The sequence below is a fragment of the Cnephaeus nilssonii genome (assembly GCF_951640355.1).
Source record: "Cnephaeus nilssonii genome assembly, chromosome: 4".
NCBI classification, from domain to species: domain Eukaryota; kingdom Metazoa; phylum Chordata; class Mammalia; order Chiroptera; family Vespertilionidae; genus Cnephaeus; species Cnephaeus nilssonii.
Window position 1 is genome coordinate 1,935,065 of NC_137075.1, and position 144,179 is coordinate 2,079,243.

Sequence of the window (144,179 nt, forward strand, 5' to 3'; positions counted from 1 at the left end):
TCTTCCTCTTCTTAAAGCCATGGTCAGCAAACTGCAGCTCGCGAGTTTGGCCCCTTGAGTGTGCTCTTCCACAAAATACCACGGCCTGGGCGAGTCTATTTTGAAGAAGTGGCGTTAGAAGAAGTTAAAGTTTAAAAAATTTGGCTCTCAAAAGAAATTTCAATCGTTGTATTGTTGATATTTGGCTCTGTTGACTAATGAGTTTGCCGACCACTGCTTAAAGAATACCCTTCAGTATTTCATATAATACTGGTTTGGCGGTGGTTTTAGCATTTTCTTATCTGTGAAGCTCTTTATCTGACCTTCAATTCTAAATAATAGCTTTGCTGGGTAGAGTAATCTTGGTTGTAGGTTCTTGCTATTCATCACTTGAATATTTCTTGCCACTCCCTTCTGGCCTGCATAGTGTATGGGTACTCCCTTGGAGGTAACTGTTTTTCTCTTGCTGCTTTTAATATTCTCTCTTTGTCTTTTGCCCTTGGCATTTTAATTATGATGTGTCTTGGTGTGGTCCTCTTTGGATTCCTCTTGTTTGGGGTTCTCTGCGCTTCCTGGACTTGTAAGTCTATTTCTTTCACCAGGTGGGGGAAGTTTTCTGTCATTATTTCTTCAAATAGGTTTTCAGTATCTTGCTCTCTCTTCTTCTTCTGGCACCCCCATAATTCTGATGTTGGTACGCTTGAAGTTGTCCCAGAGGCTCCTTACACTATCTTCATATTTTTGGATTCTTTTTTCTTTTTGCTTTTCTGGTTGGGTGTTTTTGCTTCTTCATATTTCAAATCTTTGACTTGATTCTTGGGATTCTCTAGTCTGCTGTTGGATCTCTGTATATTATTCTTTATTTCAGTCAGTGTATGCTTAATTTCTAATTGGTCGTTTTTCATATCCTTGAGAGTCTCACTAAATTTCTTGGAGGTTTCTAGAAGATTCTTGAGTAACCTTATAACCGTGGTTTTGAACTCTATATCCAGTAGTTTGCTTTCCTCCATTTCTTTCATTTGTGACCTGTTTCTTTGTCTCCACATTTTGGCTGCTCCCCTGAGTTGATAGAGTAGCTTTGTGTGCTAGGTGTCCTATAGGGCCCAGTGGCTCAGCCTCCCTAATTACCTGGGGTGGATAATCTTGGTGCACCCCTTTGTGGGCTGTGTGCACAGTCTTGTTGTAGTTCAGCCTTGATTGCTGTTGGTATCACTGGGAGGAATTGACCTCCAGTCCAATTGGCTGTGAGGACCAGCTGTGTCTACAATGGGAGAACTGCTGTGCTGCAAACAGCCTTTTGGGGCAGGACTTGCTTCAGTGGGACTTTGGCGCTCACTGAGTCTGCCCCTTGAGTGTGTCTCTTATGGACGTGAAGAGTTGTAATCTGGATGGTCTCACTCTGACCATTGGGTGCACTGGCTCTTGGATCTCCAAGGAGGTGCAAAGTCAGCCACTGCCTGGGGCCACCCAGCAGGAGCTACAGAGAGATCTGCAGATTCCTCCTCTTTGTATGGGGTTTGGAGGTGCCCAGACAAGGCCCAGCTGTGAAGCAATGCAGGCTGCTGACGAGCCTTAGGCCTCCTTTTGGAAGCTCTGGGGTTCTTTGACCCGGCTGAAGCTTGTTAGGTTAGGTTGCAAAAGGCCAGGCCATTCATATGCAAACGCATCTGCGCACAGTTTGGGTGAGGGTGTAAATTGGGAATCACTGGGCAGTGCAAACAGCAATGGTTGCCTGTTGGCCCTGCCCTGGATAGGTCTCTGGGGCTCTGTGTCCCGCGGCCCCATGCAGGAGCAATGAACGCTGCAACCACCTCTGAGAGAAAGCCACCCTCGTGTTCTGGCCCGCTGCCAGACAGTCCAATTTTTCCCATCTGGGTCCCCAGAGTCTCACCTGGTACTGGAATTCAGAGCAGTCGGGAGTTTGTATCTCCCTCCCAATTGAAAAAGACCACAGCGTACCCAGTTGCCAGCCCGTTTCCATACGCGCCTCCGTACCTTCGCTCTTCGGCACCTCTGCACCTCCTACCAGTCTAGATGTGCTTTTCTCTTTCCTTCTTGTTGTAGAACTTCCATTAGCCAGCCTTGCCGTGGTTCTGGATGATATCCGTTTTTTCTTTTAGTTGTAGTTTTGATGTGATTGTGCGAGATAGCAAGTTCAGGTGTTTACCTATGCCGCCATCTTGGTTCCTCCCCAAAGTGCTTTTTAAAATGAGAAGATGAGAGGTAATGTCAACACTGTTTGCTCTTTGCACTTCTCTGTTGTAACTCCCTCCAGTTCCCCACATCTTGTAGAATGTCTGCCATGTGCAGGAAGTCTTGAGTGAGACTGGCTTCCCCAAACAAAGAGAGGGGCGTATGGATAGAGCACGGTCTGGCATGATGAGGGTGACTGTGAATGGAACCAGTTTACTCAGAGCCAGAAGTGATCAAAAGAATCTAAACCTGAAAATTCACAGAAAATCCAGGGGAGAGAGGGAAGTGGATGAGACTTTTCACAGGTCAAAGAAATGTGAATTCCAATCAGATTGGAATTCTTAAAATCTTATCTGGATTTTAAGAGTCAAGACCTCAGCTGGTGTCTGGGCTGCAATCATTTCACATGTCCGCACCCAGCATCTCAGTGTCCTGTAGCAAGCCCATCACCCTGTTGTAGGTATGCATGCTAGTTTGTTAATACGTCTGCCTTCTGTGGACCTAGTCCTCCAAAGGGGCACTTTAGGAGCCATTCTAAATTATTTCCTCAATACCGCAGCACATGGCTCAGCAAATCCTGCAGCTCTTTCTCTCAAGTGGCTCCCAAAGTGGCTCCTTTTGTCGTTGGGCCAATTCCTCATTGAACCACACCTCTGACCAGCCTTAGCCTTACACAACTGTGGAAGAGATTTTTCTAACTCCAATCTGAACTCTCTCTATCCTGCTCAATATCGTGCAATAGCTCCCTACCCCTATCCCCATCCCACGCTCACCCTGTCACCTGCCCTGCAGAATGAAGTCCCATGTGGCCCTGTGTGCCTCTTTGCTTCTATTATCCACTTAATCCTTTCACCCAAACTTGCCCTAACAATACAGAGCAATCTACATTTACAGAATAAGTCATGATATTTAACCTCTTACTATTCCCTTTGCCTCAGTGCTCTCTTCCCCCTGCTCTCACTCCTGGCTTTGTTTGCCTGATAAATTTCTATACAGCCTACCCATCCAGTCTCCTGATTGTTCTTATTCATATTTCTGTCTCTTCCAATACATGCAACTCTTGAAGGAAAACAATCCTGCTTGTTTTGGGATTCTCCACCCCAGTGCCTGGCACTGTAGGTGTTCACTAATAACCTTGCCTGGTGAGGAAGATGGCCAAGTGCTAGGGGAATTTGACAAAGTCTGAATTATTTCTGAGAGCATATACTCAGAAAGGTTTTGCAGAGGCGATAAGGCTGAGCTGAGTCTAGGAATTTATATGAAGCTATCTATCAGGAGAGAGAGGAAGCCACTGCAGGGCCGAGAAGCTGCCCACTTCATGTGACCATCAACACTGCACCTTCAAGAGAACCATCCTACATCACACTGAGCCTGGGGCCTCTGGAACTGTGCTCAGCTCCCTGTGATTGGATGAAGCCCCTGAGCCCCAGGAGGCCACGGGGGAGGATCTGGAGGATGCATTGAGCTGGCACTATCTTCCCCAAAGCCCTGGGTCACTACAAGGGCAATTCTGTGCCCAGCCAAGCTGGATTTGATTGGTCAGGTACCATAGGTGGGGGGTCAGGCCTAGAGAGTTAAAAATAAGGTGGGCTCCTTTCATAAACTCAAAATCTAGGTCTCACTGAATTCTGGGGAATTTTCTGAAAGAAGGAGCTGGGACCCATTCCTGAAAGACAAAATGATGGATCAGGCTCCCATAAGCAAAGTTGCCTCAGAAATGACAGGAGAACCAGCTGAACATTCTACACTCACACACAGAAGGGAAAAACTTGTTGGAACTAAAACCAAATAGATCTTGGTGTGGGCAGGTGGAGTGTGAGAAGGAATATTTGGGGCCGGGTAGAAAAGGGTCTTCCTCACCCAAGAAGCTGGAAATCATTCATGGTTTCATAAGTATTTCTAAGGGCCTACTGTGTGCCAGGCACTGAGGGTGCACAATGAATAACAGCCCATGCTGATGCATTCAGACACTTGACAGAAATTACCACCCAGCAGGAAAATGCTAAGACACCTGACAAAGTGACTGGGCAAAGCAAGGAAGGGACTTCCAATACTGACTGCATAGTTTGGGGGTCGCAGAGTAATGACTCAGAGAATGGTGGAGGTTCACCAGAGAAAGCAAATGGGGCTTCTTTTAGCATTGTTTGCAGTCCCTATGAAAAACAGGGGCAATTCAGATACTGGTCAAATTACAACAGAAATGCTTTTCAAGTATTTGATCAAAAGATAGCAAGGGAATTCCCCAACAGAGGACCAGAAAGCTGAACCCAAGTGGTAAACCAAAAGGTACTTTCCTTGGGAAAAGCCCAATACCAGAAACCGGAAAGCAGGGAGAGGAACCACCTGTGCTGCAAGGCAAACTTGAGTATGGCCCAGGGGGAATCAACCTATCAGGGAAGGACACCGAAGGGCAGCCTGACAGGCAACTTCTCTGCTTGAAAATTAAGGGAAAAATCCTCAGCTCCTTTCAAAATTTGTTGAAGATTGTTGTGTCTATAATCATAAAGAATATTGGTCTGTAGTTTTCTTTTTTTATATCTCTGGTTTTTGTATCAGTGTAATACTGGCCTCATAGAATAAGAAAAGTGTTCCTCCTCTTCTACATTTATAGGAGTTTGTGAAAGATTGGTGTTGACTTTAAACATGTGATAGAATTCACCAGTGAGGTCGTCCTGGGCTTTTCTTTATGGGGAGTTTTATTACTAATTTAATATCTCTGCTTGTTATATGTCTACTCAGATTTTCTATTTCTTCTTGATTCAGTTTTGGTAGTTTGTGTGTTTCTAAGAATGTGTTCATTTTATCTAGGTTGTCTAATTTGTTGCCATGCTACTGTCCATAGTGTTCCTTACATTCCTTTTTATTTCTTAAAGGTTGGTAGGAATATCCCCCCTTTCATTCCTGAGGTTAGTATTTTGAGACTTCTCTCTCTCTCTCCTCTCTCTCTCTCTCTCTCTCTCTCTCTCTCTCTCTCTCCCTCTCTCTCGGTGTGTGTGTGTGTGTCCTTCATTTTTAGTAGTGTAGTTGAGATTTTTGGGAGGTACAAGTTACAAATCTATCTTCTTTGATATAGTATGAAAGCTAATTTGATTCCCCTAATGAGGAAAAATTGCAACATTTGCCAATAAAAACTTTCTTTAAACACTTATTCAGGTCTTTATTAAAGATTGTCATATCAAAAAAACCCTGCAATTTCAAGTTTACTCACAGAAATAAAAAAAAATTGTAACTTGGAAAGTTTCAAAATAATAAATCTATCCCAGAATCATAATTACCAGAGGGAAAAATGCTCTCTGGGCTTACTTTCACAGCACTCTTAATTCTGTATACATCCATGTTATTCAAAGAGAGAGCACACATTCTTTTATATTGCATTTGGAAATGGACTCAATCACCCATGGTCTCCAAAAGGGTCAATTGTCAATTATCAAAATTTGTCAATTTCACTGATCTTTTCTGATTATCATAATTGTTTTTTTAGTCTCCATTCCATTTATCTCTGCTCTAATCTTTATTATTTTCTTCTTTCTGCTAGCCTTTCTTAGTTTGCTTTTGTTTTCCTAGTTTCTTAAGGAGAATGTTTGGGTTACTGATTTAAGATCTTTTCATAAACATAGGAACATATTGCTATGTATTTCCCTCTGAAAACTACTTTTATTGCACCCCATAAATTCATTATAGTATATTGTGTTTTTGTTTCAATTCATCTCAATTTACTTTCTAATAGTCCTTGTGATTTCCTCTTTGACCCATTTGTGTGTTTTTTTAAGTTGTTAATTTCCATATATTTGTACATTTTCCTACATTTTCTTTGGTTATTGATTACTAATTTTATTAGATGGTGGTCAGAGAACATACTTTGTATGATTTCAATCTTTTTAAATTTATTGAGACTTGTTTTGTGGCCTAACACATGGTCTAATGTTACAAGTGGACTTGAGAAGAATATGTATTTTGCTGTTATTAGGTGGAGTGTTCTAGATGCCTGTTAGATGCTCATTAGTTTATATTGTTGTTCAAATTTTCTACTCCTTGCTGATTCTCTATCCAGTTGTTCTATCCATTATTAAAAGTGGAATATTGAAGTCTACAACTATTATTGTTGAATTGTTCATTTCTCCCTTCCCTTATGCCAAGTTGTCTTTATTAATTTGGGGGCTCTGTTGTTAGAGGTATATATATTTATAATTGTTAAATCTTCTTGATGGATTGACCCTTTTATTATCTTAACATATCATTTGTCTTCAGTGACAATTTTGTCTTAAAGTCTACTTTGTCTGATAATTAGCATAGCCAGTCCAGCTCTCTTTTGACTAATGTTTGTATGACACATCTTTTCACATTCTTTCAACCTATTTGTGCCTTTGAATACAAAGTATGTCTCTTATAGACAGTATATAGTTGGATTTTATATATATATATATATATATATATATATATATATATATATATATTGTATATCAACAAACATTATTATATTATTTTACATATTATTATTACATTAATACATAATAATGTATTTCTAATATAATATATTTCATCATATCCTATCTAATAATAGAGTAACATGTAAATTACCATCACTCCGCTACGCCCACGATTGGGCGGCGGGAGGCTGGGGGGCGGGACTCGGGGTGGCCTATCCGGCCATTGAGAGGCACGGATCCGCTGCCACTGAGGGGGGCTAGCCTGCTGTTGAGAGGCGCAGGGGGCAGGACTCCCACCCCCTGTGCCTCTCAACAGCCAGATCCGAGGCCGCTGAGGGGGCCTGCCGCGGACACCCAGCTGCGCCTCTCAACGGCAGGGTAGCCAGGTGTCCGCGGCAGCCCCCCTCAGTGGCCGCGGACCATCAAAAGTGGGGGAGCTCGGTGCCTGTCTGCTCCGGCACCAGCGGACAGGCACCCAGCTCCACCGAGAGCGAAAGCGTGTAGGGGACCCTACACGTGCATGATTCAATCATGCACTGGGCCTCTAGTATTATATATTCATATATTAAAACTTTATAATTTTTATGTATAGTTTTATACTATTTATATTTATTTTATTTATATAGTTAATTCTACCAACTTCTGTCAATTAATTGGAGTGTTTAATCTATTTGCATTTTAATTACTGATAAGATAGGATTTACATGGGGCATTTTGCTATTTATTTTCTATATGTCTTTATTTTTGCCCCTCTGTTTCTCTGTTACTACCTTCTTTTGTGTTAAGTAAATATTTTCTAGTGTACCGTTTTCACTCCCTTGTTAAAAGGCATGAATCATAAAAGAAAAATTTGATAAATTGAACCTCATTAAAATCAGAAATGTTTATCCATTTAAAGACCTAGTTAAGTAAATGAACAAACAAGACATAAATCAAGAGAAGCTCTTTGATATATCACTTAAAGGACTTATATGGTGAATATATCATTTATAATTCAACTAGAGGCCCAGTGCATGAATTCGTGCACAGGTGGGGTCCAGCGGGCCTGCCCCAATGGGGGCCGATTGTGGGCGGGGCTGGCTGGGGGGGAGGGGCTGTGCGAGGTTGGCCCACAGTGGGTGTCATAGCTACTGGTTGTTCCGGTCGTTCCGGTCACTGGCTTTTTACATATCCTATCTAATAATAGACAAATATGCAAATTGACCACACCTTCGCTATGCCCAAGCCACGCCCACCAGCCAAGCCACGCCCACCAACCAATCAGGACGAATATGCAAATTAACCCAACAAAGATGGCGGCTAATTTTCATATCAAGACAGCATAGAAAGAAGCCAAGAGCTACAGAAGGGAGCAAAGTTGCAGAGAAGCAAGCAAGCTGGGGGGAGGAGAAGGGAGGAGCGGAGGCGGGGCCGGGGGAGAAGGAAGTTGAGCAGGCGGGGCCGGAGGAGAAGGGGCGGGGCCAGGGGAGAAGGGAGGAGCGGAGGCGGGGCCGGGGGAGAAGGAAGGAGAGCAGTCTGGAGGAGAAGGCAGTCCTGAGGAGAAGGGAGGAGCAGAGGCGGGGCCGGGGGAGAAGGGAAAAGCAGGCGGGCTGGCAGAGAAGGCGGGCTGGGGGAGAAGGGAGGAGCGGAGGCGGGGCCGGGGGAGAAGGAAGGAGAGCAGGCTGGAGGAGAAGGCAGGCCTGAGGAGAAGGGAGGAGCGGAGGCGGGGGCGGGGGAGAAGGGAAGAGCGGAGGCGGGGCCGGGGGAGAAGGGAGGAGCGGAGGCAGGGCCAGGGAAGAAGGAAGGAGAGCGGGCTGGCGGAGAAATTAGAAAAGCAGGGGGGCTGGCGGAGAACGCGGGGCGGGGGACAAGGGAGGAGAGCAGGCAGGGCGGGGTAGAGTGCAGCAGGAAACCCTATTGCAGGATTTTTCCTGCAACGGGAACGCTAGTCCTATATAATAAAAGGCTAATATGCAGATAGACTGAACGGTGGAACAATCAGTTGCTATGACGTGCGCTGACCACCAGGGGGCATATGCAGAACATGGCGGGCATTGGCCTGGATGGTGGAGCAGGTGAGCGGGGGCGCCAGACCAAGGCGGGTGCCAGTCGCTGTCATTGGGGCGAGCCTCTGGTGGTTACTGAAAATTCTTTGCTCCTGTGCACTGCGATCCCACCTGGCACTCGCACCCGCAGCCAGCACCGGAGCTGCCGCTCCCCGGGCCCAGGGCCAGTCCTGATCACTCGGCGCCATCAGCAGGTGTGAGCGGCGTCTGCCGGCCCCAATCGCCCCTGAGAGCTTCTCCACCTCCCCATGCTCCTGAGGGGTGATCGGGGCAGTGGCCACCACTCACATCCACTGATGACACTGGCTCCACTTGTACCTGCTGATGGCGCGAGCGATTGGGGCCGGAGCCAGTAGTGGTGCGAGCGGGGCCTCTGCTGTCAGTGTGTGGGAGCAGCTGCAGCAGGAGCGGGGCTGCCAGCAGACAGGGGACCCGGGGCTGTGGCGGGAGGGTCCTGCCCCTGTGCCCACCGCAGCCTCAGGGCCCACAGTTCCTTTCAAGGTGCATGAATTCGTGCACTGGGCCCCTAGTATAGATAATAAGAAAACAAATGACCCCATAAACACAAATGGATAAAGATCTGAATAGTCACTTTACCAAAGAACCCAGATGGGTAGTCAATAAAAACCTGAAAATATGCACAACATCTTTACTCATTATAGAAATGCCCATTAGAACCAAAGTTAACATTGCACACCTTCTTGAATGGTGAAAATAAAAGACAAACAGTATCAAGTGTTGCAAGGACATGCAATAACTGGAACATTCATGCACTTGCTGGAATGAAGTATTCCAGCTTTGGAAAATCACCTGGCAGTTTCTTACCAAGTTAAACATGTACTTACCAGATTCCTGAACAATGCTACTCTCGGTAAATGATAAATGAAAATTCACTCAAGATAAATGAAAATCCATGAAGACTTGATTATGAATGTTCATAGGAATTTTATTCTTAATAGCCAAAAGCTGGAAACAGCCCAACTATTCATCAATGGGCGAATGAATAAACAAATTTGGCACATCCATACAAGGATACACAAAACAACATGGACAGATCTTAAAAGCTTTAGACTAAATCAAAGAAATCAGACACATGAGATGACATTCTGTATGATTCCATTTATACAAAATTTTTAAAAAGGCAAAACCTGCCCTAACTGGTTTGGCTCAGTGGGTAGAGCATTGGCCTGTGGACTGAAAGGTCCCAGGTTTGATTCTGGTCAAGGGCATGTACCTTGGTTGCAGGCACATCCACAGTAGGAGGTGTACAGGAGGCAGCTGATCGATGTTTCTCTCTCATCGATGTTTCTAACTCTCTATCCCTCTCCCTTCCTCTCTGTAAAAAAATCAATAAAATATATTTTTTTTAAAAAAGGCAAAACCTCAGGGTCAGAAAGCAGATCACCAGGGTGAGGAGTGGAAGGGGGGGAATGGACTGCAAAGGTATATGAGACAATTTGGAGGATGATGGGAATATTCTATATCTTAATTGTGGGGGTGGTTATAGGACTATGAAAATCTGTCAAAATTCATTGAACTGTACACTAAAAGTGGGTGAATTTTGTTATATGTAAATTATACCTTGATAAACAAAATAGATACAATTAGCAAATAACAATAAAATACAAGATATTAAGAATAAATCTAACAAAATGTACAAATGAAGACAACTATAAAACTATATGAAAGATTTGGCAGAGACAGTTAATGCCCAGCAAATATTCCATGTGCTCCCACACACATTGTAGTAGCTTCCTTTGCAGGTACATCATGGCCAAGTGACAATAGAATATGAGAGGAAGTGAATGTGTCACTGCGGGACAGAGGTCATTCATAACCAGTCATTTTTCACAGTTGTCTCTTCTCCACCCACAGTGATCTTAGAGACCAGGGATCCAAGTTGATATCAGTGGATTTTACCTAAGCTGTAATAAACCTTCATTGTTTTAAACCAATGAAATTTGGGGCTTTTTCTATTGGGTAACTAGTGCTAATTACCCTGACTAATACACAAGATATTAAAGAATAACCAGATGCAGGAGGAATACAAATTTTAATAATGTTTATGTAATTTCAAATCAGAAGTTCATCAAGTTCATGCATCTTAACAAACTCATTGTACAATGTATGTGGTAGCACAGACTAGAATAGTCAAGATGTTTCTTAAGAAGAAGATGGTGGAGATCTTGCTCTGATAGATAGCAACATACTTTAAAAAGCTACAGTAATTAAGACAGGGTACTATTTGAACAAGGATAGACATGTTAACAGTACTGAATAGAAAGCCTCAACATAGACCCAGATCTGATATATAAATGACATTATAAATTATTAGGAACAATATTGTACATATGGAATTGAACTATGCTTTGAGTCAAAATCAGGTTAAGGACTTAAATATGAAAAACAACACTTTATATTTTTATAAATTAATATAGGAGAATATCTTTATAACATCAGAGTAAGAGAGATTTCTTAAACCAACAAAAAAAGGCACTAAGAAGTACTAGACATTTTTTTAATATTGCTAAATTTTACTTCATTAAAATGTAAAATTCTGTTCATCAAAGAACACCAAAATAAAAGTGAAAATACAAGCAATAAATGGGAAGAAGATATTTGATGTGTGTATGTGTGTGAGTGTGTATGTGTAAAACACCCAGGAATCAATAAAAAAGGAACAAAAGAAAATTGGGCAAAATGCAAGAAAAAATATTGCTCAAAAGAGGAAACACAAATGACAAATAAATACACAAAAGTATTCATCCTTACTAGTAATTAGGGATTTTCCCATTAGGACACAATTAGATATCACCAGATTAGGAAAAAAATAAGAAAATCTGATGATCTCAATTATTGGCAAGAATGACTCTCAAACACTGCAGTTGAGAGTGTAGGACTACTTAAAACAGCCTGGCATTATTTTGTAAAGTGAAAATTAATTTATTCTGTGATTCATTTATTCCCCTCCTAGACACAGAGCTTAGAGATTCTTTTACACATCTTATCAGAAGCCACAAACAAGAACATTTGTAGTAGCAGTGTTTATAACAGCGAGAACTGAAGCTGATCAAAACATCTATCCCCAGAAGAATGCACAAATGGTGGCATATTCATATACTGAAATGCTATACAGTGAAAATGCGATAACTATACTCCAGGCATCAACAAGGTCTCAAAATTACAATATTGAATGGAAAAAGCAAATTACTACAGAATACATAGAGGATGATACTACTTACATAAAGTTCTAAATCTTACAAATATATTTAGTGGTATATGATCATGGAGGGGGTATGGCCAACTCTGAAGCAGGTGATGAAATGGTGATAATTTGTAAAGAAACTTAAACATTAATAAACTGGACTAAAACTAGTCTGCTTTTTATTATCACCATGCATCAGCAATTCCAAACAATATTATTGAAAAAATTATCCTCCCACAAAGTCATCTGCTTCCAATCCCCACCCTGCTATACAACTGAATACATTATTCAGAAATATTTTATTTCTCTAGTAAAAGTATCATGAGGAATAAGGGAATGATAGAACTAAAGTTCAGATGAGAGGAATACTGGTCAAGAGAGTAATTGGACACTGTGCTCATGTCCTCCCGTGATCACACCAAAATCACAACTAAATTATAGAACAATCAACCTGTAGAACTACCTGAAATCTAGCGGAACGTAAGTCCTATATTAAGGATATAAAGAAGAAGCCATGTCAAAACTTGTAGGAGGACCAGAGACACGGAACAGGCTGTATAGCATTTCAGTATATGAATATGCCACCATTTACATATGCATTCTTCTTGGGCTATATATTTTGGTCAGTTTCAGTTCTCACTATTACAAACACTGCTACTACAAATGTTCTTGTTAGTAGCTTCTGATAAGATGTGTAAAAGGATTGATCTCTAAGCACTGTGTCTAGAAGGGGAATAACCCATGTGTAATGGTTATGAATTTGGAAGAATATCTGAACTGCAGAGGTCCCCTCTGAGGAGTGAAGGGTCCTGGCCTCACACCAAGCTCCCCAGCCTGGAGCACAAGTGCTGATAAGAGGAGCCCACAAAACATTTGGCTGTGAAAATCACCCTGCTGACTCCCTGTCTCACCCAACTCTCTTGCTGCCCAAGGCTCTTTCAGTGGCTGAGCTTTACAGGCAACCAGCAGGCAGCAGCCAGTCTCAATGTGCCTTGGGCATTTTGCTGACTTACCCATACTAGTGGCAGTTGGCCTTGGTTCACAGCATGACCACTTCCACACGCATCCAGGTTCAGCAGAGGCAGCTACCAACTGCAGATCGCTTTGCATCTCCTAATAGATAGCCAGGGCCTGTCACAGGTAGCAAGTGACATTGGCCTGAACCAGACACTCCCAAGAGGCCCCAGAACCAACACACACAGTGGCAAGCTTCAGACCACAACCTAATTAACTCCACAAACAGCTTGCCCAAAGGGTGGTCCCAGCAGGCACCAGAGCCCACTGGGGCAAATCCAGCTATGTGGGGGTCTTCCCTCACATAGCAGCACTTACGCTGTGGTCTGGCCAAGCCTCACAGATAATCAGCCTGGGGGTCAACCCCACCCACTGATGTGCTAACAACAATCAAGGCTCAACTACAGCAAGAGCTCACATATCACCCACACAAGGGACACTCTTGGAGCACCCAGCTCAGATGATCAGAAAGACTGAACCACTGGGCTCCACAGGATATCTACTACATAGGCACCCTGCCAAGACTGGGAGACATAGCATATCTACCTAATACATAGAAACACAGAAAGATAGCCAAAGTGGGGAGAGAAAGAAACATGCCCCAAATGATAGAACAGAAGAAACCTCCAGAAAAAGAACTAAATGGCAAGCAATCTACCATAAACAGAATTCAAAATACTGGTTATAAAGATGCTCAAGAAAATTAGTGAGAACTTCAAGAAAGAGCTAGCAAGCACACAAAAAAAGGACATAGAAACCATAAAAGAGAACCAATCAGAAATGGAGACTACAATAACTGACATGAAAAATACACTAAAAGTAATCAATACCAGGTTAGATGAAGCAGAGGACTGAAGCATTGATTTGGAAGACAAGATAGCAGAAAATACCCAATCAGAGCAGCAAAAAAAAAAAAAAAAAAAAAAAAAAAAAAAAAATTGAAAAAATGAAGATAGTTTAAGGGGCCTCTGGGACTCTGGGACAACATCAAGCATACCAATAGTCCCATCAAAAGGGTACTAGGAGGAAGAGAAAGAGAGCAAGGGATTGAAAACCCATTTAAAGAAACAATAATGAAAAACTTCCCTAACTTGGCAAAGGAAATAGAATACAAGCCCAGGAAGCACAGAGTCCCAAATAAGATAAATCCAAAGAGGCCCCACAGCAAGACACATTATAATTAAAATGCCAAAGGTGAGAAAGACAAAGAGAGGATATTAATTTTAGAAAGAGAAAAGCAGTTAGTTACCTACAAGGGAGCTCCCAGAAGACTGTAAGCTCATTAGTCAACAGAAACTTTGCAGGCCAAATGAGACTGGCACAAAATATTCAAAGTAATGGAAAGCAAGGACCTACAACCAATACTAGTTTACTCAGTGAGGCTATCACTTAACACTGAAGGACAGATAAAGGGCTCCCAGAGAAGAAAAAGCTAAAGACGTTCATCACCACCAAACCAGTATTACGAGAAATTTTAAAGCGACTTCTTCAAGAAGAAGAGGGAAAAAAGAACATAAATATGAATAATAAAATGGCAATATTTATAATCACTTCAAATGTAAATGGATTAAATGCTCCAATTAAAAGACATGATGTAGCTGCAGGATAAGAAAAGAAGACCCATACTTACGTTGCCTGCAAGAGACATAAGGTACACAGAGACTGAAAGTAAAGAGAAGACTCGTTGAGGACGACGCGGGGCCAGGCGTCCCGGGTGGAGCGCAGGCCGGAGCGCCCTTAGTGGGAGGCGACACCAGGGCCACATACAGACAAGCAGGTCGGCTGTTCTCAGTGAAAGACCTTGCTCTCCCTACTGAGGAGTGACCATGGGCCTGCTCGCCTACCTGAAGACCCAGTCCATCCTGCACCTCCTCATCGGGTTCATCCTTGTGGTGAGCAGGCTGGTCATCAATTTCATCCAGCTCTGCACCCTCATCCAAGCAACTGTACTACCTGCTGAACTGTTGCCTCCCCTACTCGCTCTGGAGCCGAGACTACCACCGGGCACCGCTGGGCGTGCTTCTGTAACGGGGGCGCTCAAGAAGGAGGTGGGTTACTCACAGGTGCGTGTGCAGAGATGCTCAACCCACACTCGTCATTAGGGTGAGCAAGTGGCATTCCGACACCTGACCTTGAACCCGCAGCTGTGGCAGCTTCTTGAGGTTTAACCCAGTGCTTTGGGACTTGGAAATAGTCAGAAACTCAGTCACCATTAGCAGCCCTAGCAGCTGCCAGCACACGGCCAGTCCGTCTCATTGATCCCCAGGCACCCTCCCCAGTGGTGGGCAGCACCCCTCTCTCAGGGGGCCTGTCATTCCATTGTCTATGTCACCTCTCTGAATCAATTACCTGTGTGTAGACATGCATGTCTGTTACTTGTGCACTTGTGTCTCTGTTTATACATTCAAAATAAATCAATCTTGAACTGTCAGATGGACAGACTAAAAGCTTTTAAAAAAAAAGTAAAGGGAAGGAAAAAGACATTCATGCAAATGGGAAATGAAAAAAAAAGGTGTGGTAGCAATATTTATATTATACAAAATAGACTTTAAAGCAAAGGATATATTAAGAGAAAGAGAACATTACATGATGATAAAGGGATCAATCCAATAAGAGGATATAATCCTTGTAAATATTTATTCACCCAACATAGAAGCAGGCACCTAAATACATAAAGCAAATACTGATAGACATAACAAAAGAAATAGACAATAGTAATACAGTCATAGTAGGGTTCTTAAACACCCCATTGACATCAATAGATATATTTTTCAACAGAAAAATCAATAAGAAAACAACAGCTTTACATGACACATTAGCCCAGATGGATTTAATTAATAGTTTTAGAGCATTTTGCCCCCAAAAGTAGAATATACATTCTTTTTTAAGTACGCATGGAATATTTTCAGGATAAACCACTGGTAGGCCACAAAACAAGACCCAATAAATTTAAGAAGACTGAAATCATATCAAGCATCTTCTCCAACCACAATGGCATGAAACTAGAAATAAATTACAAGAAAAAATTTAAAAACACACAAACACATGGAGGCTAAATAACATGCTACTAAACCATGAATGAATTAACAAGATCAAGGCAGAAATCAGAAGATACCTTGAGACAAATGAAAATAAAACCACAACAACCCAAAATCTATGGGACACAGCAAAAGTGGTACTTTAAGAAGGAAATTGATAACAATAAAGGTCTACCTCAAGAAACAAGAAAAATTTCAAATAAACAACCTAATCTTACACCTAAAGGAACTATAAAAAGAACCACAAACAAAGCCCAAAGTAAATGGAAGGAATCTATATATATAAAAGCCTAAGCGACTGAACGAATGCATGACTGGTCAACCAGTTGCTGTGACTCACACTGAACACCAGGGGGCAGACACTCAATGCAGGAGCTGCCCCCTGGTGGTCAGTGCGCTCCCACAGCCAACCTCCCACACCAGGCCAACCTCCCGTGGTTCCTCCCCTTGACCGGCCGGCCCTCCCCCCACCCCATTGGCCCCTATCACCAGCCAGACCCAGGGACCCCACCTGTACACGAATTCATGCGCCAGGCCTCTAGTAAAATAATAAAGATCAGACTGGAAATAAACAAAATAGATCCTAAAAAACTATACAAAAGATCAATGATTCCAAGAGCTGGTTCTTTGGAAAGATAAACAAAATTAATAAACCTTTATCCAGACTCATCAAGAAAAAAGAGAGAAAAGACCTAAATAAATAAAATAAAAAATGAAAGAGAAGTGACAACCATGAGCAACACTCTCAAGGGGTGGACTTACAGGCACCAGCACCCTGCTGAAGTGAGTTCTGACCCATGTTTTTGGTCCCTGCACAGCAGATCCTCCACTATAGTCATGACCAGTCCTTGATGATCCTTGGGATAAATCCCTCCAGTTGACATGCCAACAACAATAAAAGCTCAATTACAAAAGGAAGGTGCGCATAGCCCACATAGGGGATGACCTGAAGAGTCTTGCTAGGGTGGCCAGGGTGGCTGTGCCACTGGGCCCCACAGGACATCTACTATGTAATGCCACTCTGCCAAGATCATGAGACAAAGCCACTCAACCTACTACACAAAAACAAACAGAGAGAGCAGCAGCCAAAATGAGGAAACAAAAACAAAAGAAAATGTCCCAAATAAATAAACAGAACAAAACTCCAGAAAAATAACTAATCAAAGTGGACACAACAATCTATTAGATATGAAGTTCAAAACACTGTTTATAAGGATACTCAATGAACATAGGAAAAAATAGATTAACTCAGTAAAAACTTCAAGAGGCAGAAAACATAAATATGGAGATAAAACACATTAAAAAGGACCAATCAGAAATGAAAAATTCAATAACTGAAATGAAGAATGCACTAGAAAAAATCAATAGAACATTAGATGAAGCACAGGACTGAAACAGTGATTTTGAAGGTAAAGTAGCAGAAAACACCCAATCAGAATAACAAAAAGCAAAAAGAATCCAAAAAAATGAGGGTAGTTTAAGGGACCTCTGGGACAACATCAAGTATACTAATATTCACATCATGGGGGTGCCAGACGGAAAAGTGAGAGAGAAAGGAATTGAAAACCTACTTGAAAAAATAATGAAAAACCTTTCCTGACTTGGCAAAGGAAATAGACATACATAGTCTAGGAAGTTCAGAGAGTCCCAAACAAGATGAATCCAGAGAGGTCCACACCAAGACACATCATAATTGAAATGCCTACAGTTAAAGACTAAAAGAGAATATTAAAAGCAGTGAGAGAAAGGCAGTTAGTTAGCTACAAGGGAGCTTCCATAAGATTGTCAGCTGAGAGAATTTGCAACCACTTGCTCCCAACACCAGTTGAATTTGCAAATGACCTGCAGGGCAACCAACATGAAAAAACAAAAACAAAACAAAACAAAACAAAAAACAGCTGAAGTGAGGCTGTTCTGAAATATTGTGAAGATGGAAAACAGGGAAAAGACAGAGGAGACACGAAGAGGTTGAGCCAACTCATGCAAGTGCATGGCTGGGAAGCTGGAGAGGTTTTGTGGCAGTGGGGCCCCTGCACTTCCGGGAGAGCTGGGTCTCAGCCCCGTGTAGGGATCCCCAACTCAGAAAAACAGAGAAGGGACAGGTACCCTGTGCAGCACCAGCTAGAGAGCAGCAGTGGAGATTAATACACCTTGAAAGCTCTGACCACAACACCCCAGGCAAAGAGCATTCCCTTTGTTGCAGCTCCAGGGACAATCACTCTGATTTGGGACTGGGGGAATGGCCATGCAGCAAAGCTCCACACTTCAGAGCTAGCTGCAAAGGAGCTGATTGGTACATCCAGCAGTAACTAAGAAGGCCTCCATTCCCTGGTAGAACATTGTGTAGAGAGATGGAAGGGAGACTGGTCTGTGTGTCCATGGGGGGGGGGAAAAGAGAGAGATGGGACTTCCCTATTTCACTTCCACCTCAAGTGCACTGAACCCCCAAACTGTGAATGTGCTAGATTTGCCCTGTTCTGCTGTGATCTAAACCAAAGAAAATAGCTTGGGGCTAGAAATCTGCACTGATACTGTTCAGTCTGATGGCATGAGGGACACAGACATTTGGCCAGTCAGATACTGGGCAAAGGCCCTACCCAAGGGGAGCCGGCTGCACAGAAAAATTGAAGTGCCAACCAGGGCTGATCTTTTTTATCCCCTCCTATGCTGAGTGAGGGAGTGCCAGGGAGACAGGTGGAGATGAGGTGTTGCAACAGTGTCTCCCAGGTGGGTTTCTGTCTGGAAGACAGAGGGATGTGTGCTGAGCCCTTTCATAGCATTACTGGGAAGCAGACCCAAGCTCCCCAGTGAGTATAGTCAGCCTAGCCCTAGGAAAAAGAGGGAGTGCCCGTCCTCATTCCTACAAGATTACAAGCACTACCCGCAACATGAGTCTGTTTAAACCACCCCAGCCAGATCCTGGCTACCCCTGCAGAAGAAAGATCCATGGAGAAAGGGAGAGCAACTCAGATAAGGGACATTCAAGGGGCGAGACCCTAGGCCAACCCAGTCTCTGGGCTTCAGAGGACCGCCCACTGGACTGTTTGGGGCTCTGCCCTGCCAAAAGTCATATGGGTTGCTGAAAGCCAGGCATGGATAGCCACTGACATTGATTGCCCCAGAGAACCTACTGGGCAGCCTGTGATCTGCACACCAAGGGACCAGTATTGGGCAACATCAAACTAAAACTTGTAGCACTACAAATAGCAGATCCAAAGGGTGAGTGCAATAGGCACCAGGATCTGTGTAGCAGAACTCCACGTTTTCTTTATATTTTTCTTTTTATTTCTTTACTAGAGGCCTGGTGCATGAAATTTGTGCACGGGGTGTGTGTGTGTGTGGGGGGGGTTCCCTTCAGCCCAGCCTGCACCCTCTCCAATCTGGGACCTCTTGGGGGATGTCCGACTGCCAGTTTAGGCCCAATTCCAGGGATCGGGCCTAAACCGGCAGTCGGACATCCCTCTCACAATCCTGGACTGCTGGCTCCTAATCACTCACATGCCTGGTCACCCCTAACTGCACCCCCTGCTGGCCTGATTGCCCCTCACTGCCTCTACGTGCCAGCCTGATCATCCCTAACTGCCCCCGCCACCCCCGCGGCCGGCCTGGTCGCTCCCAACTGCTCCCCACTGCCGGCCAGGTTGCCCCCAACTACACCCCCTCACCAGCCTGGTTGCCCCTAACTGCCCCCCCCCTTTGGCCTGGTCGCCTCTTACTGCCCCCCTCTGCTGGCCTGGTCACCCCTAACTGCCCCCCCACCGGCCTAATCACCCCCAACTGTCCCCCCTGCCAGCCTGGTCGCCCCCAACTGCCCCCCTCCCCGCTTGCCTGGTTGCCCTAACTGCCGTCCCTGCCGGCCTGGTCGCCCCTCACTGATTGCTCCCCCTGCCAGCCTAATCGTCCCCAACTGTCCCCCCTGCTGGCCTGGTCACCCCCGCTGCCCCCCTCTGCCAGCCTGGTTGCTCCTAACTGCCCGTCCCCCCGCCAGCCTGGTTCCCCAACTGCCCCACCTGCTGGCCTGGTCACCCCCAACTGCACCCCTCTGCCAGCCTGGTTGCCCCACGCAGCCTGCTGTTCAGTCATTTGGTCATCCATCACTAACCCCTCTGCCGGCCTGGTCACCCCATGCAGCCTGCTTGTTCAGTTGTTTGGTCATCCCTCACTAACTCCCCTGCCGGCCTGGTCATAGGCAGCCATCTTGTGAGGGCGCAAAGGTCAATTTGCACATTACCTCTTTGTTATATAGTATTATTATTTTGTATATAATCTTCTCTTTATTTTTTTATATTTCACTTAATTTCTTCTCTTTTTTCTCTCATATCTTTTATTGCTTTCCTTTTCTCCATATAGTTTTTCTTTCTCTTTGTTTATAATCTTTTTTTCTATTTTTCTCTTCCCATTCTATGTTATTTTATTATTATTCCCCTTTAAATATTATTATTAAATATATGTATTTTTCTTATTCTCTTCTATTCTTATTTTATTTCTTTTTTCCCACCTTCTTTTTTTTCACATTCTCCTCTTTCATTTCCTTCTTTCTGCTCGAATTCCTTTGATATCCTGTATTATAGTACTCTCTGTCCATCCTTTCTTCCTCTTCTTTTTTCTTATTCTTTTTTGTTGGTGGTGGGGTTGCTTTTGATTTTGTTATTGTTCTTGTTATTAGTTTTTATTAGGTGTGTGGGTGTTGGTTTCAGTTGTTTTGTCTTGTTTTAGTCTATCAGCACCAGTATAACAGTTTCCACAACATGGTTGGGGTTGAGCCTCATAGTCAGCCAGCCTGAGGACCAAATCCTCAAAAATTACAACAGCAATCAAGAGCCAATTGCAGAAGAAGACCCACATAATCCACACAAGTGACATTTCTAGAGCACCCAGTTCAGAAGATAAAGGAGACTAACACCAGTGGGTCCCACAAGACACACACTACAGAAGGTCACACCACCAGGACTGGAAGTCATAGCAAATCTACCTGATAAATAAAAACAAGCACGAAGAGGCAGCCAAAATTGAGAGTCAGAGAAACAGGCCCCCAATGAAAGTACAAGAGAATTCTCCAGAATAAGAACTAAATGAAATGGAGTAAGCAATTTATCCAATATAGAGTTCAGAATAATGATTATAAGGATGATCAACAGCATGAAAAAAGATAGAAGCTATGAAAAACAACCAGTTGGAAATGAAAAATGACATATCAGAAATAAAGAATACACTGGGAGGAATAAACAGTAGATTAGAGGAAGCTAAAAATCAAATCAGGTAACTAGAAGACAGGGTAGAAAAAAATCACTCAATCAGAGAACCAAAAAAAAAAAATAATTCATGCAGATGGAAATTTGAAAAAGCTGGGATAATAATACTTATATATGATGAAATAGACTTCAAAACAAAGGCCAGAAAAATGACAAAGAAGGTCACTGCATAATACTAAAGGTATCATTCCAATAAGAGGATATAACCCTGGTAAACATACATGCACCCAATATTGAAGCACTTAAATATATTTTTTTAAAAAACAAACTCTTGGAGGACTTTAAAAGAGAGATTGACAGTAACACAGTCATAATAGTGGATTTTAACACCCCACTAACTGGACAGATATTCTGGACAAAAAATTAACAAGGAAACAGTGACCCTAGATCAGATGGATTTAATTGACATTTATAGAAAATTTCATCCCAATAATACAAAATATACATTCTCCTCAAGTGCACATAGAACATTCTCAAATAGATCACATCTATTAGAACACAAAATAAGTCTTAACAAATTCAAAAAGATTGAAATTGTATCAAGCATCATTTGGATCACAATGGCATAAAACTAGAAATCATTACAATAAAAAATACTCAAAAATATTCAAACACATGGATGCTAAGTAGTATATTATTAAACAACTAGAGGCCCGGTGCACGAAATTTGTGCACTGGGGGAGGGTGTCCCTCAGCCCAACCTTCACCCTCTCCAATCTGGGACCCCTCGGGGGATGTCTGACTGCCTCTTTAGGCCCAATCCCTGTGGGGACTGCTGGCTTCCAACTTCTCGCCTGCTGCCTGATTGCCCCTAACCACTTCTGCCTGCCAGCCTGATCACCCCCTAACCACTCCCCTGCCAGCCTGATCGACGCCTAACTGCTCCCCTGCCAGCCAGATCATCTCCAACTGTTCTCCCCTGACAGCCCGGTCACCCGCAAATGCCCTCCCCTGCACATTCCCTCTTTATTAGATAGGGTTTTTTTCTTTAACATATTGGACAGCTCTAACTGGTTTGGCTCAGTGGATGGAGTGTCGGCCTGCAGACTCAAGGGTCCCGGGTTCGATTCCAGTCAAGGGCATGTACCTTGGTTGGGGGTACATACTGCAGGAGGCAGCTGATCGATGTTTCTCTCTCATAGATGTTTCTAGCTCTCTATCCCTTTCCCTTCCTCTTTGTAAAAAAAATCAATAAAATGTATTTAAAAAAAACATATTGGACAGTGTACCTGCCATGGTCTTGACAAAACAGTAAAAATGTAAACCCAAACTAAAAGTGTCATAAAATAAAATCCTTAAACAGGAATTTCATGAGACTTGGAAAGGTGATATCATGTGGTTGTTTCTTCCTCTTTTTTCTTCTCTTTCTTTTTTTTGATGTTTCATCTTTTGTCCTTTCTTTCTTTTCTCCTTGTATTCCTTTTCTGTCCTCTCTTTCTCTAAACTTTTCCTTTGGTAGAATCATTAGTACTTGAATCGCTCCCTGGGGGCGCAGGTGCCTCCGAGCCAAACACCTAGGGCTGCCTCTGGGAGGGGATGGCGGCGTGGGGTCACGGGCGCCTCCCAGCTGGACACTCGGGGCTGCCTCTGGGAGGGGATGGCGGTGTGGGGGCATGGACACCTCCCAGCTGGACACTCGGGGCTGCCTCTGGGAGGGGATGGTGGCATGTGGTCCCCGGCACCTCCCAGCCGGACATCCGGGCTGCCCGGCTCTCAGCGGCAGCCCTCCCTGGGACTGGGGGACTCCGGCGGGGCTGAGCGGACTGGGAACCGCCATCTTGTGGCTATGTGGGCTGCCATTTTGTTGCAGAGGTATGGTTAATTTGCATATTACTCTATTATTAGATAGGATGAATGAGTTATCAATGAGATCAAGGAACAAATTAAAAACTTCCTGGAAACAAATGAAAATGAATACACAACAACCAAAAATCTATGGAACACAGCAAAGCAGTCCTGAAAGGGAAGTTCATATCATTACAGACCTACCTCAAGAAGTAAGAAAAATCTCAAATAAACAATCTAACTCTATACCTAAAAGAAGTAGAGACAGAACAACAAACAAAGCCCAGAGTAAGTAGAAGGAATCCTATCTAATAAAGAGGGAATATGCAAATTGACCATCATACCATCACAAAGATAGTGGCACCCATAGCCACAAGATGGTGGTGCCCAGTCCCCTCAGCCCCACCTGAGTCCCCCAGTCCTTTCAGCCCCACCAGGGGAGGCGGTGGCAGGCACGCAGTGCGGCCGGAGTCCCACAGTCCTTTCAGTCCAGCAAGTGGCGGGGGGAGGGCAGCAGGTGCACAGTGCAGCCAGACCCACCCTCAGTCCCCCAGCTGCCCAGGGCTGGCCCGAGGTGCAGGAAAGCCTCAGATGGCAGCTGCCCAGCTGATGCCCAAGGCGCAGGCAAGCCTCGGATGCTGGTTGCCAGCCGCCCAGGGCCACCCGAGGCTCAGGTAACCAGGGTTGGCCAAGGCTTGCGCTGCTGGCAGTGGCAGCAGCAGAGGTGTGATGGGGTGTTGCCTTCCCCTGATCGCCGGGTCACCTCCCACCCCTGAGGACTCCTGGACTGTGAGAAGGGGCAGGCCAGGCTGAGGGACCCCACGCCCTTCCAGTGCATGAATTTTCATGCACCAGGCTTCTAGTTAAACAATAAAGATCAGAGTGGAAATAAATGACATGGAAACTGAAAAAAATACAAAAGACCAATAAAACCATGAGTTAGTTCTTCAAAAAGATAAACAAGATTGATGGACCTTTAGCCAGACTCACCAGGAAACAAAGAGAGAGGACACAAATAAAATCAGAAATGAAAGAGGTAAAGTAACAATGACATCACAGAAATATAAAGGATTGTAAGAAAATACTATAAACAACTATATGCCAACAAATTAGACAATCTGGACAAAATGGACAAATTCTTAGAAACATACAATCTTCTAAAACTCAATTAGGAAGAATCAGAAAATCTAAATAGACCAATGACAACTATTGAAATTGAAGCACTAATCAAAAACTCCCAGTAAACCAAAGTACTTGACTAGACAGCTTCACAGGTGAATATTACCAAACATTCAAAGAAGAACTAATACCTATCCTCCTCAAACTATTCTAAAAACTCCAAGAGGAAGGAAGGCTTGCAAACTCTCTTTATGAGTCCAACATTATGCTAATTTCAAAACCTGACAAATACACTAATCATAAAGAAAGTTATAGGCCAATATCCTTGGTGACCACAGATACTAAAATCCTCAACAAAATATTAGGAAATTGGACCCAGCAACACATTTAAAAGATCATACAATATGACCAAGTGGAATTTATTCCAGGGATGCAAGACTGGCACAATAATTGCAAATCAATAAATGTGCTACATCACAAACAAAATGAAGGATAAAAATCATATGACCATATCAATAGATGCAGAAAAAGCATTTGACAAAATCCAGCACCCATTTATGATTTTAAAAAATTATCTGCAAAGTTAGTATAGAGGGATTATCCCTCAACATAATAAAAGCCATATATGAAAAACCTATAGCAAACATCATATTCAATGAGCAAAAACTAAAAGCGTTTCTCTTAAGATCAGGAACAAGACCAGATGTCCGCTTTCACCACTCTTATTCAACACTAGACGCCCAGTGCACGGGATTCATGCACTGGTGGGGGCGTGGCCTGCGGGATCAGCCTACTGTGAGAGCGCCACTCATCCTGGTCAGACAAGCAGCACTCCTACTGTGGGAGTGCACTGACCACCAGAGGGCAGCTCCTGCATTGAGTCAGTGTACATCATAGTGACTGGTCGACTGGTCATTCTGGTCCTTCTGCCATTCAGTCTCTGGGCTTTTATTATATAGGATAGCACTGGAAGTCCTAGCAACTATGATCAGACAACAAGAAGAAATAAATAACATCCAAATTGGAAAGGAAGAAGCAAAACTGTCATTATTCCCAGATGACATGATATTGTACATAGAAAACCCTAAAGAATCCACCAAAAAATTACTAGACTTAATAAGTGAATTTGGCAAAGTAGCAGTATACAAAATTTATATCCAGAAATCAGTGGCATTTTTATACATGAATAATGAACTCTCAGAGGAGAAAAAAATGGCAGCGGAATAGACAGACGTGTCCCGAGCCTTGTCCCGGAGCAGATAGAAAGAACAGCTGAGGGTCGCATGGGGAGTGTTTGTTGGCGAGTTAAGGGACAGCTATACACCAGGAGAAGGTGGGGGACTGCTGGACGGGACTCCCCTGACTGGACAGCCCCCACTGCTGCTGGGTTCCCTCCCAGAGCCAATGGCTCGGATGGCTCGGATGTGGAGACCGTGCCATCTTGAAGGGGAAAGTGGATGTTATCGGAAGCCTGAAAATCTACAACTGCGACACCCACTGAATAGCTGCAAACCCCAGAACACTGGTCCCCAATTGGCGCAAACACACGGATTCAGAGGAGCTCTACACTCGACCACGGAAATGTCAGATTTTGCCTGGGATAAGGTGGGGTATCTGCTCCCTGCAGGAGGGAGAAATGCGCGCACTGCGGGAGCTGGAGAACCAGGGGAAGTCTGTGCCTAGAAAAATCCGTGGCTGTTGGGGCTGGTGTGATCCGTGAATGTGGAAGGGGGTCCTCAGAGCTGCTAACAGAAGGGATCTCTAAAAAGCAACCCATTTTGATCTGACGCAGAAGGACAGCCTAAAAATATTTTAAAAGTGTGCCGGCTGCTTAGACCCAAGGGGGAAAAAGGGAGTTCGCACACTTGCGCTTTTCCCTCTTCAAATCCTTGCTTCTGATTACTAAGCCCAATACATAGGATCACCCAGTTGGGGACACCCTAGGAGACTGCAGGGGAAAGTTGTTTTTCTGGAACCTGGGGATCAGAGTGGGAAATAACCACCAGAGAACCAGCTCTGGGACAACCCACTCCCACAAACTAGTATTGAATTCCACAGGGAAAGCAGGATCTAAGCACAGGCTAGAGAGGACCTATAAACCTGGTGGTCAATCCAGAAACACTGCCACCCAAGAGCTGAATCACAAATTGACTCTTGTGTAATCACAAATAAAGGAATACAAGAAATTAAGACACAATGCCTGCTTAAAAATCAGGAATGGCTCACAACACTGAGGAGCAGTTGAACGCAGGGAACTGCAATACAATCCTGACTGGGAAACAGGCGTGCCAAACAGAACAATAGAGGAAGTGAATGACCTTCACTACTGCACTTTTTTTTAATTTTTTTTTTCATCTTTTACTTAAGAAACTAATTTTTTCTTTTTTACTCACTTGATTTTACCTTTTAATTATTACATTTTTATTTTCAATCAGTATTATTACTACTACTATTTTACCTTTTTTTTTTTAAAAAAAGTGTCATTTTATTTCCTCTTTATTTTACTTTGGGATTAGTGTTCTATATTCTATTTTCATCTTTCCTTTAGCATCTTTTTACTCTATCTCAACTCTACCTTTATGCCATCACTCTCTTCCTAACTTTTCCCCTTTTGGTGTCCTGTTTCTCTTACCCTTTTCCTGCTTTAGATTTTCCCTATTCTTTCTTTTTACCCCCCATTAAAATTTCACCCTACTTATATATATAATTTCCAATCCCCTGCTCCAAGTCCATACACACCTCTCTCTTCTCTGTCTTCACTATCCAAAAAATTGTTTTTCTCTCTGTCCTTTTTTATTGTTTGCCTGAATGTTGATTATATCGATTTTTTATGCTTTTTTTGTGAGATTGTTTTGCTTATTCTTTTTATTGTTTTGTTTTCTTGTTTGCTTTGTTTTTTGCTTCTGTTTTCCCTCGCCTTGCTTGATATTAGTTGTTGTTTGTAGTTTGTATTAATCTCCAGGTACTTGTTGCTGGCATTTGTTGGGATTAGTGGCTGTTCTATTGGAGTTTTCTCCCCATATATATAGTTTGTTCCCCTTTTCTTTCTTATTCTCTTTCTTTTCTCTCTTACTTTACTCTCTTACTTTTCCCAATTTCATTTTGGCACTCCTTTCTTTTTTTATTATTATTTTTCTCTCTTCTTCTTTCTCTCCTATCCCCTAATTTGCCTTTTTCTGGTGGTCACCTTTATTTGGAGTTATTAATATCGTGAATACATTCCTGTTCAGTACCTTGTGCATTGTACCTGGTTGTATTTTGTGCCTTTAAATCAATGCAGGAGAGAGAGGATTACATAACCAGACACCCGGAGAAGAGAGACCATGGGGAGACAAATAAACAGCCCACATATAAAAGAAAAGCAGGCATCACCAGAAAAGGAAGTAAAAGAAATTGAGGCAAGCAACCTATCAGAGAAAGAATTCAGAGAAATGGTCATAAGGACCTGAAAAGAATGGAAGACAAATTCGACAATATGAGTAAGAACCAAGAGGAAATGAAGAAGAACCAAGAAGAAATGAAAAATAACATCGCTGCTGTAAAGAACTCAATAGAAAGCATCAAGAGTAGACTAGAAGAAGCAGAGGACCGCATCAGTGAGCTAGAAGACAAGGTAGAAAAAAATACCCAAGTAGAGCAGCTTCTAGAAAAAAAATTAAAAACAGGAGGAACTTTGGAACAACATGAAACAAAACAACATCCACATAATAGGGGTTCCAGAAGGAGAGGAAACTGAGCAAGGAATAGAAAACCTGTTTGAAGAAATAATGACAGAAAACTTCCCTGATATAGTAAAGAAAAAAACCCACATAAATCCAAGAAGCTCACAGAGTCCCAAGCAAAATGAACCCCAAAAGACCAATGCCAAGGCACATTATAATTAAATTGGCAAACACCAATGACAAAGTAAGAATCTTAAAAGCAGCCAGAGAGAGACAAAAAGCTACATACAAAGGAACCCCCATCAGACTAGCAACTGATTTCTCAACAGAAACTCATCAGGCCAGAAGGGAATGGAATGAAATATACAAAGTCATGCAAAGGAAGGGTCTGAATCCAAGAATACTGTACCCAGCAAGGCTATCAATCAAAATTGAAGGTGAAATCAGGAGCTTCACAGACAAAAAAGGAGTAAGGGAATTTATAACGACCAAACAGGCAATGCAAGAAATGCTAAAGGGTCTGCTGTAAAAAAAAAAAAAAAAAGGAAAAAAATAGGTAGTGAAGAAAGAACACAGGGATAAAGAATAAAAATGGTGACAAATAAGTACCTATCAATAATAACCATAAATTTAACTGGATTAAAAGCTCCAATCAAAAGACATAGTGTAACTGAATGAGTAAGAAAACATGATGCATATATCTGCTGTCTACAAGAAACCCACCTCAGAAAAAATGATGCACACAGACTGAGGGTGAAAGGATAGAAAAAAGTTTTCCAGGCGAATGGAAATGAGAAAAGTAAAGCTGGTGTAGCAATACTTATATCTGACAAATTAGATCTCAAAGTGAAGGCCATAACAAGAGATAAGGAAGACCACTTCATAATACTAAAGGGAGCATTCCAACAAGAAGAAATAACTCTGGTAAACATATACGCACCCAATACAGGAGCACCCAAATACATAAAAAAACTCCTGGAGGATATCAAGGGAGAGATTGACAGCAATACACTCATAGTAGGAGACTTTAATACTCCACAATCACCATTGGACAAATCCTCTAAACAAAAAATCAGCAAAGAAACATCAATCCTAAATGACTCACTAGATCAGATGAAATTGACATCTTCACAACATTTCACCCCAAAGCCACAGAATATACAATCTTCTCAAATATACATGGGTCATTTTCAAAGATAGACCATATGTTGGGTCATAGGCAAAGTCTCTTCAAATTCAAGAAGACAGAAATCATATCAAGCATCTTCTCAGATCACAGTGGCATAAAACTGGAAATCAACTACAATAAAAACAATCCAAAAAAATCAAACACATGGAGACTAAACAGCATGCTATTAAACAATGACTGGGTTACCAGAGAGATCAAGGAAGAAATAAAAAACACCATGGCAACAAATGACAATGAAAACACAACAATCCAAAATCTGTAGGACACAGTGAAAGCAGTCTTGAGAGGAAAGTTCATAGCTCTACAAGCCTACTGCAAAAAACAAGCAACAATGGTAATAAATTACCTAACCCTACAACTCAAAGAATTAGAAAGAGAGCAACAAGAAAAGCCCAGTGTAAGCCGAAGGAAGGAAATAATAAAGATCAGAGTGGAGATAAACGACATAGAGACCAAAGAAACAATACAAAAGATCAACAAAACCAAGAGCTGGTTCTTTGAAAGGATAAACAAGATTGATGAACCTCTAGCCAGGCTCACCAAGAAGTAAAGAGAGAGGACCCAAATAAACAAAATCAGAAATGAAAGAGGTGAGATAACAACAGACCCCACCGAAATATAAAGGATTGTTAAAAAATACTATGAACAACTCTATTCCAATAAACTGGACAACCTGGAGGAAATGGAAATATTCCTAGAAAAATATAACCTTCTAAAACTCAATCAGAAAAAAATCAAAGCAGCTCAATAGGCCAATAACTATGGAAGAAATTGAAGCAGTCATCAAAAAGCTGCCAGCAAACAAAAGCTTGAGGCCAGACGGCTTCACAGGGGAGTTTAGGAAACATTCAAGGAAGAACTAAAACCTATCCTCCTCAGATTATTCCAAAAAATTCAAGAGGAAGTAACACTTCCAAGCTCCTTCTATGAAACCAGCATCACCCTAATACCAAAACCAGATAAAGACAACACAGTAAAAGAGAATTATAGGCCAATATCCCTCATGAACATAGATGCCAAAATCCTCCACAAAATTCTAGCAAATCGGCTCCAGCAGTACATCAGAAAGATCATACACCATGACTAAGTAGGACTTATTCCAGGGATGCAATAATGGTACAATATCCGTAAATCAATAAACGTGATACATCACATCAACAAACTGAGAGATAAAAATCACATAGTCATATCAATTGATGTAGAAAAAGCGTTTGACAAAATCCAACACCCATTCTTGATAAAAACTCTCAACAAGGTGGGAATAGAAGGATCATACCTCAGCATAATAAAAGCTATATATGATAAACCCACAACTAACATCATACTCAATGGGCAAAAACGAAAACCATTTCCCCTAAGAAAAGGAACAAGGCAGGGATGCCCACTCTCACAACTCCTGTTCAACATAGTACTGGAAGTATTAGCCATTGCAATTAGACAAGAAGAAGAAATTAAAGGCATCCAAATTGGAAAAGAAGAAGTAAAGCTGTCTTTATTTGCAGATGACATGATAGTGTACATAAAAAACCCGAAAGACTCCATTAAAAAGCTAATAGACTTAATAAATGAATTTGGGAATGTAGCAGGATACAAAATTAACGCCAAGAAATCTATGGCCTTTCTATACACCAATAGTGAACTTACAGACAGAGAGACTAAAAAAGCAATCCCATTTACCATCGCACCAAAAAAATTAAGATACCTAGGAATAAACTTAACTAAGGAGGTAAAAGACCTATACGCGGAAAACTACAGGACACTGAAAAAAGAGATAGAGGAAGACGTAAACAGATGGAAGAACATACCATGTTCATGGATTGGTAGAATCAACATCATTAAAATGTCCATACTACCCAAAGCAATCTATAGATTCAATGCACTCCCCATTAAAATACCAACGGCATATTTCATAGACCTAGAAAGAAGTCTCCAAAAATTCATCTGGAATAAAAAAAGACCCCGAATAGCCACAGCTATCCTGAGAAAGAAGAATAAAGTAGGAGGGATCTCAATACCAGATTTCAAGCTGTATTACAAAGCCACTGTTCTCAAAACAGCCTGGCACTGGCACAAGAACAGACATATAGACCAATAGAATAGAATAAAGAATCCAGATATCGACCCAAACCACTATGCTCAATTAATATTTGACAAAGGAGGCATGAACATACAATGGAGTCAAGACAGTCTCTTCAATAAATGGTGTTGAGAATATTGAACAGATACATGCAAAAAAATGAAACTAGACCACCAACTTACACCATACACAAAAATAAACTCAAAAATGGATACAGGACTTAAACATAAGACGGGAAACCATAAAAATACTAGAGGAATCCACAGGCAGCAAAATCTTAGACATATGCCAAAAGAACTTCTTCACTGATACTGCTCCTAGGGCAATGGAAGCTAAAGAGAAAGTAAACAAATGGGACTACATCAAAATAAAAAGCTTTTTCACAGCAAAAGAAACCATCAACAAAACAACAAGAAAGCCCACTGTATGGGAGAATGTTATATTTGTAATGTATATTTGCAAATGTTATCACTGATAAAGGTTTAATCTCCAACATCTACAGGCAACTTATACAACTTAATAAAAGGAAGATAAATGATACAATAAAAAAAATGGGCAACGGACCTAAATAGAATCTTTTCAAAAGAAGATAGAAGGAAGGCCAAGAGACACATGAAAACATGCTCAAAGTCACTAATTATCTGAGATATGCAAATCAAAATGACAATGCGGTACCATCTCACACCTGTCAGAATGGCTATCAACAAATCAACAAACGACAAGTGCTGGCGAGGATGTGGAGAAAAAGGAACCCTCGTGCACTGCTGGTGGGAATGCAGACTGGTGCAGCCACTGTGGAGAACAGTATGGAGTTTCCCCAAAAAACTAAAAATGGAACTCCCATTTGACCCAGTAATCCCACTCCTAGGAATATATCTTAAGAAACTAGAAACACCAATCATAAAGGGTATATGCACCCCTATGTTCATAGCAGCACAATTTACAATAGCTAAGATTTGGAAACAGCCTAGGTGCCCTTCAGCAGATGACTGGATCAGAAAACCATGGTACATCTACACAATGGAATACTATGCTGCCATAAAAAAGAAGGAATTCTTACCATTTGCAGCAACCTGGATGGAACTGGAGAGCATTATGCTAAGTGAAATAAGTCAGTCAATGAAAGAAAAATACCACATGATCTCACTCATTTGTGGATAATAAAGAACATTATAAACTGATGAACAAAAAGATAGATACAGAGGCAGTAAAGCATCAAACAGACTGTCAAATTACAGCAGGAAGGTTAGGGAGAGGTGGAGGAGATAAGAGATCAACCGAAGGACTTTTATGCATGCATATAAGCATAACCAATGGATGCAAGACACTGGGGGGTGAGGGCATGTATGGGAGTGGGGTGGGGGAGGCAATGGGAAGATATGTACACATGTTATAGTTTAATAAAAAATGGAGAAAACATATATAAAAATTAATAAAATCAATGTTTTACCACATAAAAAAATATGAACTCTCAGAAAGAGAAACCAAGAAAACAATCAGTTTACCATTGCAATAAAAAAAAAAAATAAGATACCTAGGAATAAACTTAACAAAAGAGGTTAAAGACCTATATTCACAAAACTATAGATCACTGGAAAAAGAAGTAGGAGATTATACAAACAAGTAGGAGCATATACTATGTTCATGGATTGAAATAATTAACATCATTGAAATGTCCATACTACCCAAAGCAATCTATAGATTCAATGCAATCCCTATTAAAATACCAATGACATATTTCACAGATCTTGAACAAATATTCCAAAAAATTATATGGAACCAAAAACGATCCCAATAGCCTCAGAAATCTTGAGAAAGAAGAACAAAGTTGGCAGGATTACAATACCCGATATCAAACTATACTACCAAGCCACTGTAATAAAAACAGCCTGGTATAAGAACAGGCTTATAGACCAGTGGAATAGAACAGAGAGATCAGAAATCAACCCACACATCTTCAATAAATGGTTTTGGGGAAGTTGGACAGGTACATGCAAAAAAAAATGGAACTGGACCACCAATTTACACCATATACACGAATAAACTCAAAATGGATAAAAGACTCAAATGTAAGTCATGAAACCATAAAAATTCTAAAAGAAAACAGGGAACAAAATCTCAGATATCTCTCAGAGCAATGTTTTTGCCAATATATCTCTGAGGGAAAGGGAAACACAGGAAAAATAGACAAATGGGATTACATCAGACTAAAATGTTTCTGCACAGCAAAAGAAACCATCAGCAAAATGAAAAAGAGAGTGCACCATAAGGGAGAACATATTCGCCAATAATTTATCAGATACAATGTTAATCTCCAAAATATATAAAGAACTTATACAACTCAACACCAGGAAGACAAACAATCCTATAAAAAATGGGCAAATGATCTGAATAGACATTTCTCCAAAGAGGACATACAGATGGCCAATAGACATATGAAAAATTCTCAAAGTCACTAATCATCACAGAGATGCAAATAAAAACAACGAGGCATCACCTCACACTGGTCACAATGGCAACTATCAAATCAACAAACAACAAGGATATGGAGAAAAGGGAACTCTAGTGCACTGTTAGGGATGAATATGGGTGCAGTCACTGTGAAAAATAGTACATAACTTCATCAAAAAATTAAAAATGGAACTGCCTTTTGACCCCGTGATCCCACTTCTGGTTAAATGTCCTAAGAATTTGCAAAATACCAATCAGAAAGAATATATGCACCCTAAGTTTATAGTAGCATTATTTCTAGTAGCTAATATCTGGAAACAGCCCAAATGCCCATCAGTAAGTGAGTAGATGAAAAAAGCTGAGGTACAGTTACACAATGGAATACTACATGGCTGCAAAAAAGAAGGATCTCTTACCCTTTGAGACATCATGGAGAATATTATGCTAAGAGAAATAAGCCAGTCAAAAAAAAAGCAAAATATCACATGATCTCACTAATATGTGGATTCTAAAGAACAAAATAAACTGATGAACAAAATAGGACCAGAGGCATGGATGCATGGAACAGGCTGGCAGATGGCAGAGGAGAGAAGGATGGGAAGGACAGGCAGAGATCAACCAAAGAATACATAGGACATAGATAATAATGTGGTGAATGCTAGGAGGGGCAGGGGCAGGGGCAGGGTGGAGAGGGGCAAAGTGAGGTGGGGGAGAGAAATCTTTAATACAGTCAACAATAACAAAATACTCTCAGCTGATTTCTTAACAGAAACTTTGCAGGCCAGAAGGGATTATCATGAAATATTCAAAGTGATGAAAAGCAAGTACCTACAACCAAGATCACTCTAACCAGCAAGCTGTCATTTAGAATTGAAGACCAGATAGAAAGCTTCCCAGACAAGAAAAAGCTAAAGGAGCTGATCACCACCAAACCAGTATTACAAGAAATGTTAAAGGGTCTTCTTTAAGAAGAAAAATAAAAAAATAAAAATTGGCAATAACTACATAATCTATCAACAATTACTTTAAATCTGAATGGATTAAATTATCCAATCAAAAGACATAGAGTGGCTGAATAGATAACAAGATCCATACATATGCTGTCTACAAGAGACTCACTTCAGATCAAAAGACATCCATAGACTGAAAGTAAAGAGATGGAAAAAATATTTCATGAAAATGGAAATAAATAAATAAATAAATAAGCTGGGGTAGCAAAACTTATACCAAACAAAATAGACTTTAAAACAAAGGCTATAACAAAAGACAAAACAAACAAACAACAAAAAAACCCCCAGCAAATCCACGTCTAGGTATTTATACAAAGAAACACAAAACACTAATTCAAAAAGACATATGCATCCATATGTTCATTGCAGTGTTATTTATAATAGCCAAGATAAGGAAGCAATCTAAGTGTCCATCAATGGACTATTGGATAGAGAAGAGGTAGTGCATAGTATATACAATGGAATATGACTTGGCCATAAAAAGAATGAAATCTCACCATTTGCAACAAAACAGATGAACCTAGAGGGTATTGTGCTTAGTGAAATAAGTTGGACAGAGAAGGACAAATACCATAATATTTCACTTACATGTGGAATCTAAAGAACAAAACAAACAAACAAAACAGGAACAGACTCATAGATACATGGAAATTTTTTATGGTTACCAGAGGGGAGGTGATTTTGGAGCTGAATGACCAAGGTGAAGGTATTAATAAGCACAAATTGATAGTTCCAAAATAGTCATGGGGATGTAAAATATAGCATAGGGAATATAGTCAATAATATTGAAATAACTATATATGATGCCAGATGGGTACTAGATTTATTAGGATAATCACTTTGTAGGTTATATAAATGTCCAATCCCTGGGTTGTATAACTGGAACTAATATAATATTGTATGTCAACTCTATTTGCAAAATAAAAAATTATTAAGCAGAAAAAGACCTGTACTTGAAAAACTACATGACATTGAAGAAATAAATTGAAGAAGATACAAATAAATGGAAGCACATATTGTGCTCATGAATAGAAAAAATTGGCCTCATTAAAATGTCTATATTACCCAAAGCAACCTATAGATTCAATGCAATTTCTATCAAAATACCAATGGCATTTTTCACAGAACTAGAACAAATAATCTAAAATTTATATGGAACCACAAAAGACCATGAATAGCCATAGTAATCTTGAGAAAGAAGAACAAAGTTGGAAATATCACACTACTTGATAGCAAACTATACTGCAAGGCTATAGTAATCAAAACAACATGGTACTGGCATAAAAACAGGCATAGAGAACAATGGACCATAATAGAGAGACCAGAAATAAACCCATGCCTATATGGTCCATTAATATATGACATAGAAGGCAAGAACATACAATGGGGAAAAGACATTCTATTCAATAAATGGTGTTGGAAAAATTGGAGAACTACATGCAAAAAAGTGAAACTAGACTGCCTTCTTACAACATATACAAGAATAAACTTTAAATGGATTAACCCTTTGCACTTGCTTGCTTTTTTCTTTATTCTAATGCTAACCGTGTCGAGTCACACTCGACATCCGAGTGCAAAAGGTTAAAGGCTTAAATGTAAGACCTGAAACCATAACATTCCTATAAGAAAACATAGGCAGTAATCTCTGACATCTCCTCAGGTAAGGGAAACAAAAGAAAAAATGAAAAAATAAACAAATGGACCTACACCAATCTAAAAGGTTTTTGCAACAGTTGGTTAGAGCGCAAACCTGATATGCCAAGGTTGAGAGTTCAATCCCCAGTCAGGGCACACATAAGAAACAATCAATGAATGCATAAATAAGTGAAACAACAAAGCAATCTCTCTCTCTCTCTCTCCCTCTCTCTCAAATCAATTAAAAAATAAAATAAATAAAAAGTTTTTTCATAGCAAAGGAAACCATCAACAATACAAAAAGACAATCTACTAAAATGGGAGAAGATATTCACCAATGTTACTCTGATAAGGGGTTAATATTCAAAATTTATAAAGAACTCCTACTTAGCACCAAAAACAAAAGCAAATAGCCCAATTAAAAATAGGCAAAGTACTTATATTCAGAGAGACCATAGATGCTCAACATCACTAATTTCACACCTGTCAGAATGGCTATCTATATACATAAAAGCCTAGGCGACCGTCAGGATGGAACCACAGGAATGACCGGAAGGACCAGTCACTAGGATGCGCACTGACCACCAGGGGGCAGATACTCAACACAGGAGCTGTCCCCAGCCCGCAGGCCCTGACCGCTGATGGGGCCTGCCGGTCAACCTCCTGGTCCCTCCCCCTGGCCGGGCCCCAGGCTGGGATGGGGTGGGTGGTGGTGGAAGCGGGCAGTGAGGGAAAGAAGAGGGGGGAGGCAGGGAGGTGGAGAACCACGCAGTGGTGGCGCATGGGCAGCGAGGGAAGGAGGAGGTGGGGAGGCGGGGAACCTGATTGGCCCTGATTGCTGGGCCTCTAGTTATTAATAAATCAACAAACAACAGGTGTTGGCGAGAATGTGGAGAAAGGGAACCCTGGTGCACTGTTGGTTGGACTCACATGGGTGCCCACTGTGGAAAACAATATGGAGGGTCCTCAAAAAATTAAAAGTGAAACTTTGTTGATGCAGCAATTCCACTTCTGGGTATTTATCTGAAGAAATCCCAAACACTAATTTGAAAAGATATATGTTCATTGAAGCATTATTTACAATATCCAAGATATGGAAGCAACCCAAGTGCCCATCAATAGACAATTGGATAAAGTTGTAGTACATATATACAATGGAATATTACTCTGCCATAGAAAAAATAAAGTCTTAACCACTTGTGACAACATAGGTGCACCTGGAGGGTATTATGCTTAGTGAAATAAGTCAGACAGAGAAAAACAAATTCCATATGATTTCACTTAATATGGAATCTAAAGAACAAAATAAAATCACAAACAAAACAGAAACAGACTTATAGATACAGAGAACAAACTAATTGTTGCCAAATGGAAAGGGGCTGAGTGAAAAAAGTGAAGGGATTAAGAAATACAAATAGGTAGTTATAGAATAGTGACAGGGATGTAAAGTACAGCATAGGCAATATAGTCAATTATATTGTAGCTAGAGGTCCGGTGCATGAAATTCATGCACGGGGGAGAGGAAGGGTGGTCCCTCAGCCTGGCCTGCACCCTCTCCAATCCAGGACCCCTCGGAGGATGTCCGACTGCCGGTTTGTCAGACATCCCTTTTGCAATCTGGGACTGCTGGCTTCTAACCACTCGCCTGCCTGCCAGCCTGATTGCCCCTAACCGCCTCTGCCTGCTGACCTGATCACCCCCTAACTGCTCCCCTGCCAGCCTGATTGCCCTCAAGTGCCCTCCCCTGCCAGCCTAATCACCCCTAACTGCCCTCCCCTGCTGGCCTGATTGCCCCTAACTGCCCTCCCCTGCCAGCCTGATCGCCCTCTAACTGCTCCCCCCTGCCAGCCTGATTGCCCCAAACTGCCTCTGCCTCAGCCCCTGCCACCTTGGCTTTGTCAGGAAGGATGTCTGAAAGATGTCCAGTCTAATTAGCATATTACCCTTTTATTAGTATAGATAAGTATGGTGGGTACTAGAATTATTGGGGGGATCACTTCATAAATTATAGAAATATCTAACCACTATGCCGCACACCTGAAACTAATATAAAATAATATTGGATGTCAACTTTAAAAATAAAAATAAAGTTCAGATGAGTGGTTTTCCTTGGAGAGAGGGAGAGTGATGTTTGAGGACTGGCACAAATGTTTAAAAGTATTTCCTGCATTCAATTTCTTAAGCTGAGGGATTGACCCATGGATGTTTATCATATTTTATTTATGTACAATCCACTACCTACAATGGTTTGACTAATGATTTTTCAACTTTATGATGGTGTGAAAGTGATACACATTCAGTAGAAGCCCTACTTCAAATTTTGAATTTTGATCTTTTTCTTAGCTAATGATATGCAGCATGATATTGTCCTTGATGCTTGGCCCCACAGCACCAATGTAATGTAAGTGTTCTGAGCCTTTTAAGGTAGGCTAGGCTAAGCTACGATATAGGTTAGGTGGATTAAATACACTTTCCATTCACAATATTTTCAATTTACAATGGATTTATCAGTCTATAACCCCATCGTAAGTTAAGGAGCATTACATATTTATTATGTATTTGTTCATGTTTTCTTCTGTATATACAAAATATTCTACCTCAAGAAAAAGAAAATTGAAGAAGCAAAATCATAAGGGGTTGACTGGTGTTGTCCAGCCCTGTGCACGTGCCTGGGGTGGAGCCAGCATAGGGTGGGAGCTTAAGATGGCACAGTGTATTAGAAGCTTCAAACTAAAGAAAGAATAAAAGGGCTGCGGTGGGTCAGAAAAGGATGAGAAATCACAGGGCAGCGGCAGCAGGCACCTGGCCTGCAGCGTCGGGGATGTGAGCCCTGAATCAAGGGGAAAGGTGGAGGTCTCCTCCTCCAGGCCAGGGAAGCCAGAGGCACGGTGCAGTTTCCAGAAAGTGCGTGCGCAGTGAGAAGATGGGGGCCAAGGTCAGGGGCCCAGGAGCACTGTCCTTTGGGAGAAATAAGAGCCCTTCAAGCTGAGGCTGAACAGAAAGGTGGCAGCAAGGAGCCTGGGCGTCTGAGAACTACGGAGGGCCTGGTCAGCAGGGTCACACCCTGCTGGGAGGGCACCACTACAAGGAGCCACTGATGACCCGTCTAGAGCCCTTCCCTGGAGACAAGGCGGGAGCCAGGCTGCGGGCGGAGCAGTGACTGGAAGGAAATGAGGTCAGCAGTGGACGCAACCCTCAGAGGTTTGGCTGAGATGACGAGGAACAGCAGCTGGGAAAAGACAGGAAGTCCAGGGAGGCATTTTATTAAACTTTTAAAATGCTCTTTTAAAGTTCCTAATCTGGTTTAGCCCCACCAAGGCAGAAAGAAGGGCCTCAGACCTTACCCCCATGCTGGCTGCTGAGCCCCACAGATGGTCACTGGGGCTGAAGCATGGCTGCAGAGGCCTGGGGTGGGGGGGGGGAGGGTGCTGTCTGCTGACTTGTTCAGAGCTGCTGCTAGATGTAATGGGAAAAGAGAAAGCAAACTGACATTTAGTCATTTTTATTCTATAGAGAATACACTCCCTTTTGCCTGCCTGCACCAGACAGACTGCTCCTACCACCTGGCCCTGTGCCACCAGTGGGTAGGGACAGGGTTGGTCCCCAGCACCTGGGTGTGCATCTTGGCTCCTTCACATTCTAGCTAACTGGTCTAGGCAACTTCCCACCCTCTCTGAGCCTCAGTGTCCTTTGGCTCACTGAACTTGAGGCTAACTCTTACCTCATCAGTGTTATTGTGAGGACGGAGGGCAATAATAGGCTAGCTCAAAGAGCAGAGCACATGGTAACTACTTACTAAGTGTCCTTTTAGATCAGTGGTTCTCAACCTTCCTAATGCCGCGACCCTTTAATTCAGTTCCTCATGTTGTGGTGACCCCAACCATAAAATTATTTTCGTTGCTACTTCATAACTGTAATTTTGCTACTGTTATGAATTGTAATGTAAATATCTGTGTTTTCCGATGGTCTCAACCTGAGAACCGCTGCTGTAGTGCCTAAGACCATCAGAAAACACAGATATTTACATTACAATTCATAACAGTAGCAAAATTACAGTTATGAAGTAGCAACGAAAATAATTTTATGGTTGGGGAGCACCACAACATGAGGAACTGAATTAAAGGGTTGCGGCATTAGAAAGGTTGAGAACCACTGTTTTAGAGTAAGGAAACAGAGAAGACGTGGCTAGTGTTGCCCTGCCTCCCGGCCTCAGAAGTTTGTCCCTGTGCAGGTGCCTGGGGTGGATCCAGCAGGGTAGACAGGGTGGTTGGTGGGGGTGAGCGCCCACCCCTCAGGTTTGGCTGGACCCGCTGCAATCCCTCTCACTGTGCTCAGCACAGTCGCTGTCTGTGTGCAAGGGCCTCCCCAGATCCCCAATGGCCAGGCCTATGCCCAGCCCTTGCCCTCCTCACGGTCCTCAGAAAGCACCACTGCCTGGGCCACAGGGGGCAGTTGTCATGGGGATGCTGGGCCTGCTGAGCTGCCTCCTTAGCAACAGGACTTCCAGGTCAGTTACTATGGAAACAGCATCCACTCAGCCATCAGTGATGGGAACCAGGTTCCCTGCCCTTTCTGAGGACTTTCCTTTCTGCCATGAGGGCGGGGCACCAGGGCACTCCCTGAGCAGCCAGGAGCCCCCAGGGACTTGGCTTTTCCAATGGCAGATCACTGTTTCTCCCCTCCTGGGCAAGGTCCCAGGGCATACAGGGACCTTCTGCAGCCCGGGGTGGCAGAGGCTGTCAGCTGAGGGCTTTACAAGGAGTCTAGGGGCCAGGCCTAGCATCCCCCAGTGCAGTGGGGAGTGGGCAGCACTTCCTAGCAAGGCCTGAATTCAGAGGATGCCCTCAGGTTCCCTAACCCACACCGAGTGCAAAGGCTGTGGCTCATCCTTGGCCACTCTGAAGGGCAACCCTCTTTCCTGGTCATGAGATCTCCAGCTCAGTAACCTTTTGTCCCCTAGCTTCCCTCCAGCTTCTGAGGGCCCAACTGACCAGGCTAAGATGACACAGACCTGTTTTGTAACCAGCTGGAGCTCATGTGCACATTACTGCCCCCCCCTCCTCCTTCAGGGAGCATCAGGGAGTCCCAGGGACTCTTGCAGCTGGGGTGGGAAGGATCTCAGTCAGGGTCTCCCCCACCACTAACTGACAAAGGATGCACACATACTCTCACCCTCCTCCTTACTCTCACCAGCCCACACACAGTGAACAGCTGCCTCCAGTGTCTGCAAGTGCTCTAGGGCAGCGGTCGCCAACCTTTTGGACCTCACGGACCACCAGTTGGCGACCACTGCTCTAGGAGACCTGTCCACTGCCCTCCACAGCCTTGCTCCTGAGCCCCTAGTATTCATTCCCCAGTAACTTCATTTCCCCCCTTCAATCCCTGGCCCCTAAAAGAAGGCAGCATCTATTGGAATTTTTTTTATTTAAAGAAAATATACAACACGGCACATTTACCGTTTTCTGTTTTAAAAGTGGAAGATTTGAAAATTGCTTGTGGGGATAGAAGGGCCAACTGACTGGACTTGGCTTCCCCAGCCTGCAGAGTGGTGCACTGCCAGAGCTTTTAGAAAATGTGTGTGCGTGTGTGTGGAGGGTAGTGAGGCCAGCCCTGATCACAAGGGTGTGTCCTCACTCCTCATGCCACTGAATCCTCCACCCTCACTCCTGTCCCTTTTCTACCCCCCACCCTCGCCACTACCTCCAGGACTACTGTGGGTTTAGATTAAGTAAGCCTTCCTCAGGGGGCGTGGGTGTGTGCAGAACTCGGATTGAGGCTTCTGTTTAAATCCTTCCAGCTCTGAGAACTCCCTGGGTCTGAGGGGACTTCTCCTGCACAGTAATGACCAAGGCCAGGTGGCTCCTTGTCTCTCCCTAAGACCCAGGATCCTCACCTCCTCCTGTCCTGAAAAAACGGCTTCCCACTGCCTGTGGCCCATCACTGGAGATATTGACCTGTCCCACAGCCAAGGACAAAGCCAGCATTTAGCTGGGAGCACGGAGGAGAGCTCTTGGAGCATGGATCAGTCCTCCTTACTGTTCAGGTCTTGGTAGCAAACCTGCTCTTACCCTATAGAAAGGAGGCAGGTCACTGAGCTTGACTCTGGTAGAATCTTGTTGGAAAGAAGGATTATGCCTAAGGAGCTTCTATAATCCGAGCTGCTTTCACAATGACTCCCATTCTGAACCTGCTTCTGGCTCCTAGTTGCCTGCAGAATCAGGGCCAATCCTCTTAGCCTGGCACCCATGACCTTCCCTCTGACCACCTGGCTCCAGGATCTCCTCCCAAAGCCCCCAGCTCCACACTGTACATCTACCTTCATCATATCCCCACTGAGCACTCCATCTCACCCACCTTTCTAACTTCCTCCCTTCCCCTCCCCTCCCTCTCTAACTTTCTAACACTTCCCACATCTCAAGGCCTGGCTCAAGCCTACCACTGGCCACACACCTTCCTTACGCCCTTCGGGAAGCCCAGCCACCTCCTATGCCCTGAGTTCACAAGTCCTGGAGCCTTCAGCCAAAGCTCCCTGGGCTCTCACCATAGCTTGCTGGAGCAATGGGCTGGGTGTGAGGAGAGGCAGAAGAAACATGACTTATTGAGCACCTACTATGGTATGTGCCCGGTACTAGGCTGGGCATTTCACATATACTGCTTTTCTCACCCTGTCCTCAGATATACTTGTAAGACGGCACCATAATTATTCCCATTTTACATTTGAGGTAACAGACTAAGAAAGGTCTGGAATTCAAACCAGGTCTGGTTCCCTCCATAATCTGGTCTCTCCTTCTGTACCATGCTTGAAGACTAACTCAGCCCCTCTCAACAGTTTTTAATGGAAGGAACCTAGGCTTTGGCCTCAAGCAGGCATGGATTAGAATCTCAAATCAGTCCCAGCTCTGTCACTCCTAGCTACATGATTCTGGAAAAAGTACCCCAAACTCAGTTTTCTCATCTGTGAAATAGGGAGAATCCAAGTACCTACCTCATGGTCTTTGTGAAATGGAAGGAGTTAATGTGTGTAAAGTGCTGAGCCAGTACTTGGCACAGAGCAGACTCAACCAGAAGTACCCTCACCTTCCACCTTGCCGACAGGGAACTGAGGGCCACAGAGGGGACAGGATGTGCTTGAGGACCTACAGGAGGCACAGTTCAGAGTCCTCTGCTTCCATGTGGTGAGAGGTCAGGCTGGGATTGGATATGAAACCAGAGATGGGGAGAGAGGGGGCCTGCTGAGAGGTCTTGGGGTCCTCTTCCCTGAGGACTGGAAAGAATACTCCCCCCAGACCTTGCGATGCCCAGCCTGTGGGCTATGGTGGGCTGCTGGATGTAAGGTGACCTGGGTGTCCCGGCAACATTGGGTTAAACTAGATTGCACACATGTGAGTGGCTATCTACATGGCTCTACAGAGCACTACATAGCTTATACATATACACACATTACATACATATACAGATCTTGCTAGGTTTGCAGTAAAAAAAATGCAAAATTCTCAGGACCCTGGCCCCATTTTGTTCCAAAGATTCAGGAGACTGGGGCTCCCCAGGAAAACCACCAAGGGCAGCCCCTAGAAGACTCCCAGCAAAGTGAGGCACCAAGTTCACTGCTAAGGGACTGGTGGTGGCTGGTGCCCTGAAACAAATACAATGACAGGTCTGCTCTAGGGACCCCACACATGGGTAGCCCCCACCCCTGCCAAGCCCAGCAACCCACCCCCCAACCTTGCTCTGGCCGTTGCATTTGAGCTTTGCCTAACCCCCCCTACTTCTGAGTATTAAAATAGTCTATAAAAGCAAGTGACCAAAAATCTATAGCTCTAAGAATACCTGGTTATTTTCTGCTGTCTTTTGTTTTTCTGGTGTGAATTTTTTTTTAAATTATGATTATTATTGTTATTAGTGTATCTCCTAAATCACAGTTAAACCTGAAGGAAGAAAGAAGAGAGAAAAGAGAGGAAGGAGCCCAGCTCATAGATTGGATGGCAGTTTGGATCGCACTGGCTCAGCCCTGGCCCCAGGTTCCCTCTGGGAAGCAGCAGTCAGAGGGGACCCCCCAGAAGAGGCGGCTCTTGCCCCAAACAAACAAAGAGGGGGTGGCAAAGAACCTGAGGATGTCTTCTGAGGCAGAGTGACATGCTGGCCTGAGGCGGCACCATAGGGCCTCCCAGGGGGACCAAGGCCCCCGCTGCAACCCCCAGTTCTGGGGAAGAGCGGAAAGGCAGCCACAGACTCCCGAGAGGAGAGTGGGGAGGCTCCGTGGAGGGTCTGTGCCCCATCCTGGGGTAGGGCCGGCTGAGAGGCTGAGATGAGCTTGAGGTCCTGGGTGAGGCGGCCTGGGGTGACAGGTGGTGTGCCCCAGCGCTGGGGAACCTGGAGTGGTGGGGGGCTGGATACAGGTGGCAGGAGCAAGGAACCATGGGAGCCAGAGGCCCGGGGTGGAGCATTTGGAAAAGTTCTTGGGGGGCCTGGGCTGTGGCCAGGGGGGCTGAGACCTCTTCGGGGGGTAAAGGCTATATGAGAAGCCTCCCCAGAGGCCCCTGCCATTGATGGCTGCTCAGGCTGCCGTGGAGGTGTCTCTGGCATACTTGGTGGGCCAGCAGCCAGACCAGAGGACAACTCCCCAGGAGGCTGGCCAAGCTGCCCTGGACTAGAGGATGGGGACCTGGATGAAGGTGGGGGTGGCAGGAAATGCTCCAGGAGCCCCAGGCCTCCCTGGGGCCCTGGTAGTGAGGGTAGCGGCTGGTTAGCCTGTGGGGAGTGGGTGCCCGGCTGTAGTGGGGTGAGCAGGGGTGAGTCGGATGAGGAGAGGGAGCCACCCAGTGCTTTGTGGAAGAGGCCAAATCCGGCTATGGTGGTGGAAGCTGTGTTGGCGGATAGTGTGGGAGCCGGAGAAGAGCCACAGACCCTGGGAGGTGGAGAAGAGCTGGACGAAGACAGGAGAGGGCTCAGTCCGGCGGGGGCGGAGAATCCAGCCAACTGTTGGATGTGAAAGGAGGAGGAAGATGGTGTATCCAACTGGGATAGGCTGCTGGTGGGCGAGGCAGAGCCCAGTGCAGAAGGGATGAAAGACTGCAGCCGCTTCAGATGCCTGGGTGTCTGCCCGGGCCCGAGGCTGCTGAGCTTGGGGCCTGGGGGAGGGCGGAAGATGGCAGCGGGCAGACGTGGGTGGTGGGTGAGGGCTATGGCCACAGAAGTGGTGGCGGCGGCAGCCTGCAGCGGCGCCTGGATCAGCGGGGTCCAGATGACAGGGGTGGCCGTCGGGGTGGCGGAGGCGGCAGCCTGGACGCGGTGCGCACAGTGAGCCATCTCGCGGTCATGCTGCACAATCTGCTGGATGATCTCATTCTCCTGGTAGTTGAAGACACCTGAGTTGAGGTCATGCTGGACTTTGTGGAGAAGGATGGAGTTCTTCTTGCCTGGGACACAGAAGGAGAGCAGGGGCTCAGGGCAGAGGAGACGGGGAGCCTGGTCCACCTCCCTTCTGCCCTCTCGCCCAGTCCCCTCACCAATGCGGTCCAGGCGGTCCAGCGCCACAGTCTCGAAGGCCCGCCGCATCATGGGGTACTCCTCCAGCACCTCGTTGAAGTTGTCCACACTCAGCGAGTACAGGCGGCAGTAGGTGTCGGCCCGCACACTGGCTGTGCGCCTGCCCCGCGTCAGCAGGCAGATCTCTGCTGGGACAGCAGGAGTCAGGGTGGCCTCCTCCCAACCCTGACCTGGGTCCCCACTACCTAGTACAGATGCTTGACAGATACAATCATAAGTCCCCCACTCCAAGCACCTTTCCCATCTCTGGGGCCATCCCCCTGTGCTGGGCTCACGGACACCTACCTCTAGGCAGTGCCCATGAAGGGCCTGAAATGTTTTTCTCGGTCTCTCCAGCCCATTTCCCTGTCCCCCCAGGGTCTCCTGGCCACTCACCTCCAAAGTAGGAGCCATCTGCCAGCTTGGTCTCCTTGTTGCCCTTGGTGAGCACGCTGACCACGCCGTGCTGGATAAAGTACATCTTCTTGCCGATGGTGCCTTCTCGGATGATGTAGTCGCCCGGCTGGAAGACCTCGAAGCGCAGCTTAGTCAGCATGGATGTCACGAAGTTGGGGTCCGCGTTGGCGAACAGTGGCATGGAGGCCACCAACTTCCGGCAGTTAAAGTTGATGATCTCCTGCTCCCCAGAAAGGGTGGATTGGGAAAGAGGAGGGAGATGAGCAGAGTCACCAGGCAGAAAGGCATGGATCCCTTTCTGCCTGGCCGCCACCCAGCTCACCTCCCGAAGCGGCTCGCTGAGCTCGCCCAGGATGCTCTCCTCGTCGAACATCTTGCCCTGGTAGCGGTGCTCGTAGTAGTCATGGATGCGCTGCCGAGTGTCGGGCGGGAGCTTGTGGAAGGACATGTACTGCTCCACCTGCTTGTACTAAGTCCAGGGACAGAGAGAGAGGCTGTCACCTCTTGGCCGGCCAGCCCCACTGCCCTGGCTGGCCCCACCCGGCCTCAGCCCTGCTGGTGGCCAGAGTTGGCACTAATGCTGTGGGTGCACTTGGATGACCTTGGCTCCTTAAGCTTGAGGTCCTCAGTGTGGATGTGGTCACACCATGCCCCATACCATGGCCCTGACTGCCAGTTCCTGGGGTGGAGGAGGAGCTCCATCCCAGTGACCCGTCTTCAACGTGTTCAATACCATGGAGATGGCCAGGGAGAAGAAGGACTGTTCAAAGCCCAGTTACAAGAGGCCAACTGACCAGAAAGTCAATGACGTTTCCTCTAAATATTGGTCCCTCTGTGTTACACTATGGGCCAGAGAGGCCTTGCTGACTTGGGAAGGAGCTCTTTCCCACCAGTGGTAACAGCCTGGCAGCATCAGCAGGACTGGGCTGCAATGGGTTACAAGGGCTGGAGGCTGAAGCCAGCCATCATGTGGCACGTCATGTATCCCAACATGGCCAGGACTGAGACTAAGTCACTCTGTTGGAGAGCAGCTACAGCCCAGGGGAGGGGCCTGGGATAGCAGGGACCTTAAACGTGTTTGAAATAGAGATTGTTGAACCTGCCCATCCTGAGGTGCTGCTCCAACCCGCCTGGATTGTGGGTGGGAAGTGGAGATCCTCAGGAGCATGGCTAGGGACCAGAGGCACTGCTTGGGCAAGAACAGATTTTTCCCACAATGGAATGCAAGGGAAGTTCCTGTCCCCAAGGAATAGTCATAATAGGCAGCCTGCTCTCATATATCAGTGCTCCAAAGAGGTGGGGACATAGTGCTGCTGCAGAGATGCTGATGGGCACCTGGGGGCTGGAAGATGACCTTTCTTAACAGTCTTCCAGCCAACCTGGCCTCTGTCTGCTCTAAGTTGTGCCCAGCTACAGGAAACAGTGACTTTCTGGCTGGCTATGGCTGTATTTTTTTTAGAATTCCCCATACATAGAGAAGCAATTGGGGTGGGGGGCAGGGTCTGGAGGCAGGGCAAAAGTTAGAAGGTTGTTAAAGTGGTCCAGGTGAGAGAGAGTAGTGGGGACAGAGGGGGAGATAATATGTTTAAGAGAGATTTATGGGTGAATTATACATTAAAGAGCTATTAGCTAAAGGATGAAATGAAGGCAACTCTCAAATGAAAAGCCACAAGCAGCTTGACTCTGCTGGACAGTAGACCCTGATGCTTTTTTTTAAACTATCCCTAATGGTGGTCCCAAGACTGAGCCTCCATTCTGCTCACACACTAAGCCTCAACCCTGCTCTCAGGCCGGGCCCTGATGCTGGGCTACATTAATCTCTCACTTGGCCCTTGAAGCACTGGCCTTTGTAACCTGACTCCACGCTCCTTCCCCTCTCTCGCCCCCTCACTCCTAACTAGAACCCTTTGTTCTGATCAGGTTGATTGCTTTACCACCCATCTACATACCTTTGCTCATGTTCATCATGATCACTGGCCTAGCATTTTCTTCTACCTCCTCCTTCCTCTGCCTTCCCAAAATGACCTCCCACCCTGTTCTGGCTCTTCAGGCTCTCCCGGGCTTTCCTCTTCATGTCATGGGACCTGGGATGCCATCTCTCAGTCACCCCATCAGGAGACAGTAACTGAGGCAGACATGCAGGCAGTTCATAAATACATACTGAGCCCTACTATGTGCTGGACACTGGGGATCCATGGGGACTGGCCTACCCTCATGGAGCCATGGCCTGGATAGGGAAGATGGATATTAAACAATTGGCTATAATTAATTAAATAATGACCGAAGTGCGACGTGTAATGAAGGAGAATTTGAGGGTGTCACTGGGTCACATGATGGGTGGAGGCTGACTGGGTCCTGGAAGGCTTCACCAAGGAGGTGAAGTTTAGGCTGAGATGTGGAGAGAAGGGGTCAGGTGAAAAGAGACAGGAGGGTTCCAGCTTGAGTCTGTGCCAAGGCCCCGAGGCAGGGGAGGCACATTCAGGGAGGCTGGCAAGGCTGGCGCATAGAGGGCTATGGAGCCCATGGCGTGTTCTGAGCATGAGAAGTGGGGGAGCACTTACATGCCAGGCTGAGAAAACACTCTGCATCTTGGGGTAACAGGCAGCTCTAAGCAGTGATCTGAGCAGATTTACATGTTTTAAGTGCCAGTGCCACCTGCCATCTGGAGAGTGAGGTGGAAGGGGCAGAGGGGTGTCCACTGGCTAATAAATATTGAACAGCTTACTCTGTAGGGTCACTCCTCATAAACACCATGAGATAACCCTGGGTATTGTCCCCACTTAAGGACAAGCAAATGGGACTTAGAGATGTGATGCTACATGCCCATGTTCAATGGAGAGCTTGTCAAGGGGGAAGCTAGGCTTAGAACCGAGGCAGCCTTTTACTCCAGCACAGACACTTGCTTAGGAAGCTGCAGCGTGATCCAGGCAGATGCCAGCTGGATGATGAGGACGAAGGGAGGCATCCTACCTAATAATAGACAAATATGCAAATTGACCATACCTTCACTATGCCCACGATTGGCCAGGAGGCGCGGAGGGGCGGGACTCGGGGTGGCTGATTGGGCCGGCGGGATGCTGAGCTTGCGTCGCCAGCGGCGGCGCAAGCTCAGTGTCTGCGCCATGGCTGTGCTCGGCACAGAAGGGGCCTCTGGGGCAGCGAGCCCACGTCCTGCCGCGGACCATCAAAAGCGGGGGAGCTGGGTGCCTGTCCACTCCGGCACCAGGCCTTTCAGAATCCTCCACCGCGCCGGAGGCTTCTGAAAGGCCTGGTGCACCAGAGGACAGGCACCCAGCTCCCCGGCGATCGAAAGCGGGGAGCTGTGTGTCCGCTCCGGCACCAGCGGACCCCCTACCATCAAAAGAGGGGAGCAGGCTGCTAGCAGTGTCCACGGAGTGTGTGCTAGGCTTTGAGGGGCAGAGGATATGGCCTGGATGGCAGGTTAGGCCTAGGGGACCCTACACATGCATGATTTAATCATGCACTGGGCCTCTAGTTAATGACTAAGAGACAACAAGGATGGCTCCTAATTTCTAGCCTGGGCATCTGTGCTACTGTGTCCACTAACAGGATGGGCAAGAGTAGAGGTTTGGAGCAAAGAAAGCAAGGGAGACTGTTCTCATTTTAGATGCAATGAGGTAGAGGTGTCCAGGGAGGCATCAAGTAGACAGTGCGGGGTGAGAAAGAGGTGGGACTGATTATATCATTTGGAGCCTGCTGCATAGAGATGGACATGGAGCCTGGGGATGGAGTGGTAAACCAGTAGCACCCAGGAAGACAGGAGAGACAGAAACACAGAGAATTAAGCTCAAACTACCAGGGACGCAATGTATGAAGACTGAAAAGACAAGCAGTCAAGGAGAGCAAGGAGACTGGCCTGTGAGGAGGAGGAAAGCCGAGATTGTGTGGTCATGGAAATCAAGTGTAAACCAAGGGGCAGTGATAACTGTCAAACGGAATGAATGCCCCAGGGCTTCGCACAAGACATGGACCCAAAAGGCGTTAGCCACATGGAGGGCCCTGGCACACGCACATTCACCGGGCTGATATACAGATTCAGTGTCCATAAACAATGTGGAATTTTTGTATATTTTAGAAAAGTATAAAAAAGAAAGAAAAAGAGACTGCAACAGAAAAGTCAGCCGCTGAAGCCAGATGATGGTGGCAGGCTGGGCACCCACTGGGGGCCTGGTGGGGACCCACTGGCTGGAGCCTGTGCTTCCTAGGGACCAACTGGCACCCTGAAATAGCCCAAAGTGGACACAGCTTTCTGCCCTACCTTCTCCTGGTACTGGCGTCGGGAGGAGTCCAGGGACTGGATGAGGGCAGTGGCGTGGCCGATGAACATGGCGTAGCAGGTGGCGCCCACAATCATGCTGAGCATGGTGAGCCACACGTCGGACATGCCCACGGGCGCCTGCCGTCCATATCCGATGCACAGCATGTGACTCATGGCCTTGAACAGCGCATAGGAATACTGCTTTCCCCAGGAGCTGTTCTGTAGATAGGTACACAGACAGAGGGAGGAGTGGTAGAGAAGGCTCACACCACTGAGAGAGCAGGCCTTCTCACCAGCACCTAGAAAAGTCCCCACCACCTCCCATCCCTCAACTCTTTCCCAGCTGCTGAGCCCAGGGCTCCCACTTTGCCAGTGGCTGAAAGCCTTGGAGAGGGGCAGGGAGGCCCACAATGGTAACCTATGTGACCGAGTGAATTCTCACTTAGGCCTTTCTCTTGCAGTGGGGGATCAGGATCAGATGGGAAGTCTAGAGAGGGATGGGAGCGGTGTAGCCCCCATCTAACCTCTCAGCCCTCACAGAGCAGCCTGGGCCTCTTGAGCAGCAAAAGACTTCAGGGTGAGCCACCCTGCTGTCCTCTGCTTACTAAAATAGCTCCAGCCCCTTACCCCAAACTACGCCAAGTAAAGCCCATTTCCCCACTGACCTCAATTATAAAAGCAGATATGCTCCCCCTAGGGGGACAGACTCTCAGATGAAGCCAAAAACACTGTCCTCATTTTGGGTGAGCAAAATCTAAAGTGCTGCTGAGCTGACTCCCTTCCTGCATGAACCCTGCCTGCATCTATCCAGGGCTGTGGCCACCAGTTATCCGCCCCCACAAAAGGCGGATTACCTGGAACACACAATGCTTGGGGTGGGAGGAGGGAGGAGGGAGGGAGGCAACTGGCTATTTTTGTCTCCAAAGCTAGTTGGTGTCTCAAGGAAGCCTCAGTGTGGGAACACGGCTCAGAAGGGCCATCTCCTGAATTTAGTGCACGTGTGGGCTTGTCACCCTCACATGGAGGAAACTGTCCCAGACGAGGGGGCCCCAGATGAACCTCAGTGCTGGCCACCTCCCCAAAGCCTCTCTGCTCACACAATGAATATGTTAGCAATTATGTGGAACCCACCTTACTGCATGACCCACAGAACCCCTGGCCGGAGCCTCAAGCACTTCCGGGGTCACCAGGCTGTTCTCAGCACCTGAAGGCAGGCACAGGAGCTGCACGACATGTTCAAGGTCACTGAGACCATACTGGACAGAGCTGAGCTGGTATGGTGCTCAGTCCAAACCTGGGTGGGAGGTCTGGGGGTGGGGGGTTGATCTCAAGGAGTGGAGGGGGCCTGAGCACTGGGGGAACAGGAGGGACCCCCCAGCTGCCTTCAGTCAGAAATTCCAGGCTTATTGCTGGGGACTCAGAAATTCAATCCATATAGCTGATTCATTTACACTTAGCTCATCAAAAGGCTGTTTTCTAAAGGCCTATTTGATACTGAAAGATGCTCGGAATCTCTTTCACCTCTTTCAAAGCCAGCTTCTCCTACTCAGGGGCCCTGGAGATCTGCCTACAGACCAAACCAAACTGACAGGTCCCCCTGAACCTGTAAGCATGGGGTTCCCGGACACAGAAAGAGGCTCACAGGTCCAGGGGGTCCTCCATCCCTCCTGGAGCCCACCCTGTCCATGGGGGGATGGGGACTCTGCCCCATGGCTTCCCTAGCCTCAATTTCAACTTCTCTCAACCACCCACAGGTTTGGAAGGGATCAGGCTCAATCTGGTCTGTCCTCCCTACTCAGGACACCACCTATGATCAGGATGTATGTGTGTATGTGGGATGGGGGATGAGGGAAGGACAGGAGTAGGGGGACAGTCCAGCTCTGAAGCTGGAGCAGAAGATAGCCACTGTGTGTGATCTGGGAGTCTGTGCCTGCTACCAACAGTGTCATCCGTCACAGGGTTCTCTTTGCTTGGGCTTGGCTTTTAAAGGTGGGTCTGTGAGTAGGAAGTTAGACTTGAGTGGCTGGGGTGAGGCCTGCCCTGGGGTCCTGATCAGGGGTCGGACCAGCATTACCTTCAGACCGCTCTCTGTGGGTGGCCCAGCAGCCAGCAGACCACCAGCAGGCAGGTTTGGAGCCAGCTGGTTCTTGGCACATGCTCAGAGGAAAATGACAGGACAATACAACCTCACTAGGGTCCTGGATTAATTGTAATAAAATTTGTATTTTGGTTTTGACCTCGCCCCCATGGGTTTTTCTGTATGCATTAAAGGGCATGCCCAGAAAAAAGGTAGTTTCTGTCTAAATACAAATGAAAGTCTCCACCCAGAAAATCCTTCTTTTAAACCCAGGAGTTGGGGGCCATTATCTCTTGCACTTGCGCTCTACCTTCAAGGAGCACGCCCATGCCATTCCCTTCCTCCTTCCCTTCCCCCACAGGCACATACCGCCCAGCCTCTAAAGGACCACACGAGACTTGCAACCAGGGGAGAAATGGGCAGCTGCAGCTCATCCGGGGCTCACCCCTAAACCTGTCTCCAAGGCCCCCTTTCTCTGACTTTCCAGTGCGTTAAAGCAGCCCAGCCATTCTCTCTCTTTCTCTCTTTCTCTTTCTCTGAGTGGCCCACTCCTTGTTTAGAATGTATCTTCAATAAACCCCATTTTGCTTTACTTTCATTTTCGTTGATCTTAAAATCTTTTTTGCATCGACGAAAAGAACTGAGGTCCCAGTCAGTAACCCCAATCGGTAACAGGTGTGCCTCTGGCAAACAGGCAGGAGGGCAGGAGCCACCAGTCCAGCTCTGCCACACCTGACAGAATCCAAGGAGCCCAGGTCTTAGTCTCTCTGGGTGAAATCAGCTCCAAACAGTCGCTCCCAGCTGCAGTGAGGCTGTAAGAAGGCAGAGGTAGCAGTGTGTGGCCACGAGCTGTGACAGACCTGTACTGGGTAAAGCCATGTGCCGTGGGTGCTGGGCTGGCACCTCAGGGTCCTACCTGTTGGAACTCAGGAGTTTTGAGTTGTGGACCTGCTCTGCCCCTCAGTGCCTCATCAGCCCCCTCTGCCCACACCAGGGCCCGGCTGGGTGCTCACCACCATGCTGTTGATGGACACCCAGCAGTCGTCAGGGAAGTCCTGCAGCATGGGGACCAGGAACTGCAGACAGCCGTCCCAGTGGCACAGCAGGAGCATCATGCCGATGAGGTTCACGATGCGCACCACAGCGCTGGCCAGGTCGTAGGTCATGTGGAAGATCTGTCCACAGAGGTAAGTGACCAGGTGAGTGACCGGGGGGGGGGGGGGGGGACACCACCACCCAGCCAGACCCTGCAGCTCCGAGTGGCACTGCTCTGCACACACATGGCAGTGCGCCCAGCTCCGTTCAGGTCAGGCTATGGTTAGGGGGAAGGTGTCAGGCCAGGCCCTGAAAGAAGCAGACTGCAGGCTGCAGGGCCCCAAAGGGATCATGTGCAGGTGTGTGGGGAGGAGGGGCTCCCATGGGAAGTCCAGACATCAAGGATCTCTCATCTCTTTCAAAGCGGCTTCTCCTACCCTGGGGATTTGCCTATAGGCCAAATCAAACAGCCTGGGAGAAGAATGAGGGGTGTCTGGGGTTCCCATACCCGGAGAGAAGGAGAGCACCTGGAGCCCCATACAGCCCTGAAGTGGGTAGAGAAATCATTTTATCAGCTTGTCTAGGCCTTGAAACAACAAGGAGAAGAGCCAGCCAGCCTGACGCTCCTCAGGGGACCACAGCTTATAGTCATGACAGGGGCATGGTATTTCCCTAAATCAGTCACCAGACTCTTAGGACTCCCCCAGGGCCAGTGGGTTCTGCCTAAGGCAGCCATGGAACTGCAAGGAAACAGCTGGGATACACAGGCTCCAAGTTCACACAGACTTTGATCCCAGGCCCTCTTCCTACCCAATTTCCAGCTGTGCAACCTTCAGAACACATCTGAATCTTTTTGATCATGTTTCCTCATCTAGAAAATGGCGATAAAAATTCTTACCTGCGTGGGTTGTCTAAAGAATTAAAATCTATACTAATAAAAGGGTAATATGCTAATTAGACCAGGTCAACATCTTCTGGACGTCCCACTTCTTTCCAGACGAAGCCACCGTGGCGGGGGCTGAGGCAGAAGCAGTTAAGGGCAAGATCAGGCCAGCGCGGAGGAGCAAAAGCAGTTAGGGGGCAATCAGGCCTGTGCCAGGGAGGGCAGTTGGGGGCAATCAAGGTCGGCAGGGGAGGGCAGTTGGGGGCAATCAGGCCAGCAGGGGCACAGTTAGGGGCGATCAGGCAGGCAGGCAGGGGCGATCAGGCAGGCAGGCAGAGTGGTTAGGGGTGATCAGGCAGGCAGGCTAGGAGCCAGCAGTCCCGGATTGCAAGAGGGATGTCCAACTGCCGGTTTAGGGATCGGGCCTAAACCAGCAGTCATACATCCCCCGAGGGGTCTCGGATTGGAGAGGGTGCAGGCTGGGCTGAGGGACTCCAATCCCATGCACAAATTTTGTGTTCTGGGCCTCTAGTATACATATAAAATGCTTAGTATTAGGTGAAGACGCGTTCAATAAATTGAGAATGGTTATTAATAATTAATCTTCATGATTAGTTAATAGGTATTAGTAGTAACGCTCTCCTATACAGGTTAATAAAGTACAGCACTCTCAACCCCAGCCCGCTGCCACCCGTCCATTTCTACCCCTGTGACTTCAAATGAGAGGTTGAACTATGGCTGGGCAGGGCTAAGGGTGGGCACATCCCAGTGTCCACACTCCACCTCCCTCCTCCCAGTGCTGCCTCTTGGTCCAGTTTCAGCAGGAAGCACCAGTGAAGGGATGGAGAGATGGACAGGAAGTCTAGAGGGAGTTCTCTAGAAGTTCTGCCTTGCCTCTAGCCTTAGAGACTTTGGAGTATGACCTCACTCTTAGTTCTGGTTCCTCCATACTATTCCCAGGCAGAGCAACCTTCCTAGAGAGGGACTTTGAGCCAAAATTACTGACTTTTCAAATGCCTATAAGTTTAAGAACTAGTTTAAGCCCATTTCAAGATAGGGAAACTGAGGCCCAAAGAAACAGACCCTAGATATTTCTACCCCCGTCTAGTGGTCTTCTAACTGCAGCTTCGTAGCTGGTGGCAGGATATTCTATACTAGTGACCTCAGCTTCTCCTTCTGAAATGTGAGTTTAACTGGGGTCTAGGTTTTGAACCACTAAAGATGAATACTACTTTTCCATCACCCACAGGGCACACCCTCCTGTGGCCCCTTGGAACTGCAAGGAAACAGCTGGGATACACAGGCTCCAAGTTCACAACGTGAACACAATAGCTCTATGACCTTCAGTAGCAGGACTCTGAATGCAGACATGCTGTGAAGTCTTCAGGATGAAATGGACCTTAGAAAGGTTCATGGAGAATGGCAGCTCTAACTTGCCCCATCACCCTCCACGGCCCAGTGACAAAGGGACAATAACATCACAGTCATCATCTCATTTAAACGCACAACAAACTTTGCTGAACATATTGTTAATTTACTACATTTTACACCAAGGCTCAGAGAAGCAAAGGACTTGCTTACAGTTATAGTGGCAGCTCAGTAGAGGCAGATCTGAACCAGGGCTGCCTGCAGATTGTCAGATTGGCCCGGTGACAAAAAAGGTGGTTATTTTGCAGATAAAACAATTTAAACCCAAAGTGACTGGGTTATGTGGCCAGATTTACAGCAAGCTGGATCCAGGGCCAGGTGGGACTCCTCGGCATCTGGCCCCAATCAACCCAGTGCCCTATGCCCTGCAGCCTAGCCCCACTGGGGCACAGGAACCAGCGCCAGGTTGTCAGTGGGCCAGGTCCTGGCTAAGCTGATACATCTCAGTGTAAGGAGTGGTGGGCACTAGAGAGCAGGCAGGGCAGTTTGGGATGGCAACCAGGGCTCAGTAGGGACTGGGGCCTGTGTCTGGGATGCAGAATATACCCAAGCAAGACCCTGGTGTCTCTGGCCAACCCTCTGCTGCTGGCCATGCCCTAGGCTTGGATCCTAAACCCCATAGGCTCCCTCTGCCTCATCTCAATCTCACAGCAGTTCCTGAGTACCAGCACCAAGCTCTGGCTCTGTGGGAAGACTCCACTTTTGCCTCTTTAGCACTTAGGTGAACACAATAGCTCTATGACCTTGGGCAAGTCATTAGCCTTTCAAATTCTTGGTTCACCAGGATGTCACCAGCTTCCCCAAGTGACATGGAACCAACCATGAGGAGGGCCAGTGACATGGGATCATACAGCCTCAGAGATGGCCAGCACCTGCCCTCACTTCCTACCACACTTCAGCCTCCCCTCAACTAAGAAGCTAGCTATCTGCCCACCACTTCTCAGGGTTGCTGGAGAAATTGATGTGGTTAAGAAAGTGTTCTGTAACCTGGACACATACATAGGTAGGATCATTATTATTGATTTCCTTCATTTCCGAGCTGGACTGAATGTTTATGTCACCCCCAAATTTTTATGATGAAGCCTTAATCCCCAATCTGATAGTATTAGGAGGTGGGGCCTTTGAGAGGTGATTTGACTATGAGGTTGGAGCCCCATGAATGGGATTAGTGCCCTTCAAGGAGGATACATGACAGAGATGATCTACAAACCAGGAATCAGGCTCTTACCAGAACCCAACCATGCTGGCACCCTGATCTCATCCTTCCAGCTTCCAGAATTGTGAGAAATAAATGTTTGTTTGTTTAAGACACCCCCCCCCCCACTCTGTGATATTTTTCTAGAAGAGCCTGAACTGGATAGTAGGAGCTAAAGAAGCTAAAGGAAGCCTTGGATCACTTTTTGAAAGTGTCTCAGATGGCCACTGCCTACAGTAACTGTTTTTTTGTTTTGTTTTCTGTGAACCACTCTTAATATTCTGTGTATCAAGGTTGGCACGTTCTTATGCAATGTCTTCTTTTCTTTTTGTATTACCTATGTTTTTCTTTTCTTTGTAACTAATTATCTTCCAAGATCAGGTCCTTGTCTAATTTTGTCTTTATTGTGATCTCAGCAATGAATATGGTAAAGCACGTGTGGTAGGGTCTCAGGAACTGAGAAGTGCTCAGTGTGAAGGTGATGAAGGTATGATGGGGATCAAGGCCGTCACAGTGTAGACAGTGACATTTGAAAAGGCCCCGCTCTGTGCAGGTACAGCTCACAGGGAATCTGCCTTTGCCTTTGCCGGAAGAAAGAAGGTGCCCTTTTCTGCCGGAAGTCACAGACTAGTTTACCCTACAGAGGACACGTTGGGGGTGGTGTCTGGTATTGGGCTGAAGAAGGATGTATTTGCTGGGAGGTGGGAGGTTAGTAGGGGGGATTATGGGCATTTGGGTGGTGGGGAGGTGTACTGTGGATAGCTATCAGACACTAGAAAGCCAAAAACACCAACATGGAAAAGTCTGACGTTCCTGCAAAGAGTTGGTGGGGGGCATCCATTCAGGCCAGGAGGGTACCCCAGATAGTGAGGACCCAGGTGTGGTTGCTGAGAGCAAGGCTGGTTGTTGCTGGGAGAGGTTGCCAAACACTGTGGGCTGGGGCCACAGGCCACCTGCAAGGCTGCTGCACTGTGCAAATGTTTGTCTTGCTCTTTATACCTTATTACAGTCCCCTTTATGATATTGGTTCTGACTATGGGGGTTGAGTACCTTCATTTCTAGGTCTCCGCAACCCTTGCTGGGTGAGCAGCCTGGGAAGCCCACTGTCTGTGCCCCAGATGGCACTTGGGGGAAGCTCCACTCCCACTCCCTCTGTAGTGTCTCGACCACAGTGCAAAGGCAGAGTGACGATTCCACTTTGGGCAAGTGCTTTCTCTGCTCTGAGCCTCAATTTCCTCATCCGTGTCAATAGCTGCCAGCTCCTGTGCTGTCTTGGGGTCCGGAGAGATGATGTCCGCAGCTGGCACACAGGGGGTATCAGCGCGTTTCCTTTCCTTCCCTATCCCAGCCCTCAAAACAAAGAGCTGATTTCTTAGTCCAGGACAGACCAAAAACTGCAGTTTCCACCAGGCCTCCTCTGAGGGCCTGGGTGAGTTCCCTCCCAGGGGCTTGTTTTCTCCACAGAAAGAACAAACTTCTGGTGTCTCAGGAACAAGCAGCCACATGGAGGACAGCAATCCCAGGCCTGAGGGAGTGGCTGCTCCAAGTATATCCCCGGCACAGCCTGGAGATATCTGAACTGAGGTGTCATGCTGAGTCCCTTCCGGGGCCCATAGAGAGGGCCAGGACCACCCCTCTGTGTTATCCCAAACCTTGATTCTGAGAGAGATGGGAGAAATCAAGGCCCACATGGGGAGGAGGCTCATTAGGAGGTCACACAGCCATCACGGCCTGGCCTCCTGCCTCCAGGCCTCCTCCCACTGCTCTAAGCTGCCAAAGGAAGGAAGAGGCTTCTGGGATGGGTTACTGGGGTCCTGGGCCCTTTCGACAAACATCCAAAGGGGAAGAGACCAGGGTTTCTAACAATAGCCTCAGTGCCTATAACAAGCTCACACCTCTGAGGGAGGGAAGAGGGTTGGCTGAGAAGGATGCTGACCTAGATCGCCTGGGATGGAAGCAGGAAGTGTCATCCTACGAGATGGCAGCCTACACCTGCCAAGACCTTCCACGTACCCCAACTCCCAACACCTGCCACTAATGCTCAGGAACTCTGACTGGGGGGCTAGGCTGGACTAGGGGAGGCAGCTAAAGCTGGGGGTCAGGAGTCCAACATCTCTGGAGCTTCACCAGGGAGCCTCAGGCAAGCTTTTCCCTCACCATGGGAGGCTCACTCCCCAGTCCCCCCTGAAGTCATCACAATGTCCTCAGGATCAGCTAAGGTGATCTCACAAAGGGAGGCTGGCATAGGGACTAAGCCCCAGCCTTTGAGAACACCAGAACATAACTGAGAGTCGGGAACAGGTCCAAAGAAGGAAAGAGATTCACATAGAGAGTTGGGGGAGATAGGGCAGGGTTTTCTCTATTAAATACCTCCCTCCCCAGGTCTCATGCAAACTGGGGGCCTCAAAGGTCACCCTACTACTGCTTCCAGCCAAGCGGAGACTAAGAGAAACCCGGGGGCTGGAGCAGGCCATTAAGGGTTGGATATAGGGTTCCTGGGGCTAGCTTAGAAACCCCAATCCATCCAAGGGTCTAGTGGTAGTTCTAGGCTGGGCAGTGTGCCTGGCAGAAACCACGTAAAACAATTTACTCCCCAGCTGGTAGGCAAAATAAGGGTGCTGTGTGGAGGGGTGGGGAGCCATCCATCTGGTCTCCAGGGATCTCCCTTCCTGCCCATGAGACTGGGTAGTGATGTACAGTTTAGAGCCCTAATCTGAGGTCTTCTAGGGCCTCTGACTACCCTAGGAAAATTTCAGGGCCAGAGCCTGCTGGACCAGTTCTGGGTCACCCAGAGGGCAGCCAGGCCCAAGGGGCAATGGGGACAGAAGCCCGGCCCTGAGTTCCCAGGATGTATGGTGTGGAAGACGCACTTATCTCCTGTCTCAGGGCCCACCCTGCCCAGCCACTGGCAGCTCTGCCCACTCCCCCAAATGCCACAGCCCCAGGGCCTGGGCCTAGGGGGAACAAGGCTAGCCACCAGGGGCTGAGACCTGGAGTCACGAGCTGATGCCAGAGAAGGAAAGAGCAGCCACTTCTCTGCATTCGGTGATGGTCTAGCAGTGAGTCCAAGATAAACAGAGGTTCGGGTTTCTCAGGGACTGAGTGAGCCAATATGGTCCTACGTTTCTACTTGGGTCAGAAACCGAGACAAGCCTCTCAGGGTGTTCCAGTAACTACACCTCCATTCTTCCTCTGCAGCCTCTCAGAGTGGCCCTACCACCCCAACACCATCACCATAGCCACTGGCTCTTCTCAGCCATGTGCTCAGACCCACATGCCAACCTCCCTCTGCACCTAGATGTCCTTCAGCTATCTCAGACCCAACCTATCACACAGTAATCCTCCACCCACACCCTTCAACCTGCTCTGCTTCCTACCTTCCTAATCCCAGTTGAGAGCTGTCCCTAACAAAGGGAACAACAGAATCAAAGTCAACCTCCTTTCAGGTCACCTGAGAAAACAGGAGTCACATGGAACCTGGTCAGGAGGTCTAGGTCAACAACCCTGCCAGTGGGGCAGCTGACCCTCTGATCCTCAATTTCCTCACCTGACAAATCAGGGTAATAAACACTGCCCTGTTTGACTAGCCAGCTGAGAACCAGTGAAATAATTGGTAAAAAGTATTTGAGAAAAAGAAACGCCCTGGAGAAGTACTAAGATAACTGGTAGGGGAGAGCCTTTATTTTATTATTATTACTAGAGGCCCCGTGCACGAAATTCGTGCATGGGGGGTGTCCCTCAGCCCAGCCTGCACCCTCTCCAATCTGGGACCCCTCGAGGGATGTCTGACTGCCCTCTCACAATCCAGGACTGCTGGCTCCCAACTGCTCGCCTGCCTGCCTTCCTGATTGCCCCTAACTGCTTCTGCCTGACAGCCTGTTCACCCCTAACCACTCCCCTGCCAGCCTGGTTGATGCCTAACTGCTCCCCTGTCAGCCTGTTTGCCCCTAACTGTCCTCCCCTGCAGGCCTGGTCACCCCCAAATGACCTCCCCTGCAGGCCAGGTCCCCCCCAACTGCTCTCCCCTGCAGGCCTGGGTCCCCCCCAACTGTCCTTCCCTCCAGGCCCAGTCACCCCCAACTTCCCTCCTCTGCCAGCCTGGTCACCCCTAACTGCCTTCCCCTGCAGGCTTGATCGCCCCCAACTGCCTTCCCTTGCAGGCCTGGTCCCTCTCAACTTCCCTCCCCTGCTGGCCATCTTTGGTGGCCATCTTGTGTCCACATGGGGGCAGGATCTTTGACCACATGGGGGCAGCCATCTTGTGTGTTGGAGTGATGGTCAATCTGCATATTACTCTTTTATTAGATAAGATAGAGGCCTGGTGCATGGGTGGGGGCCAGCTGGTTTGCCCTGAAGGGTGTCCCGGATCAGGATGGGGGTTCCCTTGGGGTGTGGGGCGGCCTGGGCAAGGGGCCTGTGGTGGTTTGCAGGCCGGCCATGCCCCCCGGCGACCCAAGCGGAGGCCCTTCTACAATTGAAACTTTGTAGCCTGGAGCTGAGCCAAGCCTCCTGCTCGCTCCGTGGCTGCAGCCATTTCTGTTGGAATTTGTTTATCTCCTATAATTGAAACTTTGTAGCCTTGAGTGGAGGCCTGGGCCCGCCAGGGTGTGTGGAAAGCTTGGCTTCCTCCATCGCCAGGGAAACCCAAGCCTCCCTCCTGCTCGATCCGTGGCTGCAGCCATCTTGGTTGGGGTTAATTTGCATACTTGCTATGATTGGCTGGTGGGCGTGGCTGGTGGGTGTGGCTTGTGGGTATAGCAGAGTGATTGTTAATTTGCATATTACTCTTTTATTAGATAGGATTTTAATCCTCAGGTGAGGGTATGTTTTTATTTATTTGAGAGAGAGAAACATCAATTGGCTGCCTGCCACAGGCAATTGGACCGAAGATTGAACCTACCACCTAGGTATGTGCTCTGATCAGGAATCAAACCCGCAACCTTTTTGGTGTATGGGATGATGCTCCAACCAACTGACCTACCCAACCAGGGTGAGAGCCTTTATTAAATGATTCTTGGCACCAGGCTTCACATAAAGGGTTTTACAAACATCATTTCATTTAATCCTCCCAATAATCCAAAGAGGAAGGTACTACTTATACCCACTTTGCTGATAAGAGACTGAGGCGCAAAGAGGCAAGATGGCACTAAGGTCACACAGGTAGGCAGTGTGGAGCCAGCATTTTAACTCAAGTCTCCACTGTGTCATTTTAGTTCCAAAGCCCACAAGCATTGCCCTACACCAGGCAGGGACTGCATATTGCTGAGAACCAAGAACACTAAGTGGGTTCTCATCTAGCTCTGCCAGGTATCTGCTGCATGACCGTGGGCAAGTCATTGCCACTTCTCTGTCAATAGAAAGAATGCAAATTTTCGAAGCAAAGGAGAATTTCTGCATGGAGTGATTCCGCTAGACTGGTGTAGGCACTTCTGTGGCACAGGTGCTCATGACACCTCTGACTTCAATTTGCCAGTGCCCCAACCATCAGCATGGGTGCTCCCGGCTAGGGTAGTTGCTTCCTGTCCTATGCTGGGGAACTTTGTATCCTGTACCTGGGAAATATCCTAGTTGAGCAGAGGTCCTGGAGAGCAGGAGAGCAACATCAGCAGTAAGCTGAGGCAGGAAACGCACGTCTGCAGAAGCTTCAGGACCCTCGGGTGGGATGTCTCAAAGAGCACTTCTCCCCAACCCCAATACCTCCAGGCTGGCCTGCCTACCGCTGCTGCCAAGAGATGCAACTTGGGTGGTGGCAGATACAGACGGAAACACCTGGGAAGGTCATCTGTTGTTTCAAACCCCAGATGGTAGTCCCCTCTCTTTCCCCCATCCCAGACAACTGCAATCAGCTCACAGAGTAGTAAATTTTGTTCAGAATGGTGTTGGCTTACCCGTTTTCCTTTGATTTATTATTTAGTTTCTGTAATCTGTGCTCCACCCTGAGGCCTGAGGATCCTTTACACATTTTTTTGTGCATACACAACTCTAGACTCCTGGTGCTTTCACTCTCTAGAGCAGGGGTGGGGAACCATTTTTCTGCCAAGGGCCTTGGATATTTATAACATCATTCCCAGGCCATACAAAATTATCAACTTAAAAATTAGCCTGCTTAAAAAAATTAGCCTGCTATATTTAATTAACTCACCGCTAATGCCTTGGCAGGGCCAGACCAATTGATTTTGCGGTCCTTATACAGCCCACAGGCCAGATGGTCCCCACTCCTGCTTTAGAGCCAGGCTGCTGGAAACCACTTTGCCTGCTGCTAGCACTGAGGGTGGGAAGGCTTCTGAACCAATGGTTGGCAGGTAAGGGGATATAAAAATTCTAACCACCTTTCTCAGTGGTTAGAGCATTAGTCTGCACCCTGAAGGGTTGCGGGTTTGATTCCCAGTCAAGGGCACGTGCCTGGGTTGAAGGTTCGATACCCAGTCCCTGACATTCCTGATCAGGGCACATGCAGGGAGGCAGCCAATAGATGTGTCTCTCACACTGATGTCTCTGTCTCTCTGTCTCTCTCTCTCCCTCCCTCCCTCCCTTCTTCCCTCCACCTTCCACTTTCTCTTAAAAAAAAAATCAATGGAGCCCCAGCTGGTTATGCTCAATGGGTAGAGCATCAGCCCACAGACTGAAGGGTCCCAGGTTTGATTCTGATCAAGGGCATATACCTTGATTGCAGGCTCGATCCCCAGCCCTGGTTGGGGCACGTGCAGGAGGCAACCAATCAATGTGTCTCTCTCACATCGATGTTTCTCTCTCTCCCCCTCCCTTCCACTCTCTCTAAAAGTCAATGGAAAAATATCCTCGGGTGAGGATTAACAATAACAACAAAATTAATGAAACAAATATCCTTGGGTGAGGATTAAATAAAATTAAACAATAAAATTCTAACACATCTGATGCATGGTATACACTATCCCAAAAGGTCCCCATGGGATGGGGCCTAAGTAACCCTCCATGGTATATACCCTTGCTTAGCTTCCTTCCTTCCTTTCCCTTTCTCTCTTCCCCAATTCCTTACTATATCTTCCTGGAAACACTTCCCCCTAAAAAAAATCACTTTCATGCAAATCCTTATCTCAGGGTCTGCTCCAGAAGGACCCAACCTAAAATAGTTGCCAACAAAATCTGGATTCCTGTTTCTCATCATAAATCTGTAGATCTAGCAACCCGAGGCCATTCCCACTTGGCAACAAGTGGCTAGAGCTAGACAGAAGATGTTTTCCAGTTTTCCCCAGTACACTACACTCCCTAATGCCTTCCAACTGGCCCATTTCACCATTCACATTCCCTGTCTGGCCCCTATAGGATTATGAGTTTGCAACCTTTATAATATAGTGCAGTGGTTACCAGTGCATGCTCTGGAGTCTGGGTTCACGAACTACTGATTCTATGACCTTAATAAATCCCTTAATCTTTCTGTCTCTCAGTTTCCTCATTAAAACATGGTTCCTGGGTGTACCTATATGGTACCCTCCATGGATGTTAGAGACTTAAATGGGATATTGCCTATAAAGTGATTTGCCCAGTATCTAGCACACGATATTCAAGAAATTACTAATATTTGTCCCCCTGGAGCAGGTGTGCCTGCTATACTCTGACAGCCCACATCCAACTATCTTGAGATTATCTTCTGGCCCCTCAGACCCTGTGGGGGAAGACACCCTTCCCCCAAGAGATCTGCGTCTAAGCACTCACCTCTTCCCACTGGTGAATGTATCTAATGAGGCGGGAGAGACGCAGGAGGCGCAGGAGGCTGAGGATCTTGGTAAAGCGGACGATGCGCAGGGCCCGGGCTGTCTTGTAGACCTCTGAGTCAATGCGTGTCTCCACAATGAGGAAGATGTAGTCCACAGGGATGGAGGAGATGAAATCCACCACAAACCAGCTTTTGAGGTACTTCATCTTAATCCGCTGTGGATCCAGGATGATCTCTGTGTTGTCTTCCACCACAATACCTGTGCGGAAGTTGAGGACCAAGTCGATCAGGAAGAATGTGTCTGACACCACATTGAAGACAATCCAGGGTGTGGTGTTCTCATCCTTGAAGAAGGTGATGCCCACAGGGATGATGATCAGGTTCCCCACCATCAGCAGCAACATGGTCAGGTCCCAGTAGAATCTGCCCAGAGACAAAGGGGTCAGTTGCCAGAAGGAGGAAGAGAATGAGTCACAAACTGAGAGAAATTCTGAGGGAGAGCAAGTGTAGGAGAGAAGTCTCGGGAGGTTCTATGACACTGCAGGAGGTAGACGTATGGGAGCCAGGGCAAGACGTGGACATTGGCAGGGAAAGAGGCTCTTCTTTCACTAAAGGTACCATCTGCCTGCCCCTCCAGGAGCTCCCTGAGGACATGCCTCCTACCTGCATCCTATGCCCCAGTAAGAGTCAGGCTGAAAAACAAAGCAAACAATGGTATCAGAGAGAATTACAGGGCTATTTTAGTGGTAGTAACAGTTCACCCAGAACTATCCTGGGCTCAGGCCAGACTGCTCCAACCTCCCTGAGGGGCAGCTGATGCTGAGACAGGCTAGCAGACAAACATGCCCCAGACCGTGACCAGAGAGCAGGGAAGGCCCAGGCTCCAGTCCCAGCTTTGTCACAGATGCTGTGTGACATCAGGCACATGCCCTCCCAGCTCTGGGCCTCATTTTCCCCAATGTGCAGTGAGGGGTAGAGCCTCAACACTCAGTCCCAAAATTCTGATCTGGCTTCTGGGAGCACCCTTTAACTTATATCCTAGCGTCAGAAAATGCCAGGCCATCAGAGGTTTTCATTCTAACATGGGATTGGGGAGGGTAGTTATATCTTCAAAAACAGGAAGTGTTAATGGGGCAATTTCAGGTACCAATGAGTTACCACTCAATGCAATGGAGTGGGACCAGATGAGGCTTACCGGCATCATTTCTGATAAGGCCTCAAAGCAACTGCAAGTGCTGCTTGAGGGAGGGAGGCAAAGCCTCTGCGAGGTGAAGCAATGTGAGGAGGTAAGGGCCACTCTCAAGCCCCCACCTGGCCCAGTGGGGCCCCTCTGGAGTGTGAGACAGCACAGACAGGCACCGACTGGGCAGCGGTCACCAACCTTTCAGACCTCACGGACCGTCAGTGGTCCGCAGACCACCGGTTGGTGACCGCAGGTCTAGAAGGTATGACCAATCATCCTGGAACCCAGGCCAAGACCAGCCACCCAGGACTGGCCTTAAGACAAAGCACTTGCACTGCAGGGATGTTTTCTTCTGTTACTAATTTAGACAGTTACACAATAACAGATAAATATATTAATCTTTATTAATTAATAAAGAAACAAGAGCACATATCTCAATGTGGGGTTGGGGGAACGAGAAGAGGTACCAAAGAACTTATATACTTATATGCATAGCCCATGGACATGGGCAATAAGATAGGGTAGAGAAGACCTGGGGTGGGGGGAGGGGGGCTAGCTGATTTGGCTCAGTGGATAGAAGGGTCCCGGGTTCGATTCCCGTCAAGGGCACATGCCCGGATTGCAGACTCAATGTAGGGGGTGTGCAGGAGGCAGCTGATCAATGATTCTCTCTCATCATTGATGTTTCTATCTCTCCCTTTCCCTTCCTCTCTAAATCAATAAAAATACATTTTAAAAAATTTAATCTTCTACTGCAGGGAAGCCAGGAGAAAGGGTGTGAGAGACAAGCACACAAGCTTTCCCAGAGTCTTCAGAGGATTCCACCACAACCCTGCATGAAGAGTTCTAGGTTTGAAAAAAATTACTTCACAGCAAACTGTCTTCTTTACCCGACTCAAAACGGTGCTATGAGTCAAGGAGAGGGCAAGGCCTGCTTCACGGAAGGGGGCAGACAGTGTCCTACATCTCACAGCTCAGGGAAGGGCAGCTTCTGGAGAGGCCACCTCTGACAGCTCCTTTGAAAGCCAAGCCCTTCAGGGTCTTAAGATAGGACCTCAAGTCAGAGACTCACTCAGCTACTGCTTCTCATTCTAAGACTGATGGCAAGAGGTCAACTTCAGCGCCTTCTCTGTCCCAAAACCCACCAGCCTTTTTCTAGCTCCAACCCGCCTATGCCATCTGGGAGAACCCAACCTAAGACCTGAGAGCCTACCCCAGCCATCACACCAGCACACAGAACAGCACACCCTGCTAATGACTCAGGGGCCCTAGGAGAATGGTTTCAGTGTCTAAGGGGTGTTCTTAGCTGTGTACACTCTCTTGCCCAGCCTCATGCACATCATCCAAAGACAGCTGCAGACACTTATTAAATGCCACACACATGTATCCCTATTTACACACAGTGTGTAAACACTCCTGCATACACATGGCCATCACCCCTTTTCATTTAATCTCTTGGGAAAAACAAAGCAAAACAAACAAACAAAAAATACTGTGGCACAGAGAGGCCACTGAGGTGCCTGTGGGCCTCTGTACATAAAGCTAATAATACACCCAGGCTGGAGGAGTTTCTAAAATTAACGGAGCGGGCACAAGCGGCTGCGAATGCTGACTCGGTCAGGCCTGCCATTCCAGTGGGTTTCTACACTCTCGCAGCTCTAGTTCTCTCAATTACAGACCAAATTTGAGACAGCAATCAACAGAAAAATGTTTGCATTTAGTGGTCTTCATAAAATTAAATTAAATGATACAAAAACACCCATTTCCTTTCATTCTGACTAATAGTCTCAACCCTGAGTTTCCAGATGCTAAGGGATATTTCTGGTGCCTGATCTGGGCTGGGGTTGGAATACTGGAGCACTTCTCCTCACAAACACCATGCTGGAGCATCTCAGGGCTACGCAAAAGGCAGTGCAATGTGGTGAGGGAAAAGAAGCACAGGCTCTCAAAGCCAGCCAACTTGGGTTTGATTTCTGGTTCCATCATTTACTAGCAAGTCACTTAATCTCTCAATGCCTCAGTTTCCTCATCTGCTGAATGGGGATAATAACAGAACCTCACTGGCTGAATCATTATAAAAATTTATGTTTGTAATATGTTCTGACCTATGCCTAGATATATTATTAAATGAGTAAATAAGTAACTCAAAAGTCAAAAAAATCTGAGAAAAGTGGTGAGGGAGGAGGAAGATTTAGTCTTCTAGGGAAAAGCCACAACAAAGCATCTCCTGGGGGTAGGGATGAAGGGTGACTCAATGGTCCTATAAGAGTCAGCAGTGGACGCCAGTGATTATAATATTCCCTGAACAATAAGACGACAGCACCTATTCACCTCGGTAGACAGATGCCCCGATCTCAGGGAGCTCATGGTCCAGCCAGAGGATGAGGCTTAGATAGAAAACAAGCTGGACCATGATGTAAGAAACCAGCCTGGCAGAAGCCCAGGCATCTAGAAAGGTGGGCTCCTGGTGCCCAAGAAGGGTGAGGCCAGAAAGTGCTTCTGGAAGAGGTGTGAAGTGTGGCTTTGGGAGCTGCCTTTGGCCTCACAGATGAACCTTCCTCACTCTTTGCCAGATGGTGGCACAGATTTCTGAAAGCAGAGCCAAACCAGAGCAAAAATGATAATCAGAACCACGGACAGTTCCCAGCCCGCCTGCCAGCCCCACAGTGCTGGTCTAGCCAGGGGAAGTTGGCAACAGCTTCCCCACTGGCATCCTCCACTTCCTGGCACCTCTTATTCCACAATCCTAGTTACCAGAGCATCTTAAGTGATGCCTTAATGTCCCTGGGGATTTCCAGTAGGGACTCCTTGGTGACTGAAAAGCATGTATTCCTGAAGATCCCCAAACACTTCACACTTATTGAGTGCTTGCTTTGGGCTTTCCATGCATTACTTCACTGAACCCTCACACCAGCACGAAGGTGGCTGCTATTATCTGTATTTTACAGATGATGACACTGAGGTTCAGAGAGAAGTAGCCATCTTCCCAGACAACACAGCTAGTGAGGAGCTGAGAGGTCTGTGGGACTCCAGAGTCTGACCTCTTGGGATTTTAGCAACCTCAGTGGGATTCAGGAAGGCGGACCAGCCTTTCTCAGACCTTTGCACCATACTGGAGAGGTGGCCACCACAGCAGGTGCAGTCCCTGGTCCAGAGACAAGAGAGAAGAGAGGGTTGCAAAGAAGTTTCAAGAGGATCCATCCTCCTGATGCTGGAGCCTTATGAGGTACTTCCCAGAGTGGGCAAGGTAGCACACCTTTCTTTTTTGTTAATTCTCACCCGAAGAAATTTTTCCATTGATTTTTAGAGAGAGTGGAAGGGAGGGGAGAAACAGAGAAACTTTGATGTGAGAGAGACACATCAATTGGTTGCCTCCCGCATGTGCCAAGCCTGCAACCAAGGTAAGTGCCCTTGATGGGAATCGAACCCGGGACCCTTCAGTCTGAAGGCTGACACTCTATCTACTGAACCAAACTAGCTAGGGCAAGTAGCATACCTTTAAAGCACTAAAAGAATCTGTCATCAGCTATCAGTAAGGCCCAGTTGCAGTCGTCCTGTAGAAGGGAAAACTAAGGTCCACAAAGGAGGGAATAATATTTTCAAAGCCTCAAGCCAGATGCCCATGCTCCCCTAGCACCACACTGCCCCTAAAATCATTCATGAATAAATCCCACAGTCCAGGGAATGCATCCATGGTGGTGGGTGTTGGACTCTGGCAGGGAAGCAGTGGACAACCACCCTCAAACATGCTGGAGTTGGCACAAGTCTGAATGAGAGGCATTGATCTCTCCAAAGCCAGATGACTCTCTCCTATTGTATGTAGTGTTCTCTAAGCTGATAGGAAGTCTTGGCCAGAAAGAGGCCCTGCCTCAGGTTCAGTCCCAGGGTCCCAGGCCCATCCTCCCTCAATCCTGTACCTTTACGTCCTACCTGAGCCAACAGGTCCACCCAGGCAAGCAGCGGGAGGACATGGCCTATAGGCCAGCTTTGGAGGAGCAGGTTCCATGCACAGGAGGAAGGAGGGACCACGAAAAGCCAGATAGCTTTCTACACTGACACCTGAAGCACTTCATGGTTTGGTCTCAGATGAAGGGCATGGCCTCAAGGCAGCTGAGGGAAGAGAAGATAAGAGGCTCCTGACTCTGAACTCAGAGACTCAAGGACCAAAGACCCTCTCCTTCCTGGAGGTTTCCCTGAATGGGGTTAGAAGTGGAGGTCCCAGAACAGGATGAACTCTGTCAGCCTCCTCTTGTCCCCATATGCCCATGCTTGAGCACATATGCTCACACACACACATGCATGCACATACACATGTCTACATAGCTGCACACATATACATATAGGGTGGCAGACAAGCAGGTTTACACAGAGTTTATTCTTATATTATTATTTATTAGTTTTAATTGTATTAATTATTTTCTTATTTTCCAGGCAAACCAACTTGTGGCCCACCCTATATGCACATGCACAAACACACCCAGGATTACATTTTTGTTCATATGCACTCCTGTGAATTTTTGCCCTCATACACGCATCCATTTTCACACATGCATATTTTTTAAATTACTTTATTGATTAAGGTATTACATATGTGTCCTCATCCCCCTATTACCCCTTCAACCCCCCCACTCATGTCCTTACCCCCCTGTTGTCTGTGTCCATTGGTTAGGCTTATATGCATGCATACAAGTCCTTTGGTTGATTTCTCCCCCTTATTCCCACCCTCCCCTACCTTCCCTCTGAAGTTTGACAGTCTGATTGATGCTTCTCTGTCTCTGGATCTGTTTTTGTTCATCAGTTATGTTGTTCATTATATTCCACTAGAGGCCCGGTGCACGAAATTCGTACACGGGGGCAGGGTGTCCCTCAGTCCAGCCTGCAACCTCTCCAATCTGGGACCCCTCAAGGATGTCTGACTGCCCGTTTAGGCGTGATCCACCTGGAATCAGGCCTGAACGGGCAGTTGGACATCCCTCTCACAATCCAGCATTGCTGGCTCCCAACTACTCGCATGCCTGCCTGCCTGATTGCCCCTAACCGCTTCTGCCTGCCAGCCTGATCACCCCTAAGCACTCCCCTGCCACTGCCCTCCCTACCGGCCTGATCAACGCCTAACTACTCCCCTGACGGCCCGATTGCCCCTGCCCTCCCCTGCTGGCCTGGTCACCCCTAACTGCCCTCCCCTACAGATCTGGTTGCCTGTAACTGTCCTCCCCTGCAGGCCTGGTTGCCCCCAACTGCCCTCCCCTGCTAGCCCGGTCACCCCTAACTTCCCTCCCTTGCCAGCCAGGTCGCCCCTAACTGCCCTCCCTGCTGGCCCAATTGCCCCTAATTGCCCTCCTCTGCTGACCTGGTCACCCCCAACTGCTCTCCCCTGCTGGCTTTGTCCCTTCCAACTGCCCACCCCCTGCAGGCCTGGTCCCCCCAACTGCCCTCCCCTGCAGGCCTTGTACCTCCCAACTGCCCTCCCCCGCCAGCCTGGTCGCCCCTAACTGCCCTCTATGTAGGCCTGGTTGCCCCCAGCTGCCCTCCCTTGCAGGCCATCTTGTGGCGGCCATCTTTGACCACATGGGGGCAGCCATCTTGTGTGTTGGAGTGACAGTCAATTTGCTTATTACTCTTTTATTAGATAGGATAAATGAGTGATATCATGTGATATTTATCTTTCTCTGGCTTATTTCACTTAACATAATGCTCTCCAGTTTCATCCATGCTGTTGCAAATGGTAAGAATTCCTTGTACCACAGTTTTTTAATCCACTCATCTGCTGATGGGCACCTAGGCTGTTTCCAATTCTTAGCTATGGTGAATTGTGCTGCTATGAACATAGGGGTGCATATATCCTTTCTGATGGGTGTTTCTAGTTTCTTAGGATATATTCCTAGGAGTGGGATAACTGGGTCAAATGGGAGTTTCATTTTTAGTTTTTTGAGGAAACTCCATACTGTTCTCCACAGTGGCTGCACCAGTCTGCATTCCCACCAGCAGTGCATGAGGGTTCCTTTTTCTCCACATCCTCGCCAACACTTGTCATTTGCTGATTTGTTGACGATAGCCATTCTGACAGGTGTGAGATGATATCGCATTGTTGTTTTGATTTGCATCTCTCAGATAATTAGTGACTTTGAGCTTGTTTTCATATGTCTCTTGGCTTTCCGTCTTCTTTTGAAAAGTATCTATTTAGGTCCCTTACTCATTTTTTTATTGGATTGTTTATCTTCCTTTTGTTAAGTTGTATGAGTTCCCTGTAAATGTTGGAGAGTAAACCCTTATCGGTGATAACATTGGCAAATATGTTCTCCCATGCAGTGGGCTTTCTTGTTGTTTTGTTGATGGTTTCCTTTGCTGTGAAAAAGCTTTTTATTTTGATGTAGTCCCATTTGTTTATTTTCTCTTTAGTTTCCATTGCCCTAGGAGCTGTATCGGTGAAGAAATTGCTTCAGCATATGTCTGAGATTTTGCTGCCTGTGAATTCCTCTTGTATTTCTATGGTTTCCCATCTTATGTTTAAGTCCTTTATCCATTTTGAGTATATTTTTGTGTATGGTGTAAGTTGGTGGTCTAGTTTCATTTTTATTTTTTGCATATATCTGTCCAATTTTCCGAACACCACTTACTGAAGAGACTGTCTTGACTCCATTGTATGTTCATGCCCCCTGTTGAATATTAATTGGGCATAGTGGTTTGGGTGGATTTCTGGATTCTCTATTCTATTCCATTGATCTATATGTCTGTTCTTGTGCCAGTACCAGGCTGTTTTAAGAACAGTGGCTTTGTAATACAGCTTGATATCTGATATTGAGATCCCACCTACTTTGTTCTTCTTTCTCAGGATTGCTGCAGCTATTTGGGGTCTTTTTTTTATTCCAGATGAATTTTTGGAGAGTTCGTTTTATGTCTGTGAAATATGCCATTGGTATTTTAATGGGGATTGCATTGAATCTATAGATTGCTTTGGGTAGCATGGACATTTTGATGATGTTGATTCTACCAATCGATGAACACGGTATGTTCTTCCATCTGTTTATGCCTTCCTCTATCTCTTTTTTCAGTGTCCTATAGTTTTTCGCATATAGGTCTTTTACCTCCTTAGTTAAGTTTATTCCTGGGTATCTTGATTTTTTTGATGCAATGGTAAATGGGATTGCTTTTTTAGTCTCTCTTTCTATAAGTTCACTATTGGTGTAAAGAAATGCCAGATTCCTTGGCATTGATTTTGTATCCTGCTACATTGCTGAGTTGATTTATTAAGTATAATAATTTTTTTCATGGAGTCTTTAGGGTTTTCTATGTATATTATCTGTCATCTGCGAATAAGGACAGTTTTACGTCTTCTCCGATTTTATGCCTTTAATTTCATCTTCTTGTCTGATTGCAATGGCTAGTACTTCCAGTACTATGTCGAACAGGAGTGGTGAGAGTGGGCATCCCTTTCTTGTTGCTGTTCTTAGGGGAAATGGTTTTAGTTTTTGATCGAGTATGATGTTGGCTGCGGGTTTGTCATATATAGCTTTCATTATGTTGAGGTATGATCTTTCTATTCCCACCTTGCTGAGAGTTTTTATCAAGAAAGGGTGTTGGATTTTGTCAAATGCTTTTTCTGCATCAATTGATATGACTGTGATTTTTATCTCTCAGTTTGTTTATGTGATGTATCATGTTTATTGATTTGTGGATATTGTACCATCCTTGCATCCCTAGGATAAATCTAACTTGGTCATGGTGTATGATCTTTCTGATGTACTGCTGGATCTGACTTGCTAGAATTTTGTTGAGGATTTTGGCATCTATGTTCATGAGGGATATCTATATTAATAAAAGGGTAATATGCTAATTAGACCAGGAGACCTTCCTGGAGATCTTCTGGAGTCCTTCCAGACAAAGCCATGGTGGCGGGGCTGAGGCAGAGGCGGTTAGGGCGATCGGGCCGATCAGGCCGGGGCAGAGGGGGGGGGATTTGGGGGTGAGTAGGCCAGTGGGGGGGCAGTTGGGGACGAGCAGGCTGGCAGGCAGGCAGGTGAGCGGTTAGGAGCCAGAGGTCCCGGATTGCGAGAGGGATGTCCGACTGCCAGTTTAGGCCTGATCCCACAGGGATCGTGCCTAAACTGGCAGTTGGACATCCCCTGAGGGGTCCCAGATTGGAGAGGGTGAAGGCCAGGCTAAGGGACAACCCCCCCCCATGCACGAATTTCATGCACCGGGCCACTAATTGGCCTATAATTCTCTTTCATTGTGTTGTCTTTATCTGGTTTTGGTATTAGGCTAATGCTGGCTTCATAGAATGAGCTTGGAAGTGTTCCTTCCTCTTGAATTTTTGGAATAGTCTGGGGAGAATAGGTTTTAGTTCTTCATTGAATGTTTGATAAAACTCCCCTATGAAGCCATCTGGCCCCGGGCTTTTGTTTGCTGGGAGCTTTTTGATGACTGCTTCAATTTCTTCCATAGTTATAGGCCTATTGAGATTTTTAGAATCTTCCTGATTGAGTTTTGGAAGGTTGTATTTTTCTAGGAATATTTCCATTTCCTCCAGGTCGTCCAGTTGGTTGGAGTAGAGTTGTTCATAGTATTTTTTAACAATCCTTTGTATTTCTGTGGGGTCTTTTGTTATTTCGCATCTTTCATTTCTGATTTTGTTTATTTGTGTCCTCTCTCTTTGCTTCTTGGTGAGCCTGGCTAGAGGTTCATCAATCTTGTTTATCCTTTCAAAGAACCACCTCTTGGTTCATTGATCTTTTGTATTGTTGTTGTTTTTTTTTTTGGCCTCTATGTCATTTATGTCTCTTCTGATCTTTATTATCTCCTTCCTTCTGCTCACTCTGGGCTTTTCTTATTGCTCTTTCTAATACTTTGAGTTGTAGAGTTAGATGATTTACTACCAGTTTTGTTTTTTTGTTTTTTTGAGGTAGGCCTCTAGAGCTATAAACTTCCCTCTCAGGACTTTCATTGTGTCCCATAGATTTTGGATTGTTGTGGTTTTATTGTCATTAGTTTCCAGCATGTTTTTAATTTCTTCTTTGATCTCATTGATAACCCAAAGCATGCTATTCAGCTTCCAAGTGTTTGAATTTTTTGGATTGTTTTTATTGTAGTTTATTTCTAATATTATGGCATTGTGGTCTGAGAAGATGCTTGGTATGATTTCAATCTTCTTGAATTTGGGGAGACTTCTCTTTGTGACCCAATATGTGGTCTATTTTTGAAAATGTCCCATGTGCACTTGAGAAGAATGTATATTCCGTGGCTTTGGGGTGAAATGTTCTAAAGATGACAATTAAGTCCATCTGATCTAGTGAGTCATTTAAGATTGCTGTTTCTTTGCTGATTTTTTTTTTTTTTTTTTTTTTTTTTTGTCTAGAGCAGTGGTCGGCAATCTCATTAATCAACAGAGCCAAATATTAACAGTACAACGATTGAAATTTCTTTTGAGAGCCGAAAACCGACTTCTGCGCATGGGCCATGAAGTTTCAATTGCACTGTATGTGCGTGCCTGCACATGGTATTTTGTGGAAGAGCCACACTCAAGGGGCCAAAGAGCCACATGTGGCTTGTGAGCCGCAGTTTGCCGACCACTGGTCTAGAGGATTTATCCAGTGATGTCAGTGGTTTATTAAAGTCCCTTGCTATGATTGTATTCTGTCTATCTCTCCCTTAATATCTTCCAGGAGTTTTTTTTTTTATGTATTTGGGTGCTCCTGCATTGGGTGTATATATGTTTATCAGGGTTATATCCTCTTGTTGTATTGACCCCTTTAGTACTATGAAGTGGCCTTCCTTATCTCTTATTATGGCCTTCATTTTGAGGTCTATTTTGTCACATATAAGTATTGTTACCCCAGTTGTTTTTTTTTTTTCATTTCCATTTGCCTGAAAGATATTTTTCCATCCCTTCACTTACAGTCTGTGTGAGTCCCTTGTTCTGAGGTGGCTCTCTTGTAGATAGCATATATATGGGTCGTGTTTTTTTTTTTTTTTTATCCATTTAGCCACTCGATGTCTTTTGATTGGAGTATTTAGTCTGTTTACATTTAAAGTTATTATTGAAAGGTACTTGTTTGTAGTCATTTCTATTTTTGTGCCTGTGTTCCTTCTTACCTTTTTATTTCTTTTTTTTACAGCATTCCCTTTAGCATTTCTTGCATTGCTGGCTTGATAGTGATAAACTCCCTTAGCTTTTTTTTTTTTTTTTTTTGTCTGCAAAGCTACTGATTTCCCCTTCAATTTTGATTGATTGTCTTGCTGGACAGAGTATTCTTGGATTCAGTTCTTTGCTTTGCAACACTTGTATACCTCCTTGCATTCCCTTCTAGCTTGATGTGTTTCTGTTGAGAAATCATTTGATAATCTGATGGGGGATCCTTTGTAGGTAACTCTCTGTCTCTCTCTTGCAGCCTTTAAGATTCTCTCTTTGTCGCTAACATTTGCCATTGTAACTATGACATGTTTGGTGTGGGTCTTTTGGGATTCATCTTCCTTGGGACTCTCTGTACTTGTGTAACTTTTTTCTTCCCCATATCCAGGAAGTTTTCTGTCATTATTTCTTCAAATAGATTTTCTAATCCTTGCTGCTCTTCTTGTCCTTCTGGCAGCCCTATTATATGTATGTTACTTCGTTTCGTGTTGTCCCAAAGCTCCTTTAGCCTCTCCTCCTGCTTTTTAATTTTGTTTTCTCCAGTTGCTGTTCAGAGTGCTTCTCTACCTTATCTTCTAACTCACTAATTTGGTCCTCTGTTTCTTATAGTCTACTGTTGAAACCTTCCCTGGTGTTTTTGATTGTAGCTATATCACTTTTGATTTCTTCTTGATTCTTGCATAGATTGTTGATTTTCTCATCCATCCGGTTTATGAATTGTACGACCATTACTCTGAATCCTTTTTCTGTCATATTGCATGCTTCAATTTCACTAATTTCCTTTCTTGGCAACTCCTCATTTTCTTTCCTCTGGGGATTGTGTCGTCTCCCCATTCTGACTATCACCAGAAGGTTCAAATGTTGAGTTGCGTGGGCCTGGGCCATGTGCAGTGGGAGCTTCGCACCACCCGAGTGTCACTGAAGAGCTCCGACACTAAGACGGGTGGCTGCTGTGGGTTGTTGGGGGCCATGCTTGCCCAGGATCAGAGTCACCGGTGTTCAGTGTGGCCTCGTGTTTGCACCTAGAATCAGGGACCCCACCTGCACCACGCTGAAACAGAGACCCTGCTGGCATGTGCCGAAATCAGAGTCCCCTAGCGTGTGCCAGGAGTCAGAGTTTCCCTGTGCCTGCACCAAGAATCGAGTATCAGAGTCTCTGTTGCTTCGTGCGGCCTCGTGCTGAGATTCAGGGTCCCTGTGTGCGCATGCACCAAGAATTGGAGTCATTGGCCCTTAGTGTGAATGCAATGGGAGTCAGGGATCCCAGGCACATGCGATAAGAAACAGAGTCAAGTCACTGGTGTTCAGTGCTGCCTCCTGCCCGGAGAATCGGGGTCCCAGTCAACTTGGGGGACTGGGTTGCACAGTAGCACTGTGTTGGCAGGAGGTCCACTCCTGCGCTGTGGAAAACAGACTTCAATGTGCGCTTTCCCAGAATTGAAGTCAGGTGGCACTGCCGCCCTTGTGGGCTTCAGGTTTGGTCAACCGATTGTGTTGTGGGGAACAGATTCCCAGTGTCCACGTGCTCCCAGGCTCAAATTCCTGTAGCGGTGCTGTGGCCCGTGCAAGGACAGGTCTATCAGTTACTATGGTGCTGCCCGGGAGCCTGCGGGGAGGGGGATAGGCTCTGTGACTCACAGAAATCTGCGGTCGAGATGTCTGGATTCTTGGTGTCTGTGGGTCTGCAGCTGTGGTCGCAGGTCTCTGTCCCCAGTGGCTGCAGGGTCCTGGTTTGTGTCTGAGAACAGACACAAACCAGACACAAACCTGAGTGGTGCTGAGGCCAGGACCCTAGTCTCAAGCAGCTCTGTTTCTCAAGATGGCGTGGTCTCTGTGCCCACGCTGGCCAACCCGGAGTGTCCGCGGTGGGAGCGGGACTCCTCTGTCTAAGACTGCTCGGTTTGGCAGCCCCTTGGAAGACCTGCAGAATCTAACTGTCCCTAGCTCATACACACACAGACCACACACGTCCACACACTCCTCTATCGCTCCCTCACTCTCTCACACTCTCTCCCTCCCTACCTTCCTGCCAGTGGCCATCTTCCTTCCTCCCACACATGCATATTTTCTTGCACATCCACTTGCATTCATTTTGACACAAATGATATCCACTGGGAATCCTGTCAGCTGGAAGAAAATGTCTTTTGTTAGCTGAAGAGGTACCTCTTTAAGACTCTCCAAACTCTCACCAAGTGAGCCTCTGCATAGCCTGAGATCTGGCTTTGGATCTTCTAGACTGCTGCAGGCTCCAGGGCCTGTGTCCCTGCAGTGCTGGCTGTAGGCCAGGGTCTCCATGCTTTCTCCTAGGTCAGTGGCACACCCAGGATCCTTCTTTTATCCCCTTCCTCTATGCAAATGGTTCCCACTCAGACACCACTCCTAGCACCAGACCTGCATTCCAACTGCCACCTGGAGGACCAAGTCCAAGGCTGAACTCAGCCTTTCCTCCCCAAAGCTGAATGGCAGAATATTTCAGTCACCTAGGCTCTAAATCTCAAATCCATCCTCAGCTACTTACTCTTTCCTCCCACCTACTTCTGAAAGCCCACTAAGCTGTGACCAAGTCCTGTCTGGGATCTTCTATGACGAGTCCTGAACCTGTCCCCAGCTGCCCTATCCTAGATCAGTTCCTCACCACTCCTCACCCAGACCCTTTCCCCTGCCCACCTGGTTCCAGCCCCCACTCTCTTTCCTCCACCTCACATGCTCTCTGGGTTACCTTTCTAATCAGCAAGTGATATGATCATGTCACTCCTGCTTGAACTCTTTTGGTGGAATCTCAATAACTACAGAAAATTGTTTGAGCTCCTTGGTCTAGCATCCCCTAACCCCCTTCCCTCTTCTCCCTCCTGCTCCCTTCATAGTAGCCAACTGGACACTTGACCCCTGGCCCCTGACCCCTGGTCGTTTCCCTCCTCCAAGGCCCAGATCAATTGCCTCCTCCTCCACAGTTTGTCTAGCCATGCTGTGTCTATTTTAGCAGTTGTCACACCCTGACCCTTTCACCAGGTACCACCTAATTCTCCTTCCAGCCTCCCCAAAATCATAGAACCTAAGGATCCAGGCGTCTTTGTGTCACAAAAAGAAATTGGAGCTGGGAGATTTCCCCTCCCTTGCTTTTCCAGGCCCTGTACAGGGAACTGCCCAAGGTAATAATGGAGATGATGAGAATGAAGGAGGATAGTGTCAACACTTGTTGGGCACTTATTTGCCAGGCACTAATCTCAGTCCCTTACATGGATTATCTCATTTAATCCTCAAAAAACCTCTATTAGGTAGATACTATGATTATGCCCACTTTACAGATGAGGAGGCTAAGGCATAAGAAATAGAGACATTTTCTATATATGATGGATCAAGAACTCAAACCCAAACAGCCTGACTCCAGTCTCACCTCTAACCACTCTACAGAAATATAAATCCAACCAGAAGTATTTTCTCTCTCCCAAACGCTATGCTTCTTTTTACTCCTCTTCTTCCTCCCAAACCCATCTCCTGCACTATCTCCCATGGACCGCATCCTCAACTTCATTCAGTGACCCCTCTGCTTCTTCCCTTAAATGAATCTCAGTTATCACTCTCCCAAATCCCATAGACCTCAGGGTCAGGGTGGGGTCAGCATCCTCCCCCCTCCATACTGATGCTACTTTCTGCCGGTGGTAGCAACATCTACAAGATCCTTTGAGCATCCTGGCATTTTCTGGCAATCCTTACAGCATCCATCTGCCATCCTTGGGGACCTTGGCAATGCTCTGGTGCAACTCCAATCTTGCCATCATCCTGGGTGACATCTCCATATCATTGACCCAACAACACCCAGCCTCCCAGTGGTTTGAATCCCAACTCTAACGTCTCCACTTCAGTCATCCATCCCAACTGCATGCCCTGAACCGACCAGTTGTTCCATCTCTAATCTCAGAAGAGCAATGCTTTCTCTCACCCCAACCTCCTTTCCTTCCTGATCCCTTATCCCCGTGGTCGGCAAACTGCAGCTCACGAGCCACATGCAGCTCTTTGGCCCCTTGAGTGTGGCTCTTCCACAAAATACCACGGCCTGGGAGAGTCTATTTTGAAGAAATGGCGTTAGAAGAAGTTTAAGTTTAAAAAATTTGGCTCTCAAAAGAAATTTCAATCGTTGTACTGTTGATATTTGGCTCTGTTGACTAACGAGTTTGCCGACCACTGCCTTATCCAATCATGCTGTCTATTCTTTGGTGTCCCATGAACTTCCAGTTGGCTGAGCCTTCTGATTCTCCCATCAGAATCCTCCTTCCTCCCCCCAGCCCCACTAGACATAAAGGTCCACTTCAATTACCTCTCTCGTCCAATCTTTCTGGCACCCACTTCACAAGATCACAACCCATCAACCCTTGTCATGTTTCCATGTGCAGGAAATCCCACAACCTCAGAGCAGTCCTACTAAATATTCAAATGCCTTAGCCCCTGTGCTCAGTTTCCTCATCAAGGTTCCATACTCAGCTGGGCCTTCACCTCTGCCCGCCCATTCTTCCAGGAGACCCTAGAAAACTTTCCCTCCCGTTCTCCTATGACACCTATTCTGAATTATACCCTCTCTCTTCAAAGCTCACTCTCAGCAGATAATACTACCTTCTACATCCTGCCACTGGACTCCTACCTTGCTTGACTCTCCCTCAACCCCTTCCCCTCCTTCAGTCACAAGGGAATCAGTGACATTTCCACCTGCCATCTTGACACCATTTCTTCCCCAGGGACCTTAATCTATAGGTTACCCCCTTTCATCTATATCTTCAATCTCCCTCTCTACTAATCCTTTTCCATCAGTTTTTTTCACTCTCTATACTTAAAAAAATAAAATCACTCCCTTATCCCTACTGTCATATCTCTTCTCCCGTTAGAACCAAGCTACCTGAAAGAGGTGTCACTGTCCCGACTTTCTCCCTTCCTTTCTATCCCCAATACTCCTTCAGCAACATCTCCATGTTTGCCCTGCTGCAAAATTCAGTGGGCACTTTCCAGTCCATTTCCTTATGGACCCTCAGCCTCATCTGACACTGTGCACCATTCTGAGGACACACCTCTCCCTGTTTGCTTTTCTCTGTTCTCTCTGCCTCTCCTTTACCTCTTGGATGGACTCCTATTCCCCTGAAAGACCTTTAAATGTTTTTGCTCCTTTAGGCCCTTGCCTCTTATCCCTCTTATATTCTCCCTGTGTGACCTCACAAACTCCCATGGCTTTATTCTGCTGGATTTCCAACCAGACCTCTCTCTCTCAAGCTCCTGCCCATGTGTCCACTTGCTGCCTATACCCCTACACCTGGATGTCCCATGGGAACCTCACTCTGGATATCTACAAATATAATCTTCCTCACCTTCGGCACTCAGTCATGTGGGTCTTATGCTCTGTTGCAGACATACCCAGCAACTTTCAGTACCCCAAACACACCATGCTTTTGTTGTCCAGTGGGCTTTCCTACAGTCAACTGCCTGGAACTCTCCTCTCTCCTCAGCCTCTCCCCAACTATGGTTCAAAGGAGGCATTACTTCTCCTGGGAATCCTTCTTTGTACCCTCGGAAGTCTGGTTAGGTGCTCCTCGTGTGTGCTGCCCTAGCACAGTATTAATCACACTGTGATGAAATTGTGTATTTGATTGTCTATGTTGTGATCTTGACTCTCTGAACTTGGCACATTGCCTTTTACATAGCAGGTCCTAATAAAATATGTGAATGTGTAGAAATATGTGAATGGTGAGTGAATGAGGAGTTCCTTGGAGTCATAGGTTGAGTGGCAGGGAGCCCAGCAGAAGCTACATGAAATGGGCAGCCCTCTGAGACCCTGACTCCTTTCCACGAGGCTTTCACAGGCCTCCAATGATCAGGGAGGAACTTATCCCATCCAAACCCCCAAGACTCAGGCTCCCAGCAACATCCATCAGTAAATGGCCCCCACCTGGTGCCGAAGATGATGGTGGAGATGTCACAGAGCAGAAGGGAAGGTGCAGGAATGGGGAGGAGGCAGATGAACAAGAGATGGGCCTTAGGGGTTCTGACAGAGTGGGATGAGAGGGAGGTTTGTGTGTGTGTGTGTGTGTGGGGGGAGATTGTGGCCAAAGCCTTCAGTTAAGGCCATGACTGTGTTTCTAGCTTGACCACCACAGGCCCATGTGGCAGAACACATCATGCCCCTCATTACAGGCATGCCCCTCAGTAGGCATCTTAAGGATTCTCCCTTCTTCCAAATAGGCCTAGCACAAGACCTAGGAAGTGGGGAGAGGTGAAGGGCAAGGAAGGAAGCAGTTCGATCTCCTGGATTCCTTCTCCGTTCCCTACTTTGCCAACCCAGGATGTGTGTATGCTCCTCAAAAGCAGAAATAAGTTCCCTTCCTTGTCTGAGATGTGAACACATAGCTGGGGCCCAGTAAATTTATTAAATGGATGGGTGGATTAAAGACTGTTTCCAGTGGGGAAAGGAGACTGCCGAAAGTAAAAATAAAAAAGAATATGCTAAAATGTTAACACTGATGATTGCTAAGTGTTGGGATTATGGGTGATTTGTGTTTTCTCCATCATACCTTTCTATAATCTTTAAATTCTATATTTTCAAAAATATGGGCAAATATTATCTTTATAGTTAGAAAAATAAACCCATATTGAAGCAATGACCAGTGTCCCATTCTGTGAAGAGGGCCCTAATGGCCATGCAGACATGAGAAGGTGCGGGTGACAGGAAGATCAGGAGAGCAGAGCTTTCAGGGGAGGCCCAGTGATGGAGGAGAGAGGAGGCCACTTGAAGGGCAGATGTGACAAAGGACACCATGTGAGGACACACACACGTGGGCACTTTCTTCACCTTCCCTCCCTCAAAACATAAAAACTGTTTAAAAGCATGGACTTCCCTGGCTGAAGTTGCTAAGTGGTTAGAGCATTGGCACTAAAGGGTCTCAGGTTTGATTCTTGGTCAAGGACAGGTACCTCAGTTGTTGGTTCATTCCCACCCCTGGTCCTGGACATGTATAGGAGGCAACCAGTCGATGTGTCTCTCTCACATGGATGTTTCTCTCTCCCCCCCGCCTCTCTCCCTCCCTCCCTCCTACTCTGAAAAGCAATGGGAAAAAATATCCTCAGGTGAGGATTAAAAAAAAAAAAAAGCATGGACCAACCCCTCCCGGCCCCCTACCTGTCCAGCCTCTTGTTTATTGCTCTCTGAGGCAGAGCTGCTGCCCACCTCCCTCCATACCCTACACCTACCCAAAGGAGCTGCTGGCTGCCTGGGGGTGGGGGAAGTGGGGTACTCGGGAGTTCTCCTTGCTTGGGCCCCTGGGGCTGGCATTTTAGCTTTCTCCCCAACCTGACTAGAAACCTGCCTCTCATAATCTTGCCAGGCTGGACCCTCAGCTCTGGCCTCTGAGAAGAATATACCCTCTACCCCTCAGCCCCCCTCCCCTCAGCTCTAGCTCGACTTCCCCCACTTCTTCTCCTGACCCTGGGGTCTCCCCCACTACAGTAGATGAATTGCTCTCTTCCTCCCACCCTCTCCTGGCCACTAGGGTTCTATTTTTAACCCACCTCAAAATCTGACTCAGAATCACAGGGCTCCCAGATAGCTGCTCCCTGGACCTGGCACTGCCTCCAAAACAAATTGAGTCAAGGGCACCTAGTGCTTGGTTTATGGGTGGGCTGTTTGGTTTTTGGTATCTTTATTTTCTAATTTTTCTAGGATTATCAATTATGGAAGGAACACAATTTGTTTTTGTAAACCCAAACAAAGATGTCCCTTTACTTCTGCCTCTTCACGTTCCTCTCCACCCTGAGCTGAGGTCACAGCCCCTCATCATAGTGTGAGGGCTAGTCTTGGACATTCCCTGAAGACAGGTGAACTGTGTGAGGCACACAAATCACCTGGGCTCTTACTGAGCTGCACTAGGTGTGGGGTGACTGCCAATAGGCTCCCAGGTGACGGTGATGCTGTGTTCCAGAGACCACACTGAGTAGCCAGGCTAAAACAAATGGTATGGTCGTTAGGCATTCTGGTGTTTGAATACCTGGCTGTGTGGCCTTGGACAAATCACTTAACCTCCTGAGCCTGTTTTCTCATGCAAAATAAGAACATTAATCCCACCTCTTAGGATTCAATTAGATAATGTTTAAAATATGCTACACAGTGTAAATACTCAGTGCATGCTGGCTGTCATCATCATCATCATCGTTCTTCTGACCTGGCCTGAGGGCTATGGGGATCCTGAAGTGTGTGGACTGGTTCCACCTACAGGAGTCCTAGGTCTGGAGGACGGACAGACCCAGTCACTCCACAGGGGATCTGAAGATCCAGGCCAGCTCTGTGGGTAGAGGGGGCCATAAACCATCTCGAGGGAGGGGAGTGAGGAGTTGTCTGGCTCTGGAACTCCATAGGCTGGGGAGAGCAGAGGAGAAATTAAGCTAGGCTTGAGAATGTGGACAGAGAGGAGCAGGTGGCAGCATGGACGGCTGGATACTCAAGCCCCAAAGAGGAGGGGCCTGAGTGTGTCCGATGGGCAGGAAAGTCAGTGTTTGTGATTACAGGAAGAGGTCTATGCTACAAAGCAGAAGGAATCCAGGTGAGGGAGTGGTCTGAAAATCTTGGATTCTACTCCCATCCCCATCTCTAATTTGCTGTGTGCTCTCGAACAAGTCCCTGGCTCTCACAATACCTTCCTCAGTTTCCCCATTGGTTCAACAATGTTCAGTTTCCCCATGAACATCTGCAGTGTGGAGGTTGAAGCCAGCCAAGGGTAGATGGCCCGATGAAAGCCTTCCGAGAGAGGAGTGTACATCTCGGAGAATTGTGACACCCCTGCCCCAACCTAACACAGGTGTGAAGAGAAGACGGAGGCATCTTGAATGCCAGACTGAGTAGTCAGGACTCTTCCAGGGACATGGGGAGCCATGAAGCTTGCAGAGGAAGAGCTCCTTGGGGAAGGGATTGCCACTGCACCTTCTCAATGGCACAGCTGAATGCAAGCCTGGGCATAGTAATGCTAAGGTATCAACTCATTGCTTCTCTGATGGACTGAGATCCCTTCTGGAGACCCTAAATGTGTGCCAGACAGACACACCAATCAGTACAGCAGGGTTATCTGTTCTACAGCACCCCAAGCTGCCCAGATGCATTGTTCCCTCAGGCTAGCATCTTAACCTCTCTGAGCTTCACTCAGCTGACAAGACCCTCTGGGGAAAATGGGGGAGGGGACTAGCAACTGGAGAACTTCCCATCCCAGCTTATAGGAAACAAAGAAGGCTCAAAATGGCTCTCCCCACTCAGAAGAATGGAATAAAAATAGAATACTGCTTTAAAGGAGCACATGAGAGCAACCTCAGGGGAAACTAGGTAAGAGAGCTCACCTGCTGCTGCAGGCAGAAGCACCAGTGTGAAGGAGGAAAGGAGATGGATTAGGGTCAGAACTTCCTAAAACCAAGTAGCACTGGGGGCATGGGTAATGACATTGTTTCTTTTTGGGGGGAGGGGCTGCCCCACAGAAGGCAGCTAAATATTGACGTTGGGAGGATGTATATGGCCCCCTTCTTGCTGGGATGGAGGTCTCTTGGGATGCCTGGGCTCTGAGAATGTGAGCCGGTCAGGACTCCACTGCCTTTCCTCCAGGAAACATAGTCTGACAAGGGCCATGTTTCCTGGGGTCCCACCAGCCCCAGAGTTTCATGGTTTTGATTGCTAACAACCTGCAAGGAGGCAGGGGACCGACTTCCTAGAGACAGGCCCAACATGAATGGGGTTGGGTGCCAGTGTCACCCCGACTCCCGGGAACACTGCAGGGCTACAGCAAACATGGTGCCATCAGGGAACTGCAGACCGTATATGTGGAAGGGGCTTCGTGGGTGACAGAGGAAGAATCACCTGGGTGCTCCCAAAATCATACCTCCCTGGGCCTCACCCAAGGAGGCGCAGGCATCTGTAATTGCATGAAGCTCCCTGGTCACTTTGTGCTTGCCCACTGAAGCTTTGAGGGTCTTGCTAAAACTAAAATCCAACCCGTCTCTGGTCCCATTTTAGATGAGAAAAATCAAGGTCTTGGGAGGTGAGGCATCAGCTCAGTCCACAAAACTGGGCAGGTCACGTTTTCACCTGGCCTCTATTCACACCCTTCGGCTCTGTCTCCAGAAGGTGCAGAGCAAGGCAGCTGGATGATGACTGCCCAGAGCCTTGGGACAGGATAAAAGGCTTGTTGAGTTTCTTCCCCTGCCAATTCCAAAGTTGATGGTTCTGCTGGCCTGTCCCTTGGGACTGCTCAATCATAGTTTGTCCAGTGGGACTTGAACTCTTCGAGGCCAGGTCTGAGCTTCCAGGAAGAGATGTTGCCCCTGAGGAGAGGTGGCTAGGAAGAGGTGGTTTGGGGCCTTTGCCCAGGGAACAAATAAAAAACCTGATCTCTATTCCAACAGGGGAGAGGGAGGACTCAACAGAGCACACCAATACCACACAACATGCCAGGGAGACCCTGGCTCCATCCCCCAGGACAAGGGCCGAGCCTCAGCAGAAAGAGGCCCGTAGGTAAGGAATCCCCACCTACCCTAGGAGCACGTCTGGCTGGCCTGGCTGCATTTCTGTAAAAGGGGCAGATTCTCATCAGTTCTGCTTGTGGGTAGCTGTCCCTGCCCCACTGGATCAATTTGTACTAATGGGGTCAGGATTATGGGTTCAACACCTATTTGGCCAATTAGCTTTGCTCTCTTCTCAGCCGCAGACTGACCCTGAATACAGAGAGGAAAGGACTTTGCTGAGGTCACACAGCAGAACAGGATCAGGGTCTGGAGGGTAAACTCAGGGTGGAAGGGGTGGACAGTCACAAGCAGGGAAAGCTCAGAACAAGAGGACCCAGGGCTCCAGGGTGCACCAGCCCTGGTGCTGTACCAAAACAGGCCCAAGCTGCACAGTCCCTCCTGCTGGATCAAGTTTCTTCTAAAAGGTGCAAATGGCATGGACAAGACCTGTGGGCCTGAGGGTATTTCCTGTTCCTGGGGAAGGGAACAGTAACTGTACCCTCTGGCAAACTATAGGTGGGAGAGCCTGGGACTAGCTTTGGTGGTGAAAGGTTGGGAACTCATATTAACCCTTTGCATTCGCTTGCTTTTTTCTCGATTCCTTTATTCTAATGCTAACCTTGTCGAGTCACACTCGACATCCGAGTGCAAAAGGTTAATTACTGACCGGGGCTGTTCCAGCCTGTGACGGGGAACCTCAGGGTAATTACTTCTGGGCTCCAGGCCACATGCTCAGTAATGTTATTACAGCAGCAACCCCTGCCTCTGGGCCCTAACACATCAGAAGAAGGGGATCTCCTCAGGTTGTGCAGCTGGGGCAGGGCCCTGAGGAGCTCCCTTGGGCTGTAAGGGCACTCAAACACACACACACACACACACACACACACACACACACACACACACACACACAGCATCAGAGCATTGGGCAGTGGGGTCAAAGTCCTCACAAGTGAAGGGCAAAGTTTAAGAAGAACAGGTCCAAGAGGCAGAGTCTAAGTAGCCTGCCCTCAGTGCCTGCCAACACCCACCCCAGCCAGGCGACCCCTTACCTCAAGCTTCCAGATACCAGCTGCCAAGAAATTGTGCAGAATGCTTCTCTCTTCAGATCCAGTTCCGATCTGCTTCCTCCAGGAAGTCTTCCCTTACCATCAATCCATACAGGTTTACATTTTCTCTGCCCTCCCCTAAACCAGATCCAGGGACCCTAAGAGGAGCTGAATCTTTTATCCTCTTAGCTAGGTGGACCGTGACCCCCATCCTCCATAATGGGTGAAAACAGTCTTAGAATGAAACATCTGGTCTCTGAGGGCATACACCTCACCTTGGCTTGCCCCACCCCAAGCCCGTGTTATGTTTTAAAGCCTTGTTCATGCAGACGTAACATGTCCACCCACACAGGTAAATGCTTAGACAGACACAAAATCAGCAGCAGCCAATTATCAGGCCCCACAGCTGCTGTGAGCAGACCTGGAGGTTCTGCTGCTTATTCTGCAATTTGTGGGAGCCCAGAGCCGGGGGTGCAGTGAGGTGAAGGGCGTCTCTCTATCAAGCCAGCACACCTATCTTCCCAACCCTGAGCACTGCTCTGCAGGAGCCACAAGCTGGCTGCCTGCCTGAGAAGACAGACACTAGCCCCCAACAATGAGAAAGCAAAGCAGGGTAGGAGTGGTCACATGTGAGACTTGGTTCTGGTGTCCAGCAGAAATGTTCTTTATTTATAATTTATACTTTACCTCCCAGAAAGGACCGATTAGCTATTTGGCCAATTAGCTGTCTCAGATGCTAAGAGGTGTAGGAGCTCAGGGAGCTTAAAGGAAGGGAGGGCTTCCTAAAGGTGAGAGCACAAAGGAGGGGTGGCAACATGCCCACACTACCCCAGACATAGTGTCTCAGAGACGAGCTGGGTTGGCTCAGAGGCTTTGTTCCTGACCTCAGACCAAGGCCTTATCTTGGTGCCAGGCTGAACTTTGATCCTGAAAATAGACTCAGCTCTAATCCTGATCAGTCTGGGCCCAAACTGTGGCCTCATATTGAGCCTTAACCTTGCTTACACACTGAACCCCGATTTGCTCACACACTGGGCCCCAACATGCTCACATGCTGAGCCCTGACCCTGCTCACATGCTGAGCCCAGAACCTATTCACAGACTGAGCCCTAACCCTGTTCACACACTGAGTCCCAACTGTGGATAGAAATTGAGCCCTAAACCACAGACTGACTCCTCTTCCTCACTTCTCTGAAGGGTGTAATAAATAGATCATGTGAACACCTATTTCTCTGGTGGAGAGAACATAGATACATACCATTGTCTACTTGACCCCTTCCCTTTTGAACCCCAATCACTCATATCATGGAACAGGTGCATCAATGTCACTGGATGTGGTTCCAAAATCTCAAAGGTCTCCACTCCTGTCAGAACCTGCCAGGGGAGGAGCAGGTGGGCAAGCATCCTACCTACTCCAGCATCCCTGGGAACCATAGTCCCAGAGTGTGGGGTTACGACAGGCATGTCTCAGCCTCCAGGTGCTGCATCTTCAGATAAAGAAAGACTCCCTTTTCATTGGATGAGCTTAAATTAAGAAGAGACCCTGAAAATACCTCTCACCCCAAACTTTAGGCATGGGGCTAGGGAGATGATTTAAAAAAAAAAAATCTCCAATGACAAGAGCATTAAGTAAAAGCTTTCCCTGGCTGGGGACACCTTCAGGAGAGACTATGGGGCTGTAAGACCCTTGCAGCCAGGCGTTATATAACCCACTTGGGCTCCGGTTTCATCTCTGACACAGTCTTATCACTGACCTCAGGCTGGTTGCTTGCCCTCTCTAGTTCTGTGCTCCCAATCTATATATATGAAAGGCTAATATGCTAAGTGTCCCTCCACCCATCTGACCGGTCACCATGATGCGCAGTGACCACAAAGGGGCAGACACTCAACGCAGGAGTTGCCATGACACGCATTGGCCATTTACAGAGAAACAGCAGCGTGGACCTAGCGCCCACAAAGCAACACTCAGCTTCTCCCAAGTGGGACACAGGCCCCCCACCACCCCAGAGTGACAGCCCACCAAATCACAGCCAACACTGCCGAGACCCATGGTGCAAAATGCAATCCACAGCCCAGCCCAGCCCAGCCCAGCCCAGCCCGGAAATGGTGGCTGTGGGCATCAGGTAATGATGTCATGCAGCAATGCCCAGCTTCCTCTCCCTAGCGACAGGCCATCTATAATAATAAAAGCGTAATATGATAATTAGACCAGATGTCCTTCTGAACGACCTTCTGGAAAAAGCTGGGGCTGCAAGGGAAGCCCGGGTCCCAGGTGCCAGAGGGAAGCCAGTGCCAGCAGCTGGGGGAAGGAAGGCCTACTCTTGCATGAATTTCGTGCATTGGGCCTCTAGTGTACATATCTATAAATGGCTAATATGCTAAGTGTCTGTCTGGGTAATGATGTCACGTAGCAACACCTGGCTTCCTCTCCCTAGTGACTAGCCTCCTTGCAGTTTCTTCAGCCCAGGAACATGACTTACTTTATAGCCAGGTGGAAACATTTCACACTGTAACCAAATGTCTGTGAAGCATTTCCCCATGCCTCATCTCATTTGATCCTCACAGAAGTCCTGGAGTAGGTAGATGGGAGACTCGGTGGAATCCTATTTTCTTTTCATTAGCCGGAAAATGGAGATTTAGAAAGCTTAGAAACCTGACCCAACTGAAAAGAAGGAAGAAATGGTGGACCTTGAAAATGACTTCAGGTTTTCTCACTGAGCAGAATATAGTCAAACATTGCTGCAGTTAAATATTTCACCCTTTGTTCTCCCTGCATGATCTACAATAATAATCTGCTTCGTGTTGATATTTACTGCTGTGTTGCTGACAACGACCTGAAAGAGAAGTTGGGGTGCTTCACTGGGCTGGAAAAAGTTTAGCTAAATCAGAAAGCAGGTCTAATTAAGCAAGTTTAATATATATATATATATATATATATATGGCTAAGTTGACTTGTGCATGCGCAATACATATAAAGCTCTCGCTGGCGCCAATCACACGCATATTTTCTTATGTCATTGTCGATTGTGAATTTGGTTAACACTTCTATTATAGAGAGAGGGCGAATAGCAATATTAAAATATTTCTTCTAATTAATTTCCTTTCAATGTGCACGAATTTGTGCACTGGGCCACTGGTTTATAAAATAAAGGCTTTAGGCCAGGAGCTTGTTAAGGCCTGTAGCTGGTATTCTGAGACCTGATATATTTCCCGTGCCAGCTGAACCCCAGCTCCTCACAGGCCCTCCACACAGATGTATGTGGTCAAACATTACCTGCAATGTTTTTAGTTTCAGGAGAATGTTTTATTTAACTACTTTAGTGATTTAACTTTGTAAAGCTAACCAAATAAATAAATAAATAAATAAATAAAAGGAAGAGAAAAGAGGCATAAATATGATTTTAGAGTCCTAGAAGCCAGGTTCAAATGCCAGTTCTGGTTCTTTCTGGCTACACGATTTGGGGCAAATATTTTTCCCCCCATCAAAGCCTGTTTTCTTACCTGTAAATTGGGGACAATAGGACCTATTTTTCTGGATGCTATGGAAAGTAAATTAAATATGAGGTATAAAACTATTAACACAGTCTGGCACATGGTAGATGGTTCATAAATGGTGGTTACTGATCTGTGAACCCCCCTGCCCTTAGTCTCTATTGATATGAGTCTAGGATTATAAACTCAGGCAGGTAAATGGGCATGAGTGACATTGTTGGGTGTGGGACAGGTAGGCTGTGGGCAACTGGAGAGCAGAAGCCAATTTAAAGAGGGCAGCCTCTAGTCTGCTCCGGCTCCCTATGTGGGTGGGAATGTGTGCCCAAAGTTGCCAGGGCTTCCAATTTTTTCAAGAGAAATCCAAAAGCAAAATTTTTATGTTACACCTTTCCATTTTAAAACATTGTCTCAGATTTGTTATGACACATTATGCTGGCCAAACCGAACACATCTAGGCACTGTAGTTGGTCCATGGGATAAATGCTGCTTAGCAACCTCTGGCCTCAGTCCTTCCGTCTCATCTTGAGCATTCACAGTGGTGGGGAGCTCACCACCGCTCTGTGCTGCCGCTCTCCCCCGATCTGGACAGGAGCTGAGGGTAGGAGGTGATTCTGAGTGGCCTCGTGGCTTTGGGATCACAGATTTCCAGGCCCTGACGATGCTTTCTCGGGAAAGCCTGGCCGGCAGAGAACATCCTCTCTAAAGCCAGAGCAACGCCCCCGCCCTCCCCAGGGCCTGCTCTGGCTGGGAAAAGCGGATTCTTCATCATCCCCTGGGCTCAAGCAAGATGGCCTGGCAGCCTCAGTAGCCCTTCTATTAATTAGCAACTGGCAGTAGCAGCTTTGTAAGAGCCCTTGAGCCAAGAGGTGTGTGTGCTGGAGCTGGCTGCTTCCTTAGTTTTATAACAAACCCCCCAGGGACTGGGGCTGAATTTTCTGCTGCAGAGAGAGTGGCAATTGCACAGGCCACTCAGGCTGATATGACACTTGTCAGCCCCATCATCTGTATGTGGACTGGGTAGACCTTCTTCCAGGACAGGAGAGGTCAGAGAGAAATAACCGATGAGCCCAGCCCACAGGGGAGTCTGCTAGGCATGTATGGGGCCGGGGAGGGTGGCATTAAGATTCAGACAATCCCCCACCACACCTTAAGGTGCCAAGGCAACTGCTCTTAGAGGATGCCTCTGTCCTCCCAGCCATCCAGTCGGAGCCACCTCACATTGGCTCTCCTCTCCCGGAACCTCTGGACTCTCACTGACAACATCTGTTCCTTTCGGGGAATCTCACTGCAGCGCAGTAGTCACTGCACTCCCTGCCCCTCCTCCTCCTTAGAATGGGAAAGAAGCTGCCAAAGCAATGAGACAGGATGGATGAATGGGGGCCCTCTGGCCACCTGGCCTCCCCTTGTTCACTCCATCCTGACAGCCAGCATCCAAGGCCAGCAGGGTCCAAGCAGCCATGCAGGAACGGAGGAAGGCTGGGAATCTGACACCCCAGGTTTGCAGCCTACCTCTGTGGCTGAGGTCTGCTCAGCCAGGTCACAGAATTCACCCTGCTGTATTGGGCACTGGAGGTCAAAGGGAGAAGACAGAGTGCCCTCAGGGAACTCAGTCAGGGAGCCCAGGCTAAGCACAAAACAAACACAGGGTCTGAACTTCAGTACTATAAACATGTTCTGGGCACCAGCAGCATCGCATCACCTGGGCGTTTATCAGAAATGCAGAATCTCAGCCCCCGCCCCAAACCTAATGAGTCAGAATCTGTATTGGTGATTTGGATGACATGACAGTGTGAGAAGCACGGCATTATAATAAACACAAAGCTCCATTCAAATGCCATGGAGGGAGAGGAATGATTGGTGGCTGCGATGACCTGAGAGGGCATCCCAGAAGACCTGGGGTCCTAAAGCATGAGAGAGGAGAGAAGATGGACAGGCAGACAGCCCAGAATTGTGTGTGTGTGTAGGAGGGGAGTAGGCCACCTGCAGTGGCTCGCAACAGCTAAGGGAGCAAATGGGGCATGGCTGGACAGGGGACAGGCCCCTGCCTAATTACGTAGAAACCAGACCAGGGCCTGAAGTCTTGCAACAGGGAGAACCTGGAGTCCAGGCCTCCCACCCGGCAATGTAAGGGTCCTGACCCATGGGGTTTCTGTGCATTATCAGCATCCAGGGAGACCTCAGCCTGAGCATACCCTCCACTAGCCACAGTCTTATCAGGTGGAGCACACCCTCATCACGAGAGAATCCTGCTGCCCACTGTGCGAGCCGACAGCACCGCCCAGGCAGCTCACCTTGGAATTCCACTCTGTACCAAGGTGCCCTTCCCTGCCACTTGCACCGCGCCTGCAGCACGTTCAGCCTGGATTTCCACACTGACAGCAGAAGCTGCGTTTCTGGGAATGGCCCTGGAAGGTCTAATCTAGGAGGGGCCGCAGAACCCCCCAGCCCCAGAGTCAAAGCTGCTGCCTTCACCCTCACTAACTCCTACCTGAACAGTCCTTCCCATGGTTGGAAGGGAGAGGTATAGGTGTGGGACTGAGGAAACTGAACAGAAACCAGTCCCAGGCACAGTACCTTTTCTTCTTCAGGCTACAACTGTGTTTTCATTTCCTCCCGTGGCTGGCAATGGGAGGCCCAAGCCTCAGATTACAGAGGGCACCAGGAAAGCCAGCTTTAGGAGGCTAGCACCTGCACCTACCAGGCCAGAACTCTCTTCTGGGATGGCCTAGACTAGAGTGAGGTTCACAACCTAGATGGTCTTCAACTTAGGGGGTCCACAGATCCCGGAAATTGAGTGTGATATTGTGTGTCTGGATGCACATTTATCTTTCTGGATAGAGACTGTGATTTCCAACAGGTTCTCAGGCCTCTGATTCAGGTTCAGAACAACCCACTTGAGCCAAGGACAGAGGCCCGTCTAGCCTGCCCAGGAGTAAGGAAAGGAAGCAGTGTGGACAGGGGCTGTGTGGCTCACCACAGCATCACTGCTCTCTGACAGCGCGCTGAGCTTCTCACCTCCACGGGTGACCACAGTTATACAATTTGTGTCTGACATGATAACAGGCAACGGGATTCCCACTTTCCTAGGTGAAAACTGAGGCTCAGACAAGGCTCAAACCTGAGCAGGGCCCCATAGCAGACAGGGATGAGGAGTTGATGTGAGGTGGGCAATGGCAGTGTGTAGGGCCAGTTATCAGCACAGGAGGCCATTGGCCCAGCTTCCATGATTTTGAGGCCCAGTTGTTCTGCCTCAAGAAAAGGACCCTCTCTTCCCTTTCTTTCTTTTCCCTTTCCTTCCATTCCCTTCCTCACAGCTTCAGAAGGCTCAGGCTAGCAGAGGGAAGGGGCAGAGGGATGAGAAGGGCCAAGCTTGCCTGCCTCCATTCTCAAGGCCAAGATAGAGCTTGGAGCACAGGAGTAGCCCCAGAACTGACATCCCACATAAGGACTTCCCTGCCAGTCCCATGTCCACCCACAAATTCCCAGACACCTGCTCAGACATCTAGATATACACAACCCCAGGCCTACAATCCCCCACCCCGCCCTCCATCCCCCCAAAGCCTCACCCTTGAAAGCCTGACCAACTTCTGGGAATAAAACCAGGTACATCTTCACATGGGGTTCCCAATCCTTTTCTCTCCTCTTGGAAAAACAAGATCATGGAGATGCTATGTTTTATTTATTCTAGGTACCCACTGCCAAGCCCAACTTCCAGGGCATGGCTCCTGTGGAAGGGAGGACCTGCCCAGGACCCAAGAGCCCAACCTACCTTGGGCGGGAGCCTGGGATAATGCCCTGAGGAGCTGTGTGTCCTGGCCTCTTCCCTTACCAAACCTTATATACAAGTTTCAAAAGGCAAGTGAGTAGTAGAAGAGGAGGGAAGGGGAAGCTAGACAAGCCTTAGGAGCCTGGAGGTGCCATGGGAGTAGCCAGGGCATGGTGTGTGGAGGTGGGGGGAGAGGGTGAGCAGAAGCAGAGGTAGCCAAGAAAAGCCTATCACTGAACATGGCCAATAAATATGTGGGTCCCTCGGAGCACAGCCCACTCTCCAGCCCTTAGAAAAGGCACCAGCCTTCCTCCCCCGGGAATAGATGTCGGAAGCAGTCCATGACAGCAAGCTCTGAACTCCAAATCACACATTCAATCTATCATGGTTTGCTAGCGATTCTTTATTAAACCAATGCTGCTGGATCAATGCATCCTGCCCATCAAAATGATGAATAAATCCTCAACTGGCCCAAGCAATGCTTGCAGAAGTTCTTGTAAAGCCTGAGCTATGGGATTAGCGCCATATAGAGGCCCAAGGCTAGTGGCTGAAACTTGAGGGTTGAGGCTTGGGGCGCTGGGTTAGGGGCAGTGGGTGAGGTTGGGTTGAGTGTTGCAGTTTCTAAGCTTAAAGATTTAGCTAGGTCTTTGCCTCTTGGACCTGCTGAAAATGACATCAGCCGCTCTGGCCTAGTGCCAGGAGAGGCCTGACCACTGCTCCTCCAGAAGCTCACACACATGGTCTTTCTTGGGTTTCTGTCCTCACACTCAGCCCAGCAGCAGACAACTACCAGGCTGCACACAGAGACCTGTTCTTCCAGCTACTGGCCCCTGTTGCTTGTTGGGCAAATCCAGATTCAAAGTCCAGTCGCACTTTTTACTGTTGTCCATTTTTCAATCTTGCTGCATCCACCCCTCCCTAACCCCATCAACCTCCGCCTCCACCATGTCCCAGGCGGCCTGCAGACAGTGGGAGATTCTCAGCAGTGGACTGCAGATAGACATGCTAAGATGGGTAGAGGAAGATCAGGAAGGCTCCCATTGATGCAGCCAACCCAGTCCTAGTTCTACACCATCCAGGATAAGGAGAGATTGGGAAGGCACAGCCCAGTGCCCAAATGTTCAATCAGTGTCTACTGTTGATGAAGGACAGGTGTGCCTGGGGTTGGTCCCTCACAGTCCCCAACTCCAGGATGGTGATGAGAACCCTGAACGGAGGCTTTCAGACAACAAAGAGGGTGGAGAGCTGAGCAAGGGAAGGGAGGGCCCCTCAACAATCTCAACTGGTTGATCCTGGCACAGCTTACCTCCCACCACCACCAGGGAGTTCGGAGGGAAGCGGAGAAACCCAGGACACCCAGAGGATTGCCTACTCCTCCCTCGCTCAGGCTGCAGTCCCCGAGTCCCAGCACTGACCAGAGGGGAGGCCACACTTTAGGAAGCTGGCACTGGGAACCAGCCACAATTCCTGACGGGAGGGCTCACGTTTGTTCATGCGATGTGAAGACCTTCTGGAAATGGGAACTTTGGAGAATAAGGTTTGGAAGAGTAGTCCTTTAAAAAATAAATAAATAAATTTTTAAAAGAAAAAAGAGGGGAGAGGCCTTCTGGTCACCACCTATTTTAAGTGTTACCTGACTGGTCATTCCCAGCATGAGAAATCTCTCTCATCGGATGGAAATGGCTTTGTTCTCCTAACAAATCTACCTTCCCTGGAGTTTGCAAAGAGGGCTCTGAGTTGACAAAATGCTCACTGATAGTGGTAGACAAGCAGGATAGGCCAGTAAGAGAGCTCAATATGGGGCAGGGCTCAGAGAGAGAGAATGAATTAAACCCAGCTCAAAAGGGTGGCTGTTTTTAAGACCCTCACTTTAATCCTGTGTATCAGGAAAGCCCAAGGGAGCACGGGGACCCAAGACCTTGACTGAGGTAGGGGAATCCCTGATTTCAACTTCGGAGACAATCACCAGTCTCTCTTTGTGCACAGGCCCAGAGTGGTATCTGCTGTGCGGTGGCATCTGACTCAGGTAACGGAGGAGGGGGCAGGGTCCCTCTCCTGGACTGGCAGTCACACTGTTTGTTTGGGGACCCACAGCTGACCCATGAAAGACCTAGCAGTTGCTGGAACTTGGGTCACTGGAGTGAGGACAGTACACTGGATAAACTTGGGGTCACATGACAGCTGCTCATCCGTCAGGGTATAGGGCATCTTCACTGACCACTGTGAGCAAGGTCATCCTGTCCTGCCAGTCTGGATACCAACTACCCAGGGTATCTACTCCTGGCCTACCGCTTGGCATGAGGGACTGGGCCCAGAGTTAAGGTGGATGCAGAGGACTTTCATCCTGGGCATGAGGCCCCAGGGACCTCAGTCCTCCAGCGGCTCAGCTCTCCCTCCCCAGCTACAGCTTCCCAGGGCACCAGGGGCAGATATTAACCCAAGAAGCTGGCCCCGCTGCCAAGAGGTCTGTCTCCCTTCATGGCCCTGTTCTTCAGGCTGAACGGACTGTCTCTAGGATGGCCACTCTGACGCCATGGCCCAGAGAGATGCACGGCTTAAGGTGGCAGGGCTAGGCCAGGATCGGAACGCCTTTTCAGCCAGCATTTAATGTGGCCAAGGTCTGCAGCCCAGAACACAGAGGAAAGTTCCCCGCACTGTGCAGGAAGGAGGTCTGGGGATGTCTTGGGGCCTAGAGGTGCCTCACTTCTCTTGGAGCTTCCAGTGTGAGAAAGGAAAGTAAGTTAAGTCTGGCTGAGAGATTGGGCCGAGAAGGAGCATGCCTGCGCAGACAGCCCGGAGCGCATGGGCTTCCTTACCTGAAGTCGCTGTAGGGGTGGATAATCCAAAACCCCGCTGACTTAACCCTCTCCTGCTCCCGCTCCACGGCTTTCTGGCTGCCAAACATCCTCAGGGAGAATTTGTTGACCCCGGGCTGGAGCATGGCCCCGAACTGGCGCTGCATGAAGCCGGCCTGGCCCAGGTGCACGTCGGCCTCGGGGAGGATCTGGTCGCCGGCGGCCGCGCCTCCCTCCACTTGGACGGCGGTGTCCACCGGAGGCTGCTCGCAGGAGGCGGAGGCTGACTGCGGCGACTGCTGGAGCGGCGGCGGCGAGGCGGAGGGCTTCGCCGAGGAGCAGGGGCGCGCGGGCTCGCCCGCCAGGCCCGGAGGCGTCCTGTCCTCGCCGGGGGACGCGTCGCCCTCGGCAATGAGCCGCCTCTCCTCCGCGGAGTCAGGCAGGTGCCCGTGACTGCCGCCGCCGCCCCTGCTGCCCAGCGAGGCCAGGCTCCCGCAGAGGCGCCTGCAGTCGCCGTTCGTTCCGGACTTGGCCGCACCGCGGGCGGGCCCCTCGCCGTCCGCCGCCCCGAGGACCGCGCCTCGGGGCTCCGTGCCGCCGGCGGCTACCGAGGGCGAGGGCAGCGGCCGCAGCCGGATGCTCCTGCGGCTGGGGTCCTGGAGGTCCCCGGCACCCTCCTCCTCGGCGTCCTCTTCCTCGTCCATGATCCACGCCTTGGCCCCCACCTGCTGAGGAAGGCTGTAAAGTCGCTTGCGCATGGACGGCGGTAGCTTGTCCATGGCGCCAGGGCCGGGGACCGGCGGGGGGCACCGGCGCGGTGGGCAGTCCGGGTCCGCCTGCCGGTCAGTCCGCCCGCGGGGACGCGTCCATCGCCGCCGGCTCCGGACTGCCTCAGGCGCCCGTGCTCGGGCGGGCTGCGTGCCGCGGGGAGGTCCCCGGGCGGGCTCCCGGCCCCTGGGCTCGCCGCGCCTCCTCCCGGGCCGGGCGCGGGAACCCCGGACTCCCTCCCCGCCTCCTGCCTTCTGGGGCGCGGCGCGCGGCCGGGCTCCAGGCGCCCCGCCCCGCCCCGCGGGGAACAATGGGCGCGGGGAGACGCGGCTCAGGGGCGCAGAGCGCACGACCTGCGCGCCTCCCGGGCGCGTGTCCCGCGGGCGGACGGGCTATCCGTCGGCCCCGCCGCCCGGGCTGTGCGGCCGGCCACGCGCGAGCTGGCCTCGCCTCCTCTGGCCGAGCCCGGCCGGCCCATCCCAGGGCTCCCGCCGCAGCCCAGCGGAGCCCAGCGGCCCGCCCAGCTTACATCAGCGGCCGCCTTCCCCGGAGCGCCCTCCGGCAACGCTCGGCTCCCGCGCCCCGGAATATTCCTGAAGCCGCCGCAGCTCGCGGGTTGCCATAGGAGCGGCTCCCGCGGCCCGGCCGGCCTACCTGGGCTCCTTAAAGGGGCAGCGACGGCGGCCGGAGGCTGGGAGGTGGGCGGGGCGAGGGGCGGGTCTGGCTGGGGGCGCTAGGTGCACCCTCGCCGTACCTTAGGGCCTGGGGTGAGAGACGCCCTCAATTCTAAACCCGTAATGTGTTTCCTCGGCCAAGGGCTGGGAGCGCACCCCAAGGCTAGGGTTGCGATAGGAGTTGCCAACCCCCCCCCCCCCCCCCCAGCGTTGCGTGGCGGGGTTTCCGCGGTCTTTCCTCCGAGCTTTGGGTTCACCTTTCCGGGGCGGCTTTGCTTCTCAGTTGAGTCTGAGACCCTCCTCGGGGGAGGCGGGCCTGTGGCCGGGTTCGGAGTCCAGGGCCTTCCCTCACGCGCCTGGAGAGGGGCTTCTGGGAAATGCGCTGCGTGGAGGCTGCTCCCGGGTCATTGTTGTGAGAGGCAGGAGGCGGGGGCGGTGTGTGTGTGGGGGGGGGGGGGGGGGGGCGTCCGCCGGCCTCTCCCCTGCGGAGCTGTGCAGCATCCCGGCGAGGAGCGCGTGGGGAAAACCCCGGGACCCACGCGCAGGGCGCGGGGGAGACCCAGCTCTGGGGGTAAGACTTTGAGGAAATGCGCCTGCAAGAACCACGGCTTCGGAGTCACCTCTCCCGGAGTGGTTCCGAGGCGGGTTCTGAGGCCAGAGGCTGCTCGCGCTCTGGAACTAGCTTTGCACCTCCTTCTCCCTGCGTTCTCACCCAGACAGTGGCACCCCTCTGTGAAACAAGGCGAGGGGTGTTCCTGCTCCTACCCACAAGCAGCAGAACACAGCCCCCCACTCCCTTTGAGTCTGCTCGCCTCCCCAGCCTCAGGCCAGCTGGCGGCCCTCTCTGTGCAGGTACAGTCTCCAGGCTGATGGCCCCATCCCACCAGCTCAGCCAGAGATACAATACAGTCTGCTCTCCAGCACCCTGACGGAGCCCGGCCCCTCCCCTCCCGTCCACACAAGTTGGGCTGCCAGACCCCCTTTCCCGGACCTGGGGCCACCAACATGACCCGGGGCTTTCTCAGCTCCTCTCAGGGCAACATTCCAGAATGAGCTCAGAAATGGAGATGGAGCGTTAGAAGGAAGAGAGTTGGCTAGGGAAGATTGAAATTTGGGTTAATGCTGAAGTGGACCCTCACCAAGATAGGAGGTAAGCAGTAAGATCCCCTAGCTCTGCCATCTCTCTGAAGAATAACATGAAGTTTTTCTTCAAAGGATTTTTTTATTCTCATTCATAGCCCATTTGTGACCATCTCTCCCACCCCATTCAGAGAAGAAAATTTGGAAGCAAGATGGAGGCGAGTGGGTAGTCTGACAGGGGCTTTTCTGTTCTACCCACTGGATTACAGGACTTCCCATAGAGGGAGGGAGTGACTAGGGTGATAATATCACCATTAACTGGCATTTCAACTTCCGAGCAGCTCTGAGCTGACACTTCCCTGCATAGATGCCGGGAGGCCTAATCCCCACACATCCTTGGGTCTCCTTGAGAAGCAGTTCTTAACCAGCTGTGAGCCCTGCCTGCCCTTGTATGCCAGGCACATGGGGATACTTCCATCTAACTCACTTCTGTGGGCTTCTGTGTCCAGCAGGGAGCTAGTCTGCCCTACCCCAGCTTTAGAAAGTCAGCCCAAACAGGCTTCCCAGTGACCCATGGTAGGGGCATCCCCTTCTCGAAGAACCTTCTTCTGGACACCGAAGTATTGGTCATGTCCTCGCTTTGGGCCCCCATGGCCCATGAGCTCCTGCCAACCTGAGCACTTATTATACAGTGTACTCTGTGTCCCCTTCAGGACTGAGCTCCCCAAGGATAGGACAGTTCCAACTCATTTCAGGGACCTCAGCACTAACACAAGGGTGGGCAGAGAGCAGATCAATAAATGTCAACTCTCTGCATGAGTAGAGGGACCCGGAAGTTAGCTAATGCCACTGAAGGGGATCCTCGAAGGAGATAGAGGATCTGATCAAGGTTCTGCTGCCACAGGTTGACCAAGGGCCAGAGCCCCTAACTCCTCCTCCTCCAGCACCTCACCTATCCTCAGTTTGGTCAGCACTATCCATTCAGGACCCTCCTTGGGTACAGAAATGACCACTAGATAAAATAGGCACACAGTACCCCCTGATGAAACCTGGCCTCTCCTTGTCTCTGTGTGAAAACCCTAATAAGAGGACAGCAATGGCATGCCAGCGGTCTGGGAACAGGGAAGGAGGTCTTACCCTGATGGGCTCTAAGTTGTGGGGAATCTAGACTATCTACACCAGGGGTCCTCAAACTTTTAAAATAGGGGCCAGTTCACTGTCCCTCAGACCGTTGGAGGGCCGGACTATAGTTTAAAAAAAACTATGAACAAATTCCTATGCACACTGCACATATCTTATTTTGAAGTAAAAAAAACAAAACGGCATAAACACCTGCATGTGGCCCACGGGCCGTAGTTTGAGGACGCCTGGTCTACACTCAGGAAAGAGGAAAAACCTCAAGGCAGGAAAGAAGTGGGTACTAAATCATGCCTCACCCTATGAGAGATTTGAGAAGGGGGACCTTGCTGAATTTGGGGTAGCTATGGAGGCTTCCTAGAAGAAGAGGTCATATTTGGAGAGAGACATGTATCCAGCACATTTGTTAAACTACATGAAATTGTGTGGGCCAAATATGGCCACACTTTTATAATTTCTCATGGCTCTACCTAACATTCTTTTTAAAAAATAATAATTCTTTACTGTTGAAAATATTACATATGTTCCCCTTTATCCCCCAATGACCCCCTCCAGCCCACCCCCACTCTGCCCCTCACCGCCTGCCCCAGGCCTTCAGCACCCTATTGTCTGTGTCCATGGGCCATGCATATATACATACAAGGTTTGGTTGATTAAACCCCACCCACCCACCATCCCCCGCCTTCCCTCTGAGGTTCTACACTCTGTTCCATGCTTCCATGTCTCTGGCTCCACTCTGTTCATCAGTTTATTTTGTTACATAGATTCCACATATGAGTGTGATCATGTGATATTTGTTTCTCTGACTGACTTATTTCCCTTAACATGATACTCTCCAGGTCCCTCCATGCTGTCTCAAAGAGTAAGAGATTCTTTTACTGCTGTGTAGTATTCCACGGTATAAATGTACCACAGTTTTTTAATCCACTCATCTACTGATGGGCATTTGGGCTGTTTCAGGTCTTAGCTATTATAAACTGTTGTCATGAACATAGGGGTGCATAGATGCTTTCTGGCAGGTGTTTTGGGTTTTTTAGGATACATTCCTAGAAGTGGGATCACTGGGTCAAAAGGCAGTTCCGTATTTAATTTTTTGAGGAAACTCCATACTGTTCTCCACAGTGGCTGCATCAGTCTGCATTCCCACCAGCAGTGCACGAGTGTTCCTTTTTCTCCGCATCCTCGCCAACACTTGTCGTTTGTTGATTTGTTGATGGTAGCCATTATGACAATGGTACCTCATTGTCGTTTTGACTAGCATGTCTCAGATGATTAATGACTTTGAGCATTTTTTCATATGTCTCTTATCCATCTGTATGTCCTCTTTGGAGAAGTATCTATTTAGGTCCTTTTACCCATTTTTAAATTGGATTGTTTATCTTCCTTTTGTTAAGTTGTATGAGTTCCTTATATATTTTGGATATTAACCCTTTATCAGATGTATCATTGCCAAATATGTTCTCCCATACATTTCATTTTGTTGATGGTTACTTTTGCTGTTGCAGAAGTTTTTATTTTGATGTAGTCCCATTTGTTTATTTTCTCCTTAGTTTCCTTTGCCCTAGGAGATGTATCTATAAAGATATTGCTACAAGAGATGTCTGAGATTTTGCTGCCTATGATTTCTTCTAGGATTTTTATGGTTTCAAGACTTACATTTAAGTCTTTTACTAGTATCCATTTTGAGTCTATTTTTGTGTATGGTGTAAGTTGGTGGTCTAGTTTCATTTTTTTGCATGTATCTGTCCAATTTTCCCAATACCGTTTATTGAAAAGACTCTATTGACTCCATTGTATGCTCTTGCCTCCTTTGTCAAATATTATTTGAGCATAATTTCTTGGGTTGATTTCTGGGCTCTCTGTTCTGTTCCATTGATCTATATGCCTGTTCTTGTGCCAGTTCCAGGCTGTTTTTGTTATGGTGGCTTTGTAGTATAGCTTGATATCTGGTACTGTGATTCCTCCAACTTTGTTTTTCTTTCTCAAGATTGCTGCAGCTATTTGGGGGTTTTGTTGTTTGTTTGTTTTTGTTTTTGATTCCGTATAATATTTTGGATTATTTGTTCTAGCTCTGTGAAATATGCTGTTTGTATTTTAATAGGGATTGCATTGAATCTGTAGATTGCCTTGGGTAATATGAACATTTTAATGATGTTGATTCTACCAATCCATGAATACAGTATATTCTTCCACTTGTTTATATTTTCTTCTATTTCTTTTTTCAACGTCCTGTAGCTTTCCATGTACAGGTCTTTTGCCTCCTTGGTTAAGTTTATTCCTAAGTATCTTACTTTTTTGTTGCAATGGTAAATGGGATTGTTTGTTTATTTTCTCTTTCTGAGAATTCATTATTGATGTATTAAAAAACCATCGATTTTTGGATGTTGATTTTGTATCCTGCTACATTGCCATATTCATTTATTAAATCTAGTAGTTTTTTGGTGGAGTCTTTAGGGTTTTCTATGTACAATATCATGTCATCTGCAAATAATGAGAGGTGTATTTCCTCCTTTCCAATTTAGATGCCTTTTATTTTTTCTTCTTGTCTGATCACTGTGGCTCGGATTTCCAGTACTGTGTTGAATAGGAATGGTGAAAGTGGACATCCCTGTCTTGTTCCTGTTCTTAGAAGAAATGGTTTTATTTTTTGCCCATTGAGTATGATGTTGGCTGTAGGTTTGTCATATATGGCCTTTATCAAGTTGAGATATGCTCCCTCTATTCTGACTTTGCTGAGAGTTTTTATCAAAAATGGGTGTTGGTTTTTGGCGAATGCTTTTTCTGCATCTATTGATATGGTCATGTGATTTTTGTCTTGCAACTTGTTTATGTGATGTACCACATTTATTGATTTGCTAATATTGTACCAACCTTTCATCCCTTGAATAAATCCCACTTGGTCGTGGTGTATGATCTTTTTAATATATTGGTGGATGCGATTTACTAATATTTTGTTGAGGATTTTAGAACCTATGTACAGGGATAGTGGCCTGTGATTCTCTTTCTTTGTAGTGTCTTTATCTGGTTTTGGAATTAGGATAATGCTGGCCTCATAAAAAGAGTTTGGAAGTGTTCCTTCCTCTTGGATTTTCTGAAATAGTTTGAGGAGTATAGATGTTAGTTTTTCTTTGTGTTTGATAAAACTCCCCTATGAAGCCATCCGAACCTGGGCTTTTGTTTGCTGGGAGTTTTTTGGGTTTTTTTACTGCTTTTATTTCATCAGTTGTTATTGGCCTATTCAGGTTTTCTGATTCCTCCTGATTCAGTTTTGGGAGATTGTATTTTTCTAGGAATTTGTCCATTTCATTCACATTGTCCAGCTTGCTGGCATGTAGTTGTTCATAGTATTTTCTTACAGTCCTTTGTATATCTGTGATGTCATTGGTTACTTCTCCACTTTTGTTTCATTCTTACTCCCATCTGTAAGCAAGAGAACCAAAGCACAGAGAGATTAAGTAACTTGCCGAATGTCCCACTGCAAGAAAATGATGGAGCTGGAACTTCATCCAAAAGTTCTTCAGGCCAGGCTCTCCTCTGTTGCCCAGCTAACTCACCCAGGTGGGGTGGGAGTAGGCACTGGTGAGGGAGGGAGAGGCAGTTCAGAGTATGGCATGGCTAAAGCAGAAAGAAGGTAGAGAATGGAGCCTCCCTGTTCTGTGTTCTCCCCATTGCCCCACGCAGGTCTCATGTCCTCTCTCTCCTTTCTAGTGCTGCTGAAAAAGCCTGGGGTCTGGTAACACAATAGACAGGACCTGGGGAACCCAGCAAAGGGAAGGCCCTGCCTCCGGTTTCCAGTTGGGCTTGCCACCTGCTTTTTTCTCAGTTCTGCCTGAAGATCTGCGGCTCTCAGCTTTGGAGGGGAACTGAGTCCCTCCAGGAGACAGAGGCGCTTCGTGCAGAGCTGCAGAGGGTCTGCATGGTCTTGGAATGCAAACCCAGAAAAGGACTGGGTCTAAGAGAGAAGTGCTGAGGAGGACGGGCTTTCTTCCCTGGAAGTGAGATCCAGAAGACCTGAAATTCTAGAAATATTTTTGCTTGTGGGCCAAGGGCATTGTTCTTGCTTAAAGGGGCAGCTCTGGTATAGGGCTGTGGCTCCCACACCATGTAATGCCAAGGTTTGGACTAGTTCTCCTTGAAATTTAACAAGGGGAAAGAACAGTGTGGGATATTTTAGGGTAAGATTGTCAACTATCATTTCTTAGAAGGCTGTCTTTATCCTAGCATTATAACCTTGCTGCATTTTCTGTGTTAAAGCATTTTTTAATGAAATCATAATGCTAGGAGATGGCATTCTTTAGACCCTTGGCTAAATAAGAACTTTGCATAGGGTTCTGTGTTTGTTCCCCAAAATGATTTCTTTACTTAAGAGAGAGAGAGAGGCATTGATATGTTGTTCCACTTATTTATGCATTCATGGGTTATTTCTTGTATGTGTTCTGACCAGGGATTTTTGAGTGTATCCCCAAAATCATTTTGAGATGTTATTGGTCTGTGAATTCCAAAAGTCTGGGAGCCCCTGTTGTAAACAATAGAACGTGAGACAGGCAAACAGAAGCTCTACAATGAAATGTTTATCTGTTATGTACGTCTGTGTATGTCTCAGTCTTCCTTGGGTATAAACTTGGTTCGATGATGTGTACTTCATAATTTATTGTGAAGACCAAATGAGAAAAGGAATGCACCAAGCTGGGCATCTCACTTGCAGTAAGTTCTCAACAAACACTGGATGATGGAAGATTGAGTGAAACCTGCATTGGCCAGTGGAGGGGGAGACATTTCAAACCTGATTTAGGTCATATGTTCATCTTAAAAATTGATATCGGGACAAAAGGGGTGTCTTGCTATACAGAATTGCTTTCTGTGAATTCTCTACCCTGGCCAGGTCTCCAGATGGCAGACTTCCTTCTCTCTGGGATGGGCACTTGCCTAGATGGGATCAGAGGGAGCTGACTCAGAGGTCATACTCATTACCTGGTGTTTAGACCCCCACCATACACAAGTGCAACTTTTTCCTTCTGTTTTGTGTAGATATGGTCTTCCTAGGGCACCTTCTGCTCTACTCAGAGGCAGGTTTGCTCTGTGGAGTCCTGACCTGGTACTAGGCCCCTGAGAAGGAGCACTGTCAACTGCTACATTCCCTCAGGTTTTTTGTCCCAAGGTTTCCTGGTGGAGAAACTAGAGGAGGAAGGAAGAGGTGCACAGGAGCAAGCCCTATTGGGTATGGATGTATGGAGAGAACAAATCAACCACCCAGTCTTGACCAAAGCCCTTGAATGTCCTTCCTTGAACCCAGCCACACATGGATGGAAGCAGAGAGGTGCTTTTGTTTAGGGATTTCTCAGTCTGATTAAAACAGCACAAGCCCATTTCAGAGAGTTATAATCAAGAGACAAAGTAAGCTTCAGAAGCTCAGAGCAATGGTGTGCCTGAGTATGATCAAGGTAGGCTTCCTGGTGGAAGTGTAAAGTGAACTAGGTTTTCTAAGCAGTTGTGTAGTGTGTGTGTGTGTGTGTGTGTGTGTGTGTGTGTGTGTGTGTGTGTTTCTTATGGGGGAAAAAGTGAGTGGAGTAACCTGGCAGGAGTGAGGCCTGTTGCATTCTCTCAGTGGGGTAAATAAGATATTGCCAGAGATAGGGCTAGGGTAAGGGTCCACCTTAGAGACCCACTAAGCTGTTGCCCTAAGCTGGCCCTAGAATAGAGCCTGCTGTCTCTATGAAAGGAGGGTATTGAGTCATTCTGATCCCCTTCTCCCAACACCCTGATCCCCAAACTGGCTATAAAAACCACTGGGAACCCACATGCCCACCCTCCCCGAATGGCATTAGGGCACCAGTGAAAGAAAGCCCGGTTTCCAGTTGGGCTTGCCACCTGCTTTTTTCTCAATTCTGCCTGGTTTCTTTAGGATCTGGGAGTCTCTACCACCTGCCTCTTTGCAGGACCCCACCTGTGAGTGCTGGGACCCCAGCAGAGCCCAAAGCCCTTTCATCTCCAGGCCAGCCCCGGCTCCATTGCCCTTGATCTCTCCACACTCCCCATTCTGCACTCCTGGCTGTTCCCTCAGGACTCTGCGAAGGCAATGACTGGGATATCATGCCCCTCTCCTCCCTGGGAGGCAGAAGAAAGATATGCTGACAGCTCAGCACGGTCTGGACTATCTCTGTGTCCTGCTGGGGCTCCCAGATGTCTGGGCCACCTGGACTTGGAGCCAGGCTAGAGAGTGAGGCACTTGGGGTAGAGGGAGGCCCCCGAGGTGCTGTCTGAGCAGAGCTGCCAAGGAGTAAGTACCAAACACTCCTCTGTCCCAGTCTGGAATTTACCATATATCAGGGCTGATGTGAGTTTAGTCAGGGGCCCCAAGGGTGGTTTCTACAGCCTAGGCCGGAGGTGTTAGTGAGGGAAAGGGAGAGATAGGATGGCCTGGGAGAGGGGAGGAGGCTTGGCAAATGGGCAAGGGCAGGGGGTGGAGGGAGGCTAGTGAGGAGAGCAGGGCAAATGGGCTTTCCCAGGAAGTGGCCCCGGAGGTGGATTTGGCTCACAGCCTCCCCCCCAACACATTGTGGGCCCTCTCCTGAGCTTGGCTCATGTGTGCTATTCTCCCTGCTGTGCCCTCATCCTCTTTCCCTTCTCTACATTTTCTTCTTCCCCCAGTTTCACCTCATTCCTCTTATTTATTCAATCATTCACCCATTTATTTATTTAGTACACTTATGTAGTACCTACTAGATGATGGCATAAGATCCAGCCCCTAATCTCCGGGCACCTCAGACTGCAGCAAGAATAAGAAACAGAAACTCACATAAGGAAGCCAGGGACAAGTGTCCTGTCATATGGACAAGTGGCTGGAGAGCAAAGGAAGGGGAGGAAGAGCATAGAAGAGAGAAGCAGGGGAGATGATCATGTTTGAATTGACCTTTGAAGAAGGCAAGTGTGATTTGGAAAAGTGGAGACAGAGAGGTGGGGCACAGTGGGCACAGTGTAGCCAAAGACAGGCAGGCAGAGGGGAGTGCGTGCACTGGGGTGGGTGAGCTGGCTAAAAGATTGCAGCCCTGGTGAGTTGGTTCTGGAAGCAAAGGGGAGCGACTGGAACTGATTTAAGACAAGCCAGGACTTTGAGGACAACCATCAGGTTGTACTCTGGGAGCCCAGCCCTGTGCTCAGCTCTGCAGTGAGTAAGCAACAAAATAAGACACAGTTCCTGCTCTTGGAAGCTCACAGTGGGGTCAAGAAGATCAAAGTAATGCCCCAAAACCATTCAGTCATCCTGTCAGAGGCAAGGATCTGGACCACTGACCTTAGGGTGCACATGGAGTGAGCACAGCCAGGGTCCATTGGCTGGTTTCTTTTGTAAAGTCCCATGGCACAGCCTCCCTCTCACAAGCCCTGCACATCAGGATAACCTGCTATTACATGAGCCTTCCGCTGGATGCCTTCCAGGGAGAGACAGTTCCACTGTGGAATGAGAGCTGTGCCCCACAGGCCACTCTGCAGAGTCCAGAGCAGAGGCAGAGGCAGGGAGAGGCTATGAGACACTGTGACAGAGTGTACAAAAGGAGGCTGTGACAGGGACTGTGATAGAGGCTGTGACAGGGACTGTGATGGAGGCTGTGACTGGGGCTGTGATAGAGGCTGTGACAGGGACTGTGATGGAGGCTGTGACTGGGGCTGTGATGGAGGCTGTGACAGGGACTGTGATGGAGGCTGTGACAGGGACTGTGATGGAGGCTGTGACAGGGACTGTGATGGAGGCTGTGACAGGGGCTGTGATGGAGGCTGTGACAGGGGCTGTGATGGAGGCTGTGACAGGGACTGTGATGGAGGCTGTGACAGGGACTGTGATGGAGGCTGTGACTGGGGCTGTGATGGAAGCTGTGACTGGGGCTGTGACAGGGACTGTGATGGAGGCTGTGACAGGGACTATGATGGAGGCTGTGACAGGGACTGTGATGGAGGCTGTGACAGGGACTGTGATGGAGGCTGTGACAGGGACTGTGATGGAGGCTGTGACAGGGACTGTGATGGAGGCTGTGACTGGGACTGTGATGGAGGCTGTGACTGGGGCTGTGATGGAAGCTGTGACTGGGGCTGTGACAGGGACTGTGATGGAGGCTGTGACAGGGACTGTGATGGAGGCTGTGACAGGGACTGTGATGGAGGCTGTGATAGGGACTGTGATGGAGGCTGTGACAGGGATTGTGATGGAGGCTGTGACAGGGACTGTGATGGAGGCTGTGACTGGGGCTGTGATGGAGGCTGTGACTGGGGCTGTGACAGGGACTGTGATGGAGGCTGGAGTAGAGGCTGATAGAGACTGATAGAACTGTGACATTGTGATAGGGGCTATGATAGGGAAAATGAAGGGGCTGTACAGGGGTTTTCACAGAGGTTGGGACAGAGGTTGGGACAGAAATGTGACTAAGTCTGGAACCACAATCAGAGTTGGGACAGCAGCTCCTGAGCCCAGGCCCGCACTCCCACAGTCCACAGCACAGTTGGTGGTGACAGCAGCCACACAGCAAACACAGGCCCAGCCAGGCCCAGGTATTTGTGGAACTGCCAACTGGCTGAAGCTGCCACGGGAAGAGAGCGAGAGAACGGTTAGTGAGGCTGTTTCCCACCCACTCTGCCATGAGTTCCTGTCTGTCCATGGTGAGTTCCTGAGCCTCAGTTTCCTTGATAATACCTGCATTGGGGAGAGTTCAGGTGGCAGAGTGAGGAAAGTGCAAACGTGGACTGACCAACAGCCCCTGTGAGACTCAGGTATTGCAAAGGGTTCCTGAATCTCCAGTCTCCCCCAGCACAGCCTGCTGACTGAATAAGGAACGCACCTTCCATAGACACAAACAACCATTTTCCTCTTGTGTGGGTGCTAGTGAGCTGAATAAAACACCAATTTGTTTTGAAGTATAACTGAATTCATAGTCATGATAGTTAACATTTGTGGAAAGCTATCGCTGTAGCCATGCCAAGTGCCTAACACAGATTAGCTCACATAATCCTTGCTGACCCTGGCAGGTAAGTGGTATTATCCCCATTTTACAGATGACTAAATTGAGGCTAAAGAGGTTGACTAACTTGCCCAAGCTCCCACAGTTCGTAGGCAGTTAACGTCTGACGCAGTCTCTGACCTTCACGCACCATCGGCAGCTTTCTCAATCACAGCAGCTATCATGTCAGATATATTTTGAAGTCTCAGAATTTTTTTTCATTTAAAAAAAGGTCCTTATACTGGAGCCTACTGGGAAGCATTCCTTCAGTCCACTGGAATTTTTGGAACTCATCTGCTCTCTGTTCCCTACCCCGGGCCCCAGGCTGGGTACTGGGCATTGGGGTGAGCAGGGCATGATTTTCTGCCCCAGGAGAGCACAGAACAGCTGTAACGATGTCAATGGCTGTGGTTGTCGTTGCCCCTTTTGTTCAGGCCGTCACTGACCATGTGGGTTATAAACAGTTCTGGCCAAGCAGTCCTGTCCTCCTCTCACTGTGCTCGCCCTGAGCCTATTCCGATGGCCTCACTGCCTTGTCTCTCACCCTCCTTGAGTCACATTCAGAAGGGAAATTCTCTGCCAGGACCCTTGAGAAGACAGAGCCCCTCGCCTCTTCACAGACGGCCCCCTCTTTTGCTGTTCTTGAGGGATGGCTCCTCATTCTCCCAGACGCCCCCATGGTTAGGAAGTGAGGTGGCTACACCCTATGGCTTCTCTCAGACCACTGCCTCTTTACCACCCATAAAACTCCTCCCCCCACACCCCTCTGACGCTCCCCCAGTCGTCATCTCACGGCTGTCACACAGAGATTGTACCCATCTGCCTTCCTCTCCATGTAAGCCCTGGAGAGGGCTTTATATGAACCTTGGCCCTGACTCGTTTCAGAAACCTTCTTCTTAACTTCAGCCACCCACTTCTAAGGCCCACTTAGCTCTGCTCCACCTCTACAAGCTCATATTTGGGCTTAGTCTGACTCCAGCTGCCACTCTCCCCACCCCACCTTCCCTTTACCCCTGCTCTTCCGGGGAGAACAAGCTCTGATCCAAAAAAGTTCCTCCTTGAACCCACTGCTTGTGTTCCTCCTTGAGCCCCCTCCTTTCTCTGCTTCCCATCACATCTAATCTTTTTGAAAGTCTGGGTTTCACTTGCCTTCCTTTCTCAACTCCCACTCATTCCTTAGCCCAGTGATCAGGCTTCACTCCCATTATGTCTTTAGCAAGACCAAATCCACCTTTCATTCCTTGGCCTCTGAGAATTATGTGATACTGCTGACCTCTTCCCTCTTCTTGAAACACCCTCTTCCCTGGACTTTAGGGACACACACTCTTCTGATTTTCATTCTATACCTCTGGCCAGTCCTCAGTTTCCTTGGTGTGAAGAAGAGGGCCTCCTCACCTACTGGCATTATTCCTGATTCTGTTGTATGCCTATTTCCTCTCATGTGATCTTTTCCCCTGGCCACTCTCACCCAGGCCCTTGGCTTCGATTCCCATCCATGCCTCAGTCAGACCTCTCCCCTGGGCTCCAGGCCTGTTTATTCAGTGGCCTCTTACAAACACTTCACACACCACATGCTCTTCTCCAAAACCCCCTGTTTATCCCCCACTTTATGAATGACACCAACATCCTTCCAGTGGCTGAAGCCAGAAATATGGGCATCACTCCTGACTCCTTCTCCCACCCCACCTCTCACATCCAATCATTTCAAAAGTTTTGCTATTTCTCCTTCAAAAATACCTCTCAAATATGTCTACTTCAGACCATGTCTACTGACAGAACTCCAGATTATTTATTGCCTAGGCAACAGCCTCCTAACTGGCCCTTTGGTCTCCAGTTTTAACTTCCTAGAATCCATTATCCATCATGTTGCCAGAGTGGTTTTCCAAAATGTAAACCGGGCCATGTCTGCTTAAGACTTTTCAGTGACTTCCATTGACCTTAGGATAAAGCCCAAACTCCCTAACCTGGCAAATAAGCTGCTTTATGGGCTGCCACCATTACTTCCTCAGTCTTCCCTCTCACCAGTGACCCCCTTGCCCTGGCACTCTATTCTCATGCACTTGGATAGGCTTTCTACTTGTGTCTATCTTTCTAGGTTGACTCTTGGATATCATCCTGAACCTATGTCCAGTGTTAATCTCTCTCCAGCCTTGACTGAGCCCAGCATATTGATAAAAGAGCAGCCGTGGTGATAATAGAAGAGGGACAGGGTGATGAATGTGAAGATGCTGCTGCTATCAGCACTTGGTAGGAAGACAGACAAAGTTAGCCCTGAGACAGTAAAATAGGAGCTCCAGTCAGTTGGTGACTGTCTCAGTGACCACCTGGTGGGGCTGTTTTGACCCTCTCAGAGGCTTAGTTAAGTAGCACCAACCTGCCACGACTATTCCTATGCCCCCAGGACTGGTGGCCTAACCCCCATTTCGCAACACTTGGTTTGTCAGGCTGGGGCTCTGACACTACTGGAATGGATAATATCCCTCACCAATATCAGCACTTACTTGCATCTATAAATATGAATGGAAGCTATTTGCCTAAACTGGGAAGGTGGTTGGAGGCTAGAAGGAAAGGAGAGAGCAGTCTGGAAGATAATGAAAAGGCATCAGCCCCTGGGGCAGTCTGAGTCATTATCCTCAAAAAGAAATCCTAATCCTTGGGACCTGTGAATGTTTATTTCACATGACAAAAGATATTTTGTAGATGTGATTAAGGATCTTAAAAATGGGAAGATAAATTTGGATTATTTGAGTAGGTTTTAAAGGGAATCATTAGTGTCTTTATAAGAGGGAGGCAGAAGGAGATTTGACCCAGGACTAGAAGGCAGTGTGACCATCGAAGCTTGAGGCCATGCTGCTGGCTTTGAGGATGGGTGAAGAGGCCACGAGCCAAGAAACACGAAGAACGCAGCACTATTGGCTGGAAAAGGCAAGGAAACCGATTCTTCCCTAGAGCCTCAGGAAGGAGCACAGTCAGCCAACACCTTGATTTCAGTCCAGTGAGATTAATTTCAGACTTCTGGCCTCCAGAACTGTATGAGAATAAATATGTGTTATGTTAAGCCAAGAGTTTTGCAGTAATTTGTTACAGCAGCAATAGGAAACTAATACAGTCTCTTTGCGCCCTTCCTCTGTCTTCCTCTTGAGTTGGGTTAATCCCAAGTGTTACTAGTGTAAGAAACATGCCTCTGATTTATCTTCATAGAAAAGAAACAGCATGTGGCCAGGCAGCTGCTGCTGATTTTCCCCAAAGCAAACAGGACCGGTGGGGGGGTCGGGGGGAGGATGAGAGCTGTACACATGGCTGATAGCACATGTCCTAGGAAGATTCCCCTAGACCCATGGTCGGCAAACTGCGGCTCGCGAGCCACATGCAGCTCTTTGGCCCCTTGAGTGTGGCTCTTTCACAAAATACCACGGCCTGGGCGAGTCTATTTTGAAGAAGTGGTGTTAGAAGAAGTTTAAGTTTAAAAAATTTGGCTCTCAAAAGAAATTTCAATCGTTGTACCGTTGATATTTGGCTCTGTTGACTAATGAGTTTGCCAACCACTGGTCTAGACAAAGGGAGGTGGAGGTGACTAGAGAAGGCCCGAGCCCATTTTTTTAAATGACCCAATGAGAGACAGCAAGACCTAGGCGACCTATTAGGAAATAAGTGATCAAATAGTCCTCAGCCAATGAGGAACTGGAGGAGGTCTAAATAAATAGGTTATGCTCCTTGCCCTACGTATGATCCTGTAAAATGGGCACCCTCTCTTGAAAGTGTTAGTAAAGGTCTCATTTTCGCCATGCTTCTGTTTCCTAGTTCGTCATTTGAAATTTGGACAGGTGAGCCATTTCTCATAGTAGGGAGGTCAGACACTGGGCAGTACAGAGGCCCACCTTCTTACCAATACTGGGGGCCCAGTGACCTCTGGTTCCAGGGAATAATGGCTTTGGGAACACTGGAAGATGTACCATTTGGGAGCAGTACTGGTAGTCACACACAGGTCACTGTCAAAGGGGCTTTGCTGGCAGTATAGACTGAAGTAGGAAGGAGAGGAAGAATTGCAGAGAAGCCATATGGGGATTGAGTGGGGTGAGGCTTCAGCACATGTGGGCTGCCTTTCTGGAACTCCCGAAATACTGTGGCAGAGGAGGAAGAGGGCAGAGGTCTTAGAGGTGCAAGAAGAGAAACAGCAGGAACTTGGAGAAATGGATGTTAATGGAATTTTATTTATAGTCCCAGGCTCCAAGGTTCTGATAACATTTGTGTTAGGTTGCTCTTCTAGCTGACTACTCCCTCCCTGTCTTACACAAGATAGTTGGTTAAGCAAATAATGATTTCCAAACTCTTTTCATCCCTTTCCCCCATTTTCATTCAGTTTTTATCTTTTTGTAATGGAGTTGAAGGAGCACTTTTTATATTAGAGAGAGTATTCCATTTTCTGTCATTTATTGCTACACATACTCATCCCTTACTCCCCCAGTTTGTTACTGCGATTTTGTTGTGCAGTATTTGCCATGCAGAAATTTTCATTGTTATGCAATGAAGTACATCAACCTTTTCTTTTATGATTTCTAACCTAGATATCACACTTAAAGAGCTCTTCCCCACCCCAAGAAATATTCACTTACATTTTCATGTCTATAAATACATTTGCATATACAGATATATTACATCTTTCCCCTGTTAATTAGAAATGCCTCTTTTCACATACACCACATTTTTATATATATGCAAATATATTTGCATTCTATATCTGATTTGCTTCCCTATTTCTGTTCATAATCTACTTCTCTCCCCCAAATTACTGCAAATGTACTATTACCTGTTAAAAAAAAAAAAGAAACTCTCTTTTCTACTGCTTATCTCTTTCAGATTTATCCTAGTTATTTCTCTCCAGATTAACTACAAAATCATTTTATTGTGTTAAAAATCATGTTGGTGTTTTGATTAGGACTATGTTGAATTTATAAATTCAGTTAGGAGATATAGATACTTTTACATCATGGTGCCTCCCCTCCAAGAGGATGGTCTGCCTATATTTAAATCTTTTGCATCTGAGGAGAATCCTGCCATTGTTTCAGCCCTAGTGCAGCCTTTTCTCTCATTTTTGTTTATTTGTTTCTTTTCTTTTTCTTTCTTTCTTTTTTTTTTCTGTCAAGTTTTGGAAGGGTATTTTGTAAACCTACATTTAAGGCACCATGATTTCCAAAAGTCTTCGATTTGCACTGAATTGAGGGTGAAGACGGGGTGGTGAGCTAAAGCCAGGGTGTGGGTGAAATTCTGAAGGAAAGTAAATGCTCAATGAGAGGAACAGAACCTTGCAAAGTCCAACATTAATGAGAAAGTGTATGTGGTGGATGTGGATGAGAGAGTACACAGAAGAGATAGGTAAAACCAGCAGAGAGGTGTCAAGTAAGTAAGAGGAAGAAAGCTCAGCAATGGCTGTCCAGGGAGACCAGAGTTGCTGGAGGTTTGTGGAGGATGACTGTGATAGAGCTATGTACTGTGTTAGTTGTGACAGGTTAGTAGTAATGTTTAAACTGGGACACTTGAAGAAGACTCTGGGACAAGAGGGATCAACTATAATTATTCTTGGCAAACTGGGACACATGGTGACCCTAATTGGTGATCTCTGAGAAAGTAGTCTCAGTGGGTGATGGCAAAGGTGTCCATGTTGTGTGGAGTGAAGAGTTAAGACAGTGAGAATAGAATGTTCTTTTTAGAAGTTTAGCCATAAGGTAAGAAAAGAGTTGGGTCATAGCTGGAAGGAAATTAAGATTGAAGGAGGTTTCTTCACATGTTTGTTTTCTAGGCTTGAGAGATTTGTCTGTTGGGGAGGAAAGCACTTACCAAAAATAGAGGGATTGAAGATACAGGATATAAAGGGGATTATTACTAAAGAGAGGAGATATAAGAGGGGAAGGAAGAAATATCAACAACTCATGGAAGACACAGTGTTAGTCTGGAATAGAAGGAAGGACAGTTCTTGATATGAAAGACAAATAAAAGAACACATGACAAACTCGCAAAAAGCTGAGTTACAGGGAAGGAGTCTGAGGGAACTAATTTAACTTCTCAAGAATGGTGGCTGAGAAGGAGGTGGGCAAATCTGTATGGGACAAAGGCTCCAAAAGGAAAGAATTGGAAACACTTTACCCCTCTCTTTTGGGGGGGGGTCATGGTTACATCCTCTTTGATGGATTAAGATGATTCTGAATGAGGTCCAGTGGTGGGGAGTACCTAGACAGATTGTCCAAACTCAGTGCCAAGCCCTAAGCTGGCAGGGTTCTGGCTGGTGTGTGTCTGGGGCTGAAAGCCTCCCCCATCCTAGGCACTTTGGCACGATGAGGTCTTCTCCCACTGGAGAACTACCGTAGAATTTGCTTAGACATCTGGACCAGTGAAGACATCACTGTGTTAATGAACAAAGATGCTAAGACTGTGTAGAAACAGGTTCTATCTACAGGGACACCTTGGGTGGCTACAGAAGCCACAGCTAATCAGCAGTTCCAGTGCTCTTGTCTCCTGGCTTTGGATGAACCAGCCCTTTTGAGGAACTCCTTGATGTTCTTGGACAATTCAGGGTGGAAGAAGAACCCAAGACAGAAATACTATATTTTTTGTTCATTTGGATTGGCTTGAGTGGTTAATATGGAATTTAACTTATTTATATCCCAACTTAATAAAGCAAGTTTATTTCATAAAATAGTATGTAACCATTCAAAATAATATTGGAAAACAGAATAAATAAATTTGATTACGTGAAAAAATATCCAGGACATATTAATTAAAAACTAGTATAAACATGACAATCTGATTTTTAAAAGAATATGCAATACTAGAGGCCAGGTGTATGAAATCCGTGTACAGGATGGGGGTGTCCTTCAGCCTGGACTGCACCTTTTGCAATCCCACTGTGGGATCGGGCCTAAACCAGCAGTCGGACATCCCTCTCGCAATTCGGGACTGCTGGCTCTGAACCGCTGGCCTGCCTGCCTGCTTGATCACCCCTAACCACTCGCCTGCCTGCCTGCCTGATCACCCCTAACCACCTCTGCCTCAGCCTCTGCCACCATGGCTTCATCCAGAAGGACGTCCGGAAGGTCGTTCAGCTGTCCAATCTAATTAGCATATTACACTTTTATTATTATAGATATCTCTGGATAGCCAGATATAAGAATATATATCAGCTAACAGTGACTGTTTCTGGGTGGTGGAATGTGGAAATAAAGGTGATTTTTCTTTTTACTTACCTTTATTTTCTAAATTTTCTATGAGGTGCTTTATTGCATTTTTAATAAGTTATTTTTTTTAAAGGCTTTCCAAGTAACCATGGGACCCCAGCTGGAGCCACTGCATGAGGCTGGATATGCTCTCTCCAGCTGCACACAATAGTTTCTCATTCCAAAGGGAAAACAACCTGGCCAAATTTAGCAGTGCACCTCGTCTAGTGCTGCTCTGAGGTCGCCCATGGGACACATCCAGGCAGAGCTTACATTCCCTATCTGGGGCTCCATAGACAGCCCACCATCCTTGAGCTGGAACCTTCAATCCAGGTGACATTAATGGAACTTCCCCTTCTCTTGTCCCTGCAGACAACTATCTGGAGCCCATATGGATCCAAGACCAAAGGGAGAGGCAAGGCTTTAGGAAGACTAAAATATCCAAGGGATTCTTGGAAGGCATGGACTGCTGTTTACTGTGGCTGTGATTCTGGTTATATGAATGCCATGCTTACCAAACACTACACAAAGCTGTGGTTGAACCAACAGACTGTGGGCAGAGGAGTGAGGACACTGCTAATCAGATGGTTTCCTCAGCTATGTGGGGAAAGGCACATTGCCAGACTAGAACTCAGAGGGAAGGCCTTTTCAATTCTAGTCAGGGTCCTTGATGAGTTCTCTACAACATCCAATCTTAAGTTGGATGGTAAGCACATACATCCTGGCCTGGGTTGTTGGTCCTTCCTCCATTTATCGGTTAATCTAACTCAGGAAAAGCCCTTGAGGCAATTGCTGAGCTTAAAAACCTTGCTCCAGGTCAGCCCTATTGGAGAGGAGCCCATTGACACTTTCTACCTATGTTGGACCGGTGTGTGTCAAGCCGTAGTTGGTGGACATGAGTGGGTCTCCAGTGGTCCATGAGGATAGGTCTACTCTTTCCAGACCCTGAGCTATTTTTGTTAAAAATCCTCACCCAAGGATATTTTTTTCCATTGATTTTTAGACAGAGTAGAAGGGAGGGAGGGAGAAAGGTGAGGAAGAGAGAGAGAGAGAGAGAGAGAGAGAGAGAGAGAGAGATGAGAGAGATGATACATTGATTGGTTGCCTCCTGCCAATGCCCTGATCAGGGCTGGGGATCAAACCTGCAACCCAGGTTCATGCCCTTGACCAGGAATTGAACCCGTGACCACTGAACAATGCTGGCAGTGCTTGGTAAGCATGGCATTCATATAACCAGAATCACAGCCACAGTAAACAGCAGTCCATGCCTTCCAAGAATCCCTTGGATATTTTAGTCTTCCTAAAGCCTTGCCTCTCCCTTTGGTCTTGGATCCATATGGGCTCCAGATAGTTGTCTGCAGGGACAAGAGAAGGGGAAGTTCCATTAATGTCACCTGGATTGAAGGTTCCAGCTCAAGGATGGTGGGCTGTCTATGGAGCCCCAGATAGGGAATGTAAGCTCTGCCTGGATGTGTCCCATGGGCGACCTCAGAGCAGCACTAGGCAAGGTACACTGATAAATTCTTCTTCTTCTTCCTCTTCTTAAAGAATACCCTTCAACATTTCATGTAATACTGGTTTGGTAGTGATGAACTCCTTTAGCTTTTCCTTGTTTGTGAAGCTCTTTATCTGACCTTCAATTCTAAATGAGAGCTTTGCTGGGTAGAGTAATCTTAGTTGTAGGTCCTTGCTATTCATCACTTTGAATACTTCTTGCCATGGTCTGCAAAGTTTCTGTTGAGAAATCAGCTGACAGTCATATGGGCACTCATGTGGGCCTCTTTGGGTTCCTCTTGTTTGGGACTCTCTGTGCTTCCTGGACATATAAGTCTATTTCTTTCACCAGGTAGGGAAATTTTTCTGTCATTATTTATTCAAATAGATTTTTCAATATCTTGCTCTCTCTCATCTCGTTCTGGCATCCCCAAAATGCAAATGTTGGTTCACTTGGAGTTGTCCCAGAGGCTCCTTACACTATCTTCATATTTTTGGATTATTTTATCTTTTTACTCTTCATATTGGGTGCTTTTTGCTTTCTCATATTCCAAATAGCTGGTTTGATTCTTGGAATCCTCTACTGTAGTTTCCCGGTAAATTATTCTCTATTTCAGTTAGTGTATGCTTAATTTCTGACCTGCCCTTTTTCATGTCTTTGACTTTCTCACTAAGATCCTTGAAAGTATCATGAAGATCCTTGAGTAATATCTTTTTAAAAAATATATTTTATTGATTTTAGAGAGGAAGGGAGAGATAGAAACATCAATGATGAGAGAGAATCATTGATTGGCTGCCTCTTGCATGTCCCCTACTGGGGATCGAGCCCACAACCCGGGTATGTGCCCTTGGCCGGAATCAAACCTGGGACCCTTCAATCCGCAGGCTGACACTCCATCTACTGAGCCAAACCAGCAAGGGCTTGAGTAATTTTATAACCATGGTTTTGAACTCTGTATCCAAAAGTTTGCTTGTTTCCATTTCTTTCATTTGTGACATGGTTCTTTGTCTCCCCGTTTTGACTGCCTCCCAGTGTTTGTTTCTATGTATTAGGTAGAGCTGCTATGTCTCCTGGAATTGGTAGAGTGGCCTTGTGTGGTAGGTATTCTGTAGGACCCAGTGACTCAGCTCCCCAGTCGCCTGAGCTAGGCACTCTAGGTGCACACCTGTGTGTGTGGGCTGTGTGCACAGTCTTGTAGTTGAGCCTTGATTGCTGTTGGTGTCACTGGGAGAAGTTGACCTCCAGGCCAAATGGCTTTGAGGACCATATGCAACTACAGTGGGAGAGCTGCTGTACAGGAGACATCCCTATGGAGCAGTATTTGCTTTAGTGGGACTTACAGTGCTCACTGAGTATGCCCCTTGAGTGTGTCGCTTGTGGATGTGTACAGTTGTAATCTGCCATGGTCTGAAGCTGTCCACTGGGTGCACTGACTCTAGGGCCTCCAGGGAGGTGCAAAGTCAGCCACTGCCTGGAGCTACTCAGCAGGCACTATTTTTATTAGGGTTGGAGGTGCCCAGGCAAGGCCCATTTGTGAAGCAAGGCAGGCTCATGCTAGTGCAGTGTCTTGGGCCTTTTATTGATAGGTTTTGGGCACAGTGCTCCAGCTGCAGATTGTTTGAGAGATTTTAGCAAAGTTTGAAGCCTGAACAAGGACAGGCCATTTATATGCAAAAGCCGCTGCAAATTAGATGGAGCAGAGTCTTAGGGAATCACCCAGCGGAGCAAACAGATATAGCTGCAGGCACAGAAATAATGACTACTGTGAGCACCACTGTCTGGGAGAAAGACTCCCTGAGTTCCTGTCCCAATGCCAGACAATCGGTTCCTCCTCATATTTGTGTGGGTCCTCCAAAGGCTCACCTTGGCACTGGGGCTCAGAGGAAGCAGGACCTTGTAAGTTCAGTTCATGCACCAGCCCTCTAAAAGGAACTCCTGGGTCTCCAGTGGCCTCCATGTCACTCAGTCCCCATCCCTGCTGGCTTTTCATAGTATGTAGTTATGGGGACTTTTCTTCCCAGCTCTGGAACCCTGGGCTGGGGGGCTGGTGTGGGGCTGAGATCCCTTGCTCCTCACAGTAGTCTCTGCAGAGACAATCTCCCTCTCAATTAATAAAATGACACATGTAGGGGATTGTTCAGCTCGTTCTGTGCCTCCACCCCTTCTACCAGTTTCAATGTGCTTTCTTCTGTACTTTTCTAGTTGTAGGACTTCCATTCAGCCAGCTTCCAGGTGGTTCTGAGTGATGGTTGTTCTGTATTTTAGTTGTAATTTTGATGTGGTTGTGGGAGGTGGCGAGTACAGGTGTTTACTGTTAGGGTCACCAAAGGAGGAATGCACAAGGCCAAAGTGGTAAGGGATTATAAATTTTTTAGGTCATCTGGATACCAGATGGGTTGAGCCCAAGATGGTACCAGCACCCAGGGATGGGGAGTCAGAGGTTTTAAAGGACTCTATGTGGGCTTTTTCTGGGTGGAGAATTGTCTGTGCATGTCCAGATCCTAGGAAGGTCTGCAGAGGAGAGATAATGGCCTTAGCAAGTGGAATGTGGTCTAAGCAAAAGGGAATGTCTATTGTGAAGTCGCCTAAAGGTCAGTTCTCAGGGGAGGGGGTACCAATTCAATTATTTGATCAGACCTAACATTTACCTATGAGCTTTTGATCCCTGAATAAGATGTCAGCACCTGCTCCATGGGAAGCTCATTAGGCAGCCAGACTTATTTGCTCAGCACAGCAGGGCCATCCCTCCCAGAAGAGGCACCTTTGCTGAACAGCAGCAGGAGTAAAGTAGAGCAGGTGATGAGCACCTCCATGCTCTTGTGAAGATTCCATGCCATCTCTTGTACCTACTAGCTCTCTCTGAGCTTCCAACAAAGACGGTGAAGGAAGCATAGGATTCATCTCTGACTTTTGTCTGATAGGTGTTCTATAAATATTTGTTGAATGAACAAATGACTGAGGGAGTGAATCAATCAATGACCTAATTTGTAGACATAGAAGCCTTACATGGGTGGATAAAGAGATAGACTCTTTTTAGACTAGAGACATGTAAATATAAATATCTTTGATGCTTGGCCAATAGAAAAAAGGCTAAGATGCCAAGGTTTGACAGTAATTAAAAAATGTTAAGAATTAATTATTTTTATGTATTAATCATGATGCTTTACTTTTTATTTATTTATTTTTAATCTTCACCCAGGATATGTTTTTATTGATTTGAGGGAGAGAGGAAAGGAGAGAGAAAAAGAGAGAGAAACGTCGATGTGAGATTTGCCTTCCATATGCACTCTGACCAATAATCAAACCCTCAACCTGGGTGTTTGCCCTGATCGGGAATTGGGCCTGCTACCTTTTGGTGTATGGGATGATGCTCCAACCAACTGAACCACACCAGCCAGGGCTAATCATGATACTTTAAAAACTTGTGCCCAGAAGTAAGAAACCAAGATAGCAGCATAAGTGAACACCTCAACTGCTACCCCGCACAACAATTTCAAAACTACAGCTAAAAGACAGAACGGGCATCACCCAGAACCATGGGAAAGCTGGCTGAGTGGAAATTCTACAACTAGAAGGAAAGAGAGGGGGAGTCTGGACTGTCGGGAAAAGAGAGGAGCGCACAGAAACTCAGGGGAGCCACAAAAGGCAGAGGTCTGGAGGCGTGCATGCGAGTGCGCTCAGAGAGGACTGACTGCTGAGTGTGCCACTGGCTTTCTCTAGCGGGAGAGAGACGGAAGCTCCCGACTGCGCTGAACTCCAGTTCCGACTGCACCCCAGTTTCGGGCAAGACCCTGGGGACCCAGACTCATACAGGGGGAGTCTGGACTGTCGGGGAAAGAGAGGAGCGCACGGAAACTCAGGGGAGCCACGAAAGGCAAAGGTCTGGAGGCGTGCGTACGCGAGTGCGTGGAGAGAGGACCGACTGTTGAGTGTGCAGCTGGCTTTCTCTAGTGAGAGGAAGACAGAAGCTCCCAACTGTGCTGAACTCCAGTTCCGGGTGAGAATCTGGGAATCCAGATTCATTGGGGAGAAACTGGACTGTCTGGCAGTGGGCAAAACTCAAGGGCGGCTTTCTCTCAGAGGTGCTTGCAATGTTTACCGAGGGACACTGAGACCCAGGGGCCTCATAAGGCAGGGCTGATGAGAAGCCAAGGCTGTCTGCTCAGCCCTGAGACTCCGCCCCATCCAAGCTGAGCACAGAGGCTTTTGCAATTTTGTAAGTCTTGTCTCATAAGGCTGTCTCCAGCACAGAAGTTCTCCTGGCATAGACACAGCTAATCCTCACAGCCAATTGTCCTGGAGGTCAATTCCTCCCAGTGATACCAACAACAATCAAGACTTAACTACAACAAGGCTGTACACATAGTCCACAAAGGGGTGGACCAAGAGTGTCCAACTCAGGTAACTGAGGAGGCTGAGCCACTGGGCCATATAGGACACCTAGCACACAAAGCTACTCTACCAACTCAGGGAAGCAGCGAAAATGCAGAGACAAAGAAACAGATCACAAATGAAAGAAATGGAGGAAAGCAAACAACTGGATATAGAGTTCAAAACCATGGTTATAAGGTTTTTCAAGAATTTCCTAGAAAAGGCTGATAAATTTAGCGAGACCCTTGAGGATATGAAAAAGGACCAACTAGAAATTAGGCATACACTGACTGAAATAAAAAATATTATACAGAGACCTAACAGCAGACCAGAGGAATGCAAGAATAAAGTCAAAAATTTGAAATACAAAGAAGCAAAAAACACTCAACCAGGAAAGCAAAAAGAAAAAAGAACCCCAAAATTTGAAGATAGTGTAAGCAGCCTATGGGACAACTTCAAGCGTACCAACATCAGAATTATGGGGGTGCCAGAAGAAGAGAGAAAGCAGGATACTGAAAACCTATTTGAAGAAATTATTACTGAAAACTTCCCCCACCTGGTGAAAGAAATAGACTTACAAGTCCAGGATGCGCACAGAACCCCAAACAAAAGGAATCCAAAGAGGACCACACCAAGACACATCATAAATAAAATGCCAAGAGCAAAAGACAGAGAGAATATTAAAAGCAAGAAGAGAAAAACAGTTAATTACCTACAAGGGAGCACCCATACGATTGTCAGCTGATTTCTCAACAGAGACCATGCAGGCCAGACGGGAGTGACAAGCAATATTCAAAGTGATGAATAGCAAGAACCTACAACCAAGATTACTCTACCCAGCAAAGCTATCATTCAGAATTGAAGGGCAGATAAAGAGCTTCACAGATAAGAAAAAGCTAAAGGAGTTCATCAACACCAAACCAGTATTATATGAAATGCTGAAAGGTACTCTTTAAGAAGAGGAAGAAGAAGAAAAAGGTAAAGATAAAAATTATGAACAACAAATACATATCTATCAACAAGTGAATCTAAAAATCAAGTGAATTAAAAATCTGATGAACAGAATAAACTGGTGAATATAATAGAATCAGGGGCATAGAAAGGGAGTGGACTGACAATTCTCAGGGGGAAAGGGGTGTCGGGGGGGTGAGAAGAGACTGGACAAAAATCATACACCTATGGATGAGGACAGTGGGGGGGAGGTAAGGGCAGAGGGTGGGGTGGGAACTGGGTGGAGGGGAGCTATGGGGTGAAAAAAGAGGAACAATTGTAATAATCTGAACAATAAAAATGTATTAAATTAAAAAAAAATTTTTAAATAAAAACTTGTGCCCAGCTGGTGTGGCTCAGTTGTTGAGTGTCAACCTATGAACTAGGAGGTCACAGTTTGATTCCTGGTCAGGGAACATGCCCTGCTTGTGGGCTCGATTCCAGTGTGGGGTGTGCAGGAGGCAGCCGATCAATGATTCTCTCTCATCATTGATGTTTCTATCTCTCTCTCCCTCTCCCTTCCTCTCTTAAATCAATAAAAAAATATATTTAAAAATAAATAAAAACTTGGACCTTGGCACTGAAACCACAGATTATCAAGTCCAACAAAACAGGAGTTTCACATAGGAAAACTGAGGCCCAGAAAGAGAAGGGAGTGTACAAATTCCACTAGGATAGTGGAATTAAAGCAGGATCAGCTGTCTTGACTCCCAGCCCTGCATGCCAGTGTGGCTGGAGACCTGGGGGGTAGGGAAGTTTCTCTTATAAATATAATAAGAGAAATATAATATTTACTAGATGCTGCATACCTACTACATACCAAGCAAGTTGCTAGGGACTCATGCCATAATGGTGCACAATGTCTTGGCAAGACAGGAAACAGGCAATTACAATAAAGAAAGAGTGCCAAGCTTTGGGAACCCACAGTCTGGTGGGGGAGCTTGCAATGGTGAGCAGACACTCCACACACTCCACTTACAGCCTTTCCAGGGCCATACCCCAACATTCTCACACCACTCTATCTCCTACCTGCCTGCAAGCACTCAGCTCCAGGAACCCAGGCACCCAGATAAGAGTCACACTTTGGAGGCTAAGGGGATAGATAAGCACAGCAGGCTGCTTAGACAGAGGGGCCTCAGGCAGCAGTGTCAGGCTTCAACAGGAGGCCCTAAGAAGGAAAGGACCTGCTATCCTGTTTGATGGGTATGTGGAGAGATGGTGTGCAACCCATGATACAGGCCTGAGCTCCAGGATCCCTCCCAGCAGGCCCTTGCACTTCCAGGCAATGAAACTAGGTTCTGCTTTCAACCTAAACTCTGTCTTGAGTTGAGGCCAAAGCTTCCTTGTCTCTCTGTTCTGTGTTTCTATCTCTCTCCTCCCGTTGGCTGACTCTCCATCTCACTAAAAACTCACCGCTCTGCCTCATCAGTTCATCCTGAGCCATTCTTCCATCCTTCTTCATTTGGAAAGTTCCTGAAAGTCAGTCTCTTCTGGGGAAGTTTGGAGGTAGAGACAGAGATGGAGATACAGGACTACCCATGATCATCCTCCCCTCTCTTCCTCCTTCTCCTCCTCTCCCTAGGACTAACAGGAGGCTAACCTAGACAGGGGCTTCTGTATCACTCAGAGGTCCCTCAAGACAGGGAAGGTATATTCACACTAGGCCATCGAGGAAGCTTAATAGAGAGTATCTACACAGGGACACCAACAAGAGACAGTGCAGCCCCCCATAGAGTAGCAGCTTCTACCTCTGGGCTAAAGGAGCAAATGGAAGGAACAGTTACTGGAACCTGAAGTAAGGAGCTCTCCAGAGAGGGCCACCTAATAGAAGCTGTGGCGCTTCATAGAGGAACAGAGCCCACCTTCAGTGGCCTGGCAGGCAGAATATCACAGAACAAATACCATGACCTCTTTCTCCCTGCCCCTAGTCTTCTGTGGTGTCCTCAATGGTCAAATCCAACCAGAGGCCAGAGGACAAGGAAATCCATTGATGCAGTCCATAAAGATCAGCTTCCGGGCACAGAGAAGGGTGGAGAAGTGTAGACAATGGGATTTAGAGGGTCAAACTGAAGACATCCAGCTCATCTGACAATGTGCAGGGTACCATGCTGAAGTAATGACCATGACAACTCTACGAGTCAGGCATTATTATCATCCCCATTTTAGAGAGAAAGAATCTGAAACTCAGAGAAGTTAAGGAACTTACTCTAGCCCTCAGCTAGTGAATGGTAGAGTACAAATTTGAACCAAGGCAGCCAGACTCCAGGCTATGGTTATCTATGTCTTTGTTCTGAATCTGTCTCTCCAATATAACTTTCTGCAGTGGTGGGAACATTGAGCATGTGAAATGTGACAAGTATGACCAATGAAAAACTAAGTTTTAAATTTCTTTGAACTTTAATTCATTTTTATTTGAATGGCCACATATGGCTACCCTATTGGACCATGCAGGTCTAGATCTTACTTTGTGGGTCTTTAGCCGTTGGATCCAGGAAGGAAGAAATGCAACCTGTCTTACTCTGCAGCTCATAAAACTTTGAGGAGTGGATTGAATGACAAGGTCATGGGGATGTGAGTTGGGGTAGATATGGGCTCAGAAAAGACATGGAACCTTCAGCTACCCTCTCCCATCCCAGGCTGAAGTATCTCTTTAGATACACCTTTCCATCCTCTCCTGGTCAGGAATAACCATGTAAGTAGGAGAACAAGATGCTAGAGGCAGGCTCCTAAGGGAAAGGGGCAAAAGATGCTTAGTCACCTTCTCTAGCTAGACATGCTGGTTAAAGTAATCAGACTGTGGTAGATCCACTTCTCTGAGATTTTATTGCTACTTGGCCTGGGGCAGGGCCTGAACACTTTTCACACTTTTTCATCAGGAGTTCTTAACTACTAGGGTTCTATGCACTGCTCCAAGGTTGGGGTGTGTGTGTGGGCGGGGCGGGGGGGACTATGAAGCCCCTGAAATTGTGTGTAAAAAACATTGCATACTTGCAGGGTTGTGTTTGTTTCTAGGAGGTCCACAGGCTCCATCAGATGCCAAAAGAATCTGTGACACAAAAAGACCCTCATCCAGGTCTTTAAAGGAAGAAGTTCCTCCTGCTCGCCTGTCCCTTCCCCTGAGGTTCCCCTTCCTCCTTTGGGTTTTTTCTCCAGAGCCAGCTGGGGCCATGTGCCTCTTTGCTCACCTGGACACAGCACTGGGCCTCTATCAACTGCCCTATTTAGGAGTGCTGAGCTCACTGCAAAAAGCAGGTCTGCACCTGCCCCCTCCAGAAATGGCCTCTGAGTCTGTAGGCTTACAGGAAGGAGCATGAGTCCTAGAGCTAAAGAAGACTTGCACTTCATCATGGATCTGTGCCACTTTGACAACATAATGAACCCCCATGAGACTCTATTTCCTCATCTACAAAATGGGGGGAATGATGCTTCTCTACAAGGATTAACTGAAGTAATGGTTATAAAGTGTCAGGCCCATGCCCTAGCCGGTTTGGATCACTGGATAGAGCATCAGCCTGGGGACTGAAGGGTCCCAGGTTCGATTCCGGTCAAGGGCACATCCCCAGTAGGGGGTGTGCAGGAGGCAGCTGAACGATGCTTCTCTCTCATCTATGTTTCTAACTCTCTATCCCTCTCCCTTCCTCTCTGTAAAAAATCAATAAAATATATTAAAAAATAAAATAAAGTGTCAGGCCCTCAATAAATGTTAGCTGTTATCAGGCACAATTAGATCCAGGAATTTTCCCTTAAGTGTTCCTGGCAGGAGGTTGCCCAGCTCTACCTTGGGAGCTGCCACCTCCTGAGGTGGCCCAGTCCCCATTTGGACAGCTGTTGCTATGAGAAAGTCCTTATGTCAGCTAAGAAGTCTTTGAATTGAAGTGGCAGAAATTCAACTCAAATGGCTCACCATCAAAGGGAATTCATTGGCCTAAGACAGTGGTCGGCAAACTCATTAGCCAACAGAGCCAAATATCAACAGTACAACGATTGAAATTTCTTTTGAGAGCCTAAAACCGACTTCTGCGCATGGGCCACGAAGTTTCAATCACACTGTACATGCGCGCCCGCACGTGGTATTTTGTGGAAGAGCCACATTCAAGGGGCCAAAGAGCCGCATGTGGCTCGCGAGCCGTGGTTTGCCTACCACTGGCCTAAGAAATTGGGAATAGTAGGAGTGGAGGTGACCTCAAGGGCTCCAGAGAGCCAAACAATGTCATTGTCAAGACTTTCCTTCTCTCCCTCCACAACCAACTCTTGGCTTTGCTTCTCCATGCAATGCAGTCAACAACTTTCAGCATATCTTATCACCAGACTGAAAAAAGAGAGCTTTTTTTTCTCCAAGAGACCATATGTAAATTCCCAGGGAAGTATGATCACATGCCCACTCAGAGCCAATCACTCTGGGCAGAGCCATGGGAAATTATGATTGGCTAGGTTTTGTCATAAGACCTGAGGATGGGAGATACTGTACTTTGAATAGTAGCCATATTAAAAGCATGTAGTGTGTGGGAGGGTAGGATCCCTAATTGGAGGAAAGCTATCTCTAGAAGCCTATGGAGAACTAGTGGATGTTCACTACTCTTTCTTCTTACATTGCACCTGCTTCTCTGTCCTTCAGTCCAGCATCATTCCTAGTTCTGTCCTTCTGGCCTGCAGAGGACAAGCCTGTTTACTCAGTTGAGCCTCAGAGATATGAAGAGTCATCATGACCTCCCCAATCTTCTTTTCTCCAAGCAAAGTTATTCTAGTTGTTCAAAGTTGTCCTCCATCTCTGAGTGTATGATGGGTTCCCACCCCCAATTCCTTCTCTACTCCTGGGCAGAGGGCAGCAATGTGGTGGAAGTCAGACTGGAGAAATATCTATTGGAATGCAGGAAAATTATGGGGGCGGTTAGTTTCCCTTAATGCTGGTCAGTGACCTGGTGTCTCCTTTAGCTACACAAGGGGAGTTGACCATGGAGGAAGGACAAGGAAGGAGAAGAATGTGTGTGGTAAGAGGAGGAGGCAAAGAGTAGGAAGGAGATAAAATGGAAGAGTGGGAAGAGGAAAGAGGCAGGGGAGGTAGAAGGAAAGGTGACAAGAGGTTGACTAAGATAATGGGAAGAAAACTTAAGTTCTCTAGAAGCACTAAGGCTGGGAAGCACAGTGAAATACTTTAAAGGTACCCAGGTGTGTGGCTTGGACTGAAGGAGCTCAAAGCTGGAGCCATCCCCCTGGCTGGCCAGGGCAACCTTCCTGGAAGAGGAGGCCTTGAAAGAAGAAGAGGATTATTAAAAAGCCTGGCTCTGGGAGCTTGTTGCAAGAAGCACAAAACCACCTCTGATTGCCCATCTGGAGAGCAGTGGACAGGCTAGCAAAGGAAGGGGCTTCTGCTCTCCTCTCTATTCTTTCTTTCCCAGTTGGGCTGTTCTGCAGAGGTCACTCCTAGGCTAATGAGGAATCTTCCTGAAGTTAAAACCAATTAAGCAACAGACCACTTCTGATTAGGTCTTTCTCTCGATGTGAATTTTAATGAAAAGCCTCCTCTCCCCCTTCCTATTGCCCAAGCACCCTGGGGGTTAACCAGCTTTTGGCCTGCCTGGAAGATCCCTAAAGGGACTCTGGAAAGTCTAGAGAGAAAAAGGAGAAGTTGGGTAGGGTGGGCTCCTAGCAACTTTCCACAGCATAGCACGCCCTGCCAGTCAGCCTGCATTGCCCCTTGCATTTCTGAGTGCTACTGTGTCCTCTGTCAGAGACTGCTCTCAGAGAGTAAGATGAGGGGTGAGGGCACAGAGAGACTGGAACAGAAAGATGGTAAAACACAGCCTGGGATCTCAGCTTACTCTAGTAAAAGAGCCTAGGCATAGATTAAAAAGGTAGCTCATGACAAAAGCTAGAAGTGCTTGGTGAAAGATGTATTACTGGGTGGGGAGTACCAAGTTGTATGGAGGCAGAGAGTTGGGGACAGGGCCACAGGAGAAGGCAGAACAGTGGACAGAACTCAATTTTATGGGGATGTACTGAGCAACTCTAAATACATGAGCCCTCCACTCTGGCTTTCCTGGAATGTAGAGATGCTGGCAATTCCTCGCCTTTCCTCTGGGGACTCTTATGACCCTCCCATGAGATGTCACAAGGGAAAAGTCCACTGTAAGCCAAGGGAGACTGGGAGTAGTGTAGTGAGTATGCAGCAGATGATAGGGCACTGCCTTCTTTATTGCCCTGAACTCTCAGCAGGAGAACTCCAGCACAACAGCTGTTGGGCCCTATTCAGTTACACACCATCTCCATTTTACAGGTAGCAAACTGAGACCAAAATTTTTAACTGTCTCTTCAGTACGAACAGGAGGGCATGCTGCAGAGTCACAAGGTTTAGCTCTCGTTATCTTAAAATGGGTATCCTCTAGAACCCCCCTCCCCACCCAGGGACCTAGAAGCCCATGGAAAGTAGCTGAGATCCAAAGGGGCCTGAAGAGCTTTGCTGCTGTTCAGCCAGACATTGTTGACCACTTCTAGCTGAAAAGAAAGGCTCTTTTTTGAAGGAGAATAAAGTCCATGACATTGGCTGGAAACGGAAAGGGGAGAAATATCTCCTGGGGTCCACTGGCAGAAGGAATAGAGATTGATTTTTCTGCAGGTTCCTTGTCACTGCCTCCCTACTCTTCTCCCCTCCCAGAGAACCTTCTCCTCCTCTCCTCCATCGTCCCTCCTTCCTCCACCCTTTTTTCCCTCCCCAATCCATGCTGGCTCTGGGTGAGGATTCCAGAGGGACATGACCAGGCCCTGGCTGCTCAGGGAAAGCCAGTGATTCCCTGAAAGCCAGCCATGCTGCCCAGGTCAGAGAAAGGCAGCATTTCTGGCTCAGAAATCTGAATGATGACAAATTTAGAGCAGCCTCTAAGTCCAACTGTTTTGGCTTCCATTTTGTGTACCTAGAGCCAGCCTGGCCCAGAAGATTGGCTTCCAACTAGGGCTCTGCAGCCCAGAGCAATTGCCAGCTATTCCAGGCCCTCAGACTCCCCTGCACCTTGTTCCGTGTCACTATCAGGCATCTGGGCCCTTCTGGTTGGCTTCACTGCCCCAACTTTCTGGAACATGCTGACTGTATCCTTCTCATGCAGAGGTGATAGATGAGGGAATAGATTGGTAGCAAGGGACAGAAGAATCCAGTTTGTACTAACTTGGGCACAAAAAGGGACTTTATTGGTGGATGTGATGATACCAGGTTTTCTCTTTTGAGGAGCCAGCCAGTGTCAGGTGTGGGATATTGGCAAACATATACCAAATAAAAGAAGTGTTGAGCAATCAATCTAGGAAGAGTGGGGATACTACTGGGCCTCGGGAATATCTAAACCGAAGTCTTAAATGCTGCCAAGAATCTGTCTTCCTCCTTCTATCTCCATCCCTGTCTCTGCTTCTCTCTGACTATATATCAGCTTTCTACACCTCCCAAGCTTCACTCCTCCCAACCTCAGCTCCTGGAGAGAAATAGGCTTTTATATCAGCACCAGTTCAAAAAATCCCAGGGAAGTCTGATTGGCTCACCTTGAGTTGAGGTCTGCCCCTAGAACACTCAGCCAAAGCCTGAGGCTAGAGTAACAATATGGCTTCTCCCATGGGAACCCTGTGGGTGGAAAGGTGGAAGGAGCAATTTACTAGGAGGACATTGAGAGGAGGGATGGAGAGATAAATCAATAGGTATCTACTTTATCTACTGTCTCACTATGAGGACTGTAGAATTTTTTGCAGACCCTGACATGTTATCCTCACTCATGGACTCCCCTCACCTGTCAACCCAGATGATGGTCCTTGTAGCCCACACCTGCTGTCTTGTCCCAGCATCCTCTCATCCTGGTCACTTTTACTCAGCTGTTAGGATAGAGTTCAATGATAGGAGCCAGGATTTGGAATTAGATATACCTAAGTTTGGACTAAATGCCACCAACTACCTGTTGGGTCTTAAACAACATCTCTAAAAAAATGGAGAAGATAATAGTATCTAACTAACAGAATTATGGTACAGGTTAAAAAAAATGATGAATTAAGTTATTGGCACATAGTAGGCATTCAGTAAGTGACAGTCTGTAAAATGCCACACCAAAGTATAGAGTCTTCTCAGCTCCCTTTTCAAACAGCAAGATCACTCTATCTGAGCAGGACCTATTTGTGGCAGGTGGGAGAAGGGTGGTGGTGATTCTCTTCCAGTCCCAGGCTCTGGGTGCAGGCTGAAGGAGAGAACCTCAGTCCCCATCCCCAGCTAAGCCTACATCCATCTCTTCAGGCCAACTCTGTGAAATCCTCTGTTTCCTGGGATAATGCCAACACTCTGGTGAAAGACCTCAGGCCTGCCATTGGCCTCAGGAAAAGTGACTGATTCCTCAGAGTTTGTCCTGAAAACAAAGTGGAGCAGGGGAGGGATACCTTGCATGGGACCCTGGCCACATCTGTCCTGAGGAAGCTCCAGGGAAATGTTTTAGGCCACAGGGGAACAGCCTGAACATGGGGCCATGGTCTGCATCTGTGCTTAAATCAGCCTTGTGTATCAGCACAGGCTGTCCATTCTGAGGAGCTAGCCATGATCAGGTATGGGATATTGACAAACACAGTCCAGATTCACCCCTTTTGGGGCCAGCATCCCTGAGTTCCTGGCTTGTAGGTGTCATAGTGATGGGAGTGGGGTGCAACAAGGAGGAGCAAAGACATGGGCACACACGTGCAAGCACACTCTCGAACACACATGTACCTGCACACTTGGCTGGGACCAGAAGCCCTACCTGAAGCCTCCCAGATACCTAATAATAGTAACTTAGCCTGCATTTACAGAGCACTTACCATGTTTCAGCACTGGGCTAACTTCTCTGTGTTCATTATTTCACTGAATCCTTTCCACAACCCCCGGGAGTGGGCATTAGTAACCCTGTTGTTCAGATGAGGGCATGGAAGTCCCAGGGTTAAGTAACTTGCCCAAGGTCATTCAGAATGTGACAGAGCCATCATTCAGTTGCACATCTGTCTTATTTCAAAGCCCTATCATCCTGCTGTCCACCTGGGTATTACAACAGACACAGTTCTAAAAAGAAGAGATTCAAAGTTCAGGAAAGATTCTCCAGGAAAACACCCTGATTCTTACAGGCCTGGAGAGAAACAGCCTCAAAATTACCTGGTGATGTCATTGAAAGTGCACATTCTTATTTCATCCCCTCCCTCCATCCACCACCTTCCTCTAGGTATTGATTCAATGGAGCTGTGAGCCTAGGAATATGCATTTTAACAAGCTGCCTAATTCCCATGAAAATAGCTTTTTTCCCCATTATAAAATAACTAGAGGCCCATTGCAGGAAGATTCCTGCAAGAATAGGGCTTCCTGCGGCCAGAGCAAAGCAGAGAAGGGAGCAAAGCCCTCCCTCCCGTCTCCGCCGCCCCACTTGCTTCTCCACAGCTTTGCTCCCTTCTGAAACACTTGGCTTCCTTCTATGCTGTCTTCAGTCTTCGCTCCTCGCCTGCGTATGCAAATTAACTGCCATCTTTGTTGGGCTAATTTGCATACTCTGATTGGCTGGCGGGCATAGCGGAGGGACGGTCAATTTGCATTTTCTCTTTTATTAGTGTAGACTAGAGGCCCGGTGCATGAAAATTCATGCACTGGAGAGGGGGGTCCCTCAGCCCAGCCTGCCCCGTCTCATAGTCCAGGAGCCCTCGGGTGGGAGGCGACCTGGCGATCAGGAGTAGGCGATACCCCCATCACACCTCTGTTGCGAGTGCCTGCAGCACAAGCCTCGGCTGGCCCTGGTTACCTGAGCCTCGGGTGGCCCTGGGCGGCTGGGCAGCTGCCATCCGAGGCTTGCCTGCACCTTGGGCATTGGCTGGGCAGCTGCCATCCAAGGCTTGCCTGTGCCTCGGGCCAGCCCTGGGCAGCTGGGGGCTGAGGGGACTGGGGGACTCCGGAGGCAGGCGCATGGAGTGGCCGGACCCGCCTGGGGGTGGGCCCGGCCATGCCACTCACCTGCCACCCAGGTGGGACTGGGTGCCGCCATCTTGTGGCTGTAGGCGCCGCCATCTTTGAGGTCATGGCAGTCAATTAACATATTCCCTCCTTATTGGCTGTGGGCGCTGTCATATTTGAGGGTGTGACAGTCAATTAGCATATTCCCTCTTTATTAGATAGGATAATACTAGGCATTATAAAATCCTTGAATTTATATGTGGCTCAGGACTCTGCATTTTAATACATTCTCCAGGAGACTGTGAAAACTCTTTCTCAGGGGTTTGAACACATGGCCTTCCTTAGGTCAGTCTCAGGAATCTGCAGAGAAGGCCCTGGAGACTTCACATTTTGGAGTTTAAGAAGAAGGTGCACCCCCTCGTTGCAGCTTGCACCAGGATCCTCAGGCTCCAGTAGGCACTGGAGACCCAGCTTTATATAGAGAGTGGAGGGGGCAGTGAGTGGGCAACAACTTCTGCAAGAGCTCATCCTCCCCCTGCTGCTCTGCCCAGGACCCTTTCTCTGAGAAGCCCAGGGCTGCCCCTCTGCACCCTACTCACTGAGTTCCTTCCACACCATTCTGCCAGACTTACAAGCTGCTCTTCCAAGAATGACCTCCCCTAGGTAATTGGACCTTCAGGCCATTCACATTTAAAGAAATGTTCTTGGAAAAAAAGATGGCGACTGGCAGGAAGTTAGGGAGGGAGAGAGTGTGAGAGAGTGAGGAACCCATAGAGGAGAGTGTAGACGTGTGTGGTGTGTGTATGTATGAGCTAGGGTCAGTTAGATTCTGCAGGTCTTCCAAGGGGCTGCCAAACCGGGCAGTCTTAGACGGTGGAGCCCCGCGCACAAAGCAGACACTTCTCGGCGGCTGGTACGGGCACGGAGACCACGCCATCTTGTGAAACAGAGCTGCCTGAGACTAGGATCCTGGCTTCAGACACAAACCAGGACCCTGAAGCCACTGGGGATAGAGAACTGCTATCACAGGTTCAGACCAACAGACAACAAGAATCCAGACTTCCAGGCAGCAGATTTCTGTGAGTCAAAGAGCCTGTCCCCCTCCCCACAGGCTTGAGGATAGCACCAGAGTAACTGATAGACTGGTCCCTTGCCCAAGCTGCAGAGAGCCCGCACACGGGCACGCTTCCCTTCAGGGAATTTAGCACGTAGGACAATCTGAGACCGCGCATGGAGGACTCCCCTTTGGGGAATTTGGCGCATGGGACAGACACAGCTCCCCTTTCGGGAATCTGAGAGCGCTCATGGAGGACTCCCCTTTGGGGAATTTGGCGTGCGGGATGCAGCTCCCCTTTGGGGAATCTGAGAGCACGCACAGAGGGCTCCCCTTTGGGGAATTTGGTGCGCAGGACGGATGCAGCACCCCTTCAGGGAATCTGAGAGTGCGCATGGAGGACTCCCCTTCGGGGAATTTGGCCTGCGGGACGCAGCTCCCCTTCGGGGAATCTGAGATTACGCACGGAGGGCTCCTCTCCGGGGAATTTGGCTCAGGGACGCAGCTCCCCTCCGGGGAATCTGAGATCTTGGCGCACAGAGGCAGCTCCCCTTCAGGAAATTGAGAGTGTGCAAAGCCCAAGACAGTTTGGCTCAGTAGAGAGAGCACACACAGGACGCAGCTCCACTTCAGGGAATCTGGCACGCTGGACACAGCTGCCTGGGATCCCTGACTCACAGTGCATTCACACTAAGAGCCAGTGACTCCAATTGTTGGTGCATGCACACACACAGGAATCCTGATTCTCAACGAGAAGCCGCACAAGGCAACAGAGACTCTGACACTCGATTCTCGGTGCAGACAAAGGGAAACTCTGACTCCTGGCATGTGCTAAGGAACTCATTTTCGGCATATACCAACAGTGTGGTGCAGACAGGGCCCCTGATTCTCAGTGTGCACACGAGACCACACGGAATACCGGGGACACTGACCCTGGGCAAGCCTGGTTCCCACCAACCAACGGGAGCCACACGTCCTAGTATCAGAGCACTTCAGTGAAACTTCGGTGGTGCGAAGTTCCCACAGCACACAGCCCAGGTCCATGCAAATTGAGGCTTGAGCTTTCTGGTGATAGTCAGAATGGGGAGATGAAACAATTCACAGAGGAAAGAAAATGAGGAGTCACCAAGAAAGGAAATTAGTGAAACTGAAGCATGCAACATGACCGAAAAAGAATTCAGAGTAATGGTCGTGGAATTTATACATCGGATGGATGAGAAAATCAACAACTTATATAAGAATCAGGAAGAAATGAAAAGTGATATAGCTACAATCAAAAACACCATGGAAAGTTTCAACAGTAGACTAGAAGAAGCAGAGGACCGAATTAGTGAGTTAGAAGATCAGGTACAGAAACAAGCTCAATCTGAACAGCAATTGGAGAAAAAAATTAAAAAGTAGGAGGAAAGCCTAAGGGAGCTTCAGGACAACATGAAACGAAGTAACATGTTTATAATAGGGCTGCCAGAAGGACAAGAAGAGCAGCGGGGATTAGAAAATCTATTTGAAGAAATAATGACAGAAAACTTCCCAGATATGGGGAAGAAAAAAGTTACACAAGTACAGAGAGTCCCAAGCAGGATCAACCCCAAAAGACCCACACCAAGACACGTCATAATTTCAATGGCAAATATAAATGACAAAGAGAGAATCTTAAAGGCTCCAAGAGAGAGACAGAGAGTTACCTACAAAGGAACACCCATCAGATTGTCAAATGATTATGCAACAGAAACACATCAAGCTAGAAGGGAATGGAAGGAGGTATACAAAGTGTTGCAAAGCAAAGGACTATGCTGAAGAATCCAAGACTACTCTATATAGCAAGGCTATCAATCAAAATTGAAGGGGAAATCAAGTGCTTCGAAGACAAAAAAAGGCTAAGGGAGTTTATCACCACCAAACCAGCAATGCAAGAAATGCTAAAGGGAATACTGTAAAAAGAAGAAATAAACAGGTAAGAAGGAATACAGACATAAAAATAGATATGACTACAAACAAATACCTTACAGTAATAACTTTAAATGTAAACGGACTAAATGCTCCAATCAAAAGACATCAAGTGGCTGAATGGATAAAAAAAAAAAACAGGACCCATATATATGCTGTCTACAAGAGACCCACCTCAGAACAAGAGACTCACACAGATTGAAAGTGAAGTGATGGAAAAATATCTTTCAGGCGAATGGAAATGAAAAAAAAAAAAAGCTGGGGTCGCAATACTTATATCTGACAAAATAGACCTCAAAGTAAATACCGTAACAAGAGATAAGGAAGGCCACTTTATAATACTAAAGGGAGCCATCCAACAAGAAGAAATAATTCTGGTAAACATATACGCACCCAATATAGGAGCACCCAAATACATAAAAAAAACTCCTGGAGGCTATCAAGGGAGAGATTAATAGCAATACAATCATAGTAGGAGACTTTAATACCCCACTATCACTATTGGACAAATCCTCTAAAGAAAAAAATCAGCAAAGAAACATCAATCCTAAATGACTCACTAGACCAGATGGAATTAATTGACATCTTCAGAACATTCCAGCCCAAAGCCACAGAATATACATACTTCTCAAGTGCACATGGGTCATTTTCAAAGATAGACCATATGCTGGGTCACAGGCAAAGTCTCTTCAAATTCAAGAAGATAGAAATTATATCAAGCATCTTCTCAGATCACAGTGACATAAAACTGGAAATCAACTACAATAAAAACAATCCAAAGAAATCAAACACATGTAGACTAAACAGCATGCTATAAAACAATGACTGGGTCACCAGAGAGATCAAGGAAGAAATAAAAAACATCATGGCAACAACTGACAATGAAAACAAAATAATCCAAAATCTTTGGGACACAGCGAAATCAGTCTTGAGCGGGAAGTTCATAGCTCTACAAGCCTACTGCAAAAAACAAGAAACAATGGTAATAAATTATCTAACCCTACAACTCAAAGAGTTAAAAAAGAGCAGCAAGAAAAGCCCAGTGTAAGCAGAAGGATGGAAATAATAAAGATCAGAGCAGAGATAAATGATATAGAGACCAAATAAACAAAAAAAAAGATCAACAAAACCAAGAGCTGGTTCTTTGAAAGGATAAACAAGATTGATGAACCTCTAGCCAGGCTCACCATATAAACAAAATCAGAAATGAAAGAGGTGAAATAACAACAGACCCCGCCGAAATACAAAGGATTGTTACAAAATACTACGAACAACTCTATTCCAGCAAACTGGACAACGTGGAGGAAATGGACATATTCCTAGAAAAATATAACCTTCCAAAACTCAATCAGGAAGGATATAAACAGCTCAATAGGCCAGTAACTATAGATGAAATTAAAGCAGTCATCAAAAAGCTTCCGGCAAATAAAAGCCTGGGGCCTGACGGCTTCACAGGAGAGTTTTACCAAACATTCAAGGAAGAACTAAAACCTATCCTCCTCAGACTATTCCAAAAAATTCAAGAGGAAGGAACACTTTCAAACTCCTTCTATGAATCCAGCATCACCCTAATACCAAAATCAGATAAAGACAACACAATGAAAGAAAATTACAGGCCAATATCCCTCATGAAAATAGATGCCAAAATCCTCAACAAAATTCTAGCAAATCGGATCCAGCAGTACATTAGAAAGATCATACACCATGACCAAGTAGGATTTATCCCAGGAATGCAAGGATGGTACAATATCCTCAAATCAATAAATGTGATACATCACATAAACAAATTGAGAGATAGAAATCACATGGTCATATCAATTGATGCAGAAAAAGCATTTGACAAAATCCAACACTCTTTCTTGATAAAAACTCTCCACAAGGTGGGAATAGAAGGCTCATACCTCAACATAAAAAAAGCTATATATAATAAACCCACAGCAAACATCATACTCAATGGACAAAAGCTAAATCATTTCCCCTAAGAACAGGAACAAGACAGGGATGCCCACTCTCACCACTCCTGTTTGACATAGTACTGGAAGTATTAGCCATTGCAATTAGACAAGAAGAAGAAATAAAAGACATCCAAATTGGAAAAGAAGAGGTAAAGCTCTCCTTATTTGCAGATGACATGATATTGTACATAAAAAATCCGAAAGACTCCGTCAAAAAACTAATAGACTTAATAAATGAATTCGGCAATGTAGCAGGATACAAAATTAACACCAAGAAATCTATGGCCTTTTTATACACCAATAGTGAACATACAGAAAGAGAGACTAAAAGGGAAATCCCATTTACCATCACACCAAAAAATTAAGATACCTAGGAATAAACTTAACTAAGGAGGTAAAAGAGACCTATATGCAGAAAACTACAGGACACTGAAAAAAGAGATAGAGGAAGAAGTAAACAGATGGAAGAACATACCATGTTCATCGATTGGTAGAATCAACATCATTAAAATGTCCATACTACCCAAAGCAATCTACAGATTCAATGCACTCCCCATTAAAATACCAACGGCATATTTCACAGACCTAGGAAGAACTCTCCAAAAATTCATCTGGAATAAAAAAAGACCCCGAATAGCCACACCAATCCTGAGAAAGAAGAATAAAGTAGGAGGGATCTCAATACCAGATTTCAAGCTGTATTACAAAGCCACTGTTCTCAAAACAGCCTGGTACTGGCACAAGAACAGACATATAGATCAATGGAATAGAATAGAGAATCCAGATATTGACCCAAACCACTATGCTCAATTAATATTTGACAAAGGAGGCATGAACATATAATGGAGTCAAGATAGTCTCTTCAGTAAGTGGTGTTGGGAAAATTGGACAGATACATGCAAAAAAGTGAAACTAGATCACCAACTTACACCATACACAAAAATAAACTCAAAATGGATACAGGACTTAAACATAAGACGGGAAACCATAAAAATACTAGAGAAATCCACAGGCAGCAAAATCTCAGACATATGCCGAAAGAACTTCTTCACTGATACTGCCCCTAGGGCAATGGAAGCTAAAGAGAAAATAAACAAATGGGACTACATCAAAATAAAAAGCTTTATTATAGCAAAAGAAACTATCAACAAAACAACAAGAAAGCCCACTGTATGGGAGAACATATTTGCAAATGGTATCACTGATAAAGGGTTAATCTCCAACATCTACAGGCAGCTTATACAACTTAATAAAAGGAAGATAAATGATCCAATAAAAAAATGGGCAACGGACCTAAATAGAATCTTTTCAAAAGAAGGCAGAAGGAAGGGCAAGAGACACATGAAAACATGCTCAGACAAAGGAGGACCAAGATGGAGGCATAGGGCGGACGCCTGATTATTGCCTACCACAACAATTTTGAAACTACAACTGGAAAACAGAGCAGACACCATCCAGAACCACCGGAGGGCTGGCTGAGCGGATGCTCTACAACTAGAATAAAAGAGAGGGGACACGGGATGATGCTGATGCCAGTGACCCAAAGATCACACTTTAAGAACTACGGCTCAGGCGACACAATGGCGGCCTGGAACGTGCTCGGTGCAGTTCCCCCGGCGGTCTCCGGCTGAGGGGACGGCTCCACTCACTGCCGAGGACGAACAGATGAGCCCCTGGGAGACATGGGGTGGGAGACCCCGCGCTTGCTGACCTCCGAGTCCTTCAAGAATCCCAGCGTCCCGGAAGCGGCCAGGTGCGCCCGCCCGGCGACCGGCCACAGCTGCAGACCTGAGCGCCGATGCAGCGACCCCGGACCAGCCCGCCACTGCGCACCGGGCACACCGGAGCTTCCCCAAGCCCACTGCCCAGTGAGTTCCGTGGCAGCCACCCCGGAGCTTTGAGAAAATGGCCGGAGGAATTGCTGAGAAGGAATTGACCGATGAGAGTTGGGATCGGGAAGACGAGGCCCTGCTGGGTCCTGGATCCAGGAGAGCTCGCCTGGCAACTGGTTGCTGCTGCAGACCCGACTGCCGCCACTATGACCTTGGACCAGCCCGCCGCCGCACACCGGGCGCACCGGAGCTTCACCGAGCTCGCCGCCCAACGAATTCCGCGGCAGCCGCCCCGAAGCTTTGAGAAAATGGCTGAAGGAATTGCTGAGAGGGAATTGACCGACAGGAATTGGGATCAAGAAGACGAAGCCCCGCTGGGTCCCGGGTCCGGGTGAGGCCACGCGCCCCTGGGTCTGGGCGAGGCTAGGACCCCGGTCAGGGTGAGGCTGAGTCCCAGGTCCGGGTGAAGCTGCATATCCCTGGGTCCGGGCGAGGCCACGCGCCCCTGGATCCGGGTGAGGCTGGATCCCGGGCCCGGGTGAGGTCACGCCCCTGGGTCCAGGAGCGGCCACGTGCCCCTGGGTCTGGGTGAGGCTGGGTCCCGGGCCCGGGTGAGGCCGCACACCCCCGGGTCTGGGTGAGGCTGCGCACCCCTGGGTCTGGGTGAGGCCGCACGCCCCCGGGTTTGGGTGAGGAGGCGCGCCCCTGGGTCCAGGTGAGGCTGGGTCCCGGGTCCAGGTGAGGCCGCGCCCCTGGGTGTGGGAGAGGCCACGTTCCCCTGGGTCCGGGTGAGGCCACGCTCCCCTGGGTCCGGGTGTAGCTGGATCCCAGGCCCGGGTGAGGCCGTGTGCCCCTGTATCGGGGTGAGGCTGGGTCCCGGGTCTGGGTGAGGCTGTTCGCCCCTGGATCCGGGTGAGGCTGGGTCCCGGGTCTGGGTGAGGCCGTGCCCCTGGGTCCGGGAGAGGCCACGCGCCCCTGGGTCCGGGTGAAGCTGGATCCTGGGTCCAGGTGAGGCCGTGCACCCCTGGATCCGGGTGAGGCTGGGTCCCGGGTCCGGGTGAGGCCACACCCCTGGGTCCAGGAGAAGCCACGCACCCCTGGGTCCAGGTGAGGCCACGCGCCCCTGGGTCTGGGTGATGCTGGGCCCCAGGTCTGGGTGAGGCCGTGCGCCCCTGGGTCTGGGTGATGCTGGGCCCCAGGTCTGGGTGAGGCCGCGCGCCCCTGAGTCCGGGTGAAGCCGTGCACCTGGGTCCGGGCGAGACCAAACCAGAGGGAGTTGGACCTGCATTACCACCATTTGTCCACCATCCAGAGCTGAAAAGTCAGTGCCGACATGTACACATAAGGAACTGGTGGACATTGAAATTGGGTCTCAAAAGAACTGTTGGTCCAGAAAGAAACTCACTACAGACTGATTCATTTGCCTGTCAGCATAACTATTATTGCTCATCTCACATTCGGTTCTTATAAGTATATTTCTAGTAACACATGATCTCACTCATCTAGGGGAAATGATGAACAACATAGACTGATGAACACGAACAGACCCAGAAACAAGGAGGCATCGATTGGACTGTTGGGTCTCAGAGGGAGGGTAGGGGAAGGTGGGGGTAGTGGGGAGAGATCAACCAAAGGACTTGTGTGCATGCATACGAGCCTAACCAATGGTTAAGGACAACAGGGGGATGGGGCATCCGTGGGAAGGGGTGTGGGATGGGAATGGGGGGATGAGGACAAATATGTGAGACCTTAATTAATAAAGAAATTTAAAAAAAACATGCTCAAAGTCACTAATTATACGAGAGATGCAAATCAAAACGACAATGCGGTACCATCTCATACCTGTCAGAATGGCTATCATCAACAAATCAACAAACGACAAGTGCTGGCAAGGATGTGGAGAAAAAGGAACCCTCGTGCACTGCTGGTGGGAATGCAGACTGGTGCAGCCACTGTGGAGAACAGTATGGAGTTTCCTCAAAAAACTAAAAATGGAACTCCCATTTGACCCAGTAATCCCACTCCTAGGAATATATCCTAAGAAACACCAATCAGAAAGGATATATGCACCCCTATATTCATAGCAGCACAATTTACAATAGCTAAGGTCTGGAAACAGCCTAGATGCCCATCAGCAGATGACTGGATTAGAAAACTATGGTACATCTACACAATGGAATACTATGCTGCCATAAAAAAGAAGGAATTCTTACCATTTGCAGTAACCTGGATGGAATTGGAGAACATTATGCTGAGTGAAATAAGCCAGTCAATGAAAGAAAAATACCACATGATCTCATTCATTTATGGATAATAAAGAACATTATAAACTGTGCAACAAAAAGATAGTTACAGAGGCAGTAAAGCATCAAACAGACTGTCAAATTACAGCAGGAAGGTTAGGGAGAGGTGGGGAAGATAAGAGATCAACCGAAGGACTTGTATGCATGCATATAAGCATAACCAATGGTTGCAAAACTCTGGGGAGTTAGGGAATGTATGGGAATGGGGTGCGGGTGGGGTAATGGTAAGATATGTACACATATAATACCTTAATAAAAGAAAGATTAAAAGAAAGAAAGAAAGAAAGAAAGAAAGAAAGAAAGAAAGAAAGAAAGAAAGAAAGAAAGAAAGAAAGAAATGTTCTTGACCTTTTTAACAGTTCCATAAAATCACAAAATAGAACTCTAAATATTACTGCAGACTCCTACTTGCCCAGACCCTGGTGGAGCCTCATTTCCCAAGCTAATTGAAGAATGTGAGAAAATAGCAAGCTGTTAGCAAAAAAGGAGCTCTTCTCAAACATCTCTCTTTTGGTAATCATACCATTATGGACTCAGTTCCCACCACCATCATTACCACCAACGCATCCTGTCCTCCATTGCCCCTCAGGACTACCGTTTCACAGTTCACCATTGTCACCTTAATTATATCATTACATAAAACTTTCAGGGGGTAAGCTCCCGAATCTTCACAATGTGAATGGCCTGCTTGTGTTTCACATATTTGATCCAGGACCTCTCTTCCCATTGCTATGGAACTAGATGAAACAGTAGAGAAGGACCCACTGCCAACTCTAGAGGGAGACACAAGAGAGGACATGAATATGTTAACGACATTTTGAGAAAAATCAAGAAAATTTGAAAATAAACTAGATATTAGATCAGAACCATCCTTTACATTTACAGAGCATGGGTCAAGAATTTAAATTTAAATTATTTTCCCATAC

General features: G+C 47.2%; 1 protein-coding gene across 1 annotated transcript; it reads right to left on the minus strand.

Annotated features, from left to right (window-relative positions):
• Positions 1-44,010: 44,010 nt before the first annotated feature.
• Positions 44,011-98,328, minus strand: HCN4 (hyperpolarization activated cyclic nucleotide gated potassium channel 4). The gene is made up of 8 exons (XM_079767758.1): positions 97,558-98,328; positions 64,613-65,036; positions 53,393-53,554; positions 50,303-50,521; positions 46,346-46,492; positions 46,003-46,243; positions 45,588-45,752; positions 44,011-45,497 (listed from the first exon to the last, which is right to left on the minus strand). Exons 1-8 carry the CDS (start codon positions 98,313-98,315, stop codon positions 44,050-44,052), a joined length of 3,564 nt encoding a protein of 1,187 aa, XP_079623884.1. The 5' UTR covers positions 98,316-98,328; the 3' UTR covers positions 44,011-44,049.
• Between the last annotated feature and the right edge of the window lie 45,851 nt (positions 98,329-144,179).

What these genes read in the sequence shown, in the direction of transcription:
- HCN4 (XM_079767758.1), bottom strand. Translation starts at nt 98,315, where the DNA reads ATGGACAAGCTACCGCCGTCCATGCGCAAGCGACTTTACAGCCTTCCT. An exon ending in ACATTCACCAGTGGGAAGAG is followed by an intron (nt 53,555 to 64,612) that starts GTGAGTGCTTAG and finishes CTCTGTGGACAG; the next exon opens with ATCTTCCACATGACCTACGA. An exon ending in TCAGCGAGCCGCTTCGGGAG is followed by an intron (nt 46,244 to 46,345) that starts GTGAGCTGGGTG and finishes TCTGGGGAGCAG; the next exon opens with GAGATCATCAACTTTAACTG.